Here is a 121,896-nt window from a genome sequence, read left to right on the forward strand (position 1 = left end):
TTACATTAAGTTTGTTAAAGCATGCATTCTTAGCAGTGGAAGTGGCCAGGATATTTTTTAGATGAAAATATTTATTTTAAAAAGAAAATAAGTATCCTCTCTCATTTGGTAAAAGAAAAATCAACACTGTGTGTCCTCAAAGAATTGATCATTTTAGCTCTACAAGTAGAAGGAAATCCATAATAACTCTGGATTCCCAAGCCAGTCCAGGGGTTGAATATTGCTAGTGAGGAAATGACTCCTTTTCTTTTAATATATAAATCATATATTTCATTTGCAAATGAATTTGAACCCTGCCCTTTAGTTTGGCACATCTGCGATTTGTAATTGTACAAAGAAACTGCAAGAGCTGGATCAAAACAGAAGCTTTTTGTGTGTACGTGCACGTGGACATGCACACGCACGTGTGTGGGTGGGTGTGCTCCTGCGGGTGTATGAGAAAGAGGGAGGAAGAGAAAAATGGAGAAAAATTTTCCTTGCTTCTTTATTTTTGCAGCTCAGGACCTAGCAAGAGGTGATTTTCAGATGTGGATCTAATGTTGCAGACCTCATCATATGCTGCTAGCTTCAAATTAGATTTGTGGCTAATTCTTCCTACTTGGAGAGCTTTGGTATTTTTTCTGTGTGCCTCATGAGCATGTGGTATGTTTCAGTAAATGGATGAAAAAGACACTCTAAAGCATGAAATGAAGCCAGATTTAAAGCTCAATATTTTAAAAGAAGTTATAGAATAGGGAGGTAAATTAATAAGACATCTGATAAAATATTTTAATAAACAAACTGGTATTTAATTGCATGTTAAATATTACGTAGCCTCAGTAGCAGAGGCATCGCTGACTAAGTTACTCTCCTAAAAGCCAATTTTAAACCAGCAATGAATTATTGACCAATATATAGTGCCTAAAATAATACCTGTTCGTTCTGGCTTGGTCTAAGATCACAGCATATTTATCAATCCCTCTTTTCTTTTTATCTGACTGATCTTTCTTGGTCTCTTTCAGTCTGTTTGTTGCCCTTGTGGAGCACAACCAATACATACTACTAAGAAAAGCCATCTTAGGGGAGGAGAGAGGAACACTTGAGAGCTTTGCCTCTGAATGCAACAGAGAGAAGGTTATTATTTCAGTGTTTCAGCCTTCTTTACTCATCAGTCATACCACAACGGCAATCTTGGCTTCCCATCCAAGTCACAATATCAGTGCTTCTATGGTTATCCTTCAACTTCTCTGTTTTTTTATTCAGCCCTCAGTGAAAACACTTCCATCCAGGTAGATTATACAAGGAACTATATTTTAATTTGGCCTTTGAATTTGAAATAGAGGGGGGAAAAAATCCTGACGTTTACCCTAGTTGAAATACAGCTAACCAACTCCAATGAAAGCAAATCCACCCTCCTGAACTACATAACTTATAATTGTTCTTCATTCCACAGAGACACAGGATAACATGGAGTGGCTAAACAGGGACTAAGCATGACACATCTATTTCACAAGCTGTAATAAAGAGTAGATGGATATAACAAGAGCATGTTATAGCCAGAAATCTTGTCAGTTCAATGACAGATTTAAAGGGAGGTGGGAAGCAGTTCAATGTACATCAAGTTGGACGTCTCAGGCTTTTGGGGCAGCAAGAGAAACATTAAACAGTCTAATAAAAGAGAGAGAAATTAAAAGGCAGTTCTACAACAATTGAAAGGGATAGAAATGTTCCAGGAGACACACTAGAAAAAAATACACAGAGTGGTAAAAGGGGAAGAAGTTCTAAAAATGAGAACAACCTTCCACTTTGAAGAAATAACCAGACTTCAGCATGTTTTGCTGAGTTATTCCTTCAAGCCTTCTGAAAGTCAGGCATCACAAATACTCAGGCTTAGGAAAAGCAGACTTTGACAGCCCTCAGCAGAGTTACATACCTGCTACAGAAAACAAATTTTGCAGACTTAATTTCAGACCTAAGAATTTTAAGGGTGTCCCTCCAACTCAACACTCTTAAAGACCTCTGAATTTCAAGTTAACTTTGCCCTCCGGAAGACACATACATGCAGATCAACCTGAGAGCGCAGCATTTAAAAGCCTGAAAACATCTGATCTCCAAAGGTCCACATGCTGCTGCCCATTTGCTTTGGCAGGGCTAATCCTTGGTTAAATATTGGCACAGATTCAAATAATTATTTCTAGATACCTAACTATTTATAGCCCTGATGAGAGCTTCCAGAGCCCCAGAGCAGCTGCCACACTAGAAGGACAGGTCTATGCAGAATGATATTTCCTGTTCATTTGCTTTTCTTTCTCCTCCTAAATCTTCCCCATCATAAATATTGCTATCCTACTGCTTCATCTCTCTTTCCACCCATGCTTTCCTTTCTCTGTTTTTTAGTTAATCTATTAAGTTGCTGCCCCTTCTTCCCTAACACTCTGTCCTTATGGGGTTTTTTTCCGATTAACTTGTCTGCTTCCTTCTTTCTCTGTCATCCTACTCTGGACCACAAGAAAAACAAAAAAACAGCAACAAAATATGAGGGAAACAAGATGAAGAATTGCAACCCTAGTAAGCTTTTACACATCTCGTGTTATTTGGTATGTGAGGCCTTAGCATAGGGCTGGGGCTTGACTTGAGAAACAGTAATTTTTATTTGGAAAAGGGAAAGCAGCTTTCTAACACACGTGGTTTCTGAGAAAACATTATCTGAGCATACCCTGAAGGCTAAGAAACCAAAAGCAAATATAAGAAAACTCAATTTGATTATTTTTAAGCCACCTTCATCACGTATAATTTTGGAACACTTGGTTCTGGCAACACTGCAACACGGATCGAGCGTAGGATTTGCCAAAAATCAGTCTGAGCTTCCTCCATACCTTTGCTTCCTCTCTACTCTTACCTAGTGGTGCAGCATTTTTAAAGACTGACTATTGAAATCTATCACCTGCAAATGAGCAAAACAGCAGTGTACACCCTGCAAACCGGTGAAAAGCAGCAGCAGAGATCGAAACAGGGAACAGAGGCATTTTGTGACTGCTGTGCTCCCTCGTTTCTCAATCCCCAAATGAGGATGGGCTCTGAGTCTGACTCTCAAATCAATTCGCTCTTCTGCCTTGTTTCTAGGGCTGGTCCACAAGGTCACGTGTCCTCTTGTGACCACAGATAACAAATAATGACAGAAATGAGTGGCAGCGTGACAACGCAGTCAAGTGGTGAGCATTGTTTGTCCTCATGTTTCCAAGGTTGAAAAGGAAACGTACTAAGTCACAACATCATCGTCCTCTTGGGTCTCGGGCATACTTGGTTTCCTCCAGTTTGCTGTGCTTTTCTTTTAATAGTTTTTAATGACTGCTCAGCTTAAATAAGAAACTTCTCCAAACTTGACCAGAACTTTGTGATGGAAGAAAACATATTTAACTCTGATGGGCTTTGCATTTTGTATTTTGTTTTGTTAGGAGAGGGAGTAGCATAATCAAAAAATGACAGAAGTGTGATCCTCAGTTGTTCTCAATTCTCAGTTGTGTCCCTGTTCTCAGTTGTTCCCTCCTCTTTGTGTAGCTAAGGTGTCTGGCACTCTGGTGGGCATCACAATATTTCTGGTTTGACTAACACAAGTTATATTGAAAATACCACATGACGTGCTCCTCTGTGTGCAGCTGCTACCTTGTTTTCCAATCATTTTCAGGCATGAATACATCTATTCCACTCTAACCTGATCTGTAGCTTGGAAATGAGAAACTGTGGAATCCATAACGGAAATAGCCTACAAAGAAGAAAAACATCTATTTACAATTATAGTAACTGGGTTTTTTCCAAGAAATTCTGGTTTTGTGTATTCCTCTGCCCACGTTGTTTCAGTTTCTATGGTGGATAGTTTGATGGATCTGAATTTGAATGATGTTCAACACAGGAGAGGCAGAAAAAAGTGCAGAAACCCTGGCAGCAGTGCTATTGGCTGTTTGCTGGTGGTGAGGATATGGAGATTAATCAACAGTGTAGTTCAGGACACGGTGTGTTAGGGCTTAGTTTTGGAGAGGGAGCCATGGAAAAGATTCAGCAATTCCCGTCCAAACTGAATTTAATACAAGAGTTTTATGAGGGTATGGCCGAGATGCGTGTCCTCTATGAATATATGTATGTTATGAGGAAGCTGAATGTTTCTAAAGTCTCAGTGATTATAGAAGAAACATAGATTCAGGTTCACATTTCTAGAAGTGCAACCTGCTCTTTCTTCATATTAACATCAACCTGTTCCTCCTCTATGTGCAGGCACACCTGTCTCTTTCTGGAACTTTTTTGCCATTTTGAAGCTCTTGTGCCACTGGATAGATGGGGATAAAACAGACTCTAAACTTATCCTGGCTCTTTTGTGAACTGCACAGGAAGATAAGTTGCTTATAATGAGCAGTAATATCCAACTCTGAATGGTACCTCTAGGAGCTGGCAGAAACTGACTTCTGAAGCACCATCTTTTTGAAAGTCAAAGGGCCTCAGAGATAGAGCCAAACTGTTACCAAAATTCCTGACTGTAATGCTCATTTGTCCAGTTCATAAATCTGCCTCTCTATTCTTCCAAGTGCCAAAAGCTATCTAGCCAGACATCCAGCTTTTATAAGACAGTCTAACAAGCTGTCTGGCTCAATTAGTTAAACTCTGATTGTGCTCCAGATTTTCAGTCAGCAGACCACTTTGTAAGGAAAATATCTACTTGCAGACCCTGTTCCCTTCCGGTACCAGTAGCTTAATCTACTGTGTTATAATTCTAAAATGTTTTGTTGGTTGTTGTGGGTTTTTTTCAATGAACCACAAGAAAGAGCTCTCCAGTCCATCCACACACCACAGTTTCAGATCCTTGATTCCTCAGTCTTTTTTTCTTGGCTTTCTTCACCATAAATGGTGGAAGCGATACGCTCTATGGTTTGGTTATGCATAACATGATGTGAAATAAAAGCTGCACACTTGGTTATGACTGAGAAATCCTGATCACAAAAGTACTCTTTGGGATTTCTTCAGCCTGAGCTCACACTGTTCTTGGATAATCCTGTAACAAGCTGTTCTATATGATCACAGATGTAAATGGCCCCACAGAAGCTCAAGTCTATTACTAAGTTAGACTGTATAAGGTTATACCTAATTGCTGTTTCCATTAGAACTTATAGTAAAAAGCTGGTATGGCTCAGTCGAACAGAAGCAGTCCATATAAAAGCAGAGTTAGGGCTTTTCATCAATAAAGAGTAAAATAACCACTAGAGTTACAGACTTGTTGAGATGCCTCCTCTTAAAAAATGACAATGCTTAAGAAAGTAGCCTCTTTTTTTCCTATCTGCCCAATAAACTTAATTCTTTAGGTGTTACCCTTGGCAGTGAGCATATATACAGAGTCATTCTCTTTCTCTCCTGGCAGTCAAGGGCCAGAGACATTTTCACCTTCCTGTGTTTCTACTGTTCCCCTCTAATGGCTTCGGCCATGTTCCCATCAGTGCTTCGAAGAACCCAGCTGCTTTGGTGACTCCTCAGTAGTGATGAAGGCATCAGTGACACAGTCACACAGGCAAGATTCTAAGGAACAAAATCCAACCAGAAAGATGAAAAACTGGAGACTTAAAATTAATTGCTCCCCATCATTGCATGCACAGTTTTCTTTTCTTTATGGTGGCTATATAAAGATTATTCAAATGTGTTCTGTTCTCTTTCTGAAAATTGATGGTGATAAAATAAAAAAGGTAAACGCAATGTTATTAGAGCTCTTATGTTTTCAGGATTTACTACATTTCAGCAAGCAAACTCAGAAAAACCATATAGATTAATTTGAGACTGTGTTTAACTTTTTTATTTTGACCAACCTCTAGCAACACAAAATTAATTCAAATAAGATGCTACTTCTGTATACTACGTGATTAACTTAATTCTGTACAGAATTTCAGCTAAGTGCTTAAAGAATAACACAACTTATCATCCTATACGGAGCAAATTTCGGATGAGAAAGCTATTTTTAAACTAGTTGCACGGACTTCAACTCATTTAAAAGCAGGCCTTACTTTCATAAACTTCACAAGTTAATATGCTATTTTTATGAGAGATAATCATGTGGAAAGACATTGGCAAAGTAACACATATAGTAAAACAGTTCTCAAAATACTAGTCATTATTCTCAATTATGATTTCTATTTGATTGTTAAAAGCCAATCTTGTTGACCCAGCAATATACACTTGGCTTTGTAGCCACTGTTGCTGCTTAGTAATGTCTTGGGAAATCCCGTGCCTTTGAAACTCTATGCAAATTGTCTAAAAGGAGCCAATGTTAACACTCAGGCTCAATTAGAAAATAGGAAAATACACAAAATAAGTACTTTAAGGACAAAATTAAGCACTGATTCACGGTGACATTGTAAAAACACTAAACTGTACATTAAAATTCCTAAACATGGCTGCTATTCACAACAGGCCAATGCAAACATTCGTTACTCCTGTGTCTGAGAGCGAATTTGTAAGTTAGAAAAATGATGTCAGTATAAAAGAATTCAAAACTAATTTTATCTGATTGGCAAGTGAGTTCAAGTACCGAGATACTAAATAAATATTTGACAGTACCATTCCATAGTATAATTTATTTCACATATGCACTAAATTAAAAGGAAAGCTTTCCTAAACTGCAAGCAATTTCCAGGCAAACCACTAAGCAGGATGACGGTGATGGCTGCCATTGTGTCACGATAGAGCACCTTCTCACCCTGGCAAAGGTCACCACAGCTTCGAGCAAATAATCAAAACCACAAGGCAGAGAATAGCACGACCGATCCAGTTTTGTCCCACTTGTGACAGGGAATTTAAATTTCTACTGCTGAGCACTTCTGCTCATGGGAAGGGGGAAACAAAGCTGAATGCCTGACCTTGTGTTTGTGTCAGTAGGGTAATGGTTCTCAACAAGGAGCTCAGAGCTTTGCCTAGCAATGGGCATTGTGGGAAAAGTCATTCCAGCATGATAAGGCTTCTCTTCAGCTCCTGTTTAAATCTGTGATATGTCCCAGTGAGCATCTGGGAATGCCTTCCTCCTGCATTGACCAGTACTTACAGGCACAGGGAGAGACACAAGAGGTCTATGAACTATCAGGTTTGATGCATTAACAGACCCAGGGCTCAGAAATCCTTTCCAAGAGGAAAATGAGATACAGTGTGCACCATTTTTTCATTGTATGCTGAAATGGAAGTTGCAGAGGGGCTATACTTTCAGTTCTCCACAGTTCTGGAAAAGTTAGGTCTATTTAGTGGTTCCTACCAAAGCAGAATTTATCTGAAAAGCTCTGTTATCAAGCAAAGAAGGAAGAGTTTCAAGTGATTACAAGGATGTAGAGCTGCGTTTTTAATACTGTAATGATGGAGATAATGAATCCAGTTTAAGACCTTACTGAAATGTTAGGGTCAATGTTAGAACTGAAATTCCCTCAAATTGAGAGACTATGGAGCAGGATTTTTATTTAAACCCCTGTAGAGATGATAAATAGCTGCAAAGTTCAGCTGGTTTATATCCCAGAGGACTTTATCAAGGGCAAGGTTCATAATTAATTATGAGAAAATACAGGTAACACTTATCCCAAATTCAAGCCTTACCTACATGTAATACCATATACTTTTAAAATACTACAGTGTACATGCTACTACAATGTTTTGGATGTTAAATTCAAAACAAATAGGATTCAGTAATAGTTACACTTACAATACAAAAATCAAAAAAATCTGTGCTTTTTTCCCTGTTAAAGGAAAAGGAGGAGAGCTGTAGACATCTACTTATCAAAAACCAAAGGAAGCAAAATTGAAATGAAAACTCTTTTTATATAGTGAGAAAAACTTAAGAATGACATTTTTTAGGTTTTTTTATAGTACGTTTCATGTTTCCTGCTTCACTGTCTTCCATAACTTATCAAGAAGCCTGGAATACCTACTGATTATCCTACTAATCATGAAACCTTAATTAATATGCTATTAAAATACTCGAACTATTAGAAGGAAATTTAATACAGAAAGCACTGGAGGTTCTACATTCATCTTCACTCTCCATCTAACAAGTTTTATAATATGTGGATATACATGCTCACATCTTCTTGACGTACTTTCTGGCATGTTCACAGGGTCCTTTTCTTTCTAGAGAGTGCTAATACAGAAAAAATGCAATTGTTGTGAAGCTTCACTAGTACAATACAGAGTCTGTATGGCACTTTGGCATTGTTCTGGATGAAAAGCATTACATGCACGTAAGCTGTGTCATTGAAAAAAAAACAATTTGGGAGATTAGAAAGAATGAAAAAGAGAAAGAAAATAGTGGTCCTGAAAAAAAATAATGGTGCTGGGAAGTCAACATTTTATCTTCCTAGGCTCACAGTGCCACATAATCATCAGTGTGAAGAAGCTGTTCACTTTATGTATCATTGCAAACTAAACTCTCTCTGTGTGCATGGATGTTCAGTTGCACTTTGGAATTAACTACAATTCACGGCTATTGAGACACCAGCAACAAACTATTTTCTAGGAACACACAGGAGGATTTAGAAGGCTGACTCACAAGTCAGTACTCATTTAGTTACCTACTAGCTTTGTTTCCAAAGCTCAGAAGTCTTGATATTTTTTTGCAGTTTCTTCTGTTGTAAAATTTTTGGCCTAAATGTCCATGTACAGATACTACACATGCAATTTTATGGGCAAGTACACGTACCCCCAGATTTGGCACAGATTGTAAACAACTCTTGGATTTATGGATGTGTGAAAAGGTATTTGAATGACAGGCTTAGGTAATGCAATGTATAATTTGTAGCAGAAGTTTGGACTATCATTATTTCAGGGAAATGAAGAACTATTAAATTTAATAATATTTCTGAGAATATGAATGTGTGGTATAAAGCATACTGAATTACTACAGAATTTTTTAATAAAACTGCTATTAAACCGCTACTGTGATGTCAATGTATTATTTCAAATTATATTAGCCTAAATTGGTGAATTTCAATTAAATATACTACAGCTACTCCTGATTCTGACCACACTTGGTTTGAGCTGAAGTATAACACATTCTGACATCAGCCTAGGTTAAGTGCCAATCCAGAGCTGATTTATTCTTTGGTTACTATAACATCATCAGAAAACACCTTCTTTTTATCAGGAAACAACTTGAATAAAGGAAATAAATTTTTGTCACCACAATAACCTAGTGTATTCAATATCATACTGTTGAAAAATACGTTTTTAGTAGGTGAAAAAATTTAACATGGGATCTAAAGGCAATTGCATTTCTCATCTTTCTCTGATCTTTACTTACACTGTGTTTCTTCCAGCTTTTCCTACCTCATTACCTCCTGTCATGACCCTAGCTCAGTGCTGCATTATCAAATGGCACTAGTTTCTCTTCTGGCTTTAATTTCCTGCTGATCTACATGGTGTCAGGAGAATTGGTTTGTTTTGAAATGAGGTTGGTTTACCACCCTGTATTGTAAATGCCACTCTAAACAGTGCAAACACATATGTTGGTTTGGCTTATCCATGTCTTTCAAATCCTCAGTGTTATGCTCCAGTAAATTTTACCACAGAACCTTTGCAACAGGCACATTCCACCCACCCAAAGCCTAATCCTCTACAAATCTGCTCACGTAAACGTCTTGCTTCCCAATATCATTTTCTAGTTCATTTCTGGAGCATGGAGTGGTCATTCTGGCTGTCAAGTGGCATTTTCATCTGGAAAGGGCAAAAAATAAGCAAAGAAAACCAAACAGTTCTGCAAAAACAAAGGTGGATAAGGTAACTGGAACTGATAGTGTTCATTTATCAGTAATTACGGATTCCATGACATGCAATGAAGGTATGAAATTAAGATTCTCAGGCTTTTTCTCAGCTGAGGAACTGTGAACAACGGAAGCAAAGTGATTGATGACAGAAATTGTTAGGATAGTCACCACCTCCCACCCAGCTCACTGAGAAAGGAGCCTGCCTCTTCATTCCCTACAAGGACCTACCTTGTTTATAGACTTAACACACCCCACATGTGCACTTCTGAATCTATTACTTAAAGGCTGCTGCTCGTTTTGCAATATCTGCAGCCCTAGATTATCTCACCCTTTCTGAGAAGAAACCTCCTTTGTTCCATCCACCTGCAGGACAGTTGGAACCTTCAGGGTCCCGGACCATGTCAACAGAAGAGGTAACAGTGAGTGGAAGAGGTAAAGCCAGAACAAAGTGGCAATGCTTCGGCTGAGGCACGGCTCTGTGGAAAAGACTCTGGTGATCTAGGGGACCAGCAAGCAAAGCATGAGCCAGCAGCAGAGAACATCAGCCCTGGCAGTAAAGAAGGCCAACAGCATCCTGAGCTGTATTAACAGGAACACAGCCAGTAGCTCCAGAGAAGTTATTATCTCTCTTCACTCAGTGCTCATCAGATCACATCTGGAAAACTGCATACAGTTTTGGATACCCAGTACAAGATAAAAAGAGGTGAGGTTAGTGAAAGACCGCCAAGATCATTAGAGAGGACTGGAGTTCTTGTCCTGAGCGGAGAGGTTGAGGGAACACAGATTGTTCAGCCTGGAGAAGGGAAGACTAATAGCCTGTCAGTGCCTGCTGTGAGGCTGTCGAGAAGATGGAGTCAGGGTCTGCACACAGTGGTGCATGATGGAGGACAAATGCAACAGACATGAGATGAAGCAAGAGAGGTTTTTACTGGATATTAGGAAAATTCTTTTCTCTATTTGGATAATCATGTAGTGGAACCTGTTGCCCAGAAAGACTGTGCCATCTCCATCCTTGGAGACTTTCAAGATCAAACAAGCTAAAGCCCTGAGCCACCTGCTCTGATAGAGCCAGTCCTACTCTGAGCAACAAGTTAGACAGGATGACTGCCCAAGATCCCCTCCAAGCTGAATTATTCCTTGATTCTGTAACTGTAAATCATTAAGCGTGCTGTTGAGAAAAACAGCTGCCAGAGAAGGCAGCTTTAGTTACCTCCTAATGCTGGCTTTGTCCTGTTTGAAATTCTGCATGTGGATGAACACTGTGTTGCAATCTGAAAGGTTTTAAGGCTAGTCTAAAATCACTGCTGCCTTTCAAATGATTGCAGGGGTGACACCTAAGAAATGTTGATACATACTGTGTTTCCATTTGAGTGTTTTCTTCTAGCATCCTATCTCCTAAATCCACACCTCAGCCCCATATTGCTGCAGTCGTCACTGAATGCCAGGAATACAGCAGGAGGATGACCATGGGTAACCCCAGTGCAACCATGTAAAATTACAGAAAAAGCATCAGGAAGAGAATATGCTGCAAAATGTTATAAAAGGAGCATTGGCAAGCAAAGTGATTTAATTGGTATGTAAAAAGCTTCCTCTACCTTTCTCACATAAGATTATTTTGTTTGCCTTTGCTTCAGGATTGATGCTTTTTCTCAGAACAAAATAAGGGAGTACACCACACAAGGTCACAGTGTATGTTGTTGAGAGTGATAATTAGCATCAATCTCACACTTTAAGCAATGATAATTCTTTCTGCTTGAAAATTGCTATTGCTTCACCCAGCTGTCATGATTCTTCGGTATAACACTTGTTTTCCATCCATCCTCACCCTCCTCCGAATTCTGACTTTTCTCCCCATACTTTCATAGATCCTCAGCCTGCTCCCTTTCTGACAGGTTTTTGCCTTCAGTGTTAGCCAGACTGAGACTGTCAGGAAAAGAAAATACATCAGGCCAGTCTCCCTGCCGCAGAAAACATACACAGTGGATGCAAAAATACACAGGCTTGGTAATATTGCTGATGAAGAACATAGTGGGTAAGGCTCAGTCCAGCAAATGACATTAAATAATACATCAATCAATATTAAAAAAGGAGGTGTTGCACTTGAACTAACTAGCTGTGAGAACAGCCAGAAATCCAGGACATTTGTGAGAGCTGGTACTTCTCATCCATGTAATTCATTCATGCCACTAAAAATACACCTTTCCCCTAGTGGCAGGTGATGTTCAGGCTCTTCAGGGAACGACCTGAAGGAATTCTTTTTGCCAGTCATGGGATGTCACTTCAGCATCAGATGGGATCCACAGAAGCTATTCAAGAGATCAGAGCTTCTACATACACATGGCACATGCTTTTGTACCTCTTAGCACTGAAAGCAATCTTAAACCATGCCAAATATTGATCCACTGATACCAGTGTCATCTTTCCAATGGACTTAAGAGATCAGGACCTTGCCCTTAGACTAATTAAAGTATTTATCCTGTTCTGCCCCTCCTTGCCTCTTCCTTGCCCTTCCTGCCCCCTCCTTGCCCATCTTTTGACCTTCAACTTTGACTTTCCTTTCTCCTTATTGCCCTTCATTGTCCTTCCTTCCCCTTACTTTCCACTCCTTGCTTCTCCTTGCTCTTCCTTTCCCTTAGACATTAGAAGGAAATTCTTCACTATGAGGGTGGTGAGACACTGGAACAAATTGCCCAGGCCCCATTCCTGGAAATGTTCAAGCCTAAGTTGAATTGGGCTATGAGCAACCTGATCTAGTGGAAGGTGTCCCTGCCAATGTGGGGGGGAGTGGATCTAGATGATCTTTAAGGTTCCTTCCAACCCAAACCAGTCTGTGATTCTATGATTCTGTATCTTTGAAAGATTTGCTCTATATGGGGTACACTGTGTGGGTGTTTGCTGCAATTTTGGAAAACCTATATTTCTGCAAAGACCTTGTCCTCCAGAATATTAAAACAGCATCATAATACGTATACCAAAGAAGTATGTTTTGCAAAGGTTAGCCCCTATGAAAGCAGACAGCATTTCACTGATAATTTCCAGAAATCCCTTGGGATTGCATGGATGTTTTTATTTTCCATACAAAGTATAATTAAAAGAAAAAAAATACAAGAGAAATTCACAGTATGAATTTTTGAACTGATTTAATCCATGTCAGCAGGATTATAGTGGAGATTAACTTAATACTGTGCCTGTCCAGGAAAAAAAAGCTGTTTAAGTTATGGTTGTTGTTTTTTAGTGTGCCTTTATTTTTCTGGTAATGAAAGGATAGAAAAATACATTACTTATTGATCTATATGCTGTCTTAATGGCATATCCAATCTGATATAAATATGATTCAGTCTTCATAATTTATTATTCTCTTCAGTAATGTGCTTATTACAACAGATAGTTGAAGAGTTGCCATTACAATTTTGTCACCGTTTGATGTAAACCAAACCAGGAGTTATTTTTGGATCTCAAGTATTAAATATTTAAAATGTATTTCCTACATAAAAATGCAGAGATTATGGAAATTCTTCAGAAATATGGTCTTGGCCTTGTTTTTGCATGTTTTTCTATGTTATTGCACACTTTTTTGGATATGTTACAGTATTTCCAATCAGCCATTAGTAATAGGTTTAGCAGTTGTTTCAACCTTCCTCAAGACTTTTTCTCATTTTTATTCCATAGAAGGCAAGTTAGGGATCCATTAGCAAACACTTGCTACCCAAAGCAGTGCTTACTACCATTAATAGTCCTTGTGAAATCAAAGTACCAAGTACTCTTACTAGCAATGGAAGTCTGGAGGACTGGAGCTTAGGCTGCAAATGCCTGTTTAATTTTGGGAGGACATCCAGGCAACCCATGCTTCACACTGTAAGTGTGTACCACATTCTGTAACTCCTGCTTTCTATTTCTAAAGCTGCCTCCGACCAGCTGTATCTACCTGAACTTGGCCAAACGGTTTCCATGCTTCAGTTTACCTGGATTTGAAATAGAAACAAAAACTGTCCCGTGGCATTTGGAAACACAGTGCTCCACTACGTGATTTGAGAACTAACTGTGCCAGTGACAGAAGTACACCCAGGTCTTCAGTGGAAATGCAGCCTTCTGAAGAGTCCATGAAAAGCAAAATTTTCAAGAACATCTTACTCTACCACTTTTATGTGAGTATCCCAGCAGTAACTCTCATTAAACACTAAAGAAGAATATCCCGATAACATTAACATTTATGCATCACTTTGTCTATATAACTGTGTTTACATCTTGAGGCATCTAATTTCAGTTTCCCTGTGAAGTAAATAGGAAGCAGGTGGATTCTTAACTTAACACAGGTCATTATAAGAGGAATCTGCTCTTCTAATTTAGGCAACTTATTTGGATGCCTACAACTCATCTGTGTCCAAAACCGTGCACTGAAGCAACTGAATGCAAACAAAACAAAGGAAAAGCCTCAGGTATCAAGTTCAAAGTGGTAATTTGGGAAGGAATCATCACTGAAAGGACCAATGACACCAAGTCACCGAGAAGACTGTATAAAATAGGTACCAATGCTATCTCTTCATCTAAGTTTCCTGCTGTGCTCCAACATTCTGTTAGTGAGCCAGATGAGAAGGACCTCTCTGCATTTCAGTCTAATTAAAAGTCCAGTCTTTCATAATGTTTCCTTTTGCAAAAAATCAAGCTCATTTTTTACATTTAAGAAATCACAAAAAGAAACATATGATAATGGGAATGGCAGAGGCATGAAATACCTGTTCTATTAAAGCAACAGCATATATTCCAAGTTTAGAGAAAGTAAACATGCTGCCAAGGCATTTGACCACAATAACTTTCACTCTGCATTTAAAATTCTAGAACTTTTTTAAATTTTGTTTTTAAACTTTTTTGGAGTTTTTGAAATTCCACTCAGGTTTCTACCCACTAAGACAATACAAGTGCAATGATTTTTAGTTTACCTGACCAACAGCTACCTTAAAAGGCTTTTATTTCACACTTGCAAACTAACGTTATTAGAAAAGTCAACATACAGTGTAGAACAGGTTTATCAAATATCAGTTTCACACTGCAGAGTTGTTGGATGCTAGCACACCCTTTATTTAAACTCAAATTAGGTCTACTAAACTTTACCGGTCATTTGAATGCAACAATCTGAAAATGTTTGGCTGGTACTTTCATGCAAAAAAAAATTAAAATACATAATTCCCCCAAAACGCAAAGCTCAAGCAAAAATCTTTGCAAAATACCTTTAAGACTTCATATGCGTATCCTTTAGTGAGTGGCTTACACATGTCTGTGAATCAAAAAGAAAAAAAAAACCAACAAAGCCAAAAAGAACAGCAACACAGTTTACGAGCAAAGGATTTTATTGCACTTTGTAAAGGGTATCCTTTTCCATCACTGCTTCTGTCATCCTAATATTTTTCATACGAATGCAACAACTGGGAACTAATTCAAAGAAGTATTAAACAGGAAGTTTTATTGACATTTATTTTGACACAGGCAGAAGATTAAGACATGCAATAAAATACCACTCTACTTGTGAACCTAAGTTTTGTTTTTATTTGGAACCACACAAATCTTACCACAGTTATTTTTTATTCCTCTAATTTTGACTTTTTTTAAACATAGCTCTAACCTAAATATACTAGGCTACTGGGGAAACCATACATAGTAAACCAGCTACCATAAGTCTGTGCTACATGGAAAGTTAGTCTATATCCAGCATACCGTTGATAGATATATGCAACAGCAGTTAAATATATGCATAATGTTCTTGTCAAGAACGTAAGTCAGCTTTCCAAACTCTTATCAAAGTAGTTTTCCCAAACAAAATTTCTAAGGGCAAATGTGACAGAAGTTTCAACACTTCTTACTTAAACTAGAAATTAAATTTAAAACACCAGAGCAGAGATCATTCTGCATGGCAAATAAAAGCATGCTCTGAAACACACTTTAACTGTATCATGTTAGAAGAACATATGGAGAAAATTCTGGAGCTGGCTATGGAGGAACTTCCACAGCAGTTCTCTGCCTTTGTGCTTCCTCAACTACTTCAGCAGATGAGGATAACCAACCACATGTGCACTTGTAGCACTGGTGCCATGACTTATTGAAGTCTCACACACAGATAATAATTGTCAAACATTGCTGACTCATTATTATTTGAGTGAAGGTGGTGAAGTTCAGAAATTTATCTGGTTGAATCTTTGTTCTTTGTTTGTATAAAGTAATTATCTGCTGCAAGGATTCACTAACATGGAATGGAGTTTAAAAGCACTCCTTCACATTTTTCTGAAATAATGGGAACATAAAGGAAGGACCAACTTTGGCCTCTCAAAATTAGGAAAAATGGGTGTTATGGGTACATCTTAAGCACAAAGCTGACACACATCTTCTTTCTCTGACTGAAAATATTGTGTGGTTGACATTTACAAGACCCCCTTATTTGTCTGGGATTTCCAGATGTATGGCAGTATGATGAGAGCCACTGTGCAGTGGCTACAACCAGACTGCCAATGCATTAAGATGAGCTGAGATACACCCATCAACCGGTATATGCACAGAAGTTGGTGACTTTTGGAAAGCACTGGACTGGCTGCACATACACGACAGTCTGCGCATACCTTGGCTGCTTAGGCATCTCCAGACTGGCAATTATTCCCTGCTTTCTGAACTTGAAGGAGGGTGATTCTTCTCCTGCACTTCTTGTGGCTTCAGTTCATCATACACATATTTTTGCCAACCAACTTTACACCTTGGAATTGATAGAATAACACAAGTAGAAAGTGTCTCCTTTACATTAACTTCCCGTTCGAAGCAGAGCTAACTTCAAGTAAGAGCAGGTTACTTGTGGCTTTTACCAGCCACATTTTGAAAATGTCCAGCAGTGGAGACTGCAGTGTCTCTCTGAATCCTGTTCTAGTGCTCAGCTACTGTCATTGCGCTGAAACTTCTTCTATCCAACTGGAATTTTCCTTGTTGCAACTTGTTACTATTGTCACTTAATCTTTCACAAGACAAAATCAAGGAGAGTCTAGCTTCCTCTTCTCTACAACCTCTCTTTGAGGTGGTAGAAGACTACAGCTAGATCCCATCTGTTTTTCTCCTTCTCTAGAGTTCTTCTCCTTACCTGGCAGATGCTGCAGCCCTCAAACACCACAGTGCTCCTCCACTGGACTCTCAATTTTGTCAAACATCTCTTTAACAATCAGGACCCACAACTGCTCGCAGTACTTCAGATGCAGTCTCACAGGTGTTGAATAGAGGGGTATTTTCACTTTCCTCAACCTCCAAGCTACTCCCATGCTAATGCAGTTTTTGTTGCTGCCAGGGCATGATTCTGACTCACATTCAGCTCATTGTCCACCAGGACCCCCAGGTCCTGGCTACTTTCTAGGCAGTCAGTCCCCAGCCTGTGCTCTTGAGGGGGAGGTGCTACTGCATCCCAGATGCAGGACTTTGCATTTGCCTTTGCTAACTGTCCTGAGATTCACACCAGACCATTTCTGCAGCTTGTCACTGTCCCTCTGAACAACTGCCCTGGCTGCTAGCAAGTTCCATGCTTCTCACGATCCAGGAACAAGGTGGCTGAGGATGTGCTATGTGACTTTCTCAGGTTGTTGGTTTGGACCCCCACAAATTATCTGGGTAGGGCAGGATATTCCCAGCCTATGGCATGTGCACTACTAGTGGTATAAAAGCAACTTTTGAAAAGGCAACAGCATCATAGAAGTATAAATCCTGGCACATAGCTAGCATGTGCTACTGCCATGCTGGGGGACGAAAAACAGTTAGGGAAGCCTTGATCTATCAATTCTTACATGAAAAGCTGTGTCAGACATTAAAACATCAACTATTTATGCTCTACAGTGAACATGTAAGAGCATACCTAAAAAGTATCCTAGAGACAAGATACACTCTGTTGATCATTTTTTACTCATAATGGCAATTAACAGATGTGGATCTTCTTGTCACAATCACTTACTTCATGGAAAGATGAGCTTCTTTAGGTCCAGTGTAACAGTTTTAAAAATTAACCAGCTACAACCGTTTTCCTACATACTTGCAGACTAAGTCCTCCACAGCTGAGTCATGTTAACACAATCCTATGTGAGCTCTTCATCAGTCTCCATGCAAGTCAGCTGAAAGCATCACCAAGGAAGCTTCACAAGCCCCTGCTATGCAGTGGAAACAAGAGCTGTAATAAACAGCTGAGAACCACAGCATCCTAAATTTATTGTGCCCATTCTCTGGGGTGTACTTTTGTTTGACTTATATAAAGGCAGATGGGGAAAAGAGAAGGAAAGGTCTAACAATTAGCTTGTTTCAAACCAAATTCCTGGGAAAATTTACATGTAGATTTATAAGCACATGCCCACTGCTAAGAATACCTTCTCACCTCTCAGTTTGGAGATTGTTGGACTCAAGGGAGTCTAACAAAGGACCACTGAAGAGAAAGCTGCTGCATGCTAAGTATCCTCCTGCACTAAAAAGGTTCAGTTACTGCAGCGTGTCATCATTTGGTAACTCACTGCTTACGGAGTGAAGCTGGGGAAAGCATGAATGGATGGAACATAGGAAGAAAACTTCTTTAGTGAAACTGGGCTACTCAGTCTCTGCTACGGCTTTCTGGAACCTGAAAGTCTCTTCTGAGTTTTGGGACTTGATAGCCCGGATGCCCCAAAGCTGCTGGTTAGCAAGAGCAAGGACCTTCAGAATCATACTACTAACCCACCCTCTCACAAGTGGCACTTGGTCATTTTCTCTGATAAGTATTTTAACTATTTTTTTTATTTCTTTTAAGATTGGTAAACAGGTAAGTAAGAAGGGAATTGGGTCAGCATTCAATGAGAGTCTAGAACAATTAGGAGGAACTTCAGACAGTCAAGTTAGAAGGTCAAGCTGTTGAATGTAGCTCTGCAGCTTGCAAACTACAAGAAGACATCAGCATTGATGTACTGACTTGGTCATTCTAAAATGACCAGTGCAAAGGCACTATCTAAAAACCTAAAGATTTTAAAATAGTGCTAAAATTAGAGCTACCTGGGAATTTCTGGATGAAAAATTTTTCATCACACAATATTCCTGTGGATTGGCTGAAAAAAAGACACTAATTATGGATATACTCTCTTAACACTTCTATTGTATACACAGGCATTCCATGCACAAGAAATGGAGAAAGACAGACTAGATCATATCTGTACACACATTTCTGAAGTCTCATTTCCACAACTAATTGCTTATTTGACAAGACTCAAGCCAGTCTAGAGGGTTTTTTGAGTAAGCTTTTCTTGAATTTTCAAGTGATACCACAACTTGGACAAAAAGGAGTCCAGAAAATCGGTAATGTGGCACTATAACATCATTAGCTGGTCCAGATCCAAAGACAGAGATTTCAGTCTCTCATATCCTAAACAAATACCCAGGTGTTAAATAAATGGCTGTCTTCTTTCTTGGGGGATGACACAAGGGCCTTTCTTTCCCATAGTCTTTTTTTATGTATAAATTCAAATCTATCCTGTAATGGTCCACTCTGACAGTTTTCAATCAAATGAGAACCGATGTTAGGCCACAGAGAGTCTACTTGCACATTTGCCTCGTCTTGTCTCCCTTGAACAAACAGATCCCAATTGGCCTAATTATCCTCTTCAGCAAACATAATTATTATTTTGCAATGTCCATGTTTTTTTTGCAAAATTAGCCTTTTTTGTTTCTTCTTCTTTTTCTTCAGGTTACTGCAACTCAGACTGATCCTAGCTCCTTAAGTGTTTTTCTTTTTACTGTAGTGATAGGAAAATCTGTCCCTATTTTTATGATACAGTCCAAACATTTGTATTGGACTAAAAAAACCACGAAAACAATATTTTTTTTCTTTTTTTCTTTTTTCTTTTTTTTTTAATGTAAACAAATAGAGTTTAGGAACTGCTAGTCTGGGCCTTCTGCAATTCAGCTGAACACGTCTAAATTGTATACACATATTTAAAATTTCTGAGGCTTTCTTCCCTACTATCCAAACCAGATCGACTCAATGAACTGGGTCATTCTCCAAAATCTGGCAAGTATGAGGCAGAAGATGGAGAGATGTGCCAACAAATGGTATGTGCACGTACCAACTATTTCCATGCGGGTTCTGAGAATGGACACTCTGGTGAGAAACTATTTCTTACCGTTAATCAAACCGGAATGTTTCATTCCTTCAGGAATGAACACAGCCTGTTCCAAAAAGCCAACTCCTGTTATTCTGCAACGGCCACTGAGCTTTCTTAGAAATCTGAAGGACTGAGTCAACAGAAAACAGTACCTGCTGGGATAATTTTATTCTCCCCAGTTTTTCCCATCTCTTCCATTTCGCATGTGGTGTTGTGACAGCTGAGCAGATGTCGCCTGTAAGTGTGCTATTCACAGCGTTGCCTTTGGCTTTGACGGTGGTTTCAGGCAAGCCCTGCCCTTACTGACAGCTCGCAGCGCTTGACAGCGCTTGGCTCTCCGACAGACAAGCTGCAGTGGATTTTTCCGTAGCGATTTAGGATGTTACCATCCCACAAGTCACACTCGTGGATGCAAGAGGAGGGGCCGAGCGCTCTGGCTGCAGCCCCTCTAGGTTTCAAGGCAGTACCAGGGACTGAACGTGTCACCAGCGGTCACCTTGCCCAACGCGCCGGGCTGCCAACCGGAGGAGCAGCTACACCTGCGCTGGCAGCTACACCTGAGCCGGCAACTACACCTGAGCCGGCAGCTACACCTGAGCCGGCAGCTACAGCTGCTCTAACAGCTACCCCTGCGCTGGCAGCTACACCAGAGCTGGCAGCTACACCTGTGCTGGCGGCTACACCTGCGCTGGCGGCTACACCTGCACTCGCAGCTACCCCTGCGCTAACAGCTACCCCTGAGCTGGCAGCTACACCTGAGCTGGCAGCTACACCTGCGCTAACAGCTACACCTGAGCTGGCAGCTACACCTGCGCTAACAGCTACACCTGAGCTGGCAGCTACACCTGCGCTGGCAGCTACACCTGCGCTGGCAGCTACACCTGCACTCGCAGCTACCCTGCGCTAACAGCTACCCCTGAGCTGGCAGCTACACCTGAGCTGGAAACACCCGCAGGACTTCAGGAGAGGACGCAGCTGGCACCGGCCCTGCCCGGCAGCTGCTCCGGCCTTTCCTCGCCCACCGGCTCGCAGGCCGCTCTCAATCCCGCGGGCCGAGCGGGGATGGCTCCCGGTGCCTCCCCGTCGGCAGGAGCGCGGCGGGAGGGGCGGGGCCAGGGCGACCGCCCCGCCTCAGCCGGGGGACAGCCTCGCCATCCGCCGCCGCCAGCCCAGCCTGCCCGCGGCCGCCGCCAGCCCCCGCCGCCCCGGGCCCGGCCGCACCGCGCTCCCCACGCCCGACCTCCCGGCGCCTCCGGGGGCGGGGCGGGGCCACCGGGGCGGGGCGGGGCCGCCGGCCCCACCGCGCAGGGGCGGGGCCGGTCACGTGGGGCGGCGCTGGCCCCGCCCCGGCGCTGGCGGCAGCGGCGGCGCGCGCAGGCGTCGCACCTGGCGCCCTGCTCGGGGCTCCCGGTCGCCAGGACAACCGGCCCCGCCGCCGCGCCTCTGCCATGGTGAGACCCCCGGCCCCGCGGCCCGGCCCGGCACGGCCCCCGGCCCGGCCCGGCCCCCCCGGCCCGGCTCCCCGCTCGCCGCGCCGCTTGGGGCCCAGGGGGGGGGAACGGCAGCGAGGCGAGGCGGGGCGGGGCGGGCAGGTGGCCGGGCCGTGCGGAGCGGCGGCGGGGCCGGGAGGCGTGCGGGCCCCTCCGCCTCGGGGGGACTGCCGGCCGGAGCAGGCGGTCACGTCGGCGCTTGGGCGGGCGGGCGCCGCGGCGATGCGGCTGCGGTGCTGGGCGCACGGCCCTGCGGGGAGCGGGGGTGTGTCCGTGAGGGGCTGTGCCGGCCCCGCCGTGGCGGTGGGGGGGAGAGGGGGTGTCTGTCTGTCTGTCTGTCTGTCTGTCTGTCGAGCGCGGGTGGGGCTGCGTTGTCCCTCGCTATAGCACCCTGGAGGAGGGGACGTAACGCCCGCCCGCCGGTGGGTGAGGTGTGGCGGGTGCCCGGGCTCCCCGCCTAGCGCCGGAGCAGCCGCGGCGGGAGCCTGCCCGTCGGTAGAGCAGGTCAGGTGTGGCAGGGCTGCCTTGCCCACCCGTGTAACGCAGGGGGAGTAAGCAGGGGTGCCTAAAGCAGCTGGCGACCGAGGGGTGTCGTCCCCCTGTCGAGATGTAGGGATGGAGGTGACGTGTGTGTCGGGGCCCGAAGCAGGTGTGGGGTGTTTTGGGGTGGGGCGTTGTGCTGTATGGATGCTGCTGGTGCGTGTGCTGCCGGCCAGGGTGTGGCCTGGGACGTCTGTGTGTAGCAGATACGGAGCAAGACGTGAGGGTAATGTATTGCACCTCTGTGACGGGATTGGTGTGTGCCTGCCGTGATTTGGTCCTGGGATGTGCGTGTATTTGTTCTGGTGCAGGGACGTGACGTTATGTGCAGGGACGTGACATGGCATTGTATGTATGTAGCTCAGGCTGTTTAGTGCTGTCTGGTATGGGCTTGTGTCTGTGTGTGTGTATATAGTGAGCACTAGGTGTGGCATAATAAGTGGATATTTTTATAGGCATGTGTACTATGCGTGTGGGAAGGATTATCTGTACTTTTATATGTACGTAGCAGATACAAAGTATGTGGTATTTTGTGTGTGTGGAGGGGCAGCTGCTTACGTGTGTAAGTATGCATAGTTGTGATGGTTTATGCACAGAGGCATTTATAAATGCAATAGATTTGTGGTATGTGTGTGGTAAGCATAAGGTTTTTTGCATCTGTATCTACAGATGGTGTCTCTGGTGTCTCATGGAGCGTGTGTGTGGAGGGTGCAGCAGAGGAGGAAGAGTGGTTGAGGCTTGCTCTGTAACAACAGTATGTGGGGATGTGATACAGTACGTGTATGCAGCAAGTGGCAGGGGAAAGCTACATCATGTTTGGGAAAGTAAAGTGATGAGGTGTGTGATGGGGAGTGAGTAGAGACGGGCAAGGCATGTTTGGAAAGGGTAGTGGTATAAGCCCAGTTTTCAGCTGCAACTTAAGTGTCTGATGCATTATTGCTTTGTGGTGATAGCTTTATACAGGGAACAGGCACAGTTGTTAGCCTTTCACACACAGGGAAATGCACAGAGTGTAAAGGGAGAGGATCTGTGTATATTTATGTGTGTGTAATGATAGTAGGCTTCCTGTAGCAAGTTCTGGGGAGGATGAGGGAGCCTTCAGCCTTACCAAGGGAAGGAGCATGTCGTGGTCTCATAACTTGTCTTTCTCTTCTTCCTTTGCATGAAGGCATGTTTGTGTTGCTTGCCCTCCTTCTCCTGTACTTTGCCTTCTGTTCTTTCTAGCCTGTGTATTTTGAACCTGAGCAAAACAATCTTGAAATCTAAAACGTGAGGTGGAATAAAAATATGAATAGATTCTTTGGGATTGCAGTATGCAATCATGTTGGTTTGCAAAGGTTTTGGGATGTATCTGTTGCTACAAGAAGGAGTAAACATCTGTGAATGAGGCTGCAGATGGTGTAGTATTGGTGATTATGGTGTGGCTTAATGACGTACCCTATTTCACATTAGTATTCCATGTCTTACTGTATCTTCTCTGGTATAGAGTATCTTAAAAGTAAATCAAATGGAGTGGATTTATCTCATATGCTAAACTGAAAATTTTATTCACTGAAAATCAACGAACAAAATATTTTATAAGTTGTTTCACAGTATTAGTAAATATTTTCTGTTTGCTAAACTCCAGGTATAGTTTTTTGTCACACTCCATTTTGACATTGCTGATGAGGTATCTTTAGCAGTCTAAACTCAGCAAATGTAGAATCCGCAAAGAAGTGCTGAATTATTGCTGTAACTGCACAGGTAATATCTCAGAAGTTATACTGGATAAGTCTTACTGCTGTGCAAATTCTTACACTGGGCAGCTCATTAATTGCACATTACAGCTGATCAGAAAATGATGAAATAACATGTTGTTTTTTTTAAAAAAATAATATTTTTTCAGATTTTTTTTTCAATGAATGCTTAAACTTGAATTGCTCTGTGTTACAGGTTTTGTCTTGTTTAGGGTGTTCTTTTCCTCTTAATTATTCGTAGCTGCATAGTTTAAAATCAAGAAGGGTGAGGAAGGAATTAATTTTGACTAATTAATACCAGGCCTTTTGGTATAGGGAATGTCAGTGTTCCTACAAGTCAGAAGGACCATTAGTTTACTGCATTCTTATTTTGACAACAGACTGGAATACTTGCTTGTGTTGGTTAAAACTAGGGATAACATGGGGCTAGCAGATGTGGAAAGTTTAAAATAAAAATCAGATTTTTCACTGAAGCATGGCCACTATTTTTAGGTTAGTGTAGAAAAGTAGTACTAATCTTGGCACTGTGACAATATTGATCTGCATGCCAGCAGAAGGCTACACGTTAGCAGTACTTCAGCTGTTTTGTCAATTAGAAATCGGAATAACTGCACTAATTTCATATAAATTGTTATAATCTTGTGTAATAATTCTGGTAGTGTTTCTACTAAATCAGAAACACACATAAATGGGATAGGTTAAGTAGGACAAAACCAGATGAAATTGTGAAACCAAAGTGTTTTCCCTCACAGTTCAGAGAGTAGCCTGGAGCTAGTTTAGACAATAGCTGCAACATTCACTTCCATTCTTTCTAATAACCTTTTTAGGAATGTGATCCATATACTCCATAGATTTCTTTCATTATTATTTTTTTTTCCTTTTAATGTTTTAGCACAATGCAAAACCGGTTACAATTTCTGGCCATATGTGAACTATGTATTTTGAGTGGCTCGATTTGAATGTGTTAGGGCTGGAGTCCAGACCTCTGTCTGAGCTTTTGCAAAACAGCTTTCCCACTTGAACTTTTAACGTGCAGTGGAATATTGTAATTGTTTGAAAGCTTCTTTGAAGGAAGATTGTAAACACAGAGTAACTTCTAAATGGTGAAAGTCAGATTTGCATTCTTACATTGTTACAACAGAAGAAGGTACATGTAAGGCATTAAAAGAGTATAATGATGAACTTAAAATTCACAGCATTCTGGTATGTCCTTTGTCAACTCCATGTTTAGTTTTCAGTATCGGTATATTACTTATATGTTTCTATCAAAGTTTAAACTAATTGTTCTTCTTGTTGAAGAATTTTTTTTTTTACCAGTGGTTTGTGAAGATCAAACTTTTTTTCTCAGACTAATTTTACAAAAATATACTGTGCTGTGAATGTCTGAAAATCTGTGTAGACAGTGTGATTCTACAAGACTTTATGAAAAAAATATTCATGATGGAGATTAAGTTTACTTTGAATACAATTCCTGTGAATGATTTTGTGGTGCGAGCTGCCTTAGGTTTTGTATCAATATTTCTACTTAGAGTCTCAAAGTTACTTGAACAGTTAGAGGGAAGTACCTTTCCCAGGTGTTTTGAACTTAGGCTTTTACAAATTGCATTTGAGTGTCTGATACCTAAGGAGGGATTTATTGTTTACTTGGTCAAGAAAAAGAAAGCATAGAATTTGTGAGGTGCGTAATTTTTGCTGACCCTACTGACCGTCCTCCTATCCTCACCTGGTTCCCTGTCCCCATTCCCCCCCAGAAAAACCCAACCCAAACCAAAACCACAAACAATATTACAGTATGAATTTAAGCCTTTAAATGAACTAAAATAATTTCTGTTGCATACAGAGACATAATGGAAATGCAACAATACTTGCATTGTTTAAAATACAAGGGCACCTCAGCTGATAAGATCAACTGTATCCAACCTCTTGAATTATTCCCTCAGGGTTTTTATCTTTGCCCTGGAGAAACCACTGCAGTCATGCTAGAGGAAGACTAGAACTGGAAATGTGCCCTTTTCTGGACTTGTACATTTATGCCAACTTGGAATCACAAGCTGCTGCTGTGTAGCCCACAATGAAGTACTTAAAATTTGGTATTAAGCTGCTACCCTTAAAATACGGGCCATACTTCATTGTCTATTCTCTTTTTCTATCCCAGGGTTTTCCTTTGTTCACCTTCAGGCAGAAGGAGATAGTAAACCCTGTTTTCATTGGGTTTTATTGCTGTTCAATGGGTTAACCAGTATGTTCTGTAAATTTAAATAAATCATGAGACAAGACATCATCAAATCTGCATAAATGTGAAACTCTACCAGTATGTCAAGTTTATCTGTCTTCAGAGGTTGAAATTGAGGTCAGAGCTTCACAGAGGAAAGAGATTTCCGTATCATGACATGATAGTATGTATTAGTTATCTGAGTATTAGGGGACAAAATATCTGAGTTTGCTTGTAGTTCTGAGAATGGTTTATATTAAAGCAAAATTATCAAGATTATTTTATTTCTGCAGAAATTCAAGAACCATACATTTTGGCAAATACTAACAATTATTTGAGTGTCTAGTTTCTCCTCTAAATCTCAACCAACCTCTTACCTTTCTTGAAACAGTTTGAAAATTATATTTTGGAAATGCTTCTATGATGCTATTTCCTTTGAAGTCAGTTATAATTGCTGCTTGCAATCATAAAGAAGTACCTAATTTTGTATCTTATACCTGGAAGCTTTTATTAATTATACGCTACGTATGTGGCATATGCATCTGCGACACCAATTTTGTAATCTTTTTTTGCGGTTTTTTTTTCTAGTTCATACTCTGGGGAGATTGTTTTGCAGAGAAGATTTGCTCATTGTAACAAAGATTTCACGCTCGGCACTGGGAAAAACTTTCATTCTGACATAGGGTTTATGATGCAGATCAGGCACTGCTTTGAAATGTCATTGTAGAAGTTCTAGAGTAATTTGTGTAATGAACTGTACCTTTTTTAAGTCTCAAATATTTTTGAGGAGTAGTTGCATTGGTGGGGGAAATATTAGTACTCGGACTTTTTGTTTCATGGGTACTTAGGAGAAGGGATTCTGCTTCAACCTTGCAGTCAGGATTTAAGCTGTAATTTACAGTTTGAGCTAAGTACAGTAAGAAAAAGAAATGCCTTTCTGGATGTGAGATTGTGTGACTGGAGAGAGGACTGTGTCAGTCCAAATTAGAATGGTACAAACTCCTGGGGAAATTGACTGGCAGAAGAATTTCTGAGTGCACACTCTGGGGAGATTTAAGATCTCTATTGTCATGCCATCAGTTTGTAAGTTTGTGTGCTGATACTGGTGTCTGGGAATAAAACGTAGCTGTATGTATGGCAGTAAAAGCAGCTTTATGCAGAAGTGATGTTTCAGAGGAGGAGCTATGAAAGCTGTACTGTTAAGGGCTCCAATGAATCTGTGATGTGGATTAAACGTGGATGGCTGAGATTGAATGGCTATCCCTAACCAAATGTTGCTGCATTGAAACAGATGGACACCAGCTTTTCTCTCAGCCTGATTTTTCAGAAACTAACCATGCTTTGCATGTCTGAGAGTGTATATTATATAGCATGATTCTGCAGGACTGCATGAAACCAAATCAGTTATTTTTGTGGTGTAACAAATTTGGAATTTGAGCACACAGTGCCTGTGGATGTGATGGAAGCTGCTTTCCATCTGTTCCAGTTGCTCTGTGTAAAGCCTCAAAGTTATTTGAGTGGTCAAAGGGAAGTACCTTTCTCAGGGGTCTTGAACTTAGGCTTTTGCAAATTGTATTTGAGTCTTTGCTTGATGCTTAAGGAGGGATTTGTTGTTTACCTGCTCAAGAAAAAGAAAGTGTGGATCTGTATGGTGGATAATTTACCCTTGTGATGGGCTATAGTCAACAACTGCTTCATCCATTTGCTTTTAATTTTCTGCTGCAGGTCTGCTGATCTCCAAGTCTGTAAAGTGATACAGGTTTCTCATCTGTAGATGATACAGGTTTCTCAACATTCCACTTTAAGTGATTTGTGATTTGACTGTTTAAATGCTTTATTTTGGGTTTTTTTTAGAAATGATATCTAAATGCTTCATTGTATATTGGTTTTATTTGGAAGTGCATAATCTTTAAAGAGGAATAATGGGTAAATATTCGAAGAATATTTTTGTTTTGTTTTAATGAAAACAAACTGAGGAAAAGATTTACCAATCAGTATATGACTAAGAGATGATGAGCATAAAATTTTGTCAAACCTGTTTTTATAGCTGTCTCTTTATGTGTGTTTACAGACTATACAGGGATACATTTGACAGCTTTTTCCAAATTTCTTAGTGTTTAAACAGTGGTTTACTGGATTTTTTTTTTGTTTTGGTTTGGTTTTGAGCTGAGCCTGTTTCTGGTCATGACAGATTAGGTAAGGGATAGTTTGTTTCCATGTGGTTCAGGTTTATTTGCCATCTCTGGTAGTGGTTAGAGCAAGATGCTTTAAAAGACGAAGTGTAAACTAGGTGGATCATAACCTCAATAGAAGGTTAGTCCTCCGTGTATCTCCTGTCTCAGTAATATAGGGGAAGCAGAACTTGCTAGTCTGTTGTGCATGAATGGTTTAATGCCTGTTTCATTTGGTTGAGTATTAGATTGAACCCAGTGTTTTCTGTCATGCAGGCTACCAAACATCAGTTACATGATAGTGAGTATTGATAAAATTCTAGGTTTCAACTGAATTTTAGGCCTACAAGTAATTAGGTCAGTCACTAATTCTGCAAACCATTGGATTACCCCTTCATAATTTTTAACAAGTTAAAGTAGGGACTGTCACACTCAATTCAGTCTGAAATGTTGATATGATACAGAAAAATTTATCCAACAGTGAGTTTGTTCTGTGCATCTTTGGTTTGCATCAGCATTTACAGTGATTTAAATTTTTAAATAAATCTGGGTCACAGCAACTTAACAGTGCTGGTAAGACAGCAGTATGTGACAGTATGCTTAATAACTGGGGCTAGTTTAGAGAATTGCTGTCCATTTGGTGAGTATGTAGGGGATAAGGTTAAGTTTTGCAGCAAAGGATGGTCAGTGCAGCTAACCTGGCAGACCTTACTACATTGGCTGCTTGCAGTAATTAAGCCATACTCTTGAAAAGGCTTAATTGGTTATTTCCAAATATGTTGGTGGCAGTGACTGCCCTTCTGAGAAATACAGAGGAAAGGGTGATGTGAGCTATTTAGTTAATGGAGAATGAGCTGATGTGCTTGTGACAGCACGCAAGGCTCCAAGCACCTGCTGATCCATACTGAGGCAGTTGACTTGGAGTGGCCAAAGGCTTCCAGATAGAGTTGTGCAGCTACAGACATCAGCTCTGAAGTTCACAAATGAGCTTGATCTGTAACCCAGTGAGGATGGGGCCTTGCAGAGCTAGGCTGAGGCCTTCCAGTAAAATGTGAATGGTGTGGTAACCAGTGCTGGTTAAACAAGAATGATGGCTTTTCTGGAAGAAGACCAAGCAGCAGAGTGGGCAGTGTGGCCAGCTACTTCTGCCTGGCCGGTTTATTTATATTGTACAGCACTTGCTCTGGGGAAACTTTAAAAGCAATATGGCCCTTACAGGCATCCCTAGTCAGTGGAAGGTGTTAGAGAAAGACAGAGAGGTGTTCCCAGGTGGGTTTGATCTTGTTCTCTGAAGATGAGCCTTAACTGTTTTAAGATGACCAATAGGGTAAGAACAAAAGGCTTTAAAATGAAGTGTTAGTTGCTTTTGATCAGACAGTTTGTCACCATGCTGGAAGAGAAACAACCAGTGCAAAAGATCCAATGGGTATTTGGCAGCAAAGAGGAAGCTACAAGCCTGCTGAAGGCAAGTGGTCTGGACTCTGGTAGAGGGTTTCCAAGGAAGAAAAGAGGTTAGTTACCATGACAGGCCAGGATGGCTGGGATTTTGAAGTGCATAAAGTCAAAGCCTGAGACAGAGCATGGTGAGCAGCTGGAGCATAGGAGCGAGAGTCTGGAGGGCAGATAGTGTCTGTGTGTTGAAATAAAAGACGTTGCCAGTCTGTCTGTCTCTGTTGTAGACAAGATTGCATCACCTTTCAAGGTTCACTTTGATGTGTCATAATCGTATTGATTTTACAGAAAGCTTTACCAGGGGCTCTAATTTACCACCAACCCTGTGCTATCAGCTGTTGTGTCTTCCATACCACTTACTTCAATTCTGTTGGCAATGCAAATCCATTCGCCTAACACTCCTTTTGTTGCTTAGATACGGTTACATTTTGCTACTTGCATGGTGTTAAATGCTTCTGCCCGTCAGCCTAAGTCTAACACATTAATTGTACATTTCTGAAGGAAGCACTAGCTAGCAGCAGCTCTTTGACTATTAGAGAGCACTCTATAGTGTAATGTGAGATTATCCAAAATGTATAGTAAGGGAAGGTTATTTTCCCTTCTTTCCCCCCATTTTTCTGCTGTGTTTAAATACAGAGATTTTTAGGGTGCCATTCATTAATTTAATGTGCTCATGAATTGCTCTGCTGACTTTCCTGCCACTATAGCAAGAGGCAATTTCAGTAGCATGGTGAAGGGGAAATTGCACAGGCAACAATTTAGGTGTTTTTGCTGAGAAGGAGAGATGTGCAGCAAGCTGGTGGGTTTTGTGTTTGGCAACAATCTGCACATCAGGGCAACTCAATAAAATTTTAGCTTTATTTTGTCAGGATTTGCCTTTAAAACATCTTGTTCTTACGATGCCTATTACTGCATAAATAATACTAAATAAATACTGTTCTTGCCAATAAAAACCTGAAAGACTTGATGCTTTTAACATATGGGAATATTTACAATTTAACTAGGACTTTTACTCTCTCAACCATTGGAGAAGGGCAATGTATGGATTTAATTCTAAACTACTCTCTCCTTTGGTGACAGTGACCCAACGCTGGGTTTTATTCCTGACTTGATAAATATTTCAGCCTTGTTTTCAGTATATATCTGTCTTCTCTTTTTGCTTTATGTTCTTAGGGATCTCTCAGACTTCATATCCCCTCTTTCCCAAATCTAAATTTACCCATAATTACTCACTTCAGCATGCTACTAGGGAAAGCTATTTTTGAGAGTCTGGCTTTTAATAACTTCTCATTTGAAAAGTTGACAGGTTGAAAGTCCTTATCTACTCTGATTTCAGTGGAAATTAGATACATAAATATCTCTGTGGAACTGAGCCATCATGGCTGAGCTGCTAACAAAACTGTTTAATCTGTAAAGAAAATAGTCCTCTTCAATAGAAGACTGAATGACAACTAAAATTGCATCATTAAAAAAACCTAAGGACTATCAACAAAATTAGTAGTATAACCTCATTTTAATCCTGAAATACTAGTCTAAGGGAATTTCTAAATGTTTTAGATAAGCATGATAAAACCAAGATGAATATTCCTTTGTTTCTTTGTGGAGGAAAACCATCCTTTTTCAGCACATTACAGCTCTTTGCCAGGCTGGGTTCAAAACTACAAATGCTCAACTCCATCAGAAAAGATTTTTTTCAATTCAGTAGTTCTGGTGAAAATAGGAGAGCTTTATCACTAACTGTTGGACCAGAAGAGAATAATATGTGGTGGGTTTAATTGTGGCAAGCTAACAACCATGGTGTACCAAGAAGTTATATTCTAGGACTAGTGACAATTAGTATGTTTAATAATATGGAAGGAGAAGCGAACCAGGGAGCTAATTCTTTTTGAGTTTGACATATTTACACAATGGATACTTTATACAATATAGAGATTAAAAAAAAATAAGTTCTGTCTGCTGAAGAAATTTAGTTTAAGCAAGCATCAGGTCATTTTTAAAGGAAATACTTTTTAGTTTGTTATAGCTAGTCTTTCAAAAATACAGTGAAGATAGCATCAAGAGAAGTCAGTTAAGGAATGTAAGAAGTGGTTTAGGATTAAAGTAATAAGCAGTTACAGTTTTTTCACTTGTGGGTTTTGGTTTTGTTCGTTCTTGGAGTTTCTTTAAGAATGTAGAGATTTTCTGTATTTCTTGCTTACAGGAGATTTAGAGCTCGTTTTAGATTAACTATTATTACTTATGTTGAATCTCACCTATCCTTTTTCCTTGCGCACAGATTTGTCTGTTGTATTTTGGGGTTTTATACAGTTAAAAACACGCTTTTCTTGAGTTTGAAATACCCTGTCATTAACACCGTCAAAATTGCTTCAAAATGAAAAAAAAAAAAAAAAAAAAAAAAACAAACAGAAAGAAGAAATGTTCTTTCAACATCCATGGTGTTCTTAATTGTTATTTTATATTACTGTTTACAGGTATTATGCGGGCATATGCGGCATGGCATTGTCAGCACTATCTGTAACTGAAGAAAAATTTAGAATATTTTTTACAGCAATTGAACAGTTCCTTGACCGTTTTTGGTTTTTTTTCTATAAATAGAAAACTAGAAGTTATGTGATAAAAATTAAGTAAAAAATAAAAAGGGTGGCACTGTTTACTTCAGAGAGATCATACATAAACATACTTAGAGTTTATGGAAGTTTTAGGTTACCAGGAAATGTTCAAAGAATAAATATATTGTCTTTTTTGCACCTTTTATCTTTTCTCTCTGCTTGTACACATTCAAAATCATGTTGCAAATGTTCTTCTTTTGGGGGAAAACTAGTACTGAAGAGCCTTTAAAGAAGTCCCTCTATTCTTTGGAGATGTAAATGCAATTTTACTCTAGAGGTCAATAGACTTTTTTCAAAGTAAAATAATACTTTAAAGAGATGCTTTCCTTTTTCTAAATATTCTTATGCAATAAGGATACTGCTTTTTTGTATCTATAGCTGATCCATACAGGAACACACAAAGATTGCTGTTTGAGGGAAAACAGCTTCAAATCTGTTTGTGGCCTCATCTGTGACTTGTGTAGTAGGCATGGTACCTTGTGTTTCTGGGCAAGCCACACGCTTTTCATATTCAGTAGTAAAAGCTGCGGGTTTTTTTCTTATTTAACTAGGAATCCTACATGCAGCCATATTGGTAATGTCTGCTGTCATGTATTCAAAAAAGGTTGTCCAACTTTGACTTTAAAGTCTAAAGATATCTCACATAAACTTATAGAGATTATAAACCTTTTTCCCGTAAGAGTTGCCAGTTTGTTGGTTTAGGTTTTCAGCTTGGCCTCAGTAGAAAAATACTATTCCCAAAAAGTCTGGGCTATGATTTGTGGCGATTTGGCTTTTCAGTGCAGGAGTTGATGGATAGTTGGTAATACTCAAAAGTCTTCAGCGCACCTTGTAGCTGTTTGTATGAAACAGTAATTTGCTGATAGCCTAGTGACTTAAATGCTGTGTTGCCTTCACACAGTGAGTATATATATCCATGTTACTGTACATCTAGGAATCTATGGTGAAAAGGAAAAATGGATAATAATATCTTCTGTACTGGCAAAGTGATGTCATGTGTAAACTTGAAGTCTGCAAAGTAGTTTTATTTAAAAATATACTTATGTATGTAAGTGGGAAGTGTATGTTAGATTATTACACTTTGAGGAATTGTCTGCAACTATAGGATAATCAAGTTGAAAGAGGATTTTTAGTGGTATATGATACCAAGTGTTCATAATCTGGATGAGAATTAATGAAATCCAAGTTCACTTGTCTGTTTTACCACAGACCTCGTGTGCTCACACAGAGGTAACTTATTTTTTTGTAACTCATATTTTAACGCACAATAATCTTTATCTGCTTCATTATTTACTGCTCTTAAATTCTATGAAGGTGGCTTGTGTCTCCTTTTTCTGAATGAATGCTCCAATAAACACAAGTTTAGGCCTATGTTTTGACTGTTCTTCTAAAAAATTATCCCAATATATACTGTTGTTTTCAGGCTATAAGCTGCAAACTGGGTAACATAATATTAACGGCACATATGCCATTTTAATTCACAAATCCGTGAATCACCAAGCTCAGAAGGAGTCAGTCGGTTCTAAAACCACTGTTGATATACATAGACTGAAAATAATGACAGCAACAGGCGTTGGATGTGAAGCAAAACTAGAGCAAACCTGAACCTGTTGTAAGCACTATAGAACTGCTTAAAGCCAAGAATATCTCTCTTCTGAAAGGTCTAGAATCATCCTATTAATATATATACATAGGTTTTTTTATGCTTTGGATGTCTACAGTTACTGGTCTGTGGATAACTCTGCTGCTCCAGTTGCAGGAGAAGGAAGCTTGATTAAACATGTTTATTCTATTGAAAGTTGACAATGTTACTGTTTTTTAGATGTGTGGATAACACTGCGCAAAGGTGCTGGGAGCAAAAAGTGGCTTTTGCAGTTGTGTCAAAGTTGAGAAACGGTAGTATGCAGCTAGTCCTGAAATCAGCCTAGGATGTAATGGAAGAGAGCAAGGGTTCTTGATGGCAGGCAGAAGAAAATTAAAGTTTTCTAATCTTACAATATTCTTTAGGGAAATATTTTCAGAATTCTCAGATGTGTACTTTCTCCTGTCTCCCTTTTTTTGTGAAGACAAAGCCAAGCTTATAATCAGCTTTTTTCATTCTTTGCATGATGTACCATTTTTTGAAACCACTTCTTGTTAAACTTTTTCTTTTTTTGTAAACCAAGAAGCAAGGCAAAGAGTTACCAAGTATGTGATATGTGTTGGTGATAGGATGGACAAGAGGTAAAAAATACCTTGATGCTTGAGTTGGGAACAGCATATTCTTAGTGAAGGGCAAGGGAAGGAATTATTGCAGTTGTTTTTCATGTATCTGTTTTGTGTGGTTTTCAAATTTACCTTTTAGCATTCAGAACAATCTCAGCTATTCTGAATGTCTCATTCTAGTTTTTATTTCTGGTAATGCAGACAGCAAATGGATTCCATTAAAGGTCTTCTCTTTACAGGGGAAGTGATTGCTTGTGACTTTTACTTCCTTCAGTCTATGCCATGGTTCCTTAAATTCTCATTCACCTTCTGTTTGTTTATTGCTGTGTTCCTCTTGCAAAATTTCTCAAACCTAAATATTTACAAGAAGTTATAAGTCTGGGCAATATCTCTTTTGTGTAGTATTTCTGTTTAACCATTGAATGATCCTCTTCTCCTCTTGCAGAAAATTTTTCCTAAAAAATTTTAGTCTTGCCTGCTTTTTCCCTTGGGCATTTTCTTTCAGTCTGTCCGCTCTCTTTTTCTTAGGAGGTATGTTAGTACTATGAAGTTCTGGGTGAGAGGCATTTTCTGTTTCTCTTGTAGCATTTCTTAAGGTGCTTTTGCTTGTATAGCAGGTGCTGTTGTACCACTGTCATATCTGTGGCAGTAAATTCTTTAGAACATTAGCTTATGTTAGTGTATGCATCTTCACATAACCTGGGTCAAAGAATGTACACTGTATACAGTGAAGAAAGGGACATGAATGGCTGGAAAGTGTCCAGTTGTGGTTTTTTTTGCTGATGGGACAGTTTTAGGACTTTGCAAATTATGCATGTTTATGTTGTGCTATTGCTATAAGTTTTACTACTGCCTACAATACTTTTTTATAGGGTTTAAGTGTGGCTTCTGGTTGCTTGTTTAATGATTATTAAATGACTCCACAATTTTTGTGCAGTTAAATCATAGCACTAGGAAAGAGCAGATGTATGTGTGCGTGTGGCCCTGTTGTGTGCATTGAAATAGTTTTTATAGTATTACCAACAAACACGTTGAAAATTTTATATTAACAGTAATTTAAAAGAATTAAGCACCTAAGTATATGGTGAAAAGACTCTCTAAAAGCTGTTTTTCTTGTCTTTTTCAGTTACGTTTTTTCTTTCTGTTTCCAGGTTTTCTCAAGTAATGATGAAGCCCTTATTAACAAAAAACTACCCAAAGAACTTCTGTTAAGGTAATTCTACATAATGTGTTAAGGGGTAAAAACCTTTGGATTGTATATTGCTTATGTGGCTTACAGGTTCCTGAGTGCTAGTAATTCTATTTTAATCCTGTCTTGAAATAAATGCTAATGTATCTGATTTAATTCTTGGAATTCTTCAAGTTGTTGTTTATTGATAAGTCTTGATTTTTTTTAATGTGTTCAAATTATGCTATCCTGTGGAAGATGTCATTAAATAGTGATCTTTTCCTTGCATATCAGAAAAAAAAGCAAAATAAAATTTCCAGAAAGCTTTGGTGTATAGAGTAGTTAGCTCTTCCACACTGCACAATGTTTTATCTGTTTGAAGAGCCTATGATCTTTCTCTAGTGTGGCTCATACTCTTTGTGTCATGAACTTTGTTATAACAAAATGAAATATAAATTCAAAGCTTTCAAAGTCACTGAAGTGAAAAGCACGGCCTGTTACTGCCAGTCTGAGTTGTATGAGTTAGAACGAACAGGAGGATTTTTCTTCATGTAGTCATTCATCTGGTCATAAATGTAATGAACTTGGTGGTGTGTGAGTAGATCACCTTTGCAAGGTACAACACCAAGATCAGTACTTATTCCATGGCTGAGACACTAATGGATGTCTTCATGCACTCGTCTTGTTGAAAGCTGATTTCATTCAAAGTGTAAACTGCCAGATGTGGAGATAGATACTGTTTGACTGAATGTGACCACTTCAGAGCTGGAACTGAACCAGCTGAGCAACATCTTGTGTACCTGCAGACCGGTTTTGTTCCAGCCCACCCTTTGAAGGGCAGGGGAGAGCTGTTCAATTATAATGGTGCAATTACAGTTTTTAGCAATATTATTAAAATTGAGCTGATAATCTCTTCTTAATACACTAAAGAGATGTTGGTTTTAGCTTGTATATATGCCATTGCTTCCTGTTTGATTTGAAGTGGAAGAATGTCTTAAAAGATGGTATTTTGCATCTTGTGTCTGAACATCTGTGCTCTGTACTATTGCAGTGTTCTCGTGGTAGTATTAAAGAAGCAGTCTGTTGTTAAAAAAAAAAAATAAAATTAAAAGGATTTTAATTTTTGTTAAGAAATACTTTACATGGTGATGGTGTTGTAAATTAGACTCACAGAACTGTTTAGAAAATGGGATTAAAAGAGACATCACTGAATGATGCCTTGGACAAAAATTCTACTGGCTTTGCTTTGTTGTACTAAGTGCCACATGTGAACCACAAGATAAAAGTCAATGTTCTGCCTCCTTAGCAAAAAGTCCTAATCTGCAAGCAATTATCTTCTAGCAGTAGGACTCTCCAAATATCTGTGGAAATTACTGCCCTTTTCACTGTTACAGGTGCTAAGTATCCTATTGATGTAATTCAACAGAATTTGTTGATGTGGTTTACGGTGAAAAGTGGAGAGGTAGGAGACATCTTCTTTGGAAAGAACATTGATTTTGTAGTATGCCTCTGTTTTCACTGTAGGGTACAAAAAATCTGTGAAGCCATATAGACATTAAATTCCTAAATTAATGTGCCTATGGTAATTACATAAATAACATCTGTAACATTGATTTGTTGAGGTTTACTGCAAGAATTCCTGCATCAATCTCCTAGGTGCCTGTTTCTTGAATTCTGTATTCTATCATCAAATTTGTTAAGTACTTTAAGAGAGTATATAGGGAGTAACTTTTTTGTTTCATTGAGCAGTATGTTTATTCCAACATATATTTGACTATACAGGACATTTTAAAGAACTAACTCATCAGGAAAAAAAAAAAACAAAACAGACAAGCAGACCCATGTGCAAGTAGTTGGACATCACCAGTGGCTTAGCTGTTAGCTCTTGTATTCAAGATAAATTCTCACAGAGTTACTCAGAGGATATATAGCCTCACCTTGGATTTGACCAGCTGAGGAGACGGTGCAGCTAGGCACTGCCACTACACCACCTATTGTGGCAATGTCTGAAGAAGCCTTTTACATGGTTGAAGGGCCAGCCACTCAGTTTTTGAGCATATATTTCATAGTGATCTACCCAAGTAGCATTGCAGCTGTAGCCAGAAGAGTTGTTGATCTGAGAAATGCAATTGGAATGGTCAGCTTTCTGCTATATTGGGCTGACCGTCATGGCTTTGGAATGGAGAGGAAGGGGATGGGTGGAAGAGATGCTCTGTAAACCTCCTTTTGAAATTGCAGTGCTGCAGAGACATATTACCAAGGCAAGAAGCAGAGTGTGATAGAGGGGAGTGTTTTGGTGGGACCTGGGTCCGAGTTCTAATCCCTGCAGAGTGTTGATACCTAGTGAAATTCAGGGGTACAAACCTGGCTATCTAAAGGATTATCTGTGGGTGATTTGTTCCATTTGTTCTGCACATAAATGTTTTTGTGAAACTGAACCTGAATGTGTCAACACCTAAACCAGTTTATGCTTATGCTACAATATGTTGTAAAATTGTGTTGCTGGATATATATTACATATGTTTTCACATTTCTCTTCTTTGTTCTTTTACTGCACACAACTTATTGCTCACCTTTCAGTGTTTTCGTTAGTGTAGAGAAGAAAAATTACAAGAAGCTTAAAATTAGTGAAATCAGACATGGTATTTGGTAAATATAAAGTGATGCTTTATCATCTATGTGCTTAATTGTCGGGGGAATAGAAAATAAATACAGCAAAGGTTACAAGAAATTGTCATAATGTTATTTCCTAGCTTGGTACTATAGGTACTTAAGTGGCCCACAATCTCTGTAAAGTTTGGCTGCTGCATCTTGGCATACAAAGAACCAACTGTGAGTCAAAGTACTGAAAAATAAGAACTTGTATCTGGAACTTTTCTTAAGAAAACAAGTTGTTAAGAAAAAAAATCAGTAAGAATTCTGTAAGCAGACAAAAAATGTATGCATTTTAAGGGGGGGGAGAAATCTGTCATCTCAAACATGATAAATTTTCCCCACTTCAAAGATTTGTATCATTGAATATGGCAATATTTTACCCTGAGTGGCAAAGACTGCTGTTCAGTGTTTGACAATCTCAGGAAATCTTTCCAGACCAACACGGTCTAAAATAAAAATAATAGACTGCATTATAAAAATGCACATGCAGTTTATTATTTTGATTTCTGACCATGCTTTGCATGCTTTTAAGTCCTCTATGGTAGTCTGTAGCAAATACATTATAGCTATTTAGAATCAGAAGCAATCAAATTTGTTCAGGTAGGTAAAATTGCAATCATACAGATTATGAACCAAATTGATTGTATAGCAGTTGCTTATGAAAGTAAAATTTATTCCCGTTCTGTATATTTGCACAAAAATGTTTTTTGTAAAGGGAAGTTTAATAGTGCCGTGTGCAAGTAACTTTAATAAAATTAAGTCCTTAGTGAATTAGTGCAGAGCAACTACAACACTCCAATCTCATACTACTCAATATAGGAAATTCCTTTAGATAAGGATGAAGGAAACATTTGTTAACTAGAAATACAGATATTACCATTGACAGGAACGCAAGCAAAACCAGTAAAACTGGTAACAGCGTAATATAAAATCCAGACTCACTCTTGTGGAATCATACTCGTGTCCAGTGGTCCTTACCTCCAAAAAAGTGATCAGCAAACCAGCCAGAATGAACCACAGGCACAGGTCATGAACAAAGTAAAGCCTCTGGAAAGTGATTAAATATTTTGATCTTTAGCCAGGGAAACAAGAGAATTATAATTCTTTAGGACTCTTTAAGACTTACTGGATGTTTTCAGAATTCTTATGTGCTTTAGCAGCAATTGTTAAATAATATCGCACTAACAATACTGGTTTTATTTGTTTTAGCATTATTTACCCAGTGTTAAAATGGGTAGTAATGTAGCTTTTCTATACCTTCAGCCCTCAAGGTAGTGTATCTAGACTCAAATACACATTGAGAGTGCAACAAGTTACAATTTTCTATTTAATCACTTTTTTTTTAGAAAATTTTCCATGTATTCTGAGGTGAGAATGGGTTTTAAAACTTTCCAGTGATTTACCTCAAATTCAGGACAGAACTTGTGCTTGCTCTGTGAAAACAAAAGGCTCAATCCATGGCTTGGTGGTCAGCATACCCGCTTCTGAATATGGAAAAGGTCTCATGTTGACTTTTTTTTACACTGCTGCATGTATGGTTTGTCTGCTTATGAAATTCTTACCAAGATCAATTCCAGATGCAAGTTTTTATTTTTCAGTTCTTTGCCTTACCAGCTGGCACTTTGTATGCATTTTCTGGATTCTTTATATGAGATGCTGACCACTTGCAAACGATTATATGATCAATTAAGTTTGGCCTTTTGAAATTGGAGTAGGTAGCTGTCATTCTCTATTTAATATGCTTAAGTGATGTTTTTGTTCACAAACAAATGCAAGAGTAAGCTTAAAACTGAATATTTTGGGCAGAGATGTTTCAGATGGAATTTCTTTTACAAATTTGAGAGGCTCTAAGAGCACAAGCAGAAAATTGCACACTAGTGCTCTTGTTTACTTTGTTAATGCAGAAGAGGAGATTTGGGAATCAAGTACATTTTTCTTTTTTGTAAAGGTGCTGAGTAAGATCTGTGAATTGGAAAAAGGAAACACTTTTTTAAATGTTTCTACTTGAACAATTGGGACTTGTTATAAATGGAATGTTTCATTATTACCTGGTTCAAATACAAACAACTCCGAGTAAGAACAGGCTTGTGACAAAGGATTAGTCATATGGGAACAAACAAAAATAAATAACAAGCATTTGAAGCAGAAGTAACAGCTAAAGGGGATGTAGCAAGGACTTACACAACTCTTGGAACTCTTTGGTTACCTTTTACTTTGCTTCAGTTTGGTTTTATTTGCTATTAAGTCTTTCAATAGGATGTTCTTTAACTGATCAAAACTTACTTCCATTTACAGCTTTATTTACATTGAAACTGGAGTCTTATTTAAACTCGATCTCTTGATTAACAAATTATCAAAGCCAAATATTAAGTATCAGTGATGTGCAGAAGTCATACTTCTTGTATGGAACTTTGAGGGGCAGAGAGGGAAATGTTGTTCATCATTTCCATGCTAAAAGTGCCATCAAGACATAAAGGTAGTTCAAAAGATGCTCTAACTCCCTAAAAAAAATAATAATTTTGTTAAATGCTGATGCTAGACAGTTTAATACCAAATGCTCATACTTTTATTTTTGTCTGTAACTCTGGAAGTATTTACAGAAGAGATGAGCTTTCTTATCTGTGTCATCCTGATGCAGACACAGGCATCAGGAAGAGAAGTCTTTTTTTCAGGGTCATCCTCCAGGCCAGTAGCAGAGCTACAGGTTGGATCAGGTCTATGAAAGCCTAGTCCAGCAGCTAGACAAAGTTTGCATAACTTTTATGGCTGTAGTGATCGTGGCTTACGGAGCACCCCTAGGCTACATGCCACCAGGACATCATGTTATTTTTCCACATCTCTACATGGCCACTGTGATCTCTGACCTTCCTCTGAGCTTATGTAGATATATGGAATGGAATGTCTCTGGCCAATTTTGCTGTCTGTCTAACTCAGCCTCCTATGGGGGGGTCATAGATCTCCCTGTAGTGTCTGAGCTGGCAGAGTAAAGACGTGACCTTGGAGTCCCAGCAGCTACAAAAACATTCCAGCTGTTATCAGTCCAAGTTGGAACACTTTGCTACTAGTTAAAAGAAAGCTTACTGAAGGAAAAAAAATTGGTAAAAGGAAAAATGGCTCCATCCTGGCTCAAACCAGGACAGTGCTCTAGGTAAGAGCATCTATAGCTGAAACTTTGATAAAAATTGTGCTAATGAAGCTACAGAGTCATATGACCTGCAACATGCAGGCTTCTAGGAAGAAAATCGTAGCTGTTCTTGCACTTACAATAATTTATTAAACTGGACAATCCATGGAGCTTCTAAAGTTAGAAATCTGGATCATCCCCTCCAAAAATATTCCAATTTTAGGAAGGTATGAAGGATGTTGTGGAGATTTTGATGTGCCTGAAGGATGAGTGTGGGAGTGCTGGGAGTCCTCTTAGGTTGTTACCACTTCATTTCTAAGAAAAACATTACTTGCCTTGTCCTTCTGTTTGAAAAGTAGTATTTGGTCTTTAATGAATATTGTCTTGGGAAATGAGAGAGATTATTTTAAAAAACTAAATAAACAAAACAGACAAAATGTCATAGCAAAGAAAGGTTTTTAAAGCTTTCTATTTTGGCTTCCTTTTTGGAAGCCCCACAGCAAAATTCCTAACCACTACTATAAAAGACTTAATGATGTCAAATATTAAGATTCTTATCTAATAACAGTTGTAACCGTTTTTCTGCTAAGAGTCTTGTGTCATGCTATTACGTGAATCAGGATAAGCAAAACAATGAAGTGATTGTTCAAAATTGTTAGATCAACAGCTATTTTGAGTGAAACAGAGCCAAGCAAGGATGCTGGAACTGATTGTAGCATATGTCAAACCTTTTGTGAAACATTAGATAAAATTTGTTTCATGGATTGAGCTTTCCTTGAACACTTATATATAGGAAGTTTGTGTTTGAGTCTTAACTTCTAAAAGGTTACAAAAATGCAACCTTTGAAGTTGCATTGCTTATCCATAATATCCAAGTAAATCTGAATCAACAATGCAAAAGGGATGCATTCAGGTGCCATCTTCTGTGTTTCATTTTCAGAGTAAAGTTATTAACTGCATAATGTAATTGCATCTATTACCTACATAACTCACCCTGCAAAAGAAACTACCATGTAATGAAGTTACTGTTTTCTGTATGTCTAATGGTAAATTAAACAGAACTGGCCCTTCTTGAATTTATCATTGGGCATTTTGTTTCAGACACTAAGAGAATTAGGTACTGAAACTGTTGAAGTCGTGTTATATATGGACATACTTTATGAATAAGTAAAATGTGTTTATTATTTTATAGAGTGAGTAATATGCTTGCAAGTAATGTATAGGCCATAAAAAGTTAGATGCTCTCCTCTAACAGTAAAATGAATCCAGCAGAGCTGTGTATTTGTAGAAAAAGCTGACTTGTGTTTCAACTGAAAATAGATGTTGGGCATCATGTAGACAGCCTCTTCTTTTGCAATTGCTAATACTTTTGTAAGGATTTTGTAGCAATAATCATCTTGGCAAAAGAAAGGTTTGCCTTGTAAGGAAATGGTTTTCCATTTGTTATTGAAAGACTTGCTGTGTAGATTGCTGAGGAAGGCGTCTTAGCCTGAGTAGTTTACAAGTGGAAATTGCAGGGATAAAAATTACTGGAAAGTTTTGGATTGTCTCACACAGCTTCTATTTAAGTGCTTTGCTTCACAAAGTAGCACGTTCCTAGTGAAAAGGGATTTGTTTTAATGATTGACCTAAAAGGTGAAGCATTAGATGAGTCAATAGATGTGTGCTTCATGTAGAAATTTGCCTTGTGTAACATGCTGCTGAAAACAAGCCTTACATAAATGAGCTAAAAGTTAGTTGTTTTTTAAATAGAAAATAGTCAGACTCCTCAAGCTTTTAATATGCACCACCATTGCATTTCCAAGACAAGATGTATTACAGGTCTTTTTTTAATAAGATATTACTGAGATTTACCAATGGAGCAGGTTCCTATCTACAAAGTTGGTGAAGGTCAGAACAGTACCACCACTTGCACTGTTAATTTAATCATATGGGTATAAATTTATGTGTGCAAAATTCTACTTTACTGATTATGGCTATACATTATTCTGCTTGCATGTGTGTTTTCTAACCTGCATGTTTTTATTATAGTGTTTGTATGTGCTGATGGGCTACAGTTATTGGTGACATGCTCATGCCTCAGTAGGTTGTTAAGTAAAATGGAGGAAGAAGGGAGGAGATAACATATAGATGTTATAAATAATTGTTATATATATGTATATAAAGGATTGTAATGCTGTTTGGTATTTATTGAATATTACATTTTATGAGAAAGACAATACTGTTTCTATGGTGGTTGTGAGACATTGTGAGTTTGTGTGTGTGTGTGTTCAAACATGATTAATAGTGAACTGAGAGTGGTTGATGCTCTTCTCCCATATCACTCATTAACAGGGTATGCTTTGTCATTCTTCCAGGAAATGCTGCTGAAAAGAGGAAAACCAAATCTGTAGAAGCTGTACTTTATCTCTGATACTTTTTCACGCTTGTAGGCTTTCCTTTTTCATTTTGCATTTACATTCATGGGGGTTTGATAGGCAAGGAATTGTACAAATCAATAATGAAGTCCCTTCCTTAAGCAAGTTCATAGTCTAAAATGGGGAAGACATGACAAATTTGTCATATGCTTGTTTCATAACAACTGGATGTTGTGATAAATTTGTAAGAATCTTTTGAGCAGATTATCTAGGTGATGTGCTGCCTTCAGTCAGCTTGCTCTCATTGCTATTGCTTTTCAATCTGATACAGTTTGTCACCATTCTTTGTGTACAAAACCATTATAAATTTAAAAGACATGAAAAATAGAAGTTCTGAAATAGAATTCCATTCTCAGATCAGTTAAAACTTCTGTGTTATTGCTGAAGCTTTTATAAATTATCAGGCAATTGTGTCATACTGGAAAGATACCAAATTTGGGGGATTGGGCCAGAAATTCCAGGAAGTCACAGTATGTGTGTGTGGTACTTACTGTATGTATTTTGTTATCCACTTCTTACCAATCCATATAGTATTGTGTCAGAATACTTAGAGTAATTGCCAGGCTGTTACTGCAGAAGCTTATTTCTTATGTGGTTGAATTAGGAAGGACCTTACAAAGGCAAGAGAGAAGCAGTTTGACTCTTGCACATTTTGATTTCTCGCTCTGTAGGTGGTGTGCTGCACAGTGTTGGGGTTTTAAAAAACAGCAATTTCTTTCTGTGGATCTACAGGGAGGGGAAAAATAATAGGAGCAACATCAGCTATTTCTGTGTTTGGAAAGATACAGGACAGTGTGTTTCTAGCACATGGAAATAATGAAGCTTGTATGGAAATGCATGGGAAGATGATTGAGGTTGTAGGTCATCGCTGCTTGTAGTTGATGGGACCATATAAACTGCCATGAAAATGCCTTAAAAAGGTTACTTAGGAGGTCTGTGGCCCTCTTATGCTGAGCTATGGTGAGTCTTGGGTATCAAGAAAACTCCAGAAGACTAGCAGACCATGAATCCTGACTGGAACACTTTTTATCTAGGCAAGGGAGAAGTGACCAGAAATCTCAGCCTTATTTTCAGTATGCAGTGGAAAAAACTTCACCATAGATTTGTTTGATAGAAAACTGAGAGAGGAATATAACTGACAACTGTTGTGGTTTTGTGGAAGGTGATTGGACAGTATTTTTCTTGGAGTTTAAAAGTACTTTGCTTTACCAACCAAAATTGCATATATATGCTCAGGCATTTGACTTTAAGATTTTACCCTTTTATTTAAAAAGTAGTACTATACCGTGTATCAGTGCATGTTAAAGGGGTTCAGGCTTGGTGGTAGTGTTGTGGCAATCAACAGGTAGACTAGATTTTTTAATTTCTTTTTTTTTAATAGAACTTTTTGGAAATCACTGCTTCAGAAGTCACTGAAGTTACAGACAACACAGAACTGTGATGGTAAACTACTGGGAAGACAAGGCATTCTCCCAAGGAAGTCCGAATAACATGATAAATTGGGGTGTGTTCAAACAAGGTTATTTTTACAGATAAATTTGATGTGAGTAGATACACAGGACTAAAGAATGTTACAGAAAGAGGTAATGCCTGAAGTGTGTAGTCTTAGAAGAGGATGTGAAGGTGAAATGGGTTAAGTTACTGAAAGTTTCTTTTCTGATGCTCTGTCAAAAAGGCAGTTACAGTGGCCTGAAATAGCTCTGAAAATGGGAATAGTGAAATCATACTTTGTGCACAGCTTTGTTGATACTAGTAAGGTTTTTTATGCTGCCCATGTTTCTGATGTTTACATTTGAAGAAACATATTGGGAGAACGAAGAATGTGCAGAGAAGATGCGATTTAAAGAATTGAGTAATAAGATTTTAAAAATAATAATTAAAGATTACATTATAAGTGGCTTTAAAACTCAATAGGAGAAAGTACTAACTGCTAAAGCGTTCTTTAATATGGTGAAGAAAAGTAGAAAAAAGCATAAAGCTGAAAGTCAGACATTTACTTCGGAAATAAGGCAAACACTTTAACAGAGTGATTAACCAGTGGAGCAAACTACCAAAGAATGTGGCGCTTTTCCATCTCTTGAAGACTTGCAAATCAAGAATAGGTAATTATCTGGAAGCTTTAGCCAAAGACAAGTTTACCTTTAAGGAGCTGAGGAGCCCTTTGTGCCTTTGGCATGGAGCTCATGCATGCTGCAGGTACTGGTACACAGGAAGATCTCCCAATGCCAAACTCATGAGGCATGTGTCCAGAGTGGATGTGCCTAGGAATGAGAAGTCTCGAAGAGCTCCGATAATCAATAATCAGATTATCCTTCTTGAGCTCAATAAAGGGTAACTATGGAAAACCTAATAGCCTGGGATACAGGAAATCAGAATAGATGATCTTAAACTTTACTGTGGATCTATTAATTTAATTTCCAGTTTCCCTGTACTGATCCATGCCAAAAACTTAAGTGGAAATTAATCCTGCTGCTGGCTGCATTAGCTTCCATCCATGTAGCTATGATTGTAGAGGACAGGAGTGCTACACAACCATCAGCTGCCCTACCTGGTAATTTTTTCCCTTTCCTAGAGTTGTAAATGCCTGCTGACATAGTCCTTTCCCCTAAGTGCCAGAAAATGTCACTGTCTGACGCTGACAGATGACTGACAATGTCAGTGTTGCCATCTCCATCTTTATCTGTTGGTTGAATTTAAAGTCTCTTAAAAACTTTAAAGTCTTTTAAAAACTTTGAATTACTTTAAACCTTAAATTCTTGTGTCTTTGTTGGCTAGTTTCCCTTACTTTTAAGAGTTTGTTAGTAGCTCTGTGGGACTGCAGGTAGAGAACCAAGTATATGTTAGTGGCCTGCATGTAAAACTGTACTATTGGAGATAAATAGAAAAATGTGGGGGAAATGTGGAAAAAATATTTTCAAGAATGCTGGCAAAATTACTCTTAGAATTATAAAAGAATTTACTGGATCTCTTGCCTATAACAGTATTTAACTGAATAGTAATACTTCTGATTTTGCTGGCTTTTAATGCATCCTTATAGTGTTATCTATTTCGATGGGGCCAGCTTGAGCTGCCTTGCAAGAAAGTTTCTTCTTTAGAACAAAAATAAAAGCCTAAAAGCATCATGAATGTTTCCACTTATTAAAATACTTATCCTTTTAACATAGAATGACCACTTCTAGTTTTTGTTTTTCAAAGAGGTTACTTCATCCTGAGTGGAGCAAAAATAAATACATCTGTTCTGCTTTTGGTTTTAATTTACTTTTGTAAATCATGCAGCAACATAAATCTCTTAATAGCAATAGACAAACATGAAGACACACTGCCAGACAACTCGGGAGTAGTGGGCATGTATAAAATATCCTTCTTCAGCATCTTACAGTTCCTTCTGTTACTTCATGTTTTAATAGAACTTGATACATCACTTCTAAAGCATGTCATGTTCTTCATTTAGGCAAGAGTATTGTGTCATGAAGTGATTTGTCACAACCCTTCCTTCGTTAGTTACTACAAATGTAGAAATCTGTCTTCTGTGCTTCAGCTTCTGTAAATCTCAGACAGCCCTCTGATTCCACTCATACACTGGTACTTTGAGGAAGCTTCTACGCCCCAAGGAGCTTTTGCAGCTCTCTAAGTGTAATCTCCACACTCTCACTTCTGTCATTTGCCTCATGTCAGGGGGAAAAGTGACCTGAGAAGAGGATTCTTGGTGAGTCATTGGTATAAATGCTGCTCTTAAGAGAGAGAATGCTTTCACTGCTCATCTGAACAGTCCAGCAGTCTTGCTGAGCACATTAGATGTGCACTTCATGTGTGAAACGCTGCTGTTTCTTGCAGTGGGCAGACCTCAGAATGGATGTTCAAATGACAAAATAGATGCTATTAATACAAATATTATCTGCAGAGTTTTATAAATAATTTCATAAGTTCTGAGTATGTTTGTCATGTTGTTTGTATGACTGACAGTTTTTTGAGAAAATGTCTTGCTGTACAGTGAAAAAGAGAAAGTGTTTTCATGTGTTAATTAAATATTGGAAAATTAACCTCTGGAGTGATCATAATAAATGTCCAGAAGACTGTTGTATACTTTCATTCACCTCCATTACATTTTTTTTACTCTTACCACAGCTAAAAATCATAGCCCTTAAGATGTAGGCATACATTTCAAGCTTTAAATTCAAGTTTCCACTTGGAAAATACCAATGAGAATTTTGCACTATTAAATTCAGGTTCTCTTACCAGTTGTTTGCTCCATAGTATTAACATCTCACCATCCGATGAAATTATTATTACTGTTCATTGTTTTGATGACTTGACCGAAAAAGTTCACTGGCAAGCAGGTTAACAGTTTATAAGTGAATTACAGTAGCATCTTTTAAATATTTCATATCTTTCATTCTCTAGAGTAGAAAATGCTTTTGAAATAGGATCTATGTTTCCAGCTTAAACAAATTATTTTTTTTCAGCCTTTGAACCAGTTTTGCTGCTGTTTGGAACTGGTATTTAGCAAAATTAATTTTGACAGTGAAAAATTCATTTCAGAAAACTATTAAGAGTTGGCAGCCTTGAGGAGTTGGTTCCGTGATCAGAATAGCCGTTCTAAATTTTGAATTGTAGGTGTTCCTTGTAGAGTGAATTAAAAAAAGGTAGTGACTGTTTATTTGTAATCACTGTGAAAATCTGGGTGATCATTCTTTGTGTTAGTACTTTGGCTCTTGAGCCCGGTTTTATCTGTGTGGTGTTTTCCATCTCTTCTTTTCACCAGCCTCCAAAATCTTAATCTGTACTTGTGTAAGTTATTTCTTTAATTGTAGCCCAATCAAAGCTATGTAAGCATTTTCTCTGAATTTTACAGAGGAAAAAAGAATTTCTCATTCATACATGTTTGGCTAGTGAGGAAGGGGAAACATGAAACAGATCTTCAGAAGAAGCACCTGCCGATTATAATATGTTGGTGTTGACTGTCTTTAGATGACAGCTAGGATATTATTCGTTAAGTGTCAGTAAGTAAAATAATTTGGTGAAACACTCATAGTGCATTTAACTTGCTTCTTGTGTAACTGGTGTCTTTCCACAGAACTACAGAACTGGGAATCCATGTATTAGTCTGAATTTATACTAAAACATTTAAATTGTTCTTTTCCTTTCTTCCTAGAATATTTTCTTTCTTGGACATAGTTACTTTGTGTCGATGTGCACAAGTTTCCAAGGTATGTATTTCTGTTGGGGTGTTTTGTTGTTCTTTGGCAAACTTGCAAATCATTGGCTGTCACAAAAAATAAATTAAAAAAAAAAAATCATACTCTCAGCCGCTTTGTTTATTAAAACAAATAATCAGCGATTCCAGTTTTGCATTCAGATGTGGAATTAGTTGCTATGTACTGGACTTCTTTTTAAAGCCTATGGAAAAGATATCCAGTAGTGTATGTTCTATATCTGGAGAAAGGATTAAGCCTGGTTTGGCATAATGGCATTTGGTTTTCATGAAACGTGGCTATATAACACTAGTTTTCAGACACATTTTCTGCTTAAAATTCCATATAGTTTGGTTAATGTGCACCATGTGTCTAAGGAATACATCCATCGTTTGCTTGCCAAGTACAAAAGGTGTTAAGTAGATGGACTGCTAGTAGGGGAAAAAGGCACGCAAGATAATAGAGCATGCTAAGTAAGCTTTTATGTTTGGTTTATCTTGGGTTTTTTTCTTGAGTTAAAACCAAAAATACTTTGTTCCTACATCAGATGGGTACAATAAAATGCATTCTAATACAACATGAATGAACCTGTGCATTTCTTCCTTCTTTCAATTAGGATTGGGTTTTGGTTTTGTTGTTGTTGGATTTCTTTGTTTGTTTGATTGAATGCATAATTAAGTATGCAGCCATTTGATTCCTACACCCTTATCACCCCAGCCTGCAACCTCAATAAGTTTTAAAAACTCATAGCAAGTTTTCTTAGAACCTTCAGCTAAAGTCTAGAATGCAGTAGAAGAAAACCAAGGTGGCTGAATAAGTTGTGTTTTTCTCTCAGAACTGTCAGTTGGATGCAGAATTCTTTTGTTTGTTTGTTTTTCTGAATATATTTGTGTTGCTCTGTCTTTTTGTTTGTTTGTTTTACTTCGAACAAATGTTGCTTCAGCAGTGAAGGAAAAAGTGTGAAACACATACGTGTAACTTAGCATGTGTAAAGGAAAGGCCTGATCTTAACAGTGGAAAGTCAGCAGTTTTCTGAAAGGTTTCTATTCCTCTCAGAATAGTAACTAGTGAGGTTGAGGAACTGTGGTTTTATTGGAAGGAATCTCATCTGCAGTTACTTTTCTCCATATAGATCTAGCAAAAGTAACTTATTAGACAAATATAAAAAAGCTCTTTCTAAAATGGAGGGATAATTTTTGCTGTGTCCATGTATGTACTTTACGTTTAATTTTTTGCTTTCCTGCATGTTTTATGGGTATAACTTAGCTTTTGAGGTGTAATCCATTTATGAGAGTTAAGATTAATTTCCACAAATTCTGTGGTTTTAACTAGTTTATATTGTATGACTACTAATATCTGCGATTTTATGTATGTATTTAATGCTACCTGAAATTATGTATTTTGTTATATTTGAATTTGTTACATTTGAATTGTTGGGAGGCAAATTAAGGGAGCAGGCAGTGGTGGTAATAAACTATATTTGTTTTCTGCAGGCATGGAATGTTTTAGCTCTGGATGGAAGCAACTGGCAAAGAATAGACCTCTTTAACTTTCAAACGGACATAGAGGTTAGTGTCTTTGGGTTTTTTCATTCATTCCTATGGTGATGTTTAAAAGCATATCACATTTTGAGTATCCCATAGACTGTGCTTGTGTTCACACATTTTAAAGACTTTAAGATAATAGCGTGAAGGAGCACAAGAAAAAAGAACTGTATTTCATTTTTACACCGGTTGAATATTTCAGTTTTGGTTGCCAGCTATGTATCAGATCATTTACATATAAGATATACATGCAAGGCTTTAGAAGTTCAAAGCTGCTCATTTCCAGAAAGTGAAGGTATACTTGGTGCCTCTGGACTGAACGAGATCCTCCAAACCACTTTCATAATCGAGAGGATAATTTTGTTGGTGGTCCCGAGTCTCTCTGTGAGGATGCCATCTAGTGCTGAAAGCTCTCTGAGCACTTGGCTGCAGGACTTTGAGATAGACACAATAAAATGCTGATGAGCTTTTCTTACCACTGTCTTGCCTAGATTGGATGTGGTTTGTGTCAGATTACCATTTTATGAGCATTTGTTTTATAAGGTTTGAACCTTGCCTGAAATGCAGCTAGATGTGTGTTAAAGTCCTTTTCAGCATACAATTAAAGGATTGGGGCAGTCTTGTCTTCCATAAGAGAAACATGTCTGCATTAATGCTATCATAGATGTGCACATCAAAATAAAATATGACATCTGAGAATTAAGACAAACATCCATGGGGAAATACAATTACTTAATTTAATCTGAACTGGTTTCTTATTTGTTGTTTGATACAAATTTAATTTAAAATACAACAATGAATTCACTTCTGGATTTTGTGTTTTGGCTTCTTAGTTGTATGAATAAAATCCAGATGGGTTTCATTTGTTATATTTTGCTAACCGTGGTTCAAACTGTTCCTAAAGCTTTACAGTAATACATAGGGTAATTTTTTTTCCCTGGTCTTTTTTAGTTTTATTGCCAACTCCTTTCCTATAGTGATGTTAAACACGAGGATCTTACAGAAGCAGCAGAAAGATATTTGGCATCTGCCTGTATCTAAATGTATATAAGAAGACTTGGAGCTTTAATGTCATCTTTTCAGTTGCCTTTAAAAGAGCTCGTGTTTCTCATTTGCTAAGAAGTAATAAAGAAAACCCCGCAGGCCTGTAGTCCTTCTGTTGGTTAAGTCTTTTCTGTGTCTGAAACCTTTCTGCTATTTAGAAACACAGTATTAGATTTTTCTGTTCTCAGTATGTTTGTCTTACGTTGTATCTAGTGATGTTGCCCTTTGAGATGCTATGCTTGGTAGTGTTGGATTCAGGAGAAGGAATTAATTAAGTTACGATCCTCTTTTGCTATAATAAGCTATTGTGGTTTAGAGCAATTCAGTTACTTTAGTATATTATATTTAAGTACATTTGTAATATAAACCCCTTAAATTTATTCATGAGTATGTTAAACTGGCAATTATTACATAAAGTAGTTTTGAATGAGAGACACTTTTCACATTTAGTGTATAAGAACTTGGGTTTTTTTTCCAGCTGGTTTGTATAACTATTTTTTTGCCTTTAGATTTAAGACAGGTAAAAGCATAATTGTCTTGGGCAACTTTTTGCTCAGTTGGACGTTGTACTGTTTGGTGGTGTTTCACATAGGACCAAGCAGTACTTGATCTGAGACTATCAAATGATGAAAAATAAGGTCTTGTTGTAAAATTTGCCATATGTAAAACCTCGTGGTAGAGAATAAAGGGGGAGGGGGGAGAGAAAATGTTTCTTTTCTATCACAAAGATGTGTGAAGATCATCTTGCAGTTAAATGTGCCTTAGGATTTCTTGATATGTGGAACCCAGGTAATTTGAAGAAGTTGTTTTTTGAGTGACACTGAATTACACAAGGAGCTAAATACACTTGGATGCACTTCAGTTGGTTTTTTTAATATGCTGTTTGTTTGGGATTTTTATGTGTTTAAGGAAATAAATGGATTTGGGAAAACTTTTTTTTCCTATTCTTGTTGAATAATGCATTAAGTTTGTCTTTTCTCTTAATATAAATTGAACTTGCATTATATGCTATTCATTAAAGACTTAATCTTTACAGTAAAGATATTTGGCCTCCACCAAGAAGTAGTTTTGACTTATCAGAAAGCTTTGAAAAATACATAATTTTGTTTGTATAATGATTTGTAGTTTGTTTGTTTTCATGTACATTCTTCTGAGAGTTAAGATAAACAGTATTACTTACTGATTAAGAAACAAACTCAGATTAAAAAATCTTTTCACATAGTGCTGCAAAATGTGAGAAACCTTTTATTGTTTCAGTGTCATTGTTACTTTCCTGTATGGGATTTGGGGGGAATTCCACTGAAATGTAATGTTTTAAGTATTCCTTCTTGAAAAAAGAGAGAGAGAGAAGAAAACAAAAGGTGCTGTTATATATTAGTCCTGTTTCTTAAATGATCAATGTTCGTTTATTTTACCTTACCTCCCTAAAATTGAGACAATGGGATGTCTAATCAGTTTTTGCAGTAGACACCAAAAAAAGAAAAAGGATAAAAGGAAAAGTATACTTTTATTATAGTTTAAATAACATGTTTCGATAATGCTACTTTGTGATTGAATATTAGAATTCCTGTGCCGTTCTGCTTACTCCTCATGTACAGCAAAACATGCTTTCAGGAAGTAAATAAAAAGCATTTGGTAGCAAATGTGAGGTCAAGTAGGAAGTTTCATTTGTACGCTGTGCTTCAGCTTTTGAGAAGTGACAAGGTGTAGAGTCTCTTAAGCTTCACAGTGTGAGAAGTTCTTTGGCATTCCCAAATTTTAGGCATAAACACTTAAATATATTTGACTTTGAATACTGGCACAGGTTGGTTCCGGCAAATCTTCTGGAGGCATCTGACATGGCTGGTCCCACCAAGGTATTCATCACTTTTCAGTTGCAGAGGGTAACCCATCCCTATAGCAGGGACTGTAAAACAGGAGTTATCAGAGGCTGTAGTTCAGAGTGATGTACTAGCCTAAGTCTTTTAGGACAAGTTAAGCTTACACACTGTAGTAGTATCTGTGATCCTTGAGGAATGGGTATGCCTCCTACTCTGCCTCTGGGGCAGTTCTTCAGGCTCTCTACACATCTGACAAAACTGGAAAATCATATTATCAGTCTAAAGATTGAATTGAGTAGCATGTCAACATGAGTGGAGATTCTCAACAGGTAAGTGATTTTTCTTGAAGTGTCGAAAGAGGTATCATTCTGGTGGGGTGTAGCTGGGCTGGTCTTCAGTCCTGCATTTTTAATTTGTTTAGAATGTTATGTCAGGATAACACTCAACAAAATCTTACTTTTGTTTGGTTTAAGGGTCGTGTTGTGGAAAATATATCGAAAAGGTGCGGTGGGTTCCTGAGGCAACTTAGTCTGAGAGGATGCCTTGGTGTTGGAGACTCCTCTTTAAAGTAAGTAAAGTCCTAGATTGAGACATCATTTATTGCCTAACGCCTGGACCAAAAGCAATTATTGTTATATTTGTTTGGATTTCTCAGTACTGACTAATGACCAAAATGGGATACTTAAGTAAGTTCTAAGTAACTTAATAATGACTAAATGAGATGTCAGTTTGAGTTCAAAAGCATAGCTACTGTTACTTTCTGGCAATGAGGTAAGGAATGAGAACCATGCTTTTCAGAAATGCCTTTTTCGTTCATTAGTATTAAGTTGATATCTTTCTATTTTCAAGCAGTTAAAATGTTTTCAAACCTATACTCTGGCATCCTACAATATTAGTTTCATTAAGATTAGTAGTCACTCAATTTATAGTTTATCTACTAGTCTGGACAAGAGGTGACCGTAGCGATGGGAGGAAGAATAAAGACTGATATGACTGAGTACCTGCAAAATCAGGAAAGTCCTGGGATTCTCTTCTTGCTCTAACAGAGGAACAGGCAGACAACAGGAACATCTTGAGAGTCTCTAACAGAGACAGTGCTGCCCCTTCTTTACGTGGTATATAAACTGGATTGTGCAATTTTTTCCCAGAAGACAGTTTTGATCCATATAAGCTTTTTCTTTATGCAAGCTGTTTAGCCAGATTCCTTTGTGGATATTTCTCTGAGTATTTAAACCCAAAGACTCTACCTCCAGCTGAAGAGTCTCTAAGCTACAAGTACTTCAGAGCTCAAAGAATATTTGGAGGAAGCCCTGGGGCATGGCTTTTTGTAGTTAGGCTTTCCTGAGCTGTCAGAGGAGACTTGGCTGGATGGTGTTCAGTCTGACGTAGTGTGGCCATTCTTAGGTGGAAAATAAAAATGCATAAAAAACATTTGTTAGGCAGTAGGCATTAAGTTAGGGTCTTGTGAACTTCAGCTCTTTCCTAAAATGTGTAAGTCTAATTCACTGATATTTGTCTCTAGAGTAAATTCATCCAGCAACCGTTTAAGCAATAGCTCGCTTTAGCAACCCAAATTGGCAGCCTGGCTTCAGCTCTGGAGATTTCCCAAGAGCTTTCCTTGCCTCTAGGACATCTCCCTAACTGATCCATCTCATGTCTCCACCTTCAAGCAGTCGTGCCTTCTCAAGGGAAAGTGTGTATTATTGCCATCTCCCAGATTACTGGCAATTGCTGTCAAAAAAGAGGTAGCCCCAACCAGAGTTAACTTTCTGCAGTGCTCCTTCAAGTTTCAGAGCATGCTGACAGTCCTGGTGTCCTCAGTAGGGAAGACAATAGCAGAAGTGGAGGAGAGAGGGAAGGCAGGCTCGGAGAGAGGGAAGGCAGGCTCTGAGAGAGGTAGCAGCTGCTGCAGGGAGGAGGTAGTGGGAAAGGCAATGAGAAGGGTATAGGAAGAAGGAGTCAGGGCAGTTAACAGTTTTCCCCCCAGTGACTCAGTTTTCACGTTTGGTTTTGGTTCCCAGCTGTGCTTTTCAGGACAATAAGGCTAAGGGACTGCAGTGTGGGTTGTGAACAGGCCCCAAAATTGTCAGTGGGTTCAGGTATTAGTGTTATGTGATATGAGGAGGGCTGAAGATACTTTAAAGTAGTTACATATTTAGTAAACAGATACTTAAAATAAGTACAGGCCTAGCAGAGACCGGCTACCAGAGTGTTACCAGTATTCATACTGATACTCATCCATAATAACTGGTGCAGAAGGTGGTGGCACTTAGAAATATATAGAAATTGACATTAATACATTCATTAATGAAATTTATGATAAATGCAAGAGCTATCAGACTTTCAAAGCATTAGCATGAGAAAGGTGGCATTAATTTTCAGATACTTGTTCTGAAAGCGTCTTTTCCTATTAGGCTTTTTGTGTTGAGATCCTTCAGTTTTGTGAATGATATTAATTCCTCTATTTATCCCTCTGCTATATCAACTCTTGTTTAAAAATAGCCAATTACCAAAGTAGGTATTGGCTCTGTAAGTACTGAGTGTTTGTGACAGCTCTGTCAAGAGATGCCTGATGCTTGAATCTCAAAGTTTGCTGTTCCTGCAAGGTATTCCATAGTGTAGTGTCTTTCCAAGTGATTTGAAGAGTGTCTCGATTGTAAATCTCCCTCCAGTGCATGAATTTTGGAATAGCTGTTTTGAGAATTCAAGTGGAAACTCTCACCAGAGTAACTGCTTGCTGGGTTTTTTTCCATTGTTTTCAATCCACACTGGAGAGCCAGGAAGTTGTTACCAGCTGAGTGTGTAGTTGGATCTGTTAACCACGGCAAGCCTCCAGACAAAACTGTTTTTGTGTGTTTCCTCCACCCCTGCCAATAAAATCCATGCAGTTGGAGGATACATGGGCATAAAAACAGTGTTCTGAAAAGCAATGCAGCTGTAAATATTACTCTGCAGAGATGAAAAGAAAGTTTATGTATTCCTTCTGGGTAATTAGTATAATTATACATACAGGCTGATAACAGTATGATAGCTTCATTTATGGTTAGAGTTCATACCCAGTAGTGCACACATTTGCATTCTGTGTTTTTAAATAATAAATAACTGATTTGCAACCCATTGGGCTTTCCACTGGTTATCTGGTAGGCTTAGGTCCCGCTTCTATATTGCACAGGATATGTTCCTTTTCATTTGATGTGAGCTCCTTGATAGGACATGTAAAGTCTTCAGTAATGCAATGTGCAAAAACTCTCCCCAGCAGCTTAATATTTAACTGTTGTGCTATTTAAACCTTTCTGCCTGTGCCCTTAATGGTTTTATTAAGGCATGTGAAGCAAGTTAGTTCTGGCTCATATATGACAGAAATAAACACCTTGCTTAAGTGGTATTTGAGAGAAGAACTACCCTTTGTTTCAAGAGTTACCTAAGACACAAACTTCCAGTAACAAAAGGAAAAAGCAGCCACTGAGACAGAAGCATTTGAGATGTACTTTGTAATTACTCTGTGGCTTGAAGATGAAGCTTTTTGACTGAGATTATAGGAGGAGGCAGGGGGCAGAGCGCACTCTAGTGACTGTATTACAACTTGTGACATGATATTAATTCAGCTGTTTGTTGCTGTTTTAGGACCTTTGCACAGAATTGTAGAAACATTGAACACTTAAATCTAAACGGGTGCACAAAAATCACTGACAGGTAAGTCAAAGAGGTTTTTTGTTTGATGAGGAAATTTGGCAGAAGAAGTAGCTGAAGGTATTTTTAGTGTGTCTGCTGTTTTGCAGCACGTGTTACAGTCTTAGCAGATTCTGTTCCAAGCTGAAACATCTGGATCTGACATCTTGCGTAGCCATCACAAACAACTCTTTGAAAGGCTTAAGGTAAGAAGATTCAATGTTTTGTATTAATGAAAAGTGTTTAAAGAGCAGTTCAGCATTTAATAAAGTTTAATAAATCAGTGCTGAACCTTAATAATCTGTATCAGCACTGACTATATCCTGTATCTAGCACTTCTTGGGTGTAGACTATGATGTTTGTGTGTGGTCTTTTCTCATGATGGCTTTGTGGAGGCCTGGTACGGTCCACTGGCTATCATTAATTTCTAACAGTGTGTTTAATTTGGGTTTCCCACTGTTATGACTATTTGAAGGCTGGATTTAACTTTATGTATTTTTTTAATTCTCCCAGTGAGGGTTGCAGAAATCTGGAACATTTGAATCTTTCCTGGTGTGATCAGATTACGAAGGATGGTATTGAAGCACTGGTGAAAGGGTGTAGTGGACTAAAAGCTCTATTTCTTAGAGGTTGCACACAGGTACATAACTGCTTGGGTGATCCTTTAGGAATAAAATTTTTATTTTGGGTTTTTGAAATCTCCATGAATTAAAAAATACCATTTTTGTTATAGTCTTTTGTTCAATATTACAAGATGTGTACATTCCTTGGGCTACTTTGCTGTGCTTTTAATTTCTTGTTTCTTTTCCTATGTTCAATTTAATTGCTAATACAGTTAGAAGATGAAGCATTGAAACACATTCAAAATCACTGTCATGAACTTGTAATCCTGAATTTGCAATCCTGTACAGTAAGTATTTGAAGCTTCAAAAGATACATTCTCTAAGGATCATAAACCATTTTTAAATGCTAATGAATTGAGCTGCTGCACATTTAAATAATTCAAATAGTCCATCTCAGCAGTTTACAGAAGTTTCTGTGGAATACAGGTCTTAAATGAGCTGTTTCTACAGCTGAATGTGGATTTGGAGTGCTAGGGGATTTTTTCCTCTCATTACATCTTGTAACTGTAGCAAGCTCTAGAGTAAGAATTAACTGCATTGATTCAATCTCATTAACTGTGTATGTACTAAACCATGCAGTTTTACAGATGAAAATCTTGTTCTTCTGTCCCTGAGGTCAAACATTTTGATCTATAATTTTAAGGTTTCTGATTGAGCAGAAGCTGTATTCTGGGCTACATAATTGAGAGTAAAATGTAGTGGCATCATAACTGGAGATGTTTGAGAACCATTTTGTTAGCAGGAGAACGGTGTGCTTTTTCAGTAGTAATGGAAGAACACATGCATTTGTAGTGAAATGACTGGGAATCTATGATGTAGTTTTAATACTACTCAGAGAATACACAAAAATGAAACTTGCTGTATTTTGTATTTGCTTTTTTGTTTGTTTTCAGGAATGGGAAAGATCCTCTTTTAGATTTTTAAAATGTATTTAAGTCAGTCTTTGTAAATAAGCCTTAGAAAATATTTAAATACATTAGAAACTTCAGTGTTTCACTCAAATTTGAATAATGAAGTTGTTTGGCTTTTTGTTGTGGGTTTTTTGGGTTTTTTTGTTCTGGTGGTTTTTTTTGGGGGGGAGCTTATTTGTTTTTGGAAAGTTTTCTACACTTTTAGTTCTAGAATGTATCATAAAAACTGCTTGGCCTAAAACTTTCAAATCTTGTGGTATTCCTGAATAAATGTGGCACGGGACCATTTTTTATTAAGATTGGATGAAAATTTTTGGTTCCAATAGATTTTTGAGTGTTAGGGACTATTAAACATTACATTAAAGAAAATGCATAAATTAAGAACAAGATTAATACAAAGCTTGAGCTTCCATGAGACAGATGTTTAATGAAAGAGAGAATTTGCAGACTCTTCAGTCTAAATTCAGGTGCTCACTGAAGTTGGGCACCTAAAGATAATGAGAATGAAAGGAACTTCCTACTTTTGGTCAGAACCACACTTAAAAAATGAAAGACAGTACATTATTTAATTCTTCCCCTTACACTCTTCCTTTCGCTGTCCTTGCTTTTTGTCTGAGACTAATTAGATAAAGCAAGGCCAGCCTTTTGGTGGAAAAACTCTCAAGAGGTCTGATGACAGTCAGTTATGATTTCTCCCACTGAAAAGGAGCACTGGAATAGAAGTGTACCAGAGTTTTCCCATGGCCAGTTTTTTGTCATGTAGGTATTAAGTACCAACAACAACAAAAAAAATTTCATGAGTGAAAGAATTTTTCCCTTTGAATTTTTTTAGTTGATAGTCTGGGTGTCCTACCTAGTTATGTGTGCTTTAAAGTTTTATTTTACTGGAGATGGGTCCTCCATCTATGGCTTTAGAAGCATGTTACCAGAAGCAGCCAGGCTGTTTATGATCAAAGGGCTAGCACTGATTTTCACACAGCAGATCCCTTCATACTTTAATTCTAGTGGTTCTGTTTTATGGACCCTGTAAAATACCAGGCCAGCTCCAGCAGCGGTGGATACTGATACTAACTCTGAAAACTGTACATCTGAAAGGTACCATCTTTGGAGTGCAGAAACTGGGGACTTGCAGGCATTTTTTGAGCAGTTTCCTTTCCTGAGAGGGATGTAGTCATTGAAATCACAGGCTATTTCAGAGTGGAAAATTTTCATAAAGAAATTCAAGATCTTGTCCATCTCCAGCAACAGCATAAATTGAAATAGTCCTTACTTCCAAAATAGTTCCTTTTCCCAAGAATAGTGTAATTATTCTCTGTCAAAGGGAGCAAAACATTTCCAGAAAATACCTTCTTTTCTGTAGATGATGCAAATCCTTCTCAATCCACAAAAAGAAGGCAAGGCTTCTATTTTTTTTGTCTGGAATAAGTTTTACTTGGCAGAACAATTTGCAGAAGTACTGATACTAAAAAGTGCTGGGATAGGGGAGGAGGCATAAGGTGGTCTCCCTTTGTGCTGAGCTACTGCTATTTGTCATCCTGTTTTTGTCTATGAAAGGTAATGCTTGTGGTAATAGCCTCAGAAATATGCTACAGTAGTATTACTGTACCTAGGTGAGAGGCTTATAAAAGGAGTGTGTATTTTCAATTCAAAATACAGTAGAGGTCTTTGTTGTCATTGGAAGAGTAATGTTAGGCCAGGAAATAAAGTAACCTGTTTCACCATGAAGTATTAGTCTTTCAGCCGAAAAATTAAATTTTTGGAGTCAGGAATGGGAGGAGGAGAGAATACTCTTTCCAGAATAGAAGACCTGTAAACAAAATAATATTTGCACACTCACTCAATACCCTAGGTTCTGTTGCTATTTTGTGAGCAGCTGCATCGGGGATATTTCTTATAGTCCTTATTTCAGAGAGAAAAGTTTTCTATTTATTTTCCCAATTTAGAGTTAGTGTTTTTAAGAATATCTAGTACAAAACAATTTTGAGAAATGAAAAAACTTTTTTTGAGTTAAATCTTTCAGCTGAAGACAGCTGCATATGGTAGGGCAACCCAGGCTTTTGTATTTATCTTCTGTAAAGAATGCGTTATATATAATTGTTTACCTGTAACTCTTGCTTTTATAATTATCTGGAGGTGCAGGATTTTTACCCTTGGGTTCTACTGTTCCAGTGCAAAATAGCTGGCTCTCCTGCTGTTGAGCTTTAAGCTGTCTTTTGCACTGTTCCTGAATGAATACAGTTACAGGAACAACAGACCTGAACCCTACAAACATATAAGCAGCAATTGATTTAAAACAATGACAACTACAATTTAAAGGAAAAAAAAAAAAAAAAAGTTAAAATTCTAAGACAAAAGCAAAGTTAAAGAGGAAGACAGCAACGAAGAACTCTTCCCTCTGTGCCTCAGACTGCCTTTGAGCAGGCCTTGAGATCTGTGGATAAATACATAGATAAGTAGGAATTGTGTGTGTTGGTTATCTGCAACGTTAGCAATGAACATGGTTTCATGGTGGTATTTTTTGGTTGAAAATCCACAGGTGTTCATGGTTATATAAAGCATGATACTAACAGTTCAATAACATGAGTTGGATGTTATTACTAGCTGATTACTTGATAATGAGGTAACTTCAACCTTCTTCTTTGTTGCAGCAAATTTCAGATGAAGGCATTGTAAAAATCTGTAGAGGATGTCACAGACTTCAGTCTCTCTGTGTTTCAGGCTGTAGCAACCTTACAGATGCTTCTCTCACAGCACTGGGCCTAAACTGTCCAAGGCTGAAGTGAGTATGTCATGAGTGTGTGATGTTGTTACTGGCCTGATCTAAGAAATTCCCTTCTGAAGATTATCAGCTGATATCCACAGGTTTGATGTAGCTTTGTGTTGCTTCTGTTACCTCTACATCAAAGCAGGAAGTTAGAAATACCAGCTGAATATAAACTTGGGGGCTGGTCCTCTGTAGCTATCATATGGATGTAGTCCACTGTGTATTGGAAAAAACCAGAATTAATATATGAGAAATAATGTTGAACGTAGCAGTTCAGTCTGTGTTTTGAACTAAATATTTTAGGTACTAGTTGCAAGCCAGACGAAGAGAAGATAAAACAAAAAGCCCTTTTTTTTTTTTTTTTAAAAGGTAAAATATCTATAGTTGTGTTGTGTCTTGTGATGTTTGTGCTCTGATGTGGTTTTATGCAGTTGTCTTGCAAAAAGATAGCTGAATCATACCTGAGTATTATATTTACAGATTTTTGTATAAACATGTTTTTAATATGCTCAGCAGTACATCCTGGCATTCTTAAATTCTGATATGGAGTGTGCTCATGTCTCTCTGCAGGACTGGTATTTATGGGATACATTTTCAGTATTAGGAGCTCATCAGTGAAAAAGAATATACATTTTTACATGGGTGTAATTTTCAGAAGTGGGGAGAGTGTCAGCTTTAATAATGGAGCTCAGTCATACAGCAGCTCTCTGGTCATAGAGACGTAGTACTTCTTGTAAGGTCTAATTTTAATGTAGATTAAATCAATACAGAAGATTTTCAGATGACATCACGTTGCGATTTATGTCAGGAGCATTCAGGAGTCACAATCACAGATAAATGGAGGGAAGCTCCATAAAATGAGGGGAGGCTACATTCCAATGCCAGTGTGTGATACACTCTCAGGCAGCCTTCCTTAAGCTGAGTGAAAAAGAGCTTTTGTTACCGTAGAAAACCTGTCCTTAAGACAATTCCAGAGTGACAGTCCCTTTCATGTAAGTGTTCATACTTCTAAGAGCCTGTGTGTGCCTCTGTTTGGGGCTCAGGAGTCTTTCAGACACACCGAATTGTGTACCTTAGGAAGTTGGGCTGTTATTACTGGTCTTTTTCCACAATTCCTCTCAGTTGACAGCTCAGACTGGAAATAAAAGGAAGTCTAAAGTGCTATTAGTTGTGCAATTCTTTCCAAAAGCACTGCAACGGTAGCAGGAATTTTGACTGTGGTAGGCAAACTGTTAGCCCCTGTCTGTGCCACGAGGGGGAAGGCGTCTGCCGTTCTTCTCCTTCCTTACACTTCTCCAGTGTAAGGAAAAACTGAGCCTTTGCAGTGGTTACTGCGGAGGAACGTGTGATGAAAGGGTAGATGATACAGCTGGTTGCATCTAGACTTTAGGGATCGTGTATGGAAGGTACTTGATATAAATTGTGTTGGAAATCAAAGGGAAATGCTTTTGTTGGATGTGCTGGCCCTGTTAGGAAGCTTTTGAGTATTTTCTGTAGTGTGCTACTCTTCACTTGCTGTCCTACTGTGCTGCTTTCCATGAGACTGCTGTGTTCTGCAGCTGTTATCACTCACAAATTACATTTTCTTGAAAAAAAGCCCTTAATCTTGACCAGCTCCCTTCAGCTGATTGTATTTTGCCCTACATCAAGATACAGCTGTCTCTCTTAATTAAAAAAAGAAAACAAAGATCACAAAACATCACTGGGATGAAGGCCTGTTCTACATACTAGCAGTGCTGTGTGGGGAGCTGACCTGTTGTTTTTATCTCAGTACTGCTTCCCAGTGCCTCCTGAAAGAGTGTTAGGTTTGTCTTTCTAAAACACTGTGTTACTGGGTTTTTTTAAGACTGTGTTGGTGTAGTTTATTGTTTTTACTGTGGGCTTAGAGATTTTAAGCCTCTTCCTTTCTGGTAACTGGCGTCACTATCCTTCATACAGAGGCTCTTGAGTGAATTTCTAGGAAGCAGTTTCTCCGTTTTGTGGCTCCCCAACATCCTGTGTTTAGAGAAAAGGTTTTAGATGCAGGCTTCATCTGCATTTTCCTCAGCTCCAGATTTATTCTCCCATATCTTTCCTCAAATAACACGAGAAAACCTGAGCATTATGCTGACTTGACGTTAAAATGCGTATAATTATGTATCATTTTTTCCACTAAATGTTGAGAAGATTGGAGGATTTAACTTAATCTTTTCTGTGACTGTGTGAATCTTCTGATAGGCAACGTCAGAAGTCTGCCTAGTGCTTTTATAACTGCAAATCACTGTGAAAAACAGGCATATATAACTACAGTTGCTATTGAGAGCTTGAAGTTGCAGAAGACAAAGTTGTATGTCAAATGTATTTGCTTTTCTCTGTGTTAATGTTTTCTTTAACATTTCGAACATTTCCAGGATTCTGGAAGCTGCAAGATGTTCCCATCTTACAGATGCTGGTTTTACTCTTTTAGCACGGGTAAGTGTCATTCCAGAAGGTTAGAGCTCACCTTGTTTTCATTGCTGCTGAGCAGCTGTGAGTTGATGTAGCCCTGCTGGGAAGGAATATGAGAAGAAGAAAAATAAAGTAGGAAGAATCCAGTGGAGGAGGGGACTAAAAAAGTGATTTGATTTCGGGGTTATACTTGAGAGCTATAACTTGATCTATTTTGGCCTGTCATTGAATTTTTCACTTTTCCCCTCTTTTTGTGTGTGTGTATGTGCTTTTCAATTTAACTTATTATACTTAACATAATTCTAAACTTGGGTTACATACTCTAGCCAAATTTCCCCTATAAATATGACATATACCCTTGTGAAATTGACACCCAGAAAAACCACCATATAACAGATTATTATGGACACCCAGAAAAAACAACATATAACAGATTATTATGGACACCCAGAAAAAACAACATATAACAGATTATTCTGAACACACCTTTAAGTTACACAAATACTTACATTATACATTATGAACTGTAAGCACTTGAGCCCTGATTCATGCTGTAAATATGTAAATAAGCACATTGAGGGCATCAGATGCTACCAGTTAGACGTGCTTGCTAGTTTAGGAAATCTGAACACAAAAATAATACTTTGTAAATGGGATTCATTTGTGCTGCTAATACTTAGTGGGAAAGAAAGGGTTTTTTTCTAGGGACAGTGAGTAAACAGTGGTTTTCTAACTGTTCATCACAACAGTCTTGGGCTTTTTGGTAGTCACCTCAAGCCTGATTTTGGGAGGTGTGAGTTAAACCATTTCTTCCTATGTCTGTGAAAACCAGGGGTTGAGGTTTGGGCCGAGCTGTGGCACCATGTGGTCTGCTGCGAGGTCACAAGGTGACATCATTTTCTTGAAATGAGTCATGATCAGATACTGAAAGCACTTGGAACAGCTTGCTGGGGATCTCTCAGGATATTGGGGAAATTGCTTGCATAAATGGGAAGTGCAGCTTTCTTCCAGCCTTAAGGTAGACCCTATTTTAATATTTTCTGCATTCAATATTAGCAAAGCAAATTGTTTTCAAGGCTTCTTTTTAAAGTATGATGGTGAAGAGAGATGATTCACAGGGGTGTGTTTCAGATTGGATTGGTGCAGGTTGATGTGTGTAGCAGCTGGATTCATCTCTACACAGGGAAGTTTGCTTTAGTACACAGGGAAGTTTGCTTTAGTACACAGGGAAGTTTGCTTTAGTGCACAGGCTGTAAATACCATAGGTTGGAGTTGAAATTGACCCAAAGATGGGGAGTAGGAGCAGGGATGGGTGAATACTGATCACATACGTATTTTTCCAGAACTAATAGGGCCAGAAGGAGAAACTTTGCTTAATATAGGAAAGGCTGAAAATTTAGAGGAGTTGTGTTGCTTGTAGATTTGATTTTATTTTTTTACCATTTTTAGTCCTTCAATAGCGATTGAATACTTGGCTCACGGTTTCCTCTTGGAGGTTGTGCTTTCCCATATTACTAGACCTTTGCATGATTTTATATCTGTGTGTTGTTTTCTTTCATCTTTTGTTTCTCTGTTTTTTGTTTATTTTAGAATTGCCACGAGCTGGAGAAGATGGACTTGGAAGAATGTGTTTTGGTGAGATTTTATATAAAAAGGAATATTGAACATCCAGTGTAAGAATGCAGTGCCAATAAGAAGATTAGCTCTTTCAGTTAAATGCTTTCTTTTTATTAATAATGCTGTATTTATTACATTTTTGGGAGAATTCTGTACAATTTTTTAATAGAAATATTTGAAGAGCAACAGGTGATTGAGTGTATTCCAGATATAACAGAACCTTCTTCTGGTAGAGGAAGAGAGATCCTGTGTGAGTGTTGGCCCTCCTAGTGTCCACTGCTTACTGTTGTTTGGTTTCTTTTATTTCTAGATAACTGACAGCACATTGATACAACTTTCTATACACTGTCCCAAGCTACAAGCATTGGTAAGTTGAACTCTTAAATTATGTGCTTTTAATACATCCTTCCAAAACCACACACATATACACAGCTCCTTCAGAATAAGGAATTTACTCTGGATCTAGAAAAAGTTCCTCATGTAGTATGATACTGTGCAAAAAGATCTGCAAGTTTCCTAATTATTCTAACAGAAGCAGGTTAGTCCTAAAATATTTATATGCGTTGTGTGATAAAAAATATTACCGAATCAGTGAGCTTATATTTTGTGGTTAACATCCTTCATATTTGATTACCTAGGCAAAATAAAACTTTTCATTGGCAACTTACAGAATTCAGACCTTTATAGATACTCTTTAAGTGTTCAGTAATGGTTTTCTTAGGGGCATTTTAAGTCAAATAGTAAATGAACAAAACCAGCCAGTGAAGATAAATGTATTCACTCTGTCATCAGTTTTGCGCACAAGCAGTTTTCCCCAGGGGCTACATTTGCATAGTAAATTATGGAAGGTTTTTTGGCCTAGACTTTTTGAACGTCATTGGAGGGGATTGAATTGCCTTCAGGGAGGTACCCTGCTTCCTGTATTTCAAATAACAGGTTTTTAGGGAATGATTGCTTAGGTCTTTCACAACATCAAAATCAATTCCAGGTGATGTAAATTCAGCTGTTCTTGTGTCAAGATGTACTACAAAATTACCAGAGTGTCCTTACAGTAGATGCTTCTTTATTTGGAGCTAATTGTCCCATAAGTGTAGATTTGTTATATGCTACTTCAAATGTACCTGAGAGGACAAGTGTCTTTATAATCTGTTCTTAGATGGGATTAAAGGAAGGTTTGCTGCTTCATTAATTAAATTGTCTTATGATGGGTTAGTAACTCAATGTTACTAAGGTAGCAACATGAGGAGAGATGGCTTTTAAAAAGCAGCTTGGTCACTATTATTTCTCGGTTGTTTTGTTGGGGTTTTTTTTTATATTTGCTCATTAATTGTCCAGCCTCATTTCTGTACCATAATTCTTTACATGAAGCCAAACAGGATATGCTGACCCATTTAGACAGGACACTTTTTGTTCTTCTGTAACAGATGTAGTTTTGTATTGTAATTCCAACCATAACCAGTTCTTGCAAGAGATCTTTAGTACCAGCTCAGCCAGGGCTTTGCCAGAGATATAAGACCTCGTATTTTTAAAGTGTTTTTCTGAACCTGCTTCTCTTTGCTTATGTCTGTGTGATAGCCCACAGACAGGGAAGCGTGGCATTGGTAAAACAACATCCTTTTTCTGAGGGAACCAGAAAAATCGGTGGGTTTTGTTGATGTGTGTGTACTCTGTGTATAGGAAGGATACACACTCAGTGGTTGTGGGTGAACAGCAATGGCTGAGAGTTACAGGGAAAGAAAAAACAGGCTAGCAGGTGCCAGATGTCCTGGGCAAACTAATATTGATACTTCAAATGTGAAATCATGAACTGTTGGATGGTTCTGTAAACTCCAGTGTAGCTGTGCTTTAGCATATGTTTAGGTATATTTGCAGTTTAAACTAATATTTTGCAGTTGCAGTAATCAGCTTTGAATTTGTTTCTTGGTGTTTGAAGGCTCAGTAGACAGTGGAAATAAGCAAAAGCACTGTTACACCAATGACAACCAGCTGTTACATCTTCGTCAGTATCATAGTGCTCAGATGCTTTATTCATTACTGGACTTAAGAAGTAATTTCTGGCAAAAGTGTTTAAAAATTGTACGTTCAAATTGTTAGATAAACTGTGAAATACTCATTATAGTCCTGGAAGTAAGAAAACAACTGAATTCTTCAGTCAAGTTGATCATACTGTTTCTTACTGCCACAGTTTATCATGCCATATTTAATTTATACACAGCATTTAGTATTAACCCAAAAAAACCTGATTTGACCATATCTCTTTGTTCTAAAGATTTCAAGCAATTGCCTTTGTAAAATTTCACCTCAGTAACACTTTCTGTCATGCTTCTGAAGTCAGCGAAATCATGTGGTTTAATACAAAGTATTAAATGCATCATTTGGCATCTTTGTTTTACAAAGTTCTACACACTCAGCTGTACATCCTGTATTGTCCTTTCAGTACCAAACACAGTGTCTCAGGAAAGCTGAATTTTATAAGCTGCTTACTTCCTGGGATGGAAAACTCTTAATTAGCCAGCAGGCTGCTGCCATAGCCAGCAGCTTCACATAACCTCCTGTCCTTCCTTGAAACAGCAGGTCTGTTATAAATGTTCTTTAACCCTGCGACTGCTGATTCTTTCCAGGCTGTGAGCCAAACCAAACGCTCAGGACATGTACGTGAAGAAAGTAGGTACTGGAGAGAACTGAAGTATTAAAAGAGTTGATGGACTTGTAGAATGTAAACGTGTCACGTGATAAAGCATTGTTAGGGGCAAGTGCTTAATTTCTGTTGTCTTTTGGAGTCTGTGTGCACTAGTTGTGGTATTGCTTGGAGTTGCTGCCGGCTGCTCACACTGAGTAAGTGAGTAAAATCAGAGCAGCTGAAGGGGCCCCCCATCAGGCCCAAGGAGAGTTAACCTCTCTCCCTGCTTCTTCTCTGGTCACTTGTTCATCCTGTTCATCAGAGGAGAAAAAAAGTTGAGAGGAAACTTGTTCTAAAGGGCAGGACAGACCCCATGTGTCTGGTAGTAGTAGGCTTGTGGCTGTAGCTGGGGTACAATAAGGGTAAGCCACAGTTGGTAGTCCTCGGGTTTCCTTGTCAAGGTGAAATAAAAGAAGGTAGATATGTTGTACTGAGAGAAGGGAAGGATTACATGTTTGATTCAGATGATTGGCAGGAGGTATTTTTGAGCACTACTGTTAGCTTACGCTGAGTTTAAAAGTGCTTTTAGATTGCTACAAGTGTTTCTTCATCGGTTGCTGTCTGAAAAATGCCTGTGGCAGGGAAGTGCTACTTCAGAACCAGTCACCATTAGACTTAAATAGAAGTACGGGCAAGACATAGGGCTGAGCAGAAAGCAAGGAGCTAGCTCAGAACCCAGGGTGGGAGGAGCAGAGTTCATAGATTCTGCACATTTCTAGTGCAGAAGTTTTGAGAGCATTCATTTCACTGGTGACAAAGAGTGTTTTTTTAAGTCTCCTCCAAGGAAAGTCTGTTTCCTGTTGCTGTCATCATCATTGCTTCTCCAAAAGTCATTAATTCCCTAAAAGGAACCGGGAAATGGCTTTATGTGGTGCTGCTGCCCAAGATACTGCAACTTATTCCATGCTCTTGAAATTCAAGGGAGTAAGAAAATATGCTGAAGCTGAGTTTTTTTAGTTTCTTGTGCTGTTGCAGCAAAGACCTGTTCCTGCAGCTGTAGAAGATGTTTATTACTCCTTGTACATACAAGCAGGGGTGCTGTGTGGTCACTGTTTTCCTGAAATCATTAGTGAGCAAATCAGGCCAGTCTGGTTGGTCTTTATCTCTGTGGACTTGCACAGGTTTGGTGCTGCTGGTACGCACAAAAACATGGTAGCTGTGAAACAGTAATTTATGTCAGTAGATCCTCATCTATTCCTGTATGTTCTTGATCATCCTTTAAAGTTGTCTCCTGTTTCTGGCACCCGTCAGTAACAGAGGTGCATGACAATTGGAACAGGCCCCTTTGCTCTCTATGAGTGTGGAAGTTTTGAGGGGTTTGGCAGTGATGTGTGTTTGGGGATGCTATTTGTTTTCGCAGGAAAGTACAGCCCTTTTTTTAAGTAGAGCTGTTTCTTTTGTTACTCTTCCAGATCTCAGCTGTGTGCTCTTTTTAGCTGTTTAAACACTAGAGTGAAGGGGGTTGAACAGGACTTCTGATGTTCAGAGGACGGAGTAACTTAGGACTGAGTGAGGTCATTAATTGTTTGCCTTTCTGTTTTAGAGCTTATCTCACTGTGAATTGATCACCGATGATGGGATTCTTCATCTGAGCAACAGTACGTGTGGTCATGAGAGGCTGCAGGTGCTGGAGCTTGATAACTGTCTTCTCATCACTGATGTGACTCTGGAACACCTGGAGAACTGCCACAACTTGGAGAGAATTGAGCTGTATGACTGCCAGCAAGTCACGCGAGCTGGAATCAAACGCATCAGAGTACGTGTTTGCCGACTTGTTCCGGTGGGAGTACTGCTTGAGATGGTATGGATCCTGCAGAATGTCCCAGGCAAGGGGAGGATGGAAAAACAGCCTGAATATTGCTCTTTTAGGTTTCCCCACCCCTAGGGACTAAATGTAGCTTTTCTGTCAGCAGTAATAATTGCCTAAGACTGTTTATAATTCATGACGCTTTTGCAGTTGGAATGGGTGCTTCTGCTTTCTGTATTTTTTCAACTGCAGGCTTCTATGTTTTTAGTGTTTCTATGTTTGTGTAGTGATATTCCTTAACTCTCCTAAAATACAGGCTAATAGACCCAACAGTAGAACACCTGCATGGACATTTTGGTTAATGGGTTGTAGGGCTGTTAGACCCTGGAATCCAGCCACAAATTCTTTTCCTTCTCTTTACCTCCCCCATTAAGACAGGGACTGCCCACCTTGGGGGCCAGTGTGTTTAACCTTCCATGTAAACTCATCTGCAGCTTTTTATCCTAAATTTATGTCCAAACACTGGAAAAGCTCATCCCTGATAGTGACTGAGACCAGATGCCCAGTTCTATTCCATGCTTTCTAGGGTGAAGGAAGCAGGGACTATGACAGACAAGACCATGGGAAAGTTTTAATTCTGTAGCCACGGGTCCATCTGGCCCCTGCAGCAGAGCACGTGCCTCTTGATGGAAGCCTCACTGTTTTTTTGTTGGGAGATAAGTGGGAACCCTGAGCAGGAGAGAGTGCAAATGTTAGCATGCTTAGCTGGGTGGGACACAAGAGTTTCACGTCAGGAGAAGACAGCTTGGATAGTATCAAGCAGCTAGTGCTTTCTTTTCAGCTAACCAACCTCCACAGGCCCTCCCTCTTGCTAGCAGTAGCTGAGGTGTACTGCTGCTCCAGTTAGGTTTGTTTCTCTCCCATCATGACACAGACTTCTCACCTGCAGGCTCATCTACCTCACGTGAAGGTTCATGCTTACTTTGCTCCCGTCACGCCCCCTCCGTCGGTGGGAGGGAGCGGACAGCGCCTCTGCAGATGCTGTATTATTCTTTGACAGTAAGTGCAGCCACGGGGAGAAGTTTGTTGTTGCTGTTGAAGAGAAGAACGGGACTGCACGTCAGTGGAAGGAGGGGGCGGCTTCCTGACAGTCCTAACGGTGGTGTTTGGTCATCCAGTTTTGTGACAAGAAAAGCTTTTATTTTATTTCCAGGTAAAAATCGTAACGTGCAGCTGTGGATTAAGTTGGTGATGCTTTGGTTTGTATTAGTAGCACCTTCCTTCTGTTGGCATGAGAACTGAAGTACCGTGTAAAATGTGGGGGCATTTCAGCATAGCAGCTACTTGGGGAAAGTTCACTTAGCTTGGAAGTCAATTTGCATTTGTAAGTACTACTCCGTGTGAAGTTCTAACATGAGGTGGGGCTCAGGCCTCTCACACCGAGGAACTGAGCCCGCTGCTCTGTAATATACACGACAGAGTAAATCTCTGGTTATGGACAAATCAGCTTTAGCAGATGTTGACCAAAAAATGCAAGGCAATCAGGAGCTTTTACAGCAAAACAGCTTATACTGTTTCATGATTCAGCTTCATCTTTAATTACACAACAGGACGTAATAGGTAACATCAGAAGGTAAGATAGTACCTCAAGATCTCTATATAAATACTTCCCAAGTTTTTGAACTTGGTTCAGTTGAACTATGTATGAGTGTAAAGCCTGCCTGTCACCGAAGCACGTTCTATGCCCAGTGCCATCAGCCTTTAAAGGGGCAAGAAATCCAGGGTGGTGGAGCCTGTGCACTCTGCTGCCATCAGCTGCCACACTCCTACATGGTGCTGCTTTCTGTCACGCCATCCCTGCCTGTCCTCACCTCCTCACTTGGCGAGGAAAGGACACGGAGCAGCTCTACACAAGTGTATTGTTGATTCAGTTCTACAGCTGAGGAATGGAAACCAGGTTCAGTTACAGGAACAAGGATGGAGCAAGGAACTCAAGCTGTTTATCCTCGCCCCCTCTTAGGGACACAGCAAGCAGATGGGCAACTACATCTGTAGGTAAGAAGTGAACCCAACCAAACCTGTGGTTTTCATATGTAGAAAGCCAAGCTCTTCACATTTGGGTTATTTAAGAAGCTGTCAATTTCTGAGTGATAGTAACAATCAAATCTGTGTATTAACTCTTAAGGCCGTGCTTTCATCTTTAGTTTTTCAATGCTAGAGGGATAGAGAAATAATTTTTTTATATTAAGCAACTTAATTACCTGAGATAAACTCAACATTTCAGAAAGCTTTTTTGTGTAAGGTTGAGTGTGTGTGTGTGTATGTTTTAAGAGTTCAGGACCTGTGTGTTTACTGAGAAGTAACAGAAATACTGGCTTTAAAAAGCAGTTGGAGAAGCTACTATTGTTAAAGGACTTTCCCCAAAAAATTTTAAGCTAATTTTGCAAAAAAGAAGAAAAAACAAATGTGAAGATTGACAGACTTCTATGGACAACAGCAGCTGTGGTCGTGCTTCATGAGGGGGAGAGTAAATTAAGATCTCCCCTTGGAGGATAAATTACAGGTTACAGTGCAGGACATGGATTGCTTTACTACTGCAAAGTCAGTTGGGGTTTGTTTTGCATAGTAGTGGAGGAGTGTTGCTACAATCATATGTAGAGTTCCATTAAGATACTGCTGAAAATGGAGAGTTTTAAGCCGATTGTGTTCTCAGCTGTACCAGGAGAGTTGTCAGTACCAGTTTGTCAAGCGGTGTTGCCTTTTGGTGGCTCATTTTTTTTCTAAGAACATAATGAACCTTTTAAATCTTATTGCCTTCAAGATGTGTAAAAAAAAATGGAACCTACTCTGATATAGGACACGTAAATAAACAATCAGCTGATGTCAGATTTGAATCTGTTTCAGTTATTTCAAGTTTAACTAAGTTTGCCATTAGAAGGCAGGATCTGCAGGATAAATGAGAGTCCTGGGTTGCTTCCCCTGTTTACCCTTCCTTACCTGCTGTTACTGCCTGGGTAGGCCTTGCATTCCATCTGAATCTAAACAATGGAAATCTCTCTGGTGTGTATAAGGGGGGGGGAAGTAAACAAAAAGAAAACCACATTTACAAAATTATTGAAAAACATTTATTATACTTAAATTGAAATGTGTACATCTTATTAAAAAACAAAAGCAATTTGCTGGTGCCATAATTTAATTCCAATTTCAAGTGAGTTGGACAAACTACTGTACAACTTTCAATATTCTTTAAAATTAGATACTTGGATACTTTCCAATCAAGGATTTTTCCACTTTTATAAAACGTGAATTTTAATATGGTGTGAGCTGAATTGACACAAGTGTCAGTTCCAGAAAATACTAGGACCAAACAATACCCAAAGATGGATAACTTATAGGCAGAAATGTTTAAGTACATAAATTTTTACTTTCAGTGCAGAAAAAAATAAAAAGAGGAAAGAAACTTCAGCTTTGATGAATTCAAATTTTCAAAATGCTACAGCTTTAAGAAGCTTTTCTGCTAAGCACTTCAGCCAGTTATGAAAGAAGGAATGAAAAAAAATCAGTTGCTCTTTTTTTATGTGCTGTAGTAGTTGTTTACATTGAACACTGCAGCATAAAAAGCAAACAGTTCCCAAGCTTTTAAGCCAGAGATCAGGGTGGAACTTGTCAAAGGCACAAAATGACAGCTACGAAACTGTCACTTACACCTTTTGCAATAGTCCCTTCTAAGTACCTAACCAGTTGAAACTTAATGTTAACATAGGAAATGCTGTGCCATGTCTTTACAAGAAATATCCAAAATATTGAAAAAGCACATTGCCTGTTTCAAAGAAAAAGCAAGTATTTGGTCATATGGAAGAGGCACTGTAACAGCTGTACAGCACAGAGCAGAGGGTGAAGAAAGGGCAACAGGAAAGGTAAGAGACTTGTCCGTAACAGTGACTACAGCCAGGCATTTACCTGTTGGGAAGGAGACTTACATGGTGTATAGTTAGTGTTTCTTAAGCGATTTGATGTTGCTGAAAGCTGACAGCCCTGTGGTGCCAGTGGGTCATCTTCCCTCAGCAGCATGATTCCACCACGCCATCGAAATCCACCTCTCACTGCTAGTATTTTTAAACCCACCATTTTACAAGCAAAGAGTTAAACTGCAGCAGTGCTCCGCAGAGAACCTAGGAAACTAAACATAAAGGATGCATAGGCAATTCTTTTCCATTAAATTTGTTAAAGCAAAACACAATGACTTGGTACCCGACAGGATTTATATTAATCCCTCCAATAAGGTACTACTGATAATGCAGTTTGCTGCATGCATATATTGCATCTGTCTGGGGCTTCTTAAAAGCCCAGTTCTGGCATTTACACTTCTTAGATACACTCCTGTACACAATTTACACGGGAAGCTGTTTTGACAGCTTTACTCTCAAAGACCCGACAACCTGATCACGATCAGCTTGACTACTCCTCTCCACACAGATTAGTATGTGCTCTGCTAACATCAAAAAATAAAACCAGCATAAGGTACAAGCAAGTAATAGACAAAACTGGCACAGAAAGGTAAATGCCCCAAAATAAGTTTACATTCATCTCCAACTGGATACAGAGAATAGAAAAGCAGCAGCGCTTTACTTCTAGAAACTGTATCTACTGGCCATAATTTGCCTTATTTCAGGAAAGGGCAAGCACCTTTGCTTACATTGTCTTCCATGCCTGTACGTCAGCTGTCATGGCATTATACCTCTCATGAGGACACTTAGCTATGGCAGTGATAAGAAAGTTCACCTATCAAACAGCTCGTTAGAAAGGTCATTGTGTGTTTTCAATATGAAACATCTTATACGGTGAAGTTAGATCCTAAGGTTTTGGATGATCTTCATAATCTTTAGGCAGGACTTCATTCTGCGCTGGAGTATCAGTCTAGGGGTTGTGTGACATCACTTCAGAATTATATGGAAACCTTCACCATTTTCAGCTGAAAAGGAAAAACAAGTGTCAGCCTCCATAAACAGAACCATAAATCTACCAGCCAGTGCACCGAAACATCAGAGTATAGACTCAGTTTGCACTATGCAGAAGTGGTCCATTACTACTATGAAATATTAAAACATGCAAAATATCACTAACCTGCTGTTCAGACAAAACACGTGAGGAATAACTAACTTTTAAAAATCTCTCTGGTTTGCAGTTATTTCTGAACTCTTCCTACTACACATGAAACCCACCGATTTTGACAGTTAGTGCAACAGAGCAAAGTTAACTTCTGCAAGACCAATGTAACTCTTTAGTGTATGTTTTTCATCTTTTATTTTGCAATGCTCAGCCTTCAACTGGAAAGCCAAATGGAAATTCTAAAAAAAACACCCCTGTGGATTTCATGCTTTGAAGCTGGCAGCACCTCCAAAAGGCTTAAAACAACTGACAAACAAGTCTCTAATGATTACCAACCACGTGAACAGATTTATACTACACAGAACAATTAGTTTCGAGTTAGGATGCTGAGTAGTCTGCAGGGAGACCTGACAGCAGCCTTCCACATCCTGTAGGGGCCTGCAAGGAAGCTGGGGAGGAACTTTTTTGTCATGACATGTGGCCATAGGACATGGGTTAATGGTTTTAAACTGGCAGAGGATACATTTAGGTCAGATGTTAGGAGGAAATTCTTTAGTGTGAGGGTGGTGAGACACTGGCATAGGTGGCCCAGGGAAGTTATGGAAGCCCCCTCCCTGGAAGTGTTCAAGGGCAGGTTGGATAGAGCTCTGAGCAACCTGGTCTAGTGGGAGGTGTCCCTGCCCATGGCAGAGGGGTTGTAACTAGATGATCTTCTAGATCCCTTCCAACCCAAACCATTCTGTGATTCTAGGATTCTATGGTAAAGAGAAGCAGATTTTAACATTACAGCTCATCTACAGCAAAGGCAAAAAATAACCTGTCAGAAATGACACTGTACCTTTTATTGTGGTGAATAAGAAACAACTCTCATCTTGGAAGTTTTGAACCATCTACAAACCCAAACAAAACAGACATTTTTAAACCCTCCTGAGTATGGCCAATGCAAAAAATAAATACATCAGATCTTTAGCACAGCCTTTTATAAGCAATTGCGTGTTACTGGTTTTATTCAACAAGTGAGGAGCATATACCACACTAAATTAAAATAAATTCCTGTCAAAATACTGGTTGTTAATCATGTGACAAGTAGTTGGGAGCCTATTATTCTTGGCTGTGTTTTTGGAACTTGAAATTTGTGTTGCAGGTGCTTGAATAAGCCAAGTTCAATGGTATTTAAAGTCTTGGGCACATTCAAAATAAATACATACTAAGTAATCACTGCAGCATATCAGAACTATATAGATTAGTTGAGTTTATTCAGGTAGAGTGACATTTAAAGGATCCTTCTGCTCATTTTAATGTAAAGGAATAAATGTCAGAAAATACTAGGCTGCATTATCAAACAAAATAAATAGTAAAAAAGAAGTAAGCATACCAAAATCCTCCCCTCTATTTAATTAATAAATAAAATTTCCATTACCTGATCACTAACAAGGATGTGGATACCTGTGGGACCCTGTCTGTAAACCTGGTTGATCTGATGCAACGGAATATTAAATGCCAAAGCAAGCTTGCGTGTGACTTCAGAGGCTGCCATTTCTTCTAAGTAGATTGCATGATAAACTACAAGGGGAAAAAAATGTATTTAAATTAGCATGGTACTAATTGGTAACAAGTAACTACATGGAAAAAAAATCTGGAATTGTTTACAACCTGGCTTAAAAAAAATTCAAAAGCTAGAAACCTTTGCTGTACTCTCACCCAATTCCCACTAAGCCATGTGTCTCCCAAGGTGAAGCAAGCACAGCTCTCTGGCACGGGGGAGGCTCTTGGCTCTGACCCTGACAGCAACCTCCACGTATTTTCCTGTATCCCATGCAAAAGGCACAGTCATGTCAAACAGACTTAAATGGAGCTTAATGATGACTTTGAAGGACTTTTGGACCATCTCAAAAGAAGCAGGTAATACACCTGACATACTACTACACTGTTCCTTTAAATAGGGATGTATTTTCTTTTTTTCTTTAAAGAGAGCTGTTGTCAACTGTCCAAATAAATTTCCTACAGTTGATCTCCGAGCTGAAGGGTGGGGGAGGAAATACAGCATTGCAAACAGAACAGTAAGACAAAATAGCTGTTCAGTTGGATGCTGTATTGACAGCTCTAAAGCTTTATTTAATAGTGCTAGGAGCCCTTGGAAGCTCCATGTTTGCACATTCTTCTGTCCCAAACGAAAGACTGAAGATATCCAGAGCGAAAATAAGTATCTGACAGAGCCAGTATCCTTTTTACACTTCCTCCTCCACCTCAACTCTTCCATGGAAAATACACAGCTACTATTACAGCAGCAGCCTATGCAGATTTCAGTTGGCTGGGGAGAGAGGTCTCTTCACTCAAAGCCAAGAGCAAGAAAAGAGTGATTTCAAATAGCTCCATTCTCTTAATTGTAAGATTAACACAAATTTACAATTAAACACTAAGTTCCCATCTGTGCTGAAACAACAGGTAGCTCTCAGGAAAATAATACTAGTCATGAGCCCCTACACTGCATGGCTGGTTTTCCTTGTCCTAGCTCTACCAGTTCTAGTGCAGTTGCACAGACAGTGACAGCAAAACATAAATGAAAATGAAAAAGTATAAAGTGTTTTATTATCATGTAGCTTTTACATGCATCTACATTCATCTGGTCAATACCTCGGCTGTAACAACATGGCACAGCTAATTTGAGAGCTCCTTAATTAATTACCACACAACTACAATTAGTTTTATCGATTAAGGTTTTAAGGTTCTGTTCGTCCCGCACAGTGTCAAAGCACCAGTGTTCTGAATGCTACTGCCCGTGGTTTCTCTGCACACCAGAAAGAGAAATTCAGCCTCTTCACTATTATGTCTCCCTTCCCATCTGTCTTGTTTTAGACTTCTGAAGACACACAACGTGCTGAGAGACCCCCCCACGCCCCCCATACCGTATATTGCACCATTGCTGCTATCGCCATTGCCGGCATCTTGTCCTTCCAGCTGGATGCTCTGTAACGGCTCCTGGCAGACGTAGATTGTTAAACGGGGCCTAACAGACCTGCAATTCAAACACATCACATGCCAGAGAAAAGGTTATTTGCCCTGGAAATCTGACATGTCACAAATGTACACTTGTTGCCCTAACAGTATACTAGAAACGTTCTCCTTCTCTGACGAAAACAACAACAAAACCTGGTAAGTGGTCTGTCAGATTCTACTGCGTTTTGACAACATTTCAGTCAATTCCAAGCTCACCAAGACACTGGTGTTTGGAATCCCGGAACACAACTACTGAGGAACAACTCCAATCCTTACAAAGGTCAATGGCACAAATACCCATTTCTGTCAGAATCAGACACAGCGGCTGGGATGCTGTCAGAGGTAGCACGGGACACCTGTGACCTCAGAGGGCCTCAGGTTGTTCTGAGCTCCCCTAAATGAGAAGTTTCGCGTCTTGGCAACAAATTCCTCTGTTTCCAAGGAATCAGCAGTGCCCAACTGCATTGATCCCAACCTTCCAGCCCACCTTTGCACTCCTCACTGCCTGCATCTCCTCTGGGGTCTGTCCTGAAGGCAAATGCAGGAAACTCTTTTTAAACATGCTGCTGCTGGTTCCTAAGACAGGTCTCAAAGGCTCTGAGTGCTGACAGTGACTTCCCAAATCTCCCCACTCCAAAGACAGGGGAATCTAGTAAATGACAGAACAAAACCCACTCAGCTTCACACTCAACACATTACCTGGATTTCAGTGCATTATATAGCCGAATTCCATCGGCTGGACCACAGATTTGTACCAGATCTTCTCTTGTCAGCTTTAATAAATCAGCACCTGGAGAAACATGAGGATTTTACAAAGATTATTTTAGAACATCTATGCTTATTTAAAAATAAATTGTATGTTCATTTAAACCAAGAATAACAAACACCATGGAATCCTGCAAACTCAGAATCACAGAATGGTAGGGGTTGGAAGGGACCTCTGGAGATCATCGAGTCCAACCCCCTGGCCAGAGCAGGACCACCACAGAATCTAGGGTAGGTCACTCAGAAATGCATCCAGATGGGTCTTGTGTATCTCCAGAGAAGGAGACTCCACAACCTCTCTGGATAGCCTGTTCCAGTGCTCCATAACCCTTACGGTAAACAAGTTTTTCCTCATGTTGAGGTGGAACTTTCTATGCTCTAGCTTGCATCCATTGCCCCTTGTCCTGTCACAGGGCATGACTGAAAAGAGACTGACCCTTCCTTCTTGACACCCACCCTTCAGATATTTATATACATTAATAAGATCCCCTCTCAGTCTTCTCTTCTCTAGACTAAACAGCCCCAGGACATTCAGCCTTTCCTTGTGAGACAGGTGTTGCAGTCCCCTAACCACCCTTGTAGCCCTCCGTTGGACTTCTCAAGTAAATCCCTGTCTCTCTTGAACTAGAGAGCCCAAACAAGCAGGTAAAATTGAGAAGAGGCATTAGCTAGCACTAGGAAAAAAAAAAAAACATTTTCCAAAGGCGGTCAGTTCCACTTGATGATGTTCACATCTTTGAAAAAGAACAGTCTGCAAGACAAACCATTTCGTAGTCTGATGACTGCCCTATATCCAGACAATGGCTTAAAGGACTCAGAGTATCTACTGACACCCAGGCAAGTGTATTGTAAACACAAGCAGAACAGGGAGCAAAGATATTTGATGGTTTCTCACTCAGTGAATCATCCCAGGCATTTAAATCATCATATCCTCTTTACACTTACTACAATGCCTTCATTTATAGAAGATATTGCTAAAGGCTGGCACCACTAAATCAGTGTGGTCAAATCAGTACATCAGCAGCCTCTGGGCTGAATCCAGGTTGTGGGATACTTCCATCCAAAAGCAGTTGTTTGGGTTTTTGTTTTGGTTTTGGTTTGCTGCTGTTTCGTTCTTGTTTTCTGTTTTACTGGTTTGTTTTTAATGATCCTGGGAATAAGTGAGCTGTGAAAGCAACTGCTTCCCTGAACATTTACTTCAGAAAATGAAGCTTCAATAAAAGACACTAAGCACATCTAAACAAAGAATGGAAGGAGGTGTTTTTCTTTGAAGCAGCATGAATGTCAACAAGGAAAACAACAGTCTGAAAAATAAGTCACTGTAACAGATGAGTGGAAGGACAGGGAGAAAAAAAAGGATTGTCTTTATTCAAGCAAATATTCCACACAAGGTCTAGGAATGCATGAGTAAAAACCAGCGAAAATAATGTCATCATACCCCTGAAGTACTATAATAATAAACCCACCACACCTGAAGTAGTATAGTAATAAGCTAGACTACACTTCTTGCTTCAAAGAAAACCTAGCAGCCAGCTAGTATCTGACTTCTGTAAACACACAGATTATAACAGAAAAGAAGAATGGCTTTAAGAGTTTTCCAAGGGTCTGTGTCAGAAATTTGGTGCTAAAGCTTTCTAAGAAAGCCTAGCAACCACAATTCAGCAGCAGCAGCAGAATACATGGTCAATTTCCAACACTGCAAGGGGTAACTATGAAATACTGTGCTTATCTGTTAGGTCCATGGTATTTAAAACAAGATCATCATGTCACTGATGAACAAAGGATCCTTAATGTGCCAGTCTTGAGCTGATAGATGTTGTTGGTTCCAGCTTATGGCAGTACTGCCCACTCACCTGGAGGAAAAGGTTGCTTTGCTAGAAGGTGTGCTCAGCCATACTGAGGAGGGAAACTCAGGACAGCACCTATTTATTGCTGAGATAGCTAGAAGTGCCATGTTGTTCTTACACATTATGTATGTTAATTTGTTTTTTTTTTCCTCTAAAAATAAGCCGTAGTTTTTCCAGAGACTTCACTACTATCTCAAGGTCAGGTCAATTTTTGTTTGGAGCAGTCATACTGCCTATGTACAGGAAAACATCAGGGACCCCTGGGCTCTCAGAATTCTAGTTATTTTTATTATATTACTATTACTATTAGCAGCAGTTTACACAATTTTAGTTATTGCTGCCCGTATTGATATCACCAGAACTACAGATAAATAACTCTTACCAACAGCATGTTTCCATACTGTTTGCTGAGGAAGTTACTGCAAAATCCTGGCTTAGCAAGATTGCAGAACTTCCTTTCTCAGAGCTGGAGGACATCTTCACAGCTTGTGCAGAAAGGCTAAAAGTGAGCTTAATGTCAGAACCTGTATATCCTTGGAGAAAACAGTATGAATTTTAGGTAGAATCACAGAATCATCCAGGTTGGAAAAGACCTTCAAGATCATCAAGTCCAACTGTCCACCCTACAGCCCCTAATCACTAAACTATCTCCCAAAACACGACATCCACCCATTTTTTCAACACCTAGAAAACATTAGGCAGAAAACATTAGGGAGCTAATGAAATTAATTAGCTACAGAAAAGACAAAACTTCCCAAGTCTTATGGGTTTTCAACAATGTCACTTTAGACAATCTATACTTTCCATCTTGACCAAACATGGTCTTGCCCCAGGATGATGCCTGGTACAAAGGGAATTCTGGCAGAAGCATGAGCAGAGACAGAGAGCAGGAGTTATCCATCAGATTCTCCCCACTTTGTGTCACCAGAGAAAAACCTAGAAGGGAATTTTATTCACAGTGTGTCCTGTGTCATCCCACTCTTTGCATAATTACATGGAGGATTAAAGAAACAAACAGCAAAACATGTTGCCATTTCTTGCTTCTGTATGTATAGTGGACACTACCCTGACACATATTTAAGGAGCAATCATCAGACTTTCTCCTGAAATTAAAATATAAAGAAATACATGATGCTCAGGGACATGGTTTAGTGGTGGATTCTAGGTTACTCGTTGGACTTAACGAACTTAAAGGTCTTTTCTAATCACAATGATTCTATGAAAAAAAAACCTAACAGGCAAATACATGTAGGTAAAAGTATTCTCCTGTTGCATGGTATTAAAACAGAATTCAATACAAAAAAGAATTTGCCATTTCTGTGAGTATTCAGTGTCAGAGTTTGGAAAGATGAAAGCTTCATAAACTACAACTAAATCTAACTCCTAAGAAAAGCTCTACCATGGGGCAGATGTTAGCAATTTCTTGCAGTTCCTTTGAGCTCACTGCATACTGCCTGCCATGAGGATGCAGCACACCAAAATAGACGGCTGGCTGGTCTGACTCACTAAATTCATTAATGTTTCTCAAAGGACTAATCAAGGACAAAATGATTTTGTGAACTACCATCAGGGAAGAAAACAATCTAGCTTCACTTTTGGGGTTTAGGGTGGATTTGTGCAAAACACAACTACAAAAAATGCCTTCCAAGACAAACTGAACACAAGTAAGCAAATTAGTGGATTACAATAAATATCAGTGCCCTGTTGTTTTTAGAGAACTATTTTCCCCACAAAATCTTGTTCACTAACACAAAGAAAGACTCTAAGTACAAAAGCAAACTATACGTACCTGAGAAATTCGAAAAAAGCCTTGTATAGGTAGAAAACCTATGCTTGAGCAACCATTGCTGAGTTTCCTGGATTGTGGCTGAAGGATGAAGCTGCTTTAAGAAACAAGACAGGACATGTTAATTTGGGTATTGAAAAAAAATCCAAAACCTTTAAAAAAAACTCCTTTGGTTAAACATTTCCCCAGTATCTATTCATAACAACGTATGTATAAATCAAATATTACAATACAAATATAGCCACGATCAATACCAGAAAGGAAACACTCACATCTCCAGATCCTTGAGAGGTTCCATCTCCTTGATGATTTGGGGAAGAAGAATTGCTGTAGATTAAAATAAGTATTACTAGAATTTTATTAAGCAAAATATTCAAGCATGGCTGAAAAACAACTTGAAATTCCCAAAACAGTAAGTAGCACTGCTGAAAGACAAATTACATGCTGCATAGAGTGAAACTTAGGTTCAACTCAAGAAAATTATCATCATACTTGTACACACAAGTCAGCTGGTTCCTATTCTGTGTCTTCTCTATCAGCTGGAGAAGCATCTTTACCAACACTAATGGGAGGTTATATGGCCACTTACCTGTCTTAAGGGGTGACTGAAGAAGAGGTAGTAAAATATAAGGCAGACAAAAGAAAAGTATGTAGACCAGACCATAGCACTAGAAATCATTTCTTGATCACTCAAGTTTAATTACAGTAGTTTAATTAATGCCTCGATACATCACAGTTTTACCAATATAATTTCTATTGAAAAGCTTGCAAAGATTATTGCTGAGTTTTCCTCTTGCAAATAGTATTAACTGTGTATGAGGGGAACAAAGACTGTTCTTACTGAAAAACCTAGTTTCCATAGACAAGGACTAAATGAGAACTATTAAAAGCTAAAGTATTCACTATGTGGCAAAGGACAAGAAAAGCTTCCCAAAATGTCATAGTGACAAAGAAAAATGTGGAAGCAGAGGTAATTATGTTACACGATCCGAGCATCAAAATTCTAAAATAAATATATAAGTCAAAACAGTCTCCTGTTCCCCAGTGGGACCAGAAAACAGGTCCTAGACTTAACTCAGAAAACACTTTTGAATAAGCTTGATTTTAAATTGTTACCTTTAATCACAATACAAAAAAGAAACCCACCTGTCTGGGACACTGTAGGTATTATGTTGAGCAGAGGTAAAAGTTGGAGCAGGAGTCGGACTGTTGTTCACAAATGTTGTAGGAGTATCAGGCCATGGTGAACACTGAAGATAAAGAATTAAAACTTGAGTTTCAAACTTCTCTCGACAATACTTTTGTTTTTTTTAACTCTGATGCAGAGTTTTTTCATTTAAAGCCAGTTTGTTTGGGTTTTTTTCAGAAAGAATTTTGATCTGTAATTCCAAATAAAGGTTCCCTCCATCCCACACATCACATGCAGATACCCCAGGTAAAAACCCTTTTTGTTTTATCTTGTTTCAAGAAGACTTCTATTTATATTGTCTTCTGTTAGCAAAGTGAAGGGATTAGAGCTGGAACTGGCAGAAGACCTGTACAGACTACTCCATCTAAACCAAACCAAACCCAAGCCAACTTCTTTCATCCTAAAAGGGATGAAGGGGCTGTTTAAACTACAGGTATCAAGATTTGTCAATAGGTGTTCAACAATAAGTAAAGCTATGAAGCCTGATTTCACCTTGTGGATAAGTTTAATATATCTGCCCTGACTAATTAAATACAAATGGAATTTTCAGTAGAGATGTTGTGATTTGAAAATCTTTATTAATTTACTGCAGAACTAAAATGATGCTTACATGTATTGCTTTCTATAAACTGCTTGGTAAACTGGATTTTTTAATACACAAATTTAAGTCATTGCAAGTGTATTATGAGCCAGCTGTTCAATTTAGTCAGTCTTTTTTGGATTTTTTTTAAATCATCATCATAAATGCTGGTCAAAATGAGACAGGCTTTTAGTGTTTTCAATACCATTGCAAATCCAGTATTTTAAAGAAAAATAAAAAACAAACAGATTTAGGTATGTTTAAAGATAAATGAACAGGATTAAAACAAGCAAGTTGCCCAAGACAAAGCAAGCTGAGACCCATGCCTGTTGAAGCAACAAAGATATCTGATATACGTATCATGCACCAGATAAATACCCCGGCAAGGAAATTTCCAGAGTTAAATCACAGCCTTCTGGGGGTGAGAGGGAAAAAGTATGACCTAATACTAATGGAAACATGTTTCAACAATTCACTCTGGGGGAAACAGTAAATGAGCACACCACCAGCTGCCATCTTCTGCAAAACAGTTAACAACACTTCCGTGCTGGACTCCGGTCTTCACTTAACAGAGTAAGGCTGGAAGTTCCCCAGCATGGCACGTACAATTTAAAAAAATAAATCTTGCGTGCCAATAGCTTAAAAATTAGGAAGCTCTTTATCTGTCTGAGATCTGATTCAAATCAGTATTTTTGCTGGCCACTGTGCACACACTGCCTTTGATTACATAGTCAAAGCCACCCCTCAGACTTCAAACAGTACCATCCACACAAAGCATGCTCTGCTGTGACCGCCTATAGTGTTACTCACTCTTCCTCCTAGGCTGTATATTCCCATCTGTCCTTTCTCTCCTCAAGCTCATTTTCATGTTCACCTCAAGAATGTTACATTACAACAGCTTGTAAAAATAGGCCTTCATTCCCTACTTATGGGGTCATAATTTTAAAATAAAAGGTCAACATAATAATGTTAACTTTGCTCTTCTGAAATACTTTGAAAGCGTTGATAAATTTTCTTTAATTTTCTGGCATTCTCTCTGTATATTTTACTCCTGGTTTGAGCCAGGACAAAGCCAATTTTCTTTCTACTGATTTTTTTTCTTCAGTGAACTCTCTTTTAAGCAGCACACTTTCTGAAAATAGCACCAAGTTTTCCAGCCAGTGGACTGATAAGGCTTGAATGTTTATAGTTACTGCGGAGAAACCAAGGAACCTTTGCTCTGCTTGTTGGATCTGCTGCTTTGGACACTAAAGGAGCAGAAGAGTCAGATCTAGAACCCTCCTGTAGGGAGGAGAGGACCAGACAGATGGCAAAATGGAGTATTCCATCCCATACACATAATAGTCCATATAAACTGAGAGAACACTAAGTCAAGCTCTCTCTTCTGTCCATGGCTGGCATGCAACACTGACTTGGTCTGTCCACCTCCTTTGATCCCTAGGCCTGTGCATTCCTGACCCCTGTGTCTCTATGCTCAGCTCCTGCCTGCCTTATCACCAGCTCTGGAAGCTACGCGGGACCTTTAACAGGACTGCCTGCAGCTCAGGGGCGTGCTGTGGGAGCTGACGGTGGTGGGGAGGGCAACAGGGTTTTTGTACACTCCTACAAGTATTTGTATATATTTGTACACATTTCATTAAAGCTGTCTAGTTTAGCTTTCAACCCAGAAGCCTCTCTCCTTATTCTGCCTCTCCTTTCCCTACCTGTGATAATCATTTATTGGTGCACTATATGGGTGGGGGGGTCAATTTTAATGCAAGATATTTATCTGGACACACATCAAGCTGTGCATCCTTAGCCACTCTTCCATTACAAGATTCTGTTCAACACATTTAAATTCAGGGGTAAGGAGGAATGCGCTGGTGTCAGAGAACAGCTTTTGAGCCATTCCCAAGGCATGTAGTGCAGTTAACATTTCCATCCTTCAAACCCAGCTGAAATGGTTCACAACAAAATTCTGAGTTTAAATGCAGGAAGCTGTGCTTTTGAAATGTTTAGAGAAAATCCCAACCCCAACAAGTAGTCTTTCTTTTCCTATAAAAAGAGTTTCCTACTTTGGCTCTTCTTCCAGCAAAAATGTAACCAACGAGCTCCTGAGATGGAATCAGTTAATTAAATAAAAAAAAAAAAAAAAGCAGTAGGAGTAGTGATAACACTACTACAACATCCCTACTGGCTCATTTCTACTTTCTTCTTTCTCAGAGGTTGTGGAGGGAAAAATGACTGAGTATCTGAGATACTTAATTCTGGAAGGTTCATGGAACTAAGAATAGCAAGAAAAAAAAAAAGGGGGCAACTGCATATATTCTTCAAGCATTTTCTAGCAATTAACCCAATCTGCTTATGCTTTTGGTATCACTCACATGCACCACTGTCCCACACTTCACAAACCCATCACCTTCAGAAACAGGACTAGACAAATTTGAATCCATTAACATTAAAAAGACTAAGCAGGGATGTGCTTTCTAACATCCCGCATGATGATTCTGGACACCACGGGGTGACGAGGGGAACAGGATCAATGCCAGTGAGAAGGCTTGGCTTCCCTGCTGCAGCCTTTCTTGAAACAGCATCTGTAGTTGTCACTGCCAGGGACAAGACTCTAGACTCATGGCCTGATCAATCAGGGTATTTCTTATATTCTTAAACCTAAAAGTGAGTTTACCAAAGGAAATTTAGCAAGCTAATGAAACTAATACTGAAGTTCCCAGTCATCGGAACATAAACTTAAAAGAAAATGTCATTCTTGCACAAGGAAGCAATTCTGTAAAAAGCCATCAAAGAATAAAAGACTGGCATTATAAATCTACTTGTAATAAGGCATTAATATATACTGGTATATTTTCAAAGAAGTTGTTTTTGATGTCTCAAGACTAAATGCCCTCCATTACTAGTACACTGATACAACACTAGAGATTCAACTCTACTACAGAAATTATGCCTTTACTTCCAAACTGATTCATTCTTGAAAAGGAGAAAATTATTTTGGTTTCAGATTTTTAGCATTCTTCTGTATGGGAAAGTAATTAAGTTGTAAAGTGTTGATCAATGGTTTTACATAATTACAAAGGAAGGTAGGAAATCTTTTTAAGCCTGACTTTTCAGATTCAGAATATGCAGCATTTAAATGCAAAATGAAAAATTACAAAAACTCATGCTATTCTAAGCCACTGCTTAATGTCATTCCCCTTTCTACTTGCAGTCAACCCATAGCTGTCCAAATTCACGCTTTACAAGAGAGTAAACCTGAACTTTGGCAAAGAACTCCATACTATGTTAAAATACCAAATTAACATGAAAACAAAATATTTGTTCCCCAAATTAGGTTTACTATATTTGGCCACACAACATCATCTTAAGAGACCAGGACAGCGATTTTCTTATACATGGGACAGAGCTCTTTCAAGGAACATGGAAAATGAAGTTGCTGTTGACAAGAGCAAAAAAACTTTTGCTCATATAGGCTTAACTATTCTGAATGCAGAAGAAATTATTCCCAAAATGTAGCAAACATATCCTGTATGCTACCAATACTGCTACAGCGAAGTACAGACAGATGTAAGGAGAAACAAATTGAATAAACACTATATGCTTACGATAGTAAAGTTGTTTTACTACAGCTCCACTTTCTGACTCCCACAGCCTTTAGGAAGATTTAATATTCTAAATTTAAGTCACTTACAGAGAATATTTAAGTATTCCAAGAGACTGTTCAAGTTAAAACAGGTTAGATAACTTTCAGGTATCATTTGTCTTCAGTTTGTCCTAGTCTGGACCAGGGATTTGTCATTTATTTTAAAAATACTTTTTTCTATTATTCTTCCTACGAGTAGTAATAATTCAATGAAGGACTTATAACAATACAAAGAGAAGACAGCATGGGGAAAAGTAGAAATCCCTCCAAGGACCAGCTTCAAAAGATGGTTCAGACATGCTTTATAAATGGAAATTATAAAATCCTGTTTTCTCCTGTCTATACCTCCTGCCCCCAGGGCCTGGGAGGGAACAGATAAAAAGTCTCCATCACCAAAGACTGCTAAAGGTGCATCTTAAAAGAAAGACCAACCACCAAGAAAAGGAGAGGGCAAATTTAGACAGCTCAGTGCTTACAGCAGTTTCAGAGGAGAGAGTCCCCCAAAGAATACACCTTTCTTAATACTGCTTGTTCACTCCCACCCAGTTCCACAGTTTGCAAACAACAAGAGGCATACACTGAAGTATTTTATAAGCTAAACCTTATGCATCGCTTCTACAAATCATAAATACAAACTAAATAATGTCTGAGGGACAAGAGTCAGTCATTGTCTAAGTAAGCACTGCTGGGAAAGAGCTGTCAGGACAATATGCCTGTTCAAGGAACAGTCAAATAACTGGTCTTCCACAGTCACATTATTGACATTTAAACTTGCCAACTGGAAGACACAGGATTGTTTCTCATCTGAAAAATGTGAGGTCTCAATGATATTCACTGTAAGAAAATGTATTTAAGGAATCTAAAATGCTATCCTTTGACAGGATATAGGCTAGGTTCATTCTGGGGGGCACACCCAGGGTTAGAATACAGGTGTCATGAAGACATGTTGACTCTTTTGCACTGCATCAAACCTGCTTGGAGCATGATATGTGGATGGCTAAAGGAAAAATCAGTAACTAACGATCCACCATCTGCAATGCCACATGGCATTTTAAAAATACTGATTGATGTACATGGAAACTTATATTGACTGTAAGGACAAATATGGAACAAAACACTAAATTTTACTGTTCTTACTTCCACTACTTATACACATGGAGGAAAGCAGAAAGCTACTTCATTTAAAGTCACATAAATGGAAAGCTCTTGACTTTCAAAAGTTACACAGTCCCTCTGCAACAATTCAAGTGTTAGATTTAGGAAGGATTCCTTTGCTGAAAGCCAACATGGTGTAATTGGTATACGTAAAAGTGAATAAAATTAAGACACAGCAATCAAAATATTTTTACTTTAAATAATGGAAGTTTCTCCTATATCTAACACTGCACAAGGTATCTTGCACAATGAAAAGGTAAGCAGAAGTCCCTTACACTGCCTCGCTTTGCCAGAGAATCACCGTAGTCTGCTGGCAAAGTCCGCTTGCTGGACTTTTTCTGCTCATGTTCAACTGCATCTTCAATTATAGGCTCAAGCCTCATCTGGACAAACACCAAAGATTTGGATCAATTTCTTTTCATTATACAGTGAGGAAAGATCTAAAGGCCTTTTAAAAACTTCTGAAATCTTAACAAAACTGCACAGAACTCAATGATGTTTAAATAAAAAGAAAATGCAAAAACCTACTGAGGCTCTGGCCTTAAATTCTGTCACATCCAAAAGATACACTTTGAAGCTCAAATTTGGCAGGTAATTAAATTCTAGATTCCCCCCCTTTTCAGCTGCAAGGGTTTTAGATCTGTACCAAAAGACTTGCTCTAGGGTTCAGTACAGTCAGTCAAATAATGGTCAATCATAGTGTGTTTTTACTATAAGCATCCACCAAGTATCTGAATGAAAGTTTACTGAACAAAATCTTACAATGTAATGTTGCTGTTCACTGGACAAGTTTGTCAAATAAAAAGCTTATCTTTGTGTAGAACTAATTCTTCCCCAACCCTTCCAAGACTGCAGCTATGTATCTGTGTATTTTCTCCTCAGTAAATGGATGCAATTCTATTTTGTTACCTCTGTAAGAACTGTGGTGTCATATGAAGGCTGATACTTTTCTTTTTCATGTGCAGTTCGCTTTTCCATCTTTTCTCTGTCTGTTTTCTGTTTCCTGTCTGCTCCTTTTGGCTAAAAATGAACAGTAAGATGAGCAAGAAAGCAGGTGGAAAAAAGTTTTTATAGTTGAAATCTGATCTCAGAAGTCCAGCAATAATATAAAGATGTCCCCCATCTTTATGAGAGCTTCTGAGAGACTTATTAAGGATCTGTTTTCTGTTGTTACCTTAAAAACTTTGATTTGACAACTGGCTGAATGCAGATGATCTGTATACTCTCCATTTTCAGTCTGTTTAAAAGTGTCAACCTGAATCCTAAAAGGAACTCCTTTCTCTCCTCCATGTTTACGAGGGGTAAATTCAGTGCTGATACAATGTACCTGAAAAAAAACCAAACAAAACAACCATCAAAAAAAAGGACCCTCAGAAGTATTTTAGACATGAATGTGTCACCAACATCATACAAATTTTCTAAGGACAAGTAACAAATTACCCAGTCTATCTGATGACCAAGCTGCATAACTGACATTTTCTACCTTTTCATGCCCTCATGCAAACGAAGCCAAAAACATTATACTTGAGCTGATGGGTAAGTGGGGAAACAAGCAAGTGTGTCACCAAAATCTTTCCAAAAAGTAGAAGTCATTATAGATTCTTACTAAATGAGAACTTGCTGGATTAAATATATATATATATATATATATACATATGTGGATGACAACTTGTGGAAGGCCCCTCCCTGGAGGTGTTCAAGGCCAGGTTGGATGAGGCTTGTGCAGCCTGGTCTAGTGGGGGGCTGTCCCTGCTCATAGCAGGGAAGTTGGAACCTGATGATCTTTAAGGTCCCTTCCAACCTTAACCATTCTATGATTCTATGAATACAGCAAAAACTTTTTAGAATAAACTTCAGAATTACTTGTAATAAGTATTACCAAAACTATAGAAAGGCACTGACTGGAAGAGTTCTTTTCATCTCACGTGAAACCAGCATATTTTCAAATATGCCCAGCTTCCTGTTTTATTTAACCACTATGAAATTGCCTCAAGTGCTACATCACCCAGAAGACTGGGCTTATGAGCTAAAAATAGGCATTAAAAGTATCTAAAGAGAAAACCAGTGTAACAGAAAGGGTTATGATAAATTCCACTGGACAGTGCTCCTAATTTTTTCACTTTCTTACAGAATTTTAAGAAAGCCAAGCACCGTGGACCTTGCACTCCCCATGATTACAATACTATCTTTTTAATTCCTACAGCCATCAACAACAGAGAACCACAGGCTGGAATTTGAAGCTTTAAGGGCAATCAGCATTGCTATGCTGTGTTCTGTAACCTTTAAAATAATTGAAATATACTTGCATAATAACAACCAGTTCCATTTTCATTCAACCTGTTACCACTTCTAAGGAAGTGCATCAACAAAAATATTCAATAATATTCACTCACACTTCTTCAAGGAAAGTACATGTTAGGACTTCCGTAATTCTTACTAGAAAAAATGTCTTCAGTTGCACCAGACTGAAAGTAATTTATTGACAATGTGGAATTTAACCTGTTTTGGAAGCCTCATTCAGAAATGCTGCTACCTCCAACTTTCTATCTTTTCTCCATAATGAAAACACATCCAAGACAAAAGTGAAAAATTACAATGCAAACTGAATATTCTACCTAAATAATTTCCACAGAAAGCATGTTCAATTGCCCCGACTATCAAATATATAAATAATAAAAATCCTACTACAAGGAAGCCTACTGACATAGTAAGAAACACCTTTGAAAATCTGATTAAAAATTCTCTTTGTAGCACCATAATCTTCATTTTTTTATCATCAAGCCAAGTGCCTGCTGAAGCTCAGTAACTAGAAGAGTGGGCCTCTCAACTTAAAAAAAACCAGTAGTGACTGTTACTTAGAGGGATATAAATTAATTTATGTATAAACATACATAAGTTTATGTATACATACATTAATTTATTCTGCAGCTTTCTGCAATAAGCTTTTCGAAAGCCATTTATTTAAATTGTTTTTAAAAGAATCTTTTGCAAACTCAAATCAAGTTGAAAAACCTAACTAGGAAACCTTATATACCTTATATATAACATTTGCTATGAACCTGTGGTTTTTACAAAGCTGGTATTTAATGGCTATCCCACAAATAAGAAACCAAGAAGCTTCACAGTGCAAACACGCTACTGTTTGTGAGCTGAAAGGCACCAAACACAAACATCCAGTCAAGTAAAGTTTCAAACCTGAATAAAAGCAGATGTACATTTTGTTGGATCCCACAAAAATTCAACTGCATTGAGCTGGCTTGGATTTGTCTTGATATCAATTACGCCAACAGACATTGGAATATCTACATTAAAATAAGTAGTAAATATTTTAAAATAATCATATTCCAAGAAAACACTAGAAGCAAATTTTAATATAAGGTTACCATCAGCAAACATAGGTAGGTGAACTTCAATGGCTTGACCATAAGCCCCTGAACAGTTTCTCAGGACTAATCTGAAGAAACTTAGTAGACTCAACATACCAAGTGCTCAGGGTTTGGAAGTGTTAGTTTAGCCGCCCACTCCCCCCCAGCTCCCCCAGCTTGTGAAACAAGTTATACAAAATCAAGAAACCACATTGGTGTTATTTCCACAGTCTACTGAAGGAAGATACTTTTGCCTGTGTTATCCTACTACCTGTAACATTTAGTAATCAAAAGTAGAAAGATTACAAAATGTGTAAGGGTGCAGAGTTGCTACCTTACTTCTGCAGCACTTAAGAGGTTTTAAAGGAATACAAAAGTAAGAACATTTATATTCAAGACTCACACTGACAAAGCAGCACACAGAAAACAGGTCTGTCTTTTTTCACCAGCCCTTGCATAAATGTGACTATCAGCAATTACATTTGGAAGTTGAATTTCATACAGTGGCAACAGATATAAACAACTGTACCTAAGTCCAGAAGCCTGTCCCCAGGGCGGTTCCACTTCCAACCTTCTAGCTGCTGGTGCTCTGTGTACTGCAACCTTCTGTCATGGAACACAACTCTTATAATACTCTAACAAAGAAAACAAGCATCTGATAAGCCACAAAGTTACTGTATGTTTGGAAACAGTCTGAAGATAAAGCACTAGAACATTCCGAAATAACCACAGTGCTGATAAACACACTTTTCCAGCAAAAAAAAATTGGCAACTACCACTATCCCAAAATATCCAGAATACAGAAATAGAACTGAGCAGCAAGAGATATTTGAAAATGTGGTACAAGTGCAAGAGAGAATTACATCTGATTGAATATTCTAAAGGTCACTATGAATGACACACAGTGAACTGAGCAACGCTGACAGCACAGATCAACACTGTACAGGCAACACAAACTTATTTTAGAAAACAAACACAAGACTTTATTTTTTTCCTAAAAGTGGAAAATGTAGTTGGACCATTTTTTTAACTGGGAATTTTTTAAAATGTTGTAGACAATTTTAAGAAATAAAATTCAGAGAAAAATCCCTTCCTAGTATTCACAAACTTACAATTCTCTGGTTTCAATCAATAGTAGAAAGTAATAAACAACTTCCAAATTATTCCAACTATTCTAGCTGAAATATTAACCTAAAAATAAAATACAATTAACTTTACTGAACTAAAAGCAATTAGTCAACAATACCTATTTTTGTGACCAGTTCTACAACTGTGCTCCTAGTCTTGTTAAACAAAGGTTTCTATTCAGCTGCATGAATGCATGCACAAAGCAATTTACTATACAAAGAGGGAAAAAATTGTGTACATTAAATGCTATTAAACAAGATGCAACCTTCTAAAATTTTTGGGTTTTTGCTATTAGTCTACAGTCTCACTTGTATTAATAGTGGCTACAACTGCTCAAAAACACCTCAAGGACTTTTAAATTAAGTGCCTCCTCCAGATACACTGCCTTTCCCTGGTTTTATTCCGAAGATAACAGCAAGCACAGTGGGCGCACATGCACACGCAAACATACCGCTCCTTTTTTGCTGCAAACGGGCAAACTTGGAACTTGGAAATCTCTGCAGCCACCTTCACCAACATGAAATGCCTTCTTTTTTGAAGTACTGAGATGCTAGTGTTAAGTGTCCAAAATGAAAAAAATGCATTGATGCGTGTAAGAGACTGAATGGTTGTTATGCCTCAACACCGTTCTGAAGCAAACCACAAGGCTTCCTTCCGTGTGCAGAATACAAAGCAAATGGCAAGGCTTGAGCACACTCTGTGTGCAGGCTTGCTGCTACAGCTTAACAGCAACTTATCTCACTAGTAAGCAAAACAAGACAAGATGTGCTGGGCCTGTAAGCCACAGTATCTGTCAGGTGTGCATCCTCTCAGGGAGCGTGCCCTCAAGACAAGAGGTAAAAGCTGGTTACAGTAAAGAAGGCTGGCAGAAGATGAAGGAAAGCCGTGAGAGTACACTCAGCAACCCTGCAGAGACCCCCTGGTGGCTCTGTGCATGTGTGCCTGAGGGAGGAGATAACGCAGGAGGAGATAACGCAGATCGGTTCCAGGTATCGTCACGTTTTTCAGAGAAGAGGCAGATACATCAATCATAAAAGGAGCTACAGCCCAACAGCACATCGGAGATCTTCCCCACCGACCAACTGAAATCTGCGAACCTTCGGGATGCCGCTGGATCCGCAGTGGTGACTATCCTGTCTCTTGCAACTACCCATATTTCTGCTACTTTCTTGACTTGTCTCCTCCTATCCTATCTGCACCTGAGGTTGTTGCAGTTTGGTGTGTATGTGACATTTGACCTCGTTTGTGTCTTAATTTTGCCATCAGGATCATCTCAAATCTCCCTCGACCCCGTAACAGCTCAAAACAACGTGGCATGACACCACCTTGCTATGATAAAATTTACTTTTTTAGACTTTTACACTGCTTTGTCCTATTTTACCTACCAGGGGGCTCATGACCAATACATGAACCAGTAAAGTTACAGCAGACATTCCCCAATGCTGTAAGGAAATGGTACCTAAATGGGCAAAATAGTCTTGCTTATTACAGCAAGTCAACCTGCCAGGTTGTAAAATGTTTAATTACAGAACTCATAAATCCTGGTTTTACACTTGTGCTTAACACTTCCTGAAAGTATTTCTCAAACATCCCACATACAAATAAGAACAAGACATAAGACCATAAAAGCCAGCCAAAGTTCACGATTTATATAGCCCCAAGTTGACTCAGCCTCCCACAGGCACATTGTTCTAGTGTACTTACCAGTACCCCTATCAAAATTATTTTAATTGAAGTTTTTTCCCTTCTTCTCCAACATATGAGTAAGATTATTTTTTTTAATTTAGTAAAACTACCAGATGCTTCTAAGAAAAGTTCACCTCTCCACCCCCCATCAGTACCATGAATAGGACATTTTTCAGTCTACCTCATTCTTATACTTCATATAATACCTCAGATCCACAGTACCTTCTGCTAACATTAAAGAATAAGGGGACCAATCTAGAATTAGGAACAGGAGTTCAGCTATTGAATGAACTGCCCAAGAAGCAACAAGGTTAGAGATCTCTTTACTACAGATATTTCTCCTCTGTGCCAATATTCTGCTCTTGCAAATACCATAGGTTGGTCTTCATAAGACCTATTAAGAAACATGCTCTTAATACCTTCACTTCTTTCTAAAATGATCCTCTAGTTTTCTTCCACATCTCCTGATCACTTGAAATGGAAAACAAAACGGCTCAGATGATGTCAGATACAAATCTATAGACAACTACCTTAAACTTTGCATAAAATAATTCCTCACTACACAGAACTCAATGCATTGAGTATTCATAGTCTTCATACTTTTTAGTATCACTGTTCAATAGTCATTCTGAACAGGTAACTAGTGACAGCAGAAGAAAAATCTTTATAATACACAGTCTCTAGATTGGATTTCTCTCACCTAACTTTAGATAACCTACATTTGAGATCACTGATACCACAGCTTCCTTTTAGTCAGGACAAAAAGACAGGCACATTTAGTGGAGATTAATCTCAACTTAAGAGATCAGACTACAGGTCTCATAAATGGTACACAAAGCAATTAGCTCACCTCTAGTTACCTAAAATCACATTAAATCAACTCATTAATAAATGAGAAAATACATGCATGCATGTATACCCTTTTAATTTGTAGTGTACCTGGCATGAAACAACAAAACCAGATATTATGTTCCACAGCACTGATTTTCTTTCTTGGTCAGATCAGCTGGTCCACCTTCCTCCGTGAATCAGGGTACAATAAAAGGTTAAAAACTACTCTTCATACGCCACTATCAGAGGTTTGTTAGTAATGCTGTCTAGAAAACTTCAGCTCACCTTCACCAGTTTTCCATTGATCTCTGGTATGTCTCCAGCTTTCCGATTATCTAGCATCCGTATTTCATAGGACTGACCTTTAAAGAGAAAAAAGTTCTTACCAGAAGAGTCAGAGCACAAAGCTGCTGTGTTTGATGCACTGGCATTAGCTTTTAGTTCCTACACAGTACACAAGAATCAGTACCTGAAACTTCTGTTTAAGAAAATTTTACAAGGTTCACTTCACTGCACAGGAATCAATAGAACAAAATGAAACTTTTTGGTCCCTTTATATATATGTATATATATATGTATATATATAAATACTTCCTATTCTACGTATTCTATGTATACTTTCTAAAGTTAAGTATTTCATTTTACATTATTGTCTATTTTTTTGTTCTGAAGGAAAACTTTTCATAGCTGAATTTCTTTATTTTTGAAACTGCTGAAAGGCAACATACTAAGTACCACAGACTAGTGTTCCAAAACCAATTCTTGCAAAGGGTCTCTATACTTTTAATGCAACATACAAACTATTCTCCCATGTTTAGTTTTGCCCATGTACCTGTTGCCTCTCTAAGATTTGTAGGCTCTGTATAATTTCTAAAATAGGGCTTTAAGAGCTTGTTACTAGCTATTTCAAGCAGATATGAATGAACCTAACTTTCTAGTTAATTAGATTAACTGTTTTGCTTCAAAGTGAGAAGTAATTTATTTGAACTATAGAGATTTTTATTTTTTTTCTTTCAAGGTGAGCAACACATTTATTTGCAAAATTGTTTTGTTTTTTTCTTTTTATAATACAGGACAAAATCAATTACGACATTCACAAAGATCAAGTGCAGTCAATTCATTACCTTCTACATTACCCTCCAAACTACCTTTATGCTCTAGTGTTTGCTACATTTAAAAGACACTTACTGGCCTGTCCTACATGAAAAAGGTTCAGCTTTCATACACCTGTGAATAAGCAGACGATTTCTTTAACTCCTTTCACTGCTCCACAGACTGACATAACCACCACTGTTTGGCATCTTTTTGCTGTAACACAATTAGCACGTTCATGTATATACACATGTACGGGCTTTCTTTACCCCAGCAGCATTTGATCATGGATGACATAAATCTATATATAAATGAAATGTAAAGCAACAGATCATTTCTCCTCCTGTATTTAAAAAGAGGGAATTTCTTGACCTCTTAATGCAATTTGTTCAGTTACCAGTGTTATTTTGCTCACATGGAGAGGTAAGACATGAACAGTCAATCTGCATTTATAGGCAGCATGAGGTTATTTTTTTTTTAGATCTAGCACTATTAAACTTTGGCAAATATTTCTCTCTTTCACTGTTATTTTGAAGGTGCTTGCTCAACAACTGTTGCTTGCCTATAACAGGTATAAAATCATTTTAAGACTAAAGATATGAATAAAATTAAAATCAGGGAATGCGAGGCTCAAAATACCCAAAGACAGCAGGAGAAGCTTTCAAAACAAAGGGACAAGTAAGTTTCATTCTGGACTTCTGGACATGTTGCTGCTCTGAAAGTGTAGAAAGCACCACAGCTCTGATTACAATAGTCTCTATAGGAGAGTCAGACAGACGCAAAACAAAAGGTGCTAAAAGCTTCAAATGACCACTGCTTAACACTGTAACTACAGTACCCACTTTCACAAAAATCAGAGAATCACAGAATGGCTGATGTTGGAAAGGAACTCTTAAGGTCATCTTGAGCTATCCCCCTGCTCAAGCAGGGCCACCTAGTCCCAGCTGCCCAAGACCAAGTCCAGGCTGCTTCTGAGTATCCCAATGATGCTTATCCAGCCCATGCTTCATTATCTTCACTGCAAGGATCTTACTGAAGAAAACAGAAAAAAGCCTTACTGAAGACAATGACTTGTAGACAATAATCACTGCTCTTCCCTTGACTACAAAGCCAGCTGTTTCACCACAGAAGTTTATCAAGTTGGTCAAGCATGACCTCCCCTTGGTGAATCCAAGCCGACTACTCCAGATGACCTTCTAGTACTCCATGTGCCTGGAAACTGTTCCTAGGATTACTTCCTCCCATCACCTTCCATTGGATGGAGGTTAAGCTGACCAGTGTGTCAGCCCTGGGTCCTCCTTTTTGATGATCAGAGCCATGCTTGCTTTCCCATAGTCCTCAGGCACCTCTCCTAATCACCATCACCACTCAAAGACTATTGAGGGTGGCCTCGCAATATTTGCCAGCACCCTCAGCACTTGTGGGTTTATGTATGTTGAACTTGCTTATACATTTCCTGACCTGCTCCTCTTCCACCAAGGCTACAGACTCCTTGCTCCAGACCTTCCCCCTATCTCTAGGGCCTGGGTTTCCTGAAGGCCAGTGATGCCAATAAAGACTGAAGCAAAGAAGGCATTCAGTACCTCAGCCTTTTCCATGTCCTTTGTCATGAAGGCCCCTGTCTTGTTCAGCAGGGGGGGTGCACATTTTCCATAGTCTTCCTTTTGCCATTTATGTACTATGTTATTACCTTTTACATTCCTTGCCACATTTAATTCCAGCTGGGCTTTAGCTTTCCAGATTGCAACTCTACATGCTTTGGACAGTGTCTGTATTTCTCCCAGATGACTCCTCTCTGCTTTCAGTTTCTGTATGGCTACCCTGCATGTGTTTTGCCAGGAGCTCCTTGCTCATCCATGCAGGACTCCTGCATTTTTTGCCCAACTTCCTGCTCATTGAGATCCACTACTGCTGAGGCTGGAGGAGGCAATCCTTGAGTATTAACCAGCTTTCTTGGGCCCTTCTTCCCTCCAGGGCCTTATCCCATGAGACTCTACCAAGATGATCACTGAAGAGGCTAGAGTCTGCTCTCCTGAAGTCCAGTGATGTGATCTTACTTTCTATCCTGCTTCCTGCTCTCAGGACCCTGAACTCCACCACCTCATTCATGGTCATGGCAGCCACGGCTGCCTTTGACATTCAAACCCCCAATAAACCCTTCCTTGCTGTATAAGGTATTGCACAGCACCTCTCCTTATGAGCTCCTCTTATCGCTTGCTGTGGTTAGCAGTGGTCAGCAAGTTGTCATCAGTGCTCTCCTGGAACCTCCTGGATTGTTCACGCTCTGCTGTGTTGTCCCTCCAGCAGATATACATTAGCTCATAGAATCACAGGCTGTATAAAGCTGGAAAGGACCCATATGGATCAAGTCCAACTCCCTACTCCTGACAGGACCTAAAAATGAATCATATGACTAAAAGCATCATTCAGACACTTCTTGAACTGCGCAAGACACTCTTAGCTATTCCAATTAAAATTCTTACTGCCAGAGGGTGAAGTCAGGGCTTGCTTAAATATTGCCTTAGAGAATATCACCATAACTTAACAGACAGGGTAAACGTTCCCATTGCTTCTAGCATTCCCAGTCTCAGTAAACCAAGACGATTGCTGATGAAATCAGAGAGGGTATTAACTCTTTATAGTACTCCCTTCTCACAATCCTCTTCAAAATTATTTAAAGCAAGACAGTGGCTGATAGCAGGGCCAAACTAGAAACCAGACACCTAAAGTGACCAGGATTAAAATTATTCTTCTTCTAGAGGACTTAATTACACATTACATCCCATTACACTAACCTATCTACCCCTCAGTGTTGCAAACTGCATCACAAATGACCAGAACTATTTTGATCCCTAATTTAAGCTAGCTTCAGTATGAATGATGTCATATATCAAAACTATCAGGATATTCTCTTTTATGTATAAGTATATATATATATATATATATGGTTTGTAAAAACAGCCAACAGAATTTTTTAGGAAAAAGTCTCAACCTAGGCAGGAAATACACTGTCTTTCTGCCTGATGTAGCAACACATAAGGGCACTTGCAACTTTTTTCTCGTTTATTTATGAAAAAAGTATACCAACGCCTTCATCTTTCAACTTCAGGAGAAGCTGGACACTGAATAACAGCAACATTTCTTTGCAAAAGAAAATTTTATATTGAAAAATATTTTCAAGGAAAGATGAAACAATTACAGTCACTACAGACACGGTCATTTAAATGGCAAGCTCTTCTCAGAGGAAATGCAGCAAACACTTTCTTCCTTCAGCCTGTCACCTTGTGTTGGTTATCCAGCACAATAAGCTGACCTTCAAGCTTCATGTTTGGTCAGGGATGCTGGATCCTGACACTGAAGAAAATAAAGTGTATTTCTACAGAGTTTAAATTCCGTAAAACTTTAAAGTTTTTTAACAGTGCAAAGCATCTTGCTGATCCAACATACTGCTGCAACTGTGCTGTTTTGTCCTGAAGAGAGCAAAGTACAAAATATGGTAAAAAAAAAAACAAAAAAAAACCTGAGTAAAACTGCCTAAGCAAATGGCTGAAATGTGAGATCATGTGTGTAAGAAGCCACAAATCACTTAAATAACTTCCTTTAGTCTCATTTAGTAGAAGAGTTAAGTAATGTTTAAAGTGTATTTAGACAGACTGGATGCTGCAAAATGAAGCTGTTAGAAACTTTATTCACATGGAAATCTGAAAATGATGCTTTGTTGTAATGTCAGTATCAAATTAGATAAAACCAGCTCTCACAGATTTTAGGGCCCAGATCACAGTTAAACACTTCCAGGTATATAAATGCTACATTGTTCATGCTACAAGAAGAATTTCAACATGAGCAAAAAGGATATCCTATCAAGAGAATACATATGTAAAATGCACAAATTCTATAATCTAGTCAAGTAATTAATAAGTTAAATAGCTCACGAACACCAAGGAAAAATCACCAGTACATACAGTAACTTGTGTCCTCTTAACTGCACACTAAAGCAGTTCACCACTCAGAGGTGCATAGGAGCTAAGAAGATTAATTGTGACACAACATGGTAAGATAGGGAAAAGTAATAGTGATGGTAACTTCAAAAAATTGTTTTTATCTTTTGTAGAAACTGTGCTGCTGGCCTGTGTCTTCTAATTACAGTGCCATCTATTTTGAGATTTGGGGTTGACTTCACAAAGAAAAGAAAAAGCAAAACTAAATCTCCAAAAGGTGACCCTAGAGTACTAGAGCTAGTGCAGGGAAGCGCACTTCCACTTGGGGGAGTGGCATTGTACAAAGCCATTGATTTGGACAAAATAAATTGGTTTACTGGAGTTCAGAATACTAGATGACCAAAAGTTAGGACACAAACATCATTTACAGAAGTGAGGGAGATTTTATCATATGGCAATGATTACACTCAGAATAGTTTACTCAACAGTCAGTGCCCTGTGTAGAAGGAAAACTGAATTTTCATGCAAATCAGCCAAAGGCTATGAGGAAAAAAGAGCAAGACTCATGTGAAGTATTTATCTATTTAATTTCTGATACATGTAGACAGAGAATTGTGAAATACACACAAACTCCAAAGATAACTACAAAGTCAGTTGTACTGACTTTGCTGATATTGCTACTATCAATGAAGTTTAAACAGGAATGCAAAATCAGTCTTGACTTCAAGCTGTTAGTACTTAGAAGTTTGTCTCTTAAGAGCTCTGCTGGCTTGATTTTATCGGGAGCAGTAGAGAATGGAGAGGGGTAACACATAGAGAAGGAAAAGACTTTAAAGGGGAAGCAGTGACAGTCTGTAGCTCTGAGTCTGCAAGCTGGACCAAACACGACTACTAGTAAGGTATCCAGCCTCACTTTTTGACATGTATTTATTTTGGATGTAACCACACGTATCAAAACATGAAACACAATTCCAGTTTTACACTTGCACCACCAGCTGCATTCACAATAGTTATGTCTGCAACATATGTATACCAACCTTGATTCAAGTATGTAAGAGTCTCATCATATAATTTTACTGCTGGAGATGTTGCAGCACACATAACATACTGGAAGGGTGGATGTTTGGTCTCATTTTCTTGTGGAAGGCTGGAATCTTCCTGTTTGAAAATAGGCAGTGCCAAAACATCACTGAAAAGAACAAACAAATAACTTTGTGAGATTGTTGGCCCTGTTTTGCATGAAGCTGAAGAAAAAAGTTATTTGTGACTTAAAAAAAACAATTAATGTGTACACAATTTTGTCACTCAATTTATTAGTGAAACCAATGTGATCAGTATCCAAACCATTCTCCATCAAAATTTTCAGCTCTGGGACCTAAGCAGACAATAAATATCTATGCTGATCTTCTGAAAATGTAATCTTTAGTTCTTGTCTCCTCTGAAAAAAATTCAGTTTACTCTTGTCATGTGTCAACACAGGCAAGGATGCCTAAATACACATGCAGTTGAAAGCAATGCATTTACTTTTTAAAAAATAATATATTCCCCAAAGTAAGTTACTTACACCATGAAAATATTTCTCCTAATTTAGTATCATTATATCTAACCTATTAACTCTTTTGACTTCAAAGATTTTTCAATCTTAACTTTTTTCAGACTTTAGCACATTGAATAGCACAAAAAATGATTAAGCGGCAGATTCACAAAACCTCAGTTATGGAAAGCATACACCAAGATTCACTTCACTTACAGATGTAAGACCATCATAAAAACTTTTCTAAAGAGTAAAGAGCAATCCATGCTGTCCAAAGGTTGCATTAAGAGAAACAGCTTCACCACAACCAGCAGACACATCATCTGCTTTCTACAGAATTAAATATTCGGTGTTAGCAACAGATTTGCTTTCCTTGTATAGAGTAATTCTTCATAAATAACACTTCATACACCAGTGAGTTCTGTTCAAAGACAGTGTTTTTCCAGCACTGAATTTCTGTTCACGATGAAATCCTTATCTGCACATCCATTAAACTTTCTTTGAATATTAGTTTCTAAACTGAAGATAAATTTCTCTTGACCACATGGATATAATATATTTTGTAAAATAATTGTCTTATCTGTGTTGCACTATTATTTACACGTTATACCCTAAATATTTTAATTGTTTTTTATGTTTTTTTTTCTTGTTCTTGTTTTGTTTTTTGTGGGTTTTTTTTGCTGTTCCTCAATTCTGTGAGAGCCTGCTTTAAGAGAACTCTAATTCCTCTTGAATTCAGCTCGTATCTTAAAAGAGTCAAAAAGCATCAGTATCATAACCAATTTAAAAAGTGAAATTACAGCCAATATTTTTGTGTCACAGAAGGTTATAGTACAGGCTTGGTCTTTGTAAGTTAAGTATGAGGAGTGCAGCAGGGGCACCCCAACTTTTCTTTCAGCACATATGCCACATACAGAAAGGTCACATATTAGTAAGGTCAGCCAGCCACATCATATTCCACTCCCCCCGCTATATGAAAGAAACTATACTGACCTGAAAGAAGAAATATTTATGGACAATGAAAAAGTCTAATAAGTCTGTCTATACCTTGTAGAGGCTGTACAGTCTCTCCCCAAAATAACAACTGGAATTAAAATAAAGACAACGAAAAGACAACCATACAGGTTCTTTCCCACTAGGAAGAAACCATAGGAAATGCTACAGGCATGAAAACAGGACAAGGCAGGATACTGGATAAAAAAACAGTAGAAGCCTGCTGAACCCTAGCTACTTCTGATGCCAGCTTCCCAAACTGGAGCAGAGAGGAAATTCCTTAACTAGTTACAAAGGACAATAATGTGAAATCCATCACTTAGAAGAAGCAGGCACACCTAAAGCAGTTCACTTATATAGACAAAAGGAGCATCACATCCAAAGGTAGAACAGAAAATTCCATAGATCAGTGGACTGCTACTTGAGAATGACTCAAAAGAAACAAGATGTATCATGCCTTGGTATCAGTCAGAAGGGCAGCATGAGCAGAGGGTAGCCCAACACGAGAGGGAGCACAGCGACAAGGAGAGAAGCATCGTCCCAAACCAGAACTTCTGCACTGGGAACCCATGCTCCTCACACATTTTGGCACACAGTGCTAGTGTGACTGCTAGTCAGTGTTTTTATGAAGAGGAACTTTAAAACTGAAAAACATGGAAACGATAACAATGTTTAAAATACACACAGAGTTGAAGCGTGACAAAGGCAGCATGTTAAGCATCTCACCAAACAACCTGTAGCACTTGACTAAGGTCTGCAGCAGTTGCTCCACGCAACACACAAGATGGAAAACAGGAGTCTCGTGTATTTATGAAAAAAATATATTTCAATCCTTCATTTTCTAGCCACAATTTAAAGATAAAAAAGCATCTGGGTCTGGCTAAGGAATTACACTGTGGTTAATGAACTAGTTAAATTAACAGACAAGGCACCAGAAGCCAAAAAATACAAATAGAAGACAAATTTAGCCAGCTTTAAACCAGCTTTTGTTAATACTTACAAAGTGGTAATGACTAACTGCTACTGCAGAAGAAAAATAAAGACATCCAACTCCTCAACCCTACAATTTAGTCGTGAAGAGAGCATCATGTGCATTCTCAAATACCACCATTCCAAAAAACACTCCAGGAAATAGCACAAGGCAGACATAAGAATCTTAATTTATTTTTCCTGATAAAAACCTACCTTTTTCTTATAAAAGAAAGTCTGTGGGTACTAGTACATTTTAACAAAAAGAGAAGACAGTGCAATTCAAAACTCCTTCCTAGACCATCTTTAAAAAAACACCATTTAAATAATTTTTATTTGTTCATTCAAAAATAATGAAGTAATAGTGTTTTCACATTAAAACATACACTTGTTTCTATCTAAAACCAGAAATAAAAAGCTGCAGTTTAAAAGAGTCACCAACTAAGGTATGAATAAAGTATTTCAAGTTAAGATTTTAAAGCATCAGTGATAAAGAAATGCTAACTGATTTAGAACCAACTATGAATTTATCTTTTAAAAAGATGTATCTTTTCTGACTTTTAACATAGAAGCTGCTATGAAGCGACTGGTCTTTTCTTCAGCCACTGTTGTACTGCAACAGAGGACACCAGTATTGTTTGATGTCCACGAGCCTATGGTTCAGCAACACACAAAAGGTCTTCTGGGCAGTAGGGGCATCAAGAATTTCTGCCATGTGAGCTGCTCCCTCCCTACCAGGCCCTCTATACAACATTGTTCTGGGCTCTGTTGTGATAGCATAGCCATAGCATAGTCCATAGATAGTCCACAGCATAGCCAAACACACAGCTACCCAGCTGAAAGTGCTAAAAGCAGGTGATAAATATATCACTGTAGAGAAACCTCCATCCTACCAAACATAACTGGGCTAAGCCCAACTCCTCCTCATGACTTGCAGTAATAGGAGTATCGGAATTGGGAAGAATTTGCTAATGTCTGTTTACCTTGGAAATCGTTAGGAATGTGCAGCTTTGAAAAACACAAGAATACAAAGTGCATTCCCTCACAGTTCTGAGGCCAAACTCCCATTTATCCTTGAGATTAGTTCAAATAAGGACGAACTAAATTTCACAGTGACAAGCATACTCTACAAAATAAAATTACCTGCTCACACAGCACTACTGAAAATGCCAGGTGTACTAACAAGTCAGAGTAGAAAACCAATAGGAAACAGAAATTTAGTCTTTTTAATAGTCATCTTTACCTCCACTGAGTATCTTGCAAGTGATAAACTGCATATATTATACATTATGTGGATGACGTTCCTAAATACTACAGGCATCCTAAATGAGAGTCTTTTTATCAGCCTCTAATTTTATACTGATTCTATTATAAGACTCAACAAAAAAACCCAGGAGAGCAGGTCAGCCTTCCCAGTTGTCACTATTCTTCCTCAGCCCCCAGATATTATTTCTGCATTTATAATGAGCCAGTGGCCTGGCAATGCAGATATCTGTACCACCCCCCAGTAAATAACTGGCAGCCTCCAAGTTTTTTGTATACTTCAGCATCCTTTAGTCATTTTCCTGCTCACCAGGTGAAATTTGACTTACGCTGCTCCAATGCAGACAGGCACTTTTACTGCCAGCTTTGCTCAGGTTCTTCATTTAACACAGCAAAGTATCTCTCCCCCCAAACTGAAACACCCACTGGCAGAGCTGCCCAGATGAAGGAAAAAATCAGTTTTTCCAAATAGCTACTGCTGAAATTATTTCAGGCTATAGGAGAAGAGAGCTTTAAGAGACTGAGTCTGTTCTTTTTCTGCCACTAGTAACTTTTGATCTTCTGAAGTAATAGACTAACTTGCTTCACTTGTCTCATTTAAGTGAACTGTGGACTATTACCAGCAAGCTGAGGTATAAACAAATTGCAATGTTTTGAAGGAGAAACTGCATCTTTTGTTAAGACTTCCTGATATCATTTGAAAAAGCAGAGCTATCAAGGTTTACTCTCCTCATGGATGGAACTCTGAGACCACATTTTTGAAACTTTTAGCTCCAGTAACAGAAGTCTTATCTTGGTCCCTCACAACTTGTTATCTAAAGCATTCAACTGAAAGTATTCTTTCTTCCTAGAGGGAGAATAACTTTTTTTCCCAGAAAAACAAACAGTCTTCATTACATACCAAAAGCAGACATGAAACACATCCCCAACACCCAATCCTAGCTAGCTATGCTATAGAAGAAGTGCATAAAGGAAATTTCACCATACAAAAGTATGCGGGCTTAGATGGAAGCAAGGTGCATGTTAACACTTGAACCAAAGCATTCAGTGGGATCGATCACATGTAATAAACTATCCTACATTACATAGCTTACCTGAGCGTAGCACAAAAAGAAGAAAAATGTTACAGTTCTCCCATGCTTGTGAAATGTGTTTGTCAGCCACAAGATCACCTTCTTTTCAAATGTAAAAACCTCTTTTTTACACTTTTTTGAAGCATTTAAAAAAAAAAACAAAAACCAAAAAGCCTGCCTATTAATAATAGGGTCACATATAAATGCAGAACCTCCTGTCCTTACAAGAACAGGAACTAGTCTGTCATCAAAATTCAAAGGGATGTTCCATCAATCATCTGCCTTATCTGTCCTCTGGACTGTATACTTTTGGGTGTGAGTACTAAAGCATCCAAGATCACATAGGTCTTTTGAAACTTTAAAGCATGGTTTACAAGACCACATACCTTAAGAAAAATGTTTCTCAAGCAGTATTTCAACAGTCTTAAAGACAAGCTCTGCACTGTTAAGAGGTCTGAAAAAGCTATAGGAAAATGCAAGGGAATGGAAGAACTGATACTTCCTAAGACTTTCTCTGTGTCCACAAAAACAAGTCCGAAGCGAGACAAAACCCCTGGAAGAAGCTTCTGGGAAACAACTTTTCTCTGAAGCAATTGTCAAGGACTGCAAGACAAATGAGAAAACAGCTGCAAATGTAAAGCTGTTCCTGGGAATCCTACAACCCATCACATGGAAACTCAGCTGGTTAAAGGCTTCAACTTATGGAGAGTCTTGCACAAAATGCAAGGAACAACCAAAGAAACAACAAAAACCCCACCACCAAAACTTGTGTCTTACCGAGCTCTTGAAGGTATCAAGGAAAAGCTGGAAAAGTAGTATTTGTTCACAATAACAAATCCACACCTCTCATTCCCTCCCATGACACAAGAAGGTCAGGCAGCTGCTCTAATTTGCAGCAGCTATAGTACAGATTGCTCCTAAACATAATAAACAGAACATGAACAGGGGTGAACTTGGTGCTCCACTCTCAGTCCCACGCATGCATCCACCATGAGAAGTGAGGGGAACATAGAAGACAGTTATATAGCCTGAGGAGTCTTCAGAATTGAAATGGTCTCTCTTGGCACATTAATACATTCAACTGGGAAGAAGAAAAAAAAAACAACAACCCACTACCAATGGCAGTGATCTAGAACATAAGATTTCCCTTCCAATATGTTTTATCTGTGGTAACAAAGCCAGGAGGTTTAGGTTTGTTGCTTTTCTTTTTCCTCTAATTTCTATTTCCTGGCAATTATTTACATATTTGTGTGCCTGCACAAACTATCAAGCTCCAATTCTAATCAGTATGTAATATTTTATTTTACAGTCTCAATGTCAGTGAACATTATTTTTTCTGCAGTGCAACACAAAAATAGAACATATCACTGCAACAGAAGCTTTTTAATGTACTCTGCAAAAAATACTGTGTACTTCTTTAAAAAAAATAAAAACAAAAATAAAACCAAAAACATTTCAGGACACCTTAAGTAAGCACTCCTCTTAGAAAAAACACGACGTAACCAGTAACAGAGTCTCAAAAGTCCTTTTTTCTGTCAGAAAGTGACAGCAACCACAAGGATAACAGAGCTTGAATGAGATAACTTTAAAGTTGCTGTGCAAAAATAAAAAAATTTAATTAAGGCAGTAACTATCATGACACAATGATGGTTATCAGAAGCCAAGAGAAGGATGTCAGGGACTCAAAAGCTGTTAGAAGACAAACCCCCGTCCTTCATCTTCTCCACCTAAAAACAGAGCTATATATTGTAAGCCAACGGTCCCCCAAATCCTAACAAACCATCTTAATAATTACTCCTTAGCCTAAACTTTGGAGGGGAGAGGATACATAAAGCCCCTCGCCATTCAAGGCTCCCCACAGCACATAAGGAAACGAGACTGACTGCAGCACGTTTCTGTTCCTTTCCACCAAGGCAGCAGACAGATCCATTCTCCAAAGAAACTCCAAGTATCTGGAAGATACAGCAGAGCCAAGCTGAACTGAATCTCCAAGAATGGAGGGTTGGTTGTCTGACTGTATTTTTGTACAGACTTTCAGAAAGGCTTTCCCATTTCAGAACACAAGGTCATCCTTTTCAGTTTAGTTTAATAAAATTCAGTTTCTAATCTAGAAGTATATACCAAAATAGCTCCTCCTGAAATAATCAAGTTCCCCAATGATAGGCTTCTATTTTAGCACTACAAACACCATTGGAATTGCAAGCATTTAAATAAATCCATACATTAAGCTTCCAAATGACACATAGAAATTAAATCATTAAGGTACTTGTCCTTATATTAATGTCCATTTAACTTTATTTAAATGAATTCATTAATCAAGTAATTAATTGTACGAAAAATTAAATTCTGCTTCAGAAATGACAGGCAGCTCCTTAACCTTATCTTTCCAATTCTATTACTGCAATTTTTTAACGTTTTATAGCAACTACCAGTGGTCCCAAGTGGTTCTTGCAATCTTATGATGGGTATTATTATGGATTTGTAAGAAATCCACATAACAGTGTATTTATTAACTGAAGTTAACAGCACTACTCAAAACTCACTAAAGGTGCCATGTTTTTTATATAGGTTTTGGAGTGGGGGCGTGTATTTGACACATTTGATAGTCATAGAATCATAGAATCCTAGGGGTTGGAAGGGACCTCGAAAGATCATCTAGTCCAACCCCTCTGCCAGAGCAGGGTAATTAGTATCACTTTAATTCTGTGTTCACAGGCAGATTCTTACTGCATGACAAGACATGCAATCTGAAAAATTTGGTTTCAAGATTTTAAGGAAATTTTGAAAACTACTTAAAACTACATGAATCTCCAGAGAAATTCCATCCAGTTAGCTTCCTTCTTAATAAACTGTTACTGCTCAATTGACATGAGCAGTTTTCTTAATAAGAATAAACACAGGAGCAATCCCATATATTCTGCTTTAGGGCACTGACTCACCATCAACTCGAGGAAGCATCAACTACGTTATATACAACTTAATAGGCAGAAGTGTTATGCACAGGTCTCCATAACAAATTGCAGGGGCATATTGCTTGGGGAGCTCTCCTCCTAGCATTCTCTTCTACACAGTGTTTTTCTTCTCTTTTTTTTTTTCTTTTTTTGTAAGGAAGTGACAAGTATTTATCTTCTACTGGCACAAAGAACAGCAACAGAGTAATATCTTCACTCCTCACACAGCATCACTTCTCTGCAAGCTTTCCCCAACACATCACTTAACAGCCCATGATTCCCCTAAAGTAGGAATCTAAGCAAGACATAAATAAAATGCTGAAATTGCTCTGAATCCAGCAACTGCTAATATTTAAAGGCATCACCTAGCTGAAATATGTTCAGAGATTAAAGTTGCAAATAATATTAACGTGTTCCAAAGTACTTGCATGTCATCACAAAGTGTGCAACAAAATTGAAGCCTAACATGTTGCTTAGCTTGTGCAATATTACTTTTTGAGAGCTGTCAACTGCTTCAGCTCTTTCAGTAATTATTCAAAATATTCTAATAGGAAGGTCTATGTAACTAAGAAACCACTTAGGATTACCGCCCACATGAAAGGACCACACGTGCAGAAGCAGCAATCTACACAACAACAGTAAAGATTAAAATTCTTAAAGTTTCAAAAAACGACACATTACTAGGAGGAACGTTCAGACAAAGACAAAAACAGGACAGAAGTCAAGTAAAATCCAGACAAGCTGAATATAAAACCAGAAGTATTCTCATGAAGAGGGGTGGAACCACCTTGTTCTTTGAACTGACAAAAGTTATTTTTAATGAAAAAAATTAACATTCAACCCCCCCACAAAATAAAAACTCCATCAAATACACATCCCACCATAAACCTGCTGAACTCACAAACACTAGCAAAAGGGTCCTCATTGCTAATCAGGTGAAACACGTGTTTATACCTTTGAGCAAAGACACTGCGGTTCCAACACTCCACCTGAGAAGTACTACCTTAAAATACATATGTAATAGCTGAAACTCGTGGTGGCCAGAGAGAGAATGAGTCTTGCATACAAGGTAGGCCATCAAAACTAATGTTTTACTTCTCTAGACTCTCAAAATACTAATCCTACCAAAAACCTTAGACTAAAATGTCTCCCAGTGTCTCCCAAAGCAGTTTTCCTTCTTCGTGCTAGTAAATCATTCGGGAATCCACACATTCTGCCCGTAACCGAGATAACTTTGAAAAAGCACACCCAAACGCTATTGTAAACACTTTTCCTGTAAAAACCTGCCAAGCTAATTAAGAACAGAAAAAAAAAAAAAAAGAAGAAAAAAGAAAGCACGCGGGAAACGTCCCTTAAAGATACATGCTGTTAAAGAACAAACAGACTGATTAAAATACAGCCATGCTACCAAGGCATTTAGCTACCACGTTTGCTTGTTCGAGCGTTCTGTAAACGCTAGAACGAAGAACTGATTCTCCCTATGAACCAAAATTATATTCCCCAAGCAGAAAAACCATCGTCTCCCGACGCCCGGGTGCCACGGCACAGCCAAGGGGCAGGGAAAGGCCACGCTTAGGGCGCAGCACGCAGCTCCAGGGCAAAGGCACCCGGGGCTAGGGGCAGCCGGCCCTCTCGGGCGGCCATCCGCCCGCAGCGGGCAGGGCAGGGCAGGGCAGGGGGGAAACCCGCCTGGACCCGCCGCGGGGGAAGCTCCCCCGGGGCCCGCGGAGGCAAAGCGAGCGGGGGAAGCCCCTTCCCCGCCGCGCTCCCCGCCCGGCGCAGGCACCCGAGTTACCTCATGCTGTAGGCGCCGGCTCCCAGCTCCTGCCCGATGCCGGACAGGCTGGCGTCGAAGTCGTGCACCAGCCCCGACTCGATCACTTCATCCATCTTCAGCACCCACGCCATCTTCCGCCGTGCCCCGCGCTCCCGCGGGAGGAGCCGGACGGGGAGGAGCCGCTCGGCCCGGGGCCGCCGCCGCCGCTCGGCCGGGAGGCGGCGCCGGGAAAGGCCGAGGGGCTGGGGAGGTGGGGACGGGGAGGGTTGAGGGGAAGGGAACGTGCAGGTGCGGGGGAGAAGGGGTCAGTCCGCGCTCAGCCCCGGGGGGGCCCTTTCCCCGCGGCGCGACCAGGGCGCGGGGCCGCCCTCAGCATCCTGCGCCGGCCCGGCCGCCGCGGGGGGGGGCTACGGGCCGGGCCGCCGCCTCCTCCCCGCCGCCTCCGCCCGGACGCTGCCCGGAGCCGCCGCTGACACCGCCCGAGCCCCGACCCAGCCCAGCGGCGCCTCCCGCCGCATCATTCACAGGGGGGAGGCTGCGGCGGCGGCAGCGCCGGCGGCAACAGCAGCAGCAGCAGCAGCGCGGGCACCCGCCGCCGGCCGCGGCCCCGCCGGGGGGGGAGTAGCCGCCCGCCCCGCGCGGCGGCACCGGCTGCACCGGCGGTACCGGCCGTCCCTCGGGCACCCCCGCCCCGCCCCGGCCCGGCCCGGCCTGCCCCCCGCCCGCCGCGCCGCCGCTCACGCCAACATGGCGCCTACTTCCACCCCCCCCCCCCAGCTCCCCGAGAGCGGCTGCCGGGGCGGGGCCTTCTCGCCGCCGGGGCCGCCGATTGGCCAGGCTGCGCAGAAGGGCCCAATCAGAGGAGGGCGGGGAAGGGCGAGAGGGAAGCCCAGCCAATGGGCGGGCACGTCCCCTCGCCGGGTGGCGTCACCGGGCGGCGGAGCCCCGCCCCCGAGCGGGAGGGCGCCGCGCGGCCTGCCGGGAGCGGAAGCGGGAGGGCCCCTGGGGGGGCCGGGCCTGCGGGTCGGAGCGCGCCCACCTGCGGCGGGGTGCGGGGCCTGCGCGGGCTTGTCTTCACTCGGTACTCGTTTCCCCTCTTGCTGTCTCGTCCTGTTTCTTGGCCCGTGGTGGAGCACCCCGAGACCCGCCTGTGTTGAGCTTCCAGGTGCGTGAAGACTGCCCCTCTGCCCCTCAAAAGGCCAAGCAAAGTCAAACCCAGGCGTGTTCCACGCAGCACGGCCCTGGTCTTCCTGGGGTGTGGACTTCTGTTTTGTAACTACAGTGTCTTTATTTAATGATTTGAATTTATTATCTTGTATTACCTAAGGAAGGGATCCTAGAGGCAGCTGAGCTTTTAAATAAATAATTCTTTCTTCATTATAACCAGCCGGCAGCTGGAGAAGACTAGGAGGGATACAAGCAAGAACTGGAGCTGCCAGAGGTTTAGGTTTTAATCCTGTCATCTGGTCATAGAACACTTACTCCAGGGAGGAGGTGCTCATAGGTTTAAGTAACCCATGACTTCATGTAAAGCAGCATTCTCAAAAAAAAACAAACCCAAATGTTAATAATTCAGAGGATTGTTAAATAATTCCATGGGAGTTTTCGTTAAAATGATACACCCAGTGAGCAAACTACAGAAAAGCACTGAGACTGTAAAACGTATTTTGATCACACAGTTAGGCACTTTTAAGTTCAACTGGACAGGTTTTTGAGAAGATACAAGTCAGGAAGGCCCTAACTTCATTAATGATTAACAAAATACTAGCTGATTGTTCAACGAGTGCATATGACATCCTCAAAGGTACAGAGAAGCACATGGGCCATGACTTACGATTTTTAAAGTTAATATTCAGTGGCCAGCTTCTCCAGAAAATAGTACTGGTATTTTTCCTGCTGTCATTGATGTAAGAGCTCTTTGCCTGTCTGTGGACAGATGAACAGCCCATCTGCTTATAAGGGAAACCTTAAAAAAGGGAGATTTTTTGAAGAGGGCAAGTCAGTAGCATTGGCACTAGCTACCAAGTTATAGCTTTTAGTGTGAAGAACTGGAATTACCACAGGCAGAATTCTTCTTTTGAGCCTGACAAGACAGTGACAATACCCTGAATCCATTAATTTATTATTATGTCAGAAAGATGGGTTAACACTTCCAAAGCTGGGTAACAAATGATGGCATTAATTTCAGTCACTGTTATGGGATGCTTGTGCTCCAGTTAATTAATTAGCAGGCATTACTCAGCAGTGGCTACAAAGTTAGCTTAAGCTGCTTCATTGAAGCACTAAGAGTTGTAATTGAGAGCCCCAAAATTACCCTAAGTGGACATTTGTAGACCTAAAGGGGACTTGATGAAAGTAAAACATCATAACACTAAAAAAACACCTTTGTAAGTGATACCAAAGAAAGGGGTGGTTTGTGGAAAACAAAAGTAGTGCACTTTCTACTCCAGCAGAGATAAGACAGGATCCAAGACCAGAGAAGCCAGATACAGTTTGATTTACCCGTAGCAAAACGGGTTTATCTGCTTACTATACACACATTAACATAGTTACATAGCAGTTACAAGATCATAAAATGGTTCTTTTTATGCTGGAAATGGTTATCTTCTGTCACAAATGCCAACCTCTGCTGGGGGTAGCTGGAGTGGATACAGCAAGACCCCTTCTCTTGCAGTTCAGTCTTTAGAGGTGGGGTAAAGCTTGTCCACCATAAGGGAACTGGCTTCATTTCTGAGGATGTTCCTGTGAGCTCTTTTAGGACACAAGGTGTCCTTTTCCAAATACAATTATTACTGTGCATATCATTTTATTGAGCTAATTTACAAGTTTTCTGTCAAAGTTTGTGGCTTCTGTTTTTTTGTTCAAGCACAGGCCTGTGATGTGTTTGCTTTCTCCAGGGCAGGTTCCTTGATCAGCCCCCTTCTCACCTCACCCACTGGGGCTCACAGGCACTGCCTTCCAGCCAGACCTAGCCAGCCCCAATGTATGGAGCTGGAGCCTTGCTGCAAATCAGCTCAGCTCCTCCCATTAAATCTCTAGCTTTTGTAATTATGATGCAGTATTCTCAACTATCACCAAAAGAATTTAAAAATACCTTTAGGCAGGGAGTGATTACAAACAGAAACCTTGAAAACAAAAGATTTTCTATTCTATTTTTCAGTTTGTAAACCAGTGTTGTGATTTTTTTTTAATGACTAGAGTTGCCATTTCTGCATACTGTGCTATGACTGGTAGCTGCTCCCATAGTTTCATTATATTTTTTATCCTTCCTATAATTTAACTTTCAGGTTTATTTGGTGCTAAACTTACATACCGGCCTTATACTCGGTGTGTGTAGAGTCAGGTTCAAGCCATTTTAAAGACCAAGCAAATCAAGAATACCAATTTCTATTGCAGAAGTAACATTGTTCTTATTCTTTATATCAGCAACACAGTCTTGGCTAGAAAAATTGTCTCACTTCTGATGCTGTCTGTATTCTACAGAAAACTAGACTGGGTTTAACCAAATAAGAACCGCTGAAAATCCACATACTAAGCACATATGGTACATTTTTTTATGCTCTTTTCCTTGAACAATTCCTATTCTGCAACGTAGACAATATAAGCCCCATGCAGAGCCCCACATGTTAGGCACGTGACCATGTTTTGAGGATAAGATTGCAGAATTTGTGCCTAAATTTTAAATACTTGCTGAGAGCAGAGGCTACAGGATGGAGGAGACTTTACAGAATGAAACTACTTTCCTCCTGACTCCCTCCCAAGCTGTGCCTATGTGAAAAGCATTCAAAACTTTCTGCCTGCCTGGCAGAATTGAAACAGGAGTTAAGAATGTATTGAGATCTCAGATTGCTTCTCTAACCCTCTGAGAATGTCACATCCATAAGCCTAACTAGTTGGAGACAACATTCCCTGTGGCACTGCCATTCCATTTCTGCATACCCGGCATCAATCCCACCAACTGGAGTTGGAGACTTGAGGTAATGAGGAGCAAGTGCATGCAGTGGGAGCCTGATTTTGCAAATATATCTGGATAAATGAATTCCAAGTAGAGCTTTACTGGCATGTGGGAGAAGGGATCTTGGAACACTCCTTCCTCCTTTATTAGCTCTGACTGGCATCTTGCCCTGAAGTCAACTGCTGTTTCTCTACAAGCCTGTCCTGATGTGGGACTGAGGTGTGGTCCTTCACTAAGGGTGAAGCACTGAGGACAGAGCCAAGCAATGGGATAATAACCAGACTGCCTGAAGCCTAGTGCCTGAACTGGTTTGTATCCTTGTCTGCTTGGCCTCAGGGGCCAATCTTGTTAGCTCCTGTACACAACCCTTAATTCATGGAAGTGTCCCCCCTACAATGTATTTCAATAGCAAAACAAGGATGTACGCTGCCATCCAAGCCTGAAGGCAAGTGCTCAAAGCTATGTGGGAAGAGTAACTTCAGGAGGACTTCCACAGCAGATTTTGAGGTAAGGGTGGTGTGGAGAACGGAACCTTCCCCACAAAAGGAATAATGCCTTCCAGTCCAGCAGACTTTTATGAACTCGAAACAGCTGCCTTAACCTCCCAGCTTCTGTCTGCCAAGGACATTTTGTCAAGGACAGAGACCCAAAATGATGGACAGCAGCAGTGGCGGGAAAAGTGCAACAGAGTTGCTTACTGGAACACTGCCTAGAGACCCTGCAGAAAGGTGGGAACAAAGTTTCTGCCTGATTGGCCAAGGCAACCAGTAACAGCACAACATACCAATCCAGGACCCTGAGGACTATAAAAGACTGGTGCCTGCCTGCCTCCTGCTGGAGGGGAGGGCTGCTTTTGGAGTTGCTGCTGAATTTTTGGGGGTTGTCTTGATGTGTTGAAGAGTGTGGTTTCTGTTGTTGAGGCTTGCCTGGCAGTGCGACAGAAGGCTTGGCTGATGAGTCGCCCGCGTCTGCCTGTGCTCTTGCCTGTGCCCACTGCTGCAGTGCTGCACACCTCTGCTCTGCCACTGCCTGTCCCCCCGTGCTCTGCCACTGCCTAGAGGTCTGGGGTCTGCTGCTCGCTTACCAACTGCAGTAAGACTTCCTTCTGCAAATGTCGAAGCTAATTCATGTCGAGGGGGACGTCAGCTGTGCTTATCAAAATCCTAGATCATCCCAGGCTCAACATAAGGTGTCGCACCTTACTCTTTTTCTCTCTTAAGTTACTCCAGTTCCACCAGACATCCACGCATCTTGCCACCCCTCCGAGGGGAAAGTAGCAGCGGGCATGTCCTCCTCCCCCTTCCTCTTTTATAATAGTAATAGGGGTGCATTTGTATATGTATTAGTGTTTGGTATGTTTAAGCATCTTAATATCCTTACCTTCCCTGAACCTTCCACCCCTACATTGTAGCCCATTTCTTCAATAAACCGGGTAATTCGAGGACTATAAATTTGGTGTCGGACTAAATGAGTGAGCGTGGTAAGGGGCAGTTCCCAGTGATTCACTCTAAAACACAGCTCCGCAGTAGCCGTTCCTCTGTGTGAGGAAAGCGCCAGGCACAATCCCTTGATCCGTTTCAATAATCTTTTCCAGAAAGGAAGAAAGGCGCAGCTTTCCATCCTGACCATTCCGACTCGTGGCTTGGGACAGGTGGGGAAACAGAACCAAAAACAGGGAAGCAATGAAGACAGACAAGGACATGGTGAAAACAGGCCCTGAGAGAACGTCGTTCGGAGAAAAGCTGGGAGGGGACACACCTCCTCTAGGCTGAAGAAGGGGGGCAACCAGAGGTGCAAGTGGACATCTTCACTTCTCCTTGTTATTTGGTTCCTTTTGCATTGGGAACTGTGCATGGCACTTGTAAACAGGATTGCATCAGGGAACTCCAGCTCCCTTTCTCCATTCCTGGTTTACTGCTCAAGTCAGCAGAAACAGTGCTGTGTTTGCTACATACTTGTGTTAGCCAATCTCAATTTCAAATCACCCTGACCTTTGTATTGAAATGGATTAATTTTATAAAACCGCACTGCAGTTTTACCAGTCTCACACTTCAGAACCCAAATACTCTCTCAAGTCCTTTGCTTTTTTAAAACACAAAACTTAACACATTTCTAATAAAAACATGCTGCTTAACTATTATACACAAGCAAAAGTAACGTTATGCTACAGTACTAGGTGTGAGACTAAAAACATACAAAAAACACATCAAAGTACATGGTTAAACACTATTGGGTTCACACACACTGTATTTAGCCAGAAAGTAATAAGGCCAAGTTTAACACAGAGAGTGAACCACAATATAAATTCAAACTCAATTAACGTCAAGATTATCTGGAATCTATGAGCTTAGCACTTGTCAAAGCATAATCATTTTCAATTATAAGAAAAATCTGAATGCTGTACACAAATAATATTTTAGTCATGAAGAGGTAAAGTAAATTCATAGCTTTTAGGAATGTGCTGATGCAATAAGCTGTACATTGCATCAGAGTATTAATGCAAAGTGTTTAACCAGTGTTCCCAGACTGATACAACAAGCACCCCATAGTCCTTATCCTGCAGGTCATCTCAGCTTCAGCAGATATTCAAAGTAGACATGAAACATCAAGGCATGTATAAGCCTCATCTAAACAGAGTTTTATCTACAGACTGCAAACGTAACTTGAAAAAGAAGTAACAACACATCTGGGAATCTAATTTTAAGCAGTAAGACATTCCTATCACTGTTACTAACACCAACAGTGGCACAGTTTGTGAAAATCATGGAGCTATAGTAAATTACTCTGTGTTGGCTGTACTGCTCAAACTGTTCTCAAATGGTTAACAATCATCAGCTCTGCTTGAAAGCTTGAACTTGTGAGTTAGTGAAGGCTGTGCAGTCTGCATTCTTGTGAGTAATAGCATTATTATTATTCACCCCCATTCGTTACTTACCGCAGGTAGCTGCTGTTGCTGGCAGGATACTGGTGATGGTGATAATGCTCAGGCTGGCTGTGCCAGAAAAGCATTTTGGGATGAGATGAAGTGTTGTGCTCAGCTAAGAGATGGTCACTGCAGTGATGGGAGAGAAGAAAGAGAAAACAAACACATTCAGATTAAAGTTGCAGTTGGGTTCCTCTCACACCTTTATATTTAGCTGCTGTCAGCAAGTTTGCCAGTATCATTCTCTCCAGAGGATGCAGGTAGCTGAAGCCTTGGTTGGTCCCCCAACCTGCTCTCCTGGTCCTCAGCCTTGTAGTGCTATTAGCTGCTGCCCAGCTGCCAGGCTTTGTTAGTGGCTGATGTGACATAAAGTGCATCTCAGACCTCACCAGCATCCCTGCTGAGCTGATCATCTCCCCTCCCTCCCTGCAGTCAGGGCAGCATGATGGAGCCAAGTGACAGAGCAATTTCCTAGCACCCCTGCCACCAAGAGGCACACAGCTCCCTCTTTACACAGCCCACTTAGAGCACTTGAACACTATTATCTGCACAGGTGTGACTGACCCAAGAGAAAAAGGAAAAAGATAGAATATGCAATGATCTCTTGAAGGCAAGCAAGATGCCTTCTCAGTAGTGCTTGGATTGTATCCCTTTGCCTGTTCACTCCGTACAAGTTCAAGTGGCAGGCTACTCCAGAGTACAACTTCATAGTTACGTTCTTGCCATTAAAAAAATATTTTTTAAGAACCCAATGAAAACACTGTCAAAATGCAGAGAAAATACTTATTCCAACACCCACCCACTCCACTCCTGACACACACACTTCAGGGAAAATTTGTACTCAGCTGCAAACCAGCTGCTTGGTGCACTCGTGTCTCAGAGCCATTTGCTTGCCTGGGTTTGCAGCCGGGATTGTTATACTGACTTTAAAACATGCAAAATAGTTCTGGTCCATCCTGCCAAGACCTTGACACTCAGAAATAAAAGGGGCACACATCCAAAAACCTCATGTGAAAATAGTTACCTGCAGAGGGCACCCATTCTGCTTGAAATAGGAAGGACTACTGACAAATAGTAGCAGTTGCCTAGTTTTCGTTTGTTTTAAAAACACCACCCGCAAACAAACACACATTGCTTGTTCCTTGCAGCTCCTTCTATAAAAAGAAACTTTTAAAAGGTATTGCAATATTGTGAGAATACTCAGGCTAAGAAAATCAGAATATCAAAGAGCAAGGTTCTGGAGAACAAAAATAAATTATTTCTTACTAGAGTGATAGTAATAGGCAGCAGTAAAAAGAAATCAAATACACATTGTTGGTTGGGTTTTTTTAATAGCATGAGGCAGTTCTCCTGTAACTTATCATTCTTGATCAACATCAGACAACACAAACAGACAGCAAAGGCCAGAATAATAACAGAACAACTGTAAATATAGGAAGAGAAAGGAACACCCACATGACGCTGTCCAGAAAAACAGACAAGAAATGGGATCACTGGCTTAAGGATTCCAGGATATTATTCTCCAGCAAGAGGCACCTAGGTGCCTCCAGGAGGCCTGTCATAACACAGACCTGCTTGTGTATACAACTTGATCTTTGCTTAAGCAAGGACAAGAGCTGGAGGAGTCTTTACAAGGTTAGTTTTTCCACTTACATGACTACATGGAACTGCAGACTCTTAATAAGTGCCCTCCTAGTAGATGTAAGGGGACTGCATGAGTCCCAGCAATCACTGCTATATTTTTTAAATAATTAATTTGATTTCAATGACCTGAAAAAAGAATATGTATCCTACTGTCCAGTTTGCTCCATGTACTGGCAAGCTGTGAAATGAAATAACTCTGTCTCCCGCCCTAGATTTAAGCAAAGGTGTCAAACATGTACAGCATGTTGTATTTGGAAGCCCCCTTGCCTTTGCACTGATTACTTTCAAGAAAAGGACTGCACATCCCTCAAACTACACTCACAATCTTCCCTTGGGGCTCACATGAGCTTCCCACACAGAGGGTAGGCATTTGGTTTGTTCTGACACTGGTAGTTCTTTAAATGGAAAGAGTAAAGCCACAGATTCCCCCTTAACTTGGAAGAGCCCTCAGAGCCTCGAACGGCCCCCACTCTAGCTCCCAGAGAGCTTTAAGTTACTGGGCAGTTCCTCTGCCCCCAAGAAGTAGCCTGTTGCTTTTGACAGACGCTGGTTTCTCAAAATGCAGGTGGGAACAGTTTTTGTCCATGTGAAGTCCAGGAGCCAACTTGTGAGCAAAAGCAGTTGAGATTCTCCGAATAATCAGTAGCCTATTTTATTCTTTTAGATATATACACACACATACATGTACATATGTATATTAAAAATCTGCACTCCTGTTCTTCATCTTTAGCACAGCAGATTTTGTTACTAGCCCTTTTAGAATTAACTGTGGTATTTTTAAATAAGAACACAACATGTCAGACATCCTAGATTTGCTCTTATGTCAAGACAGACAACTTGCTGTCATTGGAAAAAGCCACCCCAGGGGAGCCCAGGCAAGCAGTTCCAGATGAGTTGCTACTGGCCTGGGTTTACCTTAGATGTTTCAAGTGTGGACAGGGATAGCTGTCAGGCCTAAGTTCTCTGATTTCAGTACTCTCTGTCATTAGTGTGCCCAGCTGTTAACAAAGCTTTGACTCCAGCAACCACACAACTGGGCCATAATAAAACACAGAAGCATCACAGCATCTGGCCCCACAGTCTCTTACCTTGACTTATCAAGTATTATGTTTATGCAGAGAAAAAAGTAACTGAGTCATTGCTTATATCCAAAAAGCTACTGCCTCGAGGAGATGGGACATTAGTAGAGGACAGTGAAACGAGGAAGACTATTCTGATCTCAGTTTCTAAGTACCTACTTCTCCTAAGAGGGAGAAGTTCAAGACTTGTGTTACAAGTCTCCCTCATGAAATGCAGATTATTTCAAACCTGAAAGAGTGTGGCCACAAAAGCTGCCACGTCAAACCATCATATCCCACTGTGACCACTGTTGCTGACAGTCTAGAGAAGCAAAGCAGAACCACATCTTGGGAACTTTCACACAAAAAAAGCAATGTAAAAGAAGAAAATTCACTTGTTTTCCTTCCAAGGGTTGACAAGATGCTTGGTTTAAGAAGCAGAGTTCCTTGTATGGAAAGTACTAGCAGAACATGTTGGAAAAATGTTATTATTCAAACTGAAACACTAAAAAAAAGATATATATTTATTTTTCTTCTCTGTACAGTCTTGTGCTTTGACAGATCTTTGTTGCAAACAGTGTATGGGTAACACTTCAAGTACAGTGTACCTGAGTTTTTAAAATCAGGATAAACTTCCCAGGTTATATTTCATTCTGGTCTTTTGCCTAGTGAAACACTGTATATTCCCCACACCCACCCCTGTTGCCCTTGACTAACCTCTAGACATAAAGGTATGTGGTTACACAGTCTTGCAAGTTTGGGGACAAATAAGGTGAGTTTTTTTACTTGTACTGTTTATTGTTAAGGGGCTATTTTTGTTTCTTGCTTTATAATCTTCCCAGTAAGTACTAAAACAGATGTCAGCAAAGGAGCATTGTATACACAAACAACAAGACATTATTTATTTAAAACATCTCTTGCTTTAAGGCTTGTGTATGGCATGCAAAGTCCAACCTGA

At 39.4% G+C, this 121,896-nt stretch overlaps 2 protein-coding genes and 1 long non-coding RNA gene across 5 annotated transcripts; 2 read left to right on the forward strand and 1 right to left on the reverse strand.

The window, feature by feature from the left end:
* Positions 1 to 21,253: 21,253 nt before the first annotated feature.
* Positions 21,254 to 72,582, forward strand: FBXL2 (F-box and leucine rich repeat protein 2). Its single transcript, XM_051611613.1, has 15 exons — positions 21,254 to 21,330; positions 35,446 to 35,507; positions 48,811 to 48,865; positions 50,344 to 50,418; positions 53,732 to 53,826; positions 56,883 to 56,951; positions 57,038 to 57,133; positions 57,441 to 57,567; positions 57,763 to 57,837; positions 61,110 to 61,240; positions 63,616 to 63,676; positions 65,243 to 65,287; positions 65,580 to 65,636; positions 69,493 to 69,705; positions 70,646 to 72,582. The coding sequence occupies exons 1-15, from the start codon at positions 21,328 to 21,330 to the stop codon at positions 70,751 to 70,753; spliced, it is 1,272 nt and encodes a 423-aa protein (XP_051467573.1). The 5' UTR covers positions 21,254 to 21,327; the 3' UTR covers positions 70,754 to 72,582.
* A 216-nt stretch (positions 72,583 to 72,798) lies between these two features.
* UBP1 (upstream binding protein 1) lies at positions 72,799 to 111,923 on the reverse strand. Of its 3 annotated transcripts, none has more exons than XM_051609780.1 (16): positions 111,377 to 111,923; positions 101,836 to 101,987; positions 96,054 to 96,130; positions 92,653 to 92,758; positions 91,954 to 92,060; positions 89,933 to 90,085; positions 89,668 to 89,778; positions 89,034 to 89,141; positions 83,347 to 83,450; positions 82,473 to 82,527; positions 82,204 to 82,294; positions 78,502 to 78,592; positions 77,712 to 77,821; positions 76,226 to 76,368; positions 75,644 to 75,695; positions 72,799 to 74,668 (listed from the first exon to the last, which is right to left on the reverse strand). In XM_051609780.1, exons 1-16 carry the CDS (start codon positions 111,487 to 111,489, stop codon positions 74,631 to 74,633), a joined length of 1,611 nt encoding a protein of 536 aa, XP_051465740.1. In that variant the 5' UTR covers positions 111,490 to 111,923; the 3' UTR covers positions 72,799 to 74,630. The 3 variants fall into 3 exon arrangements, with proteins under 3 accessions (XP_051465740.1, XP_051465739.1, XP_051465742.1); XM_051609779.1 differs by having other exon boundaries at positions 82,204 to 82,297; positions 111,377 to 111,922; XM_051609782.1 differs by lacking the exon at positions 89,034 to 89,141 and having other exon boundaries at positions 82,204 to 82,297; positions 111,377 to 111,921.
* A 425-nt stretch (positions 111,924 to 112,348) lies between these two features.
* Positions 112,349 to 117,345, forward strand: LOC127381535 (uncharacterized). The gene is made up of 2 exons (XR_007888737.1): positions 112,349 to 112,523; positions 116,908 to 117,345. It is a non-coding gene; the product is annotated as an uncharacterized LOC127381535 (long non-coding RNA).
* Positions 117,346 to 121,896: the final 4,551 nt, after the last annotated feature.

Source organism: Apus apus, chromosome 2 (genome assembly GCF_020740795.1).
Source record: "Apus apus isolate bApuApu2 chromosome 2, bApuApu2.pri.cur, whole genome shotgun sequence".
NCBI lineage: Eukaryota > Metazoa > Chordata > Aves > Apodiformes > Apodidae > Apus > Apus apus.

Coding starts and splice junctions, on each gene's coding strand:
- FBXL2 (XM_051611613.1), top strand. Junction 57,838..61,109: donor TGAATTTGCAATCCTGTACA/GTAAGTATTTGA, acceptor TCTTTGTTGCAG/CAAATTTCAGATGAAGGCAT. Junction 63,677..65,242: donor GTTTTACTCTTTTAGCACGG/GTAAGTGTCATT, acceptor TGTTTATTTTAG/AATTGCCACGAGCTGGAGAA.
- UBP1 (XM_051609779.1), bottom strand. CDS start 111,489: ATGGCGTGGGTGCTGAAGATGGATGAAGTGATCGAGTCGGGGCTGGTG. Junction 101,988..111,376: donor GCCGGCGCCTACAGCATGAG/GTAACTCGGGTG, acceptor TGTTCTTTTCAG/TGATGTTTTGGCACTGCCTA. Junction 82,528..83,346: donor ACCTACAGTGTCCCAGACAG/GTGGGTTTCTTT, acceptor TTTAATCTACAG/CAATTCTTCTTCCCCAAATC.